Source organism: Pituophis catenifer, unplaced genomic scaffold (assembly GCF_029215685.1).
Source record: "Pituophis catenifer annectens isolate HBS135680 unplaced genomic scaffold, rPitCat1.0.hap2 SCAF_9, whole genome shotgun sequence".
NCBI lineage: Eukaryota > Metazoa > Chordata > Lepidosauria > Squamata > Colubridae > Pituophis > Pituophis catenifer.
The window spans coordinates 9,064,795-9,207,149 of NW_027256889.1; the positions used below are offsets into that span (position 1 = coordinate 9,064,795).

Genomic DNA, 142,355 nt, shown 5'->3' on the forward strand with positions numbered 1-142,355 from the left:
TTACCTTAAAGCCTTTGCTGAGTTGGCTTTCCAATCCTTAATCTATTTTACCTTTAACAATATCTTTCTTCTCTTTTACTTCTTACTTATATTTCATTTCATTCTTCCTTACATCGTTTACTAACATTTCAATTTTGTTCAGTTTTACATTTCAGTTTTTCATCTTGATTTCAATTAATTCCTTTGAAGCTTCTTTAGAACGGAAGAAACGAAGTGCCTTCTTCAAGGAAAAAAACAAAGTCCAGTTGTCTTTTGAAGAAGTACTTTTGCTTTCTCCCTGCCTCATTCCCGTTCCTAGATTTCCTAAGTTCTTTTGGCATCTTTGCTGAGCCAGGGTGAGGCCTTTATCTCAGAGGTATCTCTTCCTGACTTATGGCCCTAACCAGCAGGGCAATGTCCTAGAAAAGAGAAAGCACATCGGGTACAAAGAATTCCAAAGGAAAATGGGTGTGTCCCTACCGCTAGAAAATCATTTTTACCTAGAACCATCCTTCCTTTGCGGAGTTTAATGACCTGTGACTGCATACTTTAGCGAAAACAATGCACAGTCTTTGCAAGTGGCCTGAAAGATATGCACATCCAGGAAGCCTTGAGATTACAATCTTCCACCAACAATTGTGGTTTAGACAGCCAGGGAGGACTTTAAGTTTGCTCAGATGCCTCTGATGTTTTCTTCTGGTGTTGAGGTTTGCCGTGTGAAACAGCGGAGCCCATTTCAAAGAAAACCTATCGTTGTTTCTTGCCTGAGATCACTGTACTCTTTCGGTGTGTTACTCATGCAAGAATGCATTGCACACTCTTGAGGCAGGAAGCAAATTTCCGTGAATCGAAAATATGCTGATCTGCTAGAACAGTATTTCTCAACCTTGGCATCTTCTAAAACACGTGGATCTCAAATGCCAGCATTCCCCATTTCATAAAGTTGGCAAGGTTGAGAAACACGGCTGAGCTATTATCTCCCAGGAACCATGTGGCGATAATATGACTTCTACTGGGGGATGCTGGGAGTTGTAGTTCAGTCATGTCTGGAAGAGCAACGCTGGTCTACATAGTTAAAGGGTTATCTTCCAGGGGTGAAATGTTACCGATTCGGACTGGTCCACCCGAACCGGTAGTAATAAAAGCTACCGGTTCGCCCGAACTGGTAGTAATAAAAGCTACCATTTTGCCTGAACTGGTAGTAAAAAAATGCTACTGGTTTGGGACGAACCAGTATTTCTGACAATCAGCTGTGCCGCGCGATTTAGATTAGCTAAATCCTGCTTTCTAGCGAATCTAAATTGCGCGGCACAGCTGTTTCCCCCCCCCTCGCTATTCTACTTACCTTCTTAAGTCTCCTTTTTCAGCGCTGCACCGTAGCGCCTGTGGTGCGCCTGTGCGCAAAGCATGCATTTGGTGCACACCATGCATGCGCACACAGCAAACCGGTAGCACACACCGGAGGATTTCACCACTGTTATCTTCCCACTGTTGAAATTCACCCATCTGTGTGAACAGAAGGAGCAAGAACGTAGATTGTCTCCTGGAGATCATCTGTGATAAGGAAATGTCCTTGCAGCTCCGTAATCAAATGTGCATGTCCATGTGGATAAATTCCATTCCTTTGTCTTTCTGTCTACCTACCTACCTATCTCTCCCCTTTTTGGAAGAGCTTTATAGCTCCCGCTGCCTTAAGAAAGTTCAAAACATTCGTAAGGATCCATCACATCCTGGGCACTCATTTTTTGAACTGTTACCATCTGGCAGACGGTACAGGATAATAAAAACAAGGACAAATAGGCTGAAAAACAGCTTCTATCCCAGGGCAGTAACTATATTGAATTCTACTGTATAGTGCAATATTAATGCAGTATCAGGGGTTTTCAGTTCAAATATGAAGGATGTGTGTTTGTATTTTTTTTTTTATTTGATTTATATGCCACCCTTCTCCGGGGACTCAGGGCGGCTTACAATGCGTTAAGCAATAGCCTTCATACATTTGTATATTTATACAAAGTCAGCTTATTGCCCCCGCAATCTGGGTCCTTATTTTGCCTACCTTAGAAAGGATAGAAGGCTGAGTCAACCTTGAGCCTGGTGAGATTTGAACTTACAGTAATTGCAGACAGCTTGATGTCAATAACAGTTAATAACAGTGCTTTAGTCTGCTGCTGTTATAATATACACTGAAGATGGCATTTATTTTTGTTGTATGAGGTGCAATGACAATAAAGTAAACTTAACTTACGATAACTTAACCTATCTACCTATTACCGGTAATTAAATTAATCAGATTCTCCGCAGTTCGCAGTAAATAAGACCATAAAAGAAAGGCCATCCCATTGAAAGATCAATGGTAAAATATTAAAGCACATCAATAGAACTTAGTAGATTGATATCAATCAAGTATGGGTGTCCCATTGCTCATCTTAAACCCTCCAAAATAGTTATGTTTTCAGTAATTTTCGGAAAGCAAAAGTTCCTGAGAAAATCCATAGCTTAAATGCAACACAGAAGCTATGAAAGTTCCGCACAGTCAAACTTATTTTGGGGGGACCAGTCTTAACCTTGTTCTTTGTGGTTCCCAGCATTTCTTCACATCCTTTGGTGCCCGTGACCGATGCTTCATGCTCATCTTTCGCCTTTGGCAGAACGCACTTCTGGATAAGGTATGGACAGACAAGGGGAGAAGCCACCTATGATTTTTTTGGAGAGTGGTAGATTAGATTTGACCTATGGAGATTCTCAGTCATCCAGACCATGGTTGTCCCAGATGAAACCGGAATTTTTTCTATTTGGAATGACTACACCACAATATACTAAGGAGATAAAATACCTTATTATTCACATTTTGACAGCAGCACCCATACTGTATGCCCAAAATTGGAAATCCGAATTACTACCAACAGAAGCAAAAATAATTGCAAAAATAACCGAATGTGCAGAAATGGATAGACTCACTAAAGAGCTTCAAGAGAAGGAAGATACCGATTATTATACAGTTTGGCAAAGATGGTACTCATGGCTAGAGGGAAAGATAGGGCCAGTAAAATAAAATGTTAGGAAAACTTGAATAGGAGTACAGAAAGTGGCACATGAGGAAAACAGTAGGATGATAGTTATGAATAGTTAGTACGAATTGCAGAAAACTATGCTTAGGAATGCACAATTATGTTAAGGTACAAACAAGCAGAAATGCAAACTTTTAAATAAAGAAACAACAGGTAAATTAGAAAACAACGACCGATATGATAGCTTCTTAGGATAGTTTTTTCTTTTTTCTTCGTGTATGTATTGTATTGATGTATATGTACGTGTTTTTACATGTATTTACGTTTGTTTGTGTTAAAAAATTTTTTTTTAAAAAAAAAGAAAGGTTGTAAAATGGGCAAAATTCACTTAACAAGTGTTTGACTTAGCAACAGTTGGGCTCAATTGCGGTCGTAAGTGGAGGACTCCCTGTACTTTCCCATCTTCCTGGATTTAATGCATGCTTCTTCTTCTGTACTTTCTGTTGCCTTAATAGCTTCTAGGTCCCTTCTCCAAATTCATCTCCGTGACTCCCTATACTTAAATACGTTGCACAAAAGCAGCCGTTACAGTCTGAAAACCATATTTTGTGCTATTGTGCAATATATGAACCCAGTCAATTGCACCTTGCTCAGCAACCCACGATGGAAACAAATGTTGACTTACTGTGATAAGCTCCTCAGTAGCTGTGCTATCTATCCGCTTCTTAGTTTCCTCTCTTAATGCCGTGTTCTTCTATTGCCATTAGACATTGCCCCCGCGAGAACTTTGGCACATTGTACATCAATGCTACGGTTCTGAACTTGGCTTGACCAGTGAAGATGATGATTACGTTTCTCCCATTGATGACCTTAATGGCTTGGGGTGAGTATCTACCCGTCCTGTGGATAGGACAGTTTTCACCCGGGTCAGGGAATGGAACCTGTACAGTAGTGGCCAAAATTGTGGAAACCTTTTGAGGAAAGTGTATTTTCTAAAACGAGCTAATGACACCACTTTTTTTTTTAATAGTACCATAAAATGATATATCAATGGAAAGATAATTTAATCAAGAATGTAATGCAATAACTTTTTCTGAAGGATTTGCTGTTAGAATAGCAGTTACAGTATAAAGGAGAAAAGTGAAACACGTAGAAAAAAACGAGATATGCAAAAATGATCACCATAGAAAAAATGAGATATACAAAAATGATCACCATGTCAGTTAATACTTAGTTGGGTAACCTTTAGCATGAATTAAGGCCTTACAACGTCTTCCCATGGAGCGAACCAAATCTTTGAGTTCTGCAGCTGTTCTAATGTGAAACCAATATTGAATGATTGCTTCTATTAACTGGGTTTTATTGCTGGGTCACTTCTGTTAGTCACTTCTGACTAACAAGTTTCTTTAGTCGGCTCCATAGATTTTCAATTGGGTGAAGGTCTGGGCTATTCCCAGGGCATTCTAGCAGTGGAATATGATTATCTTGAAACTCTAAAAAAAAAAAAAAAGTGATGTTATTAGCCATCCAACCTCAAAAATACACTTTTTCCAAAAGGTTTCCACAATTTTGGCCACTACTGTAGCCATACCTCTTCTCTACCTCTTCGCCATTTGCAGGAGATGGCGTGCAGCCTTTCTCAAGGTTGATCCTTCCATAAATGAGCCTTGCTGGTCCAAAAGATTCCTTTTAAATCTCCCTGTCTTTTATCTCTGTCACAACAGAAGCCAGAAAGAAATTGGAGATGATATTGACCTGACAGAGCTGACATCCCGCTGCAACACTGACCTCAAGCTGGACTCCAGTCCCTTGCTGGACAAAAGGGACACCAGTCATAGCATCAACTCACTGGCCAGTAGCAGTGATGGGACCACATCGGTGAGGACAGGGGATTCAGAAGACAGCTGGAATGTTATGAAGGTCCATTCCTAGATTTTGCCTCCCATAAGAACTACTTGCCCTAAAATGATTGCAAACCTTTCCGTTCTCCTCTTGAACATTACCTGCTCTGCATAATTTCCTCTCCCCTCCCCAGAAATCTCGTTTGTTTTGCATATTTTAATGCACTTATTTTACCACCTATTTGTAGGTGGAAGGCAAGAGAGAGAGAGAAAAATCACCCCACCAAATTTCAACAGTGTAATCTTGGAGATTCTTCAGAAGGTTGCATGATGTTTATGGGTTACCTATCTCCAAAACCTTATCCTCTTGGGGTTAAATGAAAGGATCTAAAAGACAATATTCATGGGAAAGCTTTATGGAGCAGAACTGGATCACTGAAGAAAGAATCAAATAAACTGAAATAAGTTCAGAGATGAGGAGTGAGGAAATCCAAAACGTAGAAACAAAGTCGTTTTGAGGAAGAAGAAACTGTTTAAGGTTGTTTATTTGAGGGATTGTTGGTGCTCTCTGAGCTTGGTTGTTTTCTTGCAGATCTTTCATTACCCAAAGTATTATGTCAGTGTGTAACATCATCAGTGCTAGGTTGTTCGGTTGTTTGGGAATGTTTAAGCTTGAGAACGGAAGACTGAGAATAGGACAGCACTCTGTCAGAGTTAGTTGCAGCACACACAATCAGACTATTAAGCAGGATTCAAAATGTCTTTATATACATAACAACGCATAAGGCATACAATACCCTTGTAGGTTTTTCCATGTTGTAGAGAAGAGAAATAGCAAGTACAAACACAGCACAAAATGGAGGAGACAAAATGGAGGAGACAAAATGGAGGTGGGAGAAGCTAGTGTCCTCAAACTTATATACAGAACAGTTAAGCCACACCCAGGCTCCAAACTCTCTCTTACGTTCCCATACAACAAATACTACCACGTTTCCCTGAAAATAAGACCCTCTCTTATATTTTTTTGAACCCTGAAATAAATAGAAATAGAATAACAAGAGTTGGAAGGGACCTTGGAGGTCTTCTAGTCCAACCCCCTGCCCAGGCAGGAAACCCTACACCACTTCAGACAAATGGTTATCCAACATCTTCTTAAAAACTTCCAGTGTTGGAGCATTCACAACTTCTGGAGGCAAGTCGTTCCACTGATTAATTGTTCTAACTGTCAGGAAATTTCTCCTTAGTTCTAAGTTGCTTCTCTCCTTGATTAGTTTCCACCCATTGCTTCTTGTTCTACCCTCAGGTGCTTTGGAGAATAGCTTGACTCCCTCTTCTTTGTGGCAGCCCCTGAGATATTGGAAGACTGCTATCATGTCTCCCCTAGTCTTTCTTCTCATTAAACTAGACATAAGCACTTGGCCTTATTGCCATGCGCTCAAAAGCCTGATTGGGCTTATTATCCGGGGATGTCTTATTGTGGGGGAAAGAGGGTATGTTTCAGTTACCAAATAGCTCTTGTTGATCTGACCTGTTGCTATGCCCTATTCCAGTTGATGAATATACTCTGACACACTCTTTAAATATCTGAAAGTCTGCCACACAGATGATGGAGACTTACTCTACCATAGTTCCCAAGGACAGGACGTGAAATATTAAGGTTCTGAGTTACAGCAAGCCAGATTCCAACTGAACGTTAAAAAAAATAAGAGAACCAGTTAAACTGGAAATAGGCTTCCTTTCATTGGATGTAATTCAAAGGACAGCTAGACTTATCAGAGATGCTGTAACATGGATTCTTGCTGTGGTGCCAATGTCCAACAGCCACTTGCAACTAGAAGAACCAATGGAACTTCTTAAACAGAGCCCAAATTAACCTCCACCTAGCTTGTGAAGGGTTTTAACTGAATCTTTGAAATACAGGAAGGTAGTGTAGATTCTAAGTATTGGTCAATATTCCCCAGAGATATGATGTAACTGTTCTGACCTAGGCTTCCCCAGCAGCACGAAGCCGAGTCCTCGTCCCGATAAACCCCTTTTATTTAATTTACAGTGAATTCCTCTCCAGCAAAGTCTTTCCTCTCCCCTAGTCTTTTAAGATAGTTCACAATTACCGACCTTTATCAGGCTTGGAGAGTGGCCAGGCCAATGTCTTTTCAGACACCACACTGTAACCGACAATACTTGGCAAGAATGCAGGAACAGATCTTTACCCAAATGAACTATTTATCTCCTGCAAACTCCCCTCCCCTTTGCTCCTCTTTATTCCCTATGGGAGGGGCCATTCACCGTCCATCTGTGGCTTTACTCCTGAGTCGACCCTTGTTCCTTAGCTGTTCCCTTCTCCTGGCAGCTCTGAGCATGCGCCAACTGGGAACAGGATCCAACTGTTCTTCTGCCTCACGGATGTCTGACTCCAAAGGCAGCTGACAACTGTCAGACGGCCCTGGTCCCATCTCTGCCTCTGACGCAGAACCCACATCAGAGCCTTCCCTAGAACCCAGGACTGGCCCATGTTCGTCCCCAACCTCCTCACTGTCTGAATCTGCTGCCAGATCTGCTGGCGGGCCACAACAGTATCTCTAAAGAAAAGTCTTTTCTAGTTCCACTTAGAAATGCTAGGAATTAATTCTGGAACATTTAGTGTGCAAAGCACATGCAGTAACAGTCTAGCTAAGAGTCTCTATTCTTGGGTGCAGTGAAATGAATCCCTTTGAACTATTAAAAGACCCAGATGAAAATACTACAATTGTTCCTATGCGCCATACTATTTTTTATATCTCTGCTTTATAAGTTTATATGCTTCACACACCCATCAATAACTTGAATGTTGCAAAGAACAGCATAAAACTATTTTAAAATAAAGGTTTTAGCTTGTCTATGTTATACAGACATCAAACTCTCAACTTTAAGTAAAGACAACACAAAGCCCATGAAGGAAAATGGGAAGCTCTCCCATTAATTAAAATAATTTTTGAGTGGAAATTAATTATGTTTGATTTCATGCCTCCAAATAAAAGCCTTTTTCTCTGGCTGCCCAAACAGGTGAAAATTTTCAGTTCAGTTTTGTCTATCAAGAGTATTTTTAGATACCTGGTCTAATAATACTCCCTTTTTTAAGCAGCTAAAGAAAAGAATACAAAAACCCAACACACTCTGTGATTGTTTTTCACAGTTTTGGGAAATGTCCAAGGATATTTCAGAATCCTTAAAAAATGAAGCCGATCTATTGAAACACATCTAGCTAAAATGGTTTTGTGATTCTAACTCTATTGCAACTTACAAAGGAGAGAGATTTTAGCTCTGAAAATTATTTATAGCCCAATACATGTTTACGTAGAAATGAGTCCCACTGAATATTGTAAAAGGACTTTTTCGGTGTCACTGTCACTTCAAACAGTCACTAAACAAAAATGTTGTAAGTCAAGGACTACCTGTTTTACCTTCTGCTGCAAGCTTGGTGACAAGAATGTATCAAATAGCAATAGCACTTAGACTTACATACTGCTTCAAAGGGCTTTAGAGCCCTCTCTAAGCAGTTTACAGAGACAGCATCTTGCCCCCAACAATCTGGGTCCTCATTTTTACCTTCCGACCTTGGAAGGATAGAAGGCTGAGTCAACCTTGAGCCGGTCAGAATTGAACTGCTGGCAGTGGGCAGAACTAGCCTGCAATGCTGTGTTCTAACCACTGCACCACCATGGCTTAAAATAGCAAATATTTTGGCTGATATCTCATTCGCTGTCCAAATGCTGAACGTCAAATCGTGACCAAATGTGCAATTTCAAATGGAGCCGACCTCCAAAGCTTACCTGGGTTGAATCTAATGCCAACTTGTTTCCCTTGTAGCTGGCTGAAGATCCGGAGGACAACACTGACAGCCAAATGGATGCTTCATCCAGCCACACAGTGACCTCAGCCACAGACCCCCCTCTGGAAGATTTGGTGCAAGGGTCTGCTGTGTCCCCCCTGGAGGGGGACCTGCCTCCCAGTGAAGAACTCCCCACCGACATGAGCAATTCCTCCTCTTCCACACAAGATGAAGGTGAGGGCAACCACCATCCTGCCTGGATTCTCCCAGATTTTAGATTAGGAGATCTAATCCGACCATCTCTCATTCTTCCTTCCTTCTCCAGCTGAGGTGGAAGCCTTCTTCACGGACTTGCCAGGGCGGCTCCTGATCAATGCCGTGTATCATGTTGGAGCCGAGAGGCTGCAGCAAATGCTCTTCAGCGACTCCCAGTTCATACACAGCTTTTTGGACCAACGCAAATTCACAGGTAAGTGAGAAACCAGTTCAAATCACATCCTCAGTGGATATTTGGGAGCAAAGTTCAGGCAAAGAGTTTACATTGCAAAAACAAAGGAGGCTGCTGTTTTCTGTCTTATTTGCTAGATTAACCTTAGACTTCCATAACCTGGTTTCCAGTTGATGTATTGGATAAATATTTGGGAGGCCGTTGCATAAACAGCCAAGTACAAACTTCCCTGATTGCTAGAGGCACGACCTTCCTCCTTGCCAGATCATAGTAAAAAGCCTAATCCATAGTCTGTTGGAAAGAAAGTCGTAGAGATCCCTACGAATGAGAATGTTATTAAGGAAATATTAGAATGTGCAGAAATGAATAGATCAACACTTGCAACTAAAGAAAAGGAAGAATCTGATTATTATAGGAAATGGGAGTTATTTTATCAATGGTTAGAAAATAAATATGAAAATTAGAAAGAAAAGCAGAGAAGTGAAATATGGAAAATGTTTTAACGAAGTTAAATAAGCTAAGAAGAAGATTGTTATAATAGTAGGTATGTTAGGTATTAGTATTGTTGAGAGATATAACTTTTATTTGCGGTCACAGACCAAAATACAAATAGAATTGCAAAAGAACGTGGGGAAAGTAACATCATAAACAGTTGGCTACCAGAAGCCTTGGCTGAGAGGAATTACAGCGTTCTCCTCTAGTATTACTACTGTTAAGAATAGACAAAATATTAAATATGGCTGTAAATTTTAATTGTTATTGCACAAAATATTTGTACCCAGATGACACGCTGTTTAATGAAAGATGAAATGTTTGTATTAAAATAAAATTAAAAAATTCTTATAAAAAAAAAAAAGGAAAGAAAATCTAAAAGTCTTCAATTGAATATCCCAAAGGTGCTTTTTTCAAAAGGCGACTGGGCTTTCTTTTGTTTTGCTTCAAGACGTTTCTCTTCTCATCCAAAAAGCTTCCTCAGTTCTGAACTGAATTGAAGAAGCTTCTTGGACGAGAAGCGAAACGCCTTCAAGGAAAAACAAAGAAAGTCCAGTTTCCCTTTTGGAAGAAAAAAAAAAAACACCTTTGGGATAACCATGACCTGGATGACTGAGAATCTCCATAGATGCTCTTCACCTGAATGTCCGTGGAGGAAAATTGGTTTCAAAGAGGAAAATAGTTAAGCTGCTGGAATTCTTATATACCCAACTCAATCAAGTCTTACGGAACAGATTTGGGAATTGTGCTGGAAACTATTGTTTTCAGTTTTAAGCAGCTGCCAACCAATCTTGGAACTCTTTGTGGCATGGTTACTGCCTGTTCCTTCCCTCACATCTGGTAGACGCCATCTTGGGAGCTATTGCCCTTCCCAGATTTAAGTCGAATGAGGGCTCCTTGGTGCTCTCTGAGCTTGCTTGTTTTCTTGAAGACATTTCATTACCCAACTAGGTAACATCATCACTGCTGGTTATCACCACCAGCACTGATGATGCTACCTAGTTAGAGTAATGAACGGTCTGCAAGAAAACAAGCAAGCTCAGTGGGCACCAAGGACCCCTCATGTCAACCCTGAGCTACAAATATTCTACTTGATAAGCAACTTTTTACATGTCTGGATCCATATACCTATATCCGTATCCTTATCCATCATATCTAACTCCCCTGAAGCCTACAGCAAGTGTGACTGATGATGTTATAATATAATATTTCCAGATGGGGCACAGACAAACATTTTGGTCCTTTGGACTATTTCGGGTGGGATAAGATGCAAACAGGGCACCCATTTTCCCTCACAGCCTTCCCTCACAGCAAGCCAAATCCCCAGGCCTAAATTCAGTGGTGAAATTCAAATTTTTTTTACTACCGGTTCTGTGGGCGTGGCTTGAGCGTGGGGTGGCTTGGTGGGTGTGGCTGGGGAAGGATATTGCAAAATCTCCATTCCCACCCCACTCTGGGGCCAGCCAGAGGTGATATTTGCCGGTTCTCTGAACTACTCAAAATTTCTGCTACCGGTTCTCCAGAACCTGTCAGAACCTGCTGGATTTCACCCCTGCCTAAATCCCACCCACCCCCAATCCTAGAGGGCTCCAACAACTGTACAAAAGGGGTGCTGGGGAATCCCTCACGAGCCATAGATCGCCCACGGTTGAATTCATCCATTCAGTCCTATGATCCTTTTCCTTTTCAGTCCAAAGTTAATGGTTGTGAGAATGGATCGTAGTTCCCTGGCAGAGCCAAAGATCTCAGGTTGAGTTAAACTGGCTGTATCCTAGGCATGCAGGTAGCAACCCTTTGAAACCTTGAGTCCTGCCTGTTTTTTAAATGTGCCTTTTATTGTTTTTTTTGGTGCCGGAAGCCTTGTGACCTTCAGAGATAATGGGTGTCCCATTAAATCCAAATCTGTGCCTGCTTTTGTCATTTGCATAATTACACGCTTGGTGTAAATTGTGTGGGTTGCAATAAAACCTTGACTCAACGAACTAACGTCCCTTAAAGAGAGTGTGGTCTCTGAACGGAACATGTGTTTGCTGAATCCAGAGTTCACTAAACGATAATCTGTGTTTCATCAACTAAGGCTTTACTGTTGTCATTTTTTAAAATAAATGTTTTGAATTTAAATTTAAAAATAAATTATTATTTAAAATAAAAAAAATATTTTAATTATCCCTTGGTTTTCCTATCTTGCCCCCAACTTTTCTTTCTCCCGCTTCCTAGATGTTGCACTGAGTTCATGGAGCGGAGACAGCAAGTGTCATCAAAGCCGAGTCATCACCTACACCATTCCCATCAGTAACCCTTTGGGCCCCAAAGCTGCACCTGTGGTGGAGACACAGGTAGGGGCATTGGGTTCCTAAAAATACAGGTAGTCCTCAAGTCACGACTACAACGGAGCCTAAAATTTCTGTTGTTAAGTGAGACGTTTGTTAAGCGAGCTTTGCCCCCATTTTACGACCTTTCTTGCTGCCGTCGTTAAGTGAGTCACTGCAGGGGATAAGTTAATAACCCGGTTGTTAAGTGGATCTGGCTTCCCCATTGACTTTGCTTCTCGCCAAAGGGGGATCATGTGACCTTGTGACGCAGCCACGGTCATAAATATGAACCAGGGGTGAAATGTAAAATTTGTTACTACCGGTTCTATGGGTGTGGCTTGGTGGTGGGGGGTAATGTGACTGGGTGGGCGTGGCCAACTTTTTTTTTTTTTTACTTTTCAAAGCATTTTTTCTAATGCTTTGAAAAGCCTCTGATGATCAGGCAACTCAGCTGGGATCGTCAGAGACTTTTCAAAGCATTTTTTTTACCACCTCTTTGGCCAAGAGGTTGCAGAAAAAAATGCTTTGAAAAGCCTCTGACGATCCCAGCTGAGACGCGCGATCATCAGAGGCTTTTTTTTTTTACTTTTAAAAGCATTTTTTCGTCGGAAGAGGTTGTAGAAAAAATGCTTTTAAAAGTAAAAAAAAAAAAAGCCTCTGATGATCGTGCGGCTCAGCTGGGCATGTGGGGGTGGGGCGCAGGGATTTTTGCTACTGGTTCTCCGAACCACTTGCCGCCATCGCTACCGGATCGGACGATCCGGTCTGAACCGGGAGCATTTCACCCCTGATATGAACCCGTTGCCAAGCGGCTGAATGTTGATCACATGACCGTGGGGATGCTGCAGAGGTCGGTAATTGTGAAAAACGGTCCTGAATCACATTTTTCAGTGTCGTCATAACTTTGAACGGTCACTAAACAAACTGTTGTAACTGGAGGACTACCTGTATTAAGACGGGTGGACAAAGCAAGGTCATGGTGTTTTGATCTGCTGGCTGTCCCAGTACAGATAGCCCTCACCTTCCAACAGTTTGTTTAATGACCGTTTGAAGTTACAACGGCACTGAAAAATGTGACTTGGGACCTTTTTTCACAATTACGACCTTTGCAGCATCCCCGTGGTCACATGATCAGAATTCAGACAGTTGGCAACTGACTCACATTTATCACGGGTTGCAGTGTCCCGGGGTCACGTGATCCCCTTTTGCGACCTCCTGACAAGCAAAGTCAATGGGGAAACCAGATTCACTTGACAAGCAGGTTACTAACTGGCGATTCACTTAACAACTGGGCCAAAACTCAACAAATGTTTCACTTGACAACAGAATTGTGGGGCTCCATTGTGGTCGCAAGTCGAGTGGTGCGGTGGCCTGGAGGTGATGCTCTCGCCTCACAATCAGGAGGCTGTGCGTTCGATCCTAGGTAGAGGTAGATATTTCTCTCTCTGGGCACAGTGAGAATATATCTGCTGAAACAAAACTCCGCATTGGCAACAGGAAGGGCATCCGGCCATTAAAACACTCAGCTCCATTCAGTTGCCCAGACTCCACCCCGAAACGGATTATGGGGTCGTTAAAAGAGGATGGCGATTGTGGTCTTAAATCGAGGACTTACCTTTAACTTAACTTTTAAGCCAGTGTTTCCTTGAAACGGATGGGCATGTGTAAAGCATAGCATTTTCCAAGAATGGGTGCCAAAAACTGAATGTCTGCTTATCATACCTTTCTCTTCCTCTTTGACTGCTGGATGCTAGACTCTTTTCCGTGCCAGTTCCAAGAATGGAGGCTGTGTGGTGGACTCAGAAGTGGTCACTCAGGGCATCCCTTACCAGGATTACTTCTACACTGTGCATCGGTACTGCATCACCAACGTAGCCAAAAGCAAAGCCAGGCTCAGGTATTCATTCTTGGATCACTCCCTTCTCGGCTGCACCTGTACGGTTGGCAAACAGGGTTATTTTCCCCCTATTTTTCAAGGAATTCGGTTAGGAGAGTCGAAAACATTGTGGAAATTGCTGGGGAAGAAACGGGGGTGGGAGTGGGAGGTGGTTGCCAGTGGCAGCCATAATAAGCTTCAAGTTCATCAAAATGTTGACATGGATCATGTTATAGAGTGAAAAAAAGGGTGGTTCAGTGGCTAAGACGCTGAGCTTGTCGATTGAAAGGTCGGCAGTTCAGCGGTTCGAATCCCTAGTGCCATGTAACGGGGTGAGCTCCCGTTCCTTGTCCCAGCTTCTGCCAACCTAGCAGTTCGAAAGCACGTCAAAAATGCATGTAGAAAAATAGGGACCACCTTTGGTGGGAAGGTGACAGCGTTCCGTGCACCTTTGGCATTTAGTCATGCCGGCCACATGACCATGGAGACGTCTAAATGCTACTCCTATTGCTATTCTCCAAAGCACCTGAAGGCAGGACAAGAAGCAATGGATGGAAACTAATCAAAGAGAGAAACAGCCTAGAACTAAGGAGAAATTTCCTGACAGTGAGAACGATAAACTAATGGAGCGACTTGCCTCCAGAAGTTGCGGGTACTCCAACAGTAGAGGATTTTAAGAAGAGATTGGGCAACCATTTATCTGATATGGTGTAAGGTTTCCTATTTGATCAGGGCATTGGACTAGAAGACCTTCAAGGTCCCTTCCAACTCTGTTATTCAATCAGAATGGGGAAGAAGCAACACAAAACATATTAAGCCAGCCAGTTCACAGTTTGCAGCTCAGAGTTCATCTTGAGATAGAGACGGTGTTCTAAATGCACGACTGTAGGCATCTTCGGGTCATCTTACATGTTAGCATTCAGCAACAAAGGATGACTGATATCCCCACCTTCCCGGTTCTGAAAACACACAGGTTACTGAGCCTCTGATCTCCTTGGAGAACACTTGATCTTGTAACTGCAGAGGAAATGGAAGAAGATGAGAGAGAGATAGGAAAGATTAAATAACGCCAGAGATCCTTTGGGTTGCAAGCCGAACGAAGTTGCCCATTCTTTGCCCAAATGGGTTCCTCTTCAGATTTCCCAGCATTCCACGAGGGAAACAGAAAGGTTCTTTGGCCCACCTGTAACAGTCGTTCTCAGTGGTGGATTCAGCCGGTTTGGCCGACCTGTAACAGTCGTTCTCAGTGGTGGATTTAGCCGGTTTGGCCGACCTGTAACAGTCGTTCTCAGTGGTGGATTCAGCCGGTTTGGCCCACCTGTAACAGTCGTTCTCAGTGGTGGATTCAGCCAGTTTGGCCGACCTGTAACAGTCGTTCTCAGTAGTGTATTCAGCCGGTTTGGACCAGTTCGGGCGAACCAATAGTGACAACCTGAGAGTGCGTCCGCCCACCTGCCCTGGCGCTATGCCGTCCTATTTAGCCACATTTTCTAAACTGTGTGCATGCGTGCGGGCTGTGAGCAAAGCGCATGCACGGAAGCCGCAAGCACGCTCACATTTTCGGTGTGCAGTGAACCGGTGGTAAAATGATGTGAAACCCACCTCTGGTCGTTCTCCATTACAGAGTCTCTTCTGAAATCCGATATCGGAAGCAGCCATGGTCCCTTGTGAAGACTTTTATTGAAAAAAACGCCTGGAGTGGTGTTGAAGAATACTTCCAGCACTTGGGTGAGTGAATCAAGGGGACAAGCTAGACTGCAGAACCTGTGCTTTGGAATAACTACAACACAGTCTGGGTTGGGTTCCCTCCTATCTTCCCATTCATAAAGTTCATCGACTTCTCCCAGGAGAGTTTATTAGAGAATAGGTAGTTCTGAAGTAAGGGACGCGGTGGCTCAGTGGCTAAGACGCTGAGCTTGTCGATCAAAAGGTCGGCAGTTCAGCGGTTCGAATCCCTAGTGCCGCGTAACGGGGTGAGCTCCCGTTACTTGTCTCAGCTTCTGCCAACCTAGCAGTTCGAAAGCACGTAAAAAATGCAAATAGAAAAATAGGGACCGCCTATAGTGGGAAGGGTACAGTGTTCTGTGCGCCTTTGGCATTTAGCCATGCTGGCCACATGACCACGGAGACGTCTGGCTCTTTGGCTTTGAAACGGAGATGAGCATCACTCCCTAGAGTTGGGAATGACTTTACTAGTTCTGTAGTGGTCTGAGATATCCACCTGTAGTAGCCATGTGCAGAATGAGACAAAAGTGTAGATCAGGGGTGTCAAACTCAATTTCATTGAGGGCCGCATCAGGGTTATGTTTGACCTTGGAGGGGGGGCTGAGGTGGGCGTGGCCAGCTCAACGTCACTCGTGTTGGGGGCACCTGTGGTGGCTCAAATGCTCTGCCAGTGAAAATGGGCTCCTGAGCTCCGCTTTCGGCTGTGACAGCTTCCTGCAACCCTCTCCTAGAGAAAACAGAGCTGGGGAGGGCTGCCATTGGCCCTTCTGAGCTCCGTTTACACTGGCAGAGGCACCGCAGGCTGGTCCTTTGTTGTTTCCAGGGTAGCCCTGTGGGCCAGATCTAAGCATCCCGCGGGCCGGATATGGCGCCGGGCCTTGAGTTTGACACACCTGGTGTAGATGTTTTGGAAAGGGAGAGAGGCTGATGTATCGAGATCATCATTTTAGGTACAAATTCAGCCCTGCAACTCCTTCATCTCTGTGGTCTTAAACGCTGTTTCAGAACTGGCGCTGGTGCAAGCAGAAAAGGCTCTGTTAGAGGAAAGCTGCCATGGCAAAGAACCCCGGGGTCTCTTGTCCGGATTGCGTCGCAGGAAACGGACCTTGAGCTGGAGAGCTCCTCACGTCGAAGCCCCAATGCCCACGCTACCCGATAGCGAAGGGGCATCGCGTACTGTTCGCCCTTCAGGTATGCCTCCTTGCTGGGAATGGTCTACTTCCTTCCCCTTCCCGGATGTGGTGGCGCAGTGGTTGGAGTGCAATACTGCGGGCTAATTCTGCTGCCTGCCGGCTGCCTGCAATTTGGCAGTTCGAGTCTCACCAGGCTCAAGGTTGACTCAGCCTTCCATCCTTCCGAGGTGGGTAAAATGAGGACCCAGATTGTTGGGGGGCAATATGCTGACTCTGTAAACCGCTTAGAGCAGGGGTCTCCAACCTTGACAACTTTAAGCCTGGCGGACTTCAACTCCCAGAATTCCCCCGCCAGCAAAGCTGGCTGGGGAATTCTGGGAGTTGAAGTCCGCAGCTGGCTGGGGAATTCTGGGAGTTGAAGTCCGCCAGGCTTAAAGTTGCCAAGGTTGGAGACCCCTGGCTTAGAGAGGGCTGTAAAAGCACCGTAAAGCGGCATGTAAGTTTAAGTTCTATTGCTATTGCTAATCTATGATTCTCCACACTTTACTGAACTACTCCTTGCGTAGTTCAATAATGCCTGGAGCACCTCAAGTTCCTTTTTGTTCTCTGTCCTTTGATCTGTTGGTTTTCTGTCCTTTAGGCAGCCTGACCTCTCGTCTTTCGGAACAACTGTTGGAGCCAGGACAGGGACAAACCGTCTCTACCGTCATCCTCGTCATCAGTCTGGTGTAAGGAAGCTGCTTTTTGGGGGGATATAGGTTGGGCTGTATTTGGAGATTGTCCCCCATTCTGATTTTGACTTCAGTTCCCAAATGGGATTTTAGTAGAGCCTGGAATTCCCCTTAATGGGTAGGGTGGCTTCGAAGTTAGCAAGGCTGCTTGAAAGAAAATAAAGTCAGATGCATGACCATCAAAACGAAGCTCTTCTTTCGGTTCCCCAAACTGAAACGACCTTGTTGTCCCATCGCTTGGTGGGATGCAGTAAAAGGAGCCTTGATAGTACAGTGTTCTAAGCACCCTGTTATTAACACAGCTGCCTGCAATTACTGCTGGTTCGAATCTCTCCAAGGCTCAAGGTTGACTCAGCCTCCCATCCTTTCTAAGGTGGGTAAATTGAGGACCCAGTTTGTGGGGGCAATAAGCTGACTTTGTATAAAATATACAAAAGAATGAAGGCTATTGCTTAACGCATTGTAAGCCGCCCTGAGTCTCCGGAGAAGGGCGGCATATAAATCAAATTTAAAAAACAAAAAAATTTTTTTTAAAAAACTTTGCAGTTCAGCAAAGAAAAGGTAGCAAACCAACCAACCAACCAACCCCAAAAGGACAATATTGGGCTGGAGATGGTATAAACAAGGAAGAGATCAAGGAATGCAACGTGAAGTTACCGGAATTCATTCCAGCCTCCTGAACCACCACAATAATCTCTCTGGGGGCGTGCAAAAGTCCCCAGCCATGGCCCTGGTGGCTCAGCAGACTGATAGCATTGTGATTAACACCAGCTGTCTGCAATTACTGTAAGTTCGAATCTCTCCAAGGCTCAAGGTTGACTCAGCCTTCCACCCTTTCTAAGGTAGGTAAATTGAGGACCCAGTTTGTGGGGGCAATAAGCTGACTTTGTATAAAATATACAAAAGGATGAAGGCTATTGCTTAACGCATTGTAAGCCGCCCTGAGTCTCCGGAGAAGGGCGGCATATAAATCAAATTAAAAAAAAAAAAATGTCAAGGCTGGTTGGAAAACCTTGAGTGCTTTCACTTTGCAATCCCATGTTTGCTTTCCTTAGTTACTAATACCTAAAAAGGGATGCTGGCTTGTGGTTTAAGGTGTACCACTATCTTCCTAAGATCCCTCACCCTCCTTCTTTTCTCTAGGTGGGTTGGTTGGTTTATTATTTCGATTTATCTGCCTTCCCCCCCCACCCCCCCTCAAAATAATAATAATAATAATACAAATTCACGACTCTGGGCCGTTCCCAACAGTTAAAATGCCATAAAACGTAATTGAATGAACGGTTTCTAAGTTAACTAACTTAATTTCCTGCTAAATTAGCAACCTTGTTTGTTTGAAAAGTACAATCGAGTTTGGGGAAAGTCTGGTGTGGCAGCATCTGTGGTGGGTAATTTTTTTCCTTGTCTTTCTTTTATTGATGAGAGAATGCAGGAACAAAGCTTCATTTCTTTCTTTCTTTCTTTCTTCCATTCCTTCCTCTTTCTTTCTTTCTTTCTTTCTTTCTTTCTTTCTTTCTTTCTTTCTTTCTTTCTTTCTTTCTTTCTTTCTTTTTTCCTTCCTTCCTTCCTTTCCTTCCTTCCTTCCTTCCTTCCTTCCTTCCTTTCATTCCTTCCTCTTCCTTCCTTCCTTCCTTCCTTCCTTCCTTCCTCCCTTTCTTTCTTTCTTTCCTTCCTTCCTTCCTTCCTTCCTTCCTTTCCTTCCTCTTCCTTCCTTCCTTCCTTCCTTCCTTCCTTCCTTCCTTCCTTCCTTCCTTCCTTCCTTCCTTCCTTTCTTTCTTTCTTTCTTTCTTTCTTTCTTTCTTTCTTTCTTTCTCTTTTTCTTTCATTCTTGCCTCTGCACAGGATCTGTGTGAGGTATTGTATGCCAACAGCCCCGCAGCGCTGGCCGTGTTGCTACTGCCTTGGACATCCCTGCCCACTCCCTTGAAACCCCCTCCCCCCCCATCCTGCCATGCCTTCCTGCTTTGAAAACCTGCAGCTTCCACCCCGCCTTCCTTCTTTCTTTCTGATGATCCCAGAAGCCCCTGGCTTGGTTCTGGTTTCTTGATTGGCCTTCATGAGTCCTGCCATTTCAATCTCTGCCTGAGCCGTCTGGCAGTCACTTCCATGATGTCTTCCACTGTTGCTTACCCTTCACCCCCACTGCACTCCGCTTACCATCTCTTATCCCTCGTCCCAATTCTAAACTGTGATCCCCACCCAGATTAAACAGGAAACGGGGGGGGGATGCGGAAAGCAGGTGGGCCTAATCCTTAGCCAGAATCTGCCTTACACACGATTCCACCTACAGTTTCCTTCTTGTTTGCCTCATTCAACTTACCAGTTGCTTTTCTGTAGCATCCCTATTCTGTCCTGCAAATGGTGGTGGTGGGAGTTGGGGGGGCAGGGGGAGCTAACTTTCTCCCTGTCCCATCTTCATTCTTAGGGCTTCTGATAATTTCAGCCTATACATTTTTAAAGCTCAGAGAGCCAGCCACTGAAAGGAAGATGGATTTTGTGTCCAAGGTTAATGTGATTGCCTATGCAAAAATAGTAAGACTATCTCAGGGAGTTACGGTACTCTGCCTGCTGGAGACCCCTTCCTTAGCTCAGGCTGAGATTATCTTCTGCACCGACAGCGCTATCAATGCATAGGTGTCTGATATTGGCCCCTGTGATGTTGTGCACATTATGAAATTCATATCCTCTGCACAATGACAGCATGGCGTGCATGATATTGCTTTTCTCTCCCTCCTCTGTCGATCCAGATGCATTGATGTGTTTCCTCTGTGCCCACTACGGTGACTAGCTCGGTGATTAAAAGACTCAGGTCACACAGTGCCTTAAACCAGGCGGTTATTCAGTGGTATAAAGACTCGTATAACCACATTTGAACCAAACCGAATAGATCGCTGCAGGATTAAGGCAAACCGTGAAGGCAGTCTTTAGGGATGCTATTTTACTATGTCGTTATTCTTAGGAAGCTATAAATAAGAATATCAGGATATTTTAACCCCTGGGTGTTTTTGTGGCATCATTTTAATCATGATCTTGAAGGGATTATTCCCAGTGAGTATCCATTTTGATTGTGACTCTTTACCAAATCCCCCATAGTGGGAATGCTTTATTTGTATGTATGTATGATGTGTGTGTGTATCAGTGGTGGGTTTCAAATTTTTTTTTACTACCGGTTCAGTGGGCGTGGCTTGGTGGGCATGGCAGGGGGAGGATACTGTAATATCTCCATTCCCACCCCACTCCAGGGGAAGGATACTGTACAATCTCCATTCCCTCCCCTATCCAGGGGAAGGTTACTGCAAAATCCCCATTTCCTCCCAATCAACTGGGACTCAGGAGGCAGAGAATAGATGGGGGTGGGGCCAGTCAGAGGTGGTATTTACTGGTTGTTCGGACTACACCAAATTTCTGCTACCGGTTCTCCAGAACTGGTCAGAACCTGCTGAAACCCACCTCTGGTGTGTATGTATGTATGTGGTAGAATTTAAATGACTAACAATTCCTCCATATTTCACAAGCACATCCCCTGTCTGTATGTGTGAGTGTGTGTGTGTGTGTGTGTGTGTGTGTGTGTGTGTGTGTGTGTGTGTATGATGTGCTTCCTGTGACATATGGAGGAATTTTTGGTCATTTAAATCCTACCACATTCTAGCTGGAATTGAGTGTCACCTTGGTCTGAATGGGTCCTTTACGTTACCAACATGTTTGTGTTTCTCTGTAGTCTTTTAGTTCTGGTCATCCTCAACATGATGCTGTTCTACCGACTATGGTCTCTGGAGCACACAGCCCGGACCGTGGAGTCATGGCAGACGTATGCGCTCTCCAATGGGTGAGAAAGGCTCTCTGGAAAAGAGAAAACGGGAGACTGACTTTCTTTAGAGATTCTGAGAATTTAATGCAAGCTAATGTAGCAAGAGCACTTACTTAGATACCACTTCGTCTAACTCAGTCATGGGTAACCTTTTTGCCGTCTCATGCCAAAAGCAGGGGGAGTGGGGTGGTGGTGGTCGCATGCATGTGTGTCCACACCCATAATTCAACAAAAAAGCTCCCTTCGCTTTTGGCACACGATGGCAAAAAGGTTACTGTTGGGCCTATTTTTTGCCCTCCCCAGGCTCCAGAGGCTTTTTTGGACCCTGGGGAGGTCGAAAACGGCCTTCCCCACACCCTTAGAGGCCCTCCGGAGGCTGGAAGCAGCTCGTTTCCCGACTTCCAGTCGGCCCGAAAGGCCCGAAAATCAGCTGGCTGGCACACGCGTGTGCACTGGAACTGAGCTAGGGCAACGCTCGCGTGCCCACAGATATGGCTCCGCATGCCACAGGTTCGCCATCACGGCTCTAAGCAGTTTACAGAGTCAATGTGTTGTCCCCAACAATCTGGGTCCTCCTCTTATCGACCTCGGGAGGATAGAAGGCTGAGTCAATCTTGAGCCAGTGAGAATCGAACTCCTGACAGTGGAATGCAGAGTCAGCCTGCGATACTGCATTCGAAGCACTGCACCATCACAGCTCATGGACTAGGGGTCTTGAATTCTCTCAGAAATCTTGGCAAAATGCCGTTTGAATTGAGGGAAAGGCAGAACAATCTTCTCAAGATAGCTTATTGCTGTTTAATATAATTTAGTGTTTATGTCAAGAAATAATATGTTGCAAATTAGCCTCTCGAAGAATAGCAATGAAGGCAATTGAAAAATATACTCTAATGTCTTGATGGGCCAATATTTACAAATATCAGACTATGCAAGCAGTGGGTTTCCTTGTGACACCTTATAGAAGTGAAAGTTGGACTTCGAAGAAGCAGCTTTGGATCTTTGATGTTGGACAACACTCCTTGAGAATATCATGGAGAGCCAAGAAAGTCAACAACAGATAGATCACAGAACAAATCTGTTTCAAGACTTCTCACTCAAAATACAAATAACCAGATTCAAATTTTCATATTTTGGACACCTTATGTAAAGACGTAACTCTGTTAAGAAGTTCATAATGCTAGGAAAGATGGCAGGAGAGAGAGAAGAGGATGACTCAAGGTAGTTGGTAGAAGATAGATGGACTCAATTATAATGGCAATGGCTACACTTCTAGAAGAACTGAAGGAGAAGGTTGGGACAGATCATTCCAGAGAAGGTCCATCTATGTGACTGCTTAGAGTAGATGCTGGCTTGATGGTACGTAATCCACCAAGTCCATCAATAGCATTTATGCTGGCTGGGGAATTCTAGGAGTTGAAGTCCACATGTCTTAAAGTTGCAGAGGTTGAGAAATACTGTTCTGCTATGAAAATGTTTTTAAAAGAGACAAAATTAAATTAGGCATGTTTATACATCGGATGCTTTTTAAATCAAAGCCACTAATCATTTTGACCATTTTTGCTTTGCAAAAAGACCTTGATGCTTAAAATGTAAAAAAAAAAATGTAGTCATAACAAAATTGTATCTTATGGTTGAAAAGCTGGGTATAAATCAATAAAGAGACAGCAGAAACCAAAACAGATACAAGTGGAATGAGAAACATATTTATTATCAAAACATTTTAAAGCAGATCAGGAACTCTCAAAAGGAAACCAATGTTATTGACATTCCTCGCGGAGTTATATCTTCAGTGGTAAACCAAGATTTGACACTATGTGAAACAAAGATGATGAATTATGCAGCGCTATTTTAAAAGAATTATCTTTTATCTTTATTGTATCTGTAAAGTTTTTTTCTCGTGCTAAACAGTGATTAACTTAAGACAGAGATCTTCAAACTTGGCAGCTTTAAGACTTGTGGACTTCAACTCCCAGAATTCTGGGAGTTTGTTGAAATTTGTTTTGAGCACAACTTTGGAAAACACACTTTCTAAAGTTGAAATGTTCGGGGTTATTGCCTGGAAAAGCATATCATAATTCAAATAAACATGTCAGGCTTTTAGTTTATCCCTAAGGAGGGCAGAGAATCAATTCTTTTAAATGAATTTACCTTATAGAATAGCTAGGATAAAACAAAGAAAGGATACCACTTTTCTGGGGGAAAATATATTATTAAGTATATTAAACAGGTGGATAATTACTGAGGGTCAGTAAATTATTTGAAATACTGTGCAACAGGATTTAGGAAGCTGATATCCTTGCCTTTCTATAGCCAATAGAATTAATTGCTCTCTAATAAATGCAGTCCTCTGAGTGGAATAAAATAGAATACAATAAAATAATATAAAACCCAATTTTAAAAAAATCCCGCAGTACAATAACAGAGAGAAAATCGTTGGCAATAAAGTGCTGTGAACTTTCCACAGTTTTTAAAATGTTTGAGCCAATGAAATGTTTTTTTGTTTGACATAGTGAAGTTGTAAGATAGCTGTACCAGAGTCTTTTGAGGAAGCATCCCTAAAACTTGGATTCTGCCTTGTTTGGGAAAAGTTTTCAGATGAAATCCATCCATCATGATAAATCAACCAAGCGTTGGATGTGTCTTGCAAGCTCCAGAAACCCCAGGTAGATGCAAGCTGATTTTCCGATAGGCCAAACTTGCTTCTAAAATAGAATTATAACCTTCTCTTCATACCTCTAAAGCCCAAGAACAGTGGTGGCGCAGTGGTTAGAATGCAGTATTGCAGGCTAATTTCTGCCAACTGGCAGCAGTTCGATTCTCACCAGTCCAAGGTTGACTCAGCCTTCCATCCTTCCGAGATTGGTAAAATGAGGACCCGGGTTGTTGGGAGCGGATATGCTGACGCTATAAACCACTTAGAGAAGGCTGTAAAGAACTGAAGTAGTATATAACTCTAAGTGCTATTCCTATAAAATCTCACCTCCTCCAGTATGTTTTAGCCCTAAAACGTATGTTCTGACCTAGGCTTCCCCTAAGCAGACTCCTTGTCCCAATAAAACCTCTTTTGTTTAGGTTAAAGAGAATTCCTCTCCAGCAAAGTCCCGGCAAACAGTCTTTCATGAGATTTCACACCTACAGACTTTTATCAGGCTTGGAGAGTTGCCAGGCCGATATCTTCCAAACGCCATGCTGGAACAGCAATTACTTGGCAAGAAGTCAGGAACAGATCTTTACCCTAATGAATTGAACTAATTGTCTCCTGCAAACTCTTCCCCCCACCCTTTGTTCCTCTTTGTTCCCTTTGGGATGAGCCATTCACCATCCACCTGTGCCTTTACTCCCGAGTCGGCCCTTGTTCTTTAGCTGTTCTCTTCTCCTGGTAGCTCTGCACATGCGCATATCAGGAACAGGCTCCAGCTGTTCTTCTGCCCCACTGATGTCCGACTCCGAAGATAGCTGTTCTGTCCCCCTTCCTCACACAGGCAAACCTAATACCAAGCACGCCTGCCAATATTTTATTAGGTAAACAGATTAGAATTCTAGGCAGACCAAGGTTTTGGCAGCAAACTGCTGAATGGCTGCCAAGACCGTTTTCACTCCCATAAAGCAGAAGGGGACTTATCTTCAGTCCGTTCCAGGAGCAACAAATTATCCATGAGACAAGAGTTTAGTCAATGATCAGTCCAAAATATATCCAAGCCGAATTTCAGAGATCACGATGTGACTTTCAAGGTTTAACTTTGTCCGTCACAAAGCCTGAAGAGTAATCCCACCCACTTTTATTCCTGGTGGGGCGTGGCTCCCTGACTCAGCTCAATCTCTGGCCCTCCTATGCCTCTTCCGTTGCTGTGCACGCTTCTCCCTCTGACGCTGCCTGGGATCAAGCCAGGATTCATCATCCTCGCTCCCTATCAATTGGTGGCTCTGATATGCCTTCCTCCCGACACATCCCAGGCTGTTCCTCCTGGCCTTCAGATGGAACCTGAGGCATTGCCAGAAAGGAGGGTCCTGGAGAGGGAGGCCTTGTCAGTTCCTCCCCATCACCTTCTGAATCCTCTTCCTCTGTCAGGACAGGCTCGGAAGTCGGGGTCACAGCAGCTGATAACTGTTGGATGGCCCTGGCCCCATCTCTGCCTCCAATGCAGAGCCCTCATCAGAGCCTTCCCCAGACTCCAGGACTGGCCCATGTTCTTCCCCAATCTCCTCACTGTCTGAGTCTGCCACCAGCTCCGCTGGCGGGCCACAACAACATATAGCTCTAAATTGCTATAAAAAAGGTTACTGAGAAGAGAATATAGCGAATGGCAAAAGGTTGCTCCCCCAACCTTAGAATCAGGGGAGTTAGGTTCTGGAAGGCCAACTGGATTCTGCGTTAAACAGTAGTGATGGGTATGATAATTCACAGGAAGTAAATTCAGAGAGTGGACACACTGCTGAACCATTGCCGTTAAGAGAATTCTGTCTCCTTCTTGCCTGGCAGGAAGCTTCCACAGACGGCCTCGGAATGGGCAGAGATTTTGGAACTGCAGAAACAGTTCCATAGTGTGGAGGTGCAAAAGTGGAAACAGATCCTGAAGGCATCCGTGGAACTTTTGGATGAGGTTTGTTTTCCAGTTTGAATGTTCCTCCAGTCCACCTAAGTTCATAGAAAAACGTGAGAAACGATGCTCCAATCCTTGGTTTCCAGAATCCCTTTTTAAGAGTCAGAGATTTCCATCAGATGTTGACCATACAGAGATTGAGATATATCAACTTCATTCCTTCATCGTTAGGCAGGTTCGACCTGATGGATATTGAAGTTCAAATGGGCAGGAAGGCACCAGATTGTCTACCTCTGTATCGAAAGTTTTGAAAGCAGCTTCAAAGCGAGGATGGGGAATCTGTGATTCTCTTTCTGAGGGATCTTTGGAGGCACCAGATCAGTGGTGGGATTCAGCCGGTTCTGTCCGGTTCGAGCAAACCGGTAGCAGTGACTGCGGTAGGTCCCGCCCACCTGCCTGGACGTAATCCCGTCCTATATTGCAACATTTTGGAGGCCGTATGCGTGCATATATGGCACACGCATGAGCAAAGAGCATGCACGGAAGGTGCACGCTCACATTTGCAAACCGGTAGGGCAGGTAAGTGAATCCCACCTCTGCCCCAGATCCAGTGATGGGAGAAGCGCAGATTCCCCATCCTTTAACAAAAAGACAGAAACTCCAAAATCTTAGGATATGGAATTGGGTACCCAACACTCACATGTGTCTATGAACTGCTACGGTGACCATTTAAGCAAGTCTTTGATATCCCAATTGTCTCACGATGTGTTGAAACAATTGTATGGACACGATAGTCATCACCACATCACAAGATTGCAGAAGCCTGGCTTAAGACTCATTTACCTGTGGTGCACAAACATGTAAAACTGAAATACTGATGGGATCTTTACCCAGAGGTTGGGCTCAACCACTACCTTAATATCTTTGGCTGATGATTTGGCAACGTTTTGTGAAAGCAACCGCCTTGCCCAATGAAATGTGCAGATTACCGTGTTACGTTGTGGGATTCGTTGTCTAGTTTTGACATAAACGATCACCAGCCAAAACTTCCAAGAGAAAACAATGGTAATTTTATTAACTGCTTTGCAAAGAGGGTGCCCCCCCCTGCACACGCAGGTATAGTGGACACACCCTAAATCATCAATATGTTTGCCTTATATTCCCTATTGCCATTACAAATTTACACCCACCTTTTTCCCCTTGGCTGCTCATTCATGCCGTCACACCCTATCCAATGGGTTTAAAGCAGGGATGAAATTCTCATGAATTGGTAGTGAAAATGCTACCGGTTCGCCCGAACCGGTAGTAAAAAAATGGCACAGCTGATCATCTGAACTTTTTTTTAAACTTTTTTTTAAAGCATTTTTTTACTACCCATTCGGGCAATAGGTAGTAAAAAAATGTTTAAAAAAAAGGGGAGGGGGAAAGGTTCCGACAATCAGCTGTGACAATCAGCTGTGCCGGAGGATCCTTGGAACTTTTTTGGGGAAGTGGGGAGGGTCCGTTTTGGCTCCCAGGAGGCTTCCTTAAGGACTGCTTGGCCAAAACCGGGGAGTGGGGGGGGGTGGAAAGAAAGAAGGAAGGAAAGAAAGAAAGAGAGGGGGGGGAGAAAGAAAAGGAGGGAAGGTAGAAAGAAAGAAAAAAGGGAGGGAGGAGAGAAAGAAAGAGAAAGAAAGAAAAAGAAAGAGGGAGGGAGGGAAAAAGGAGAGGAAGGAAGGACCACAAACCTGGCACTAGACGCAGCTTCAGTGGATACCTTGAAAGAGCCCAGCAATCCAGGGCTGGAAGGGACCTGGAGGTCATCTAGTCCAACCCCCTGCTCCAGCAGGACATTGTTAAAATGAGTTTCTGTCTTTTGACCCCCCCAGTCACATGACTACATAGCCACGCCCACCCAGTCACATGACCCCCACCAAGCCACGCCCACCAAGCCACACCCACAGAACCGGTAGGAAAAAAAATAAATGAAATCGAGTTTGACAGCCCAACTCTAGAGTAACTATCATATCAGGAAATTCTGGGTTAAGGCCGGTTTTTAGCATTAGGGGAGACCTTCCTACATACAATTCTCAAGTTTCAGCCTAGCTCATGAGATTAGAAACATATACGCTGCATTTTCTTCACGGGCTTACATGTCTTCTCAACAGTTCTGTACAAACAATAAGCTCTTGTTTCCCATAACGTGAACTCAACCCCAGCATCCTTCTTGTTGGTTGGGGCAAGGCTTTCCTCTTTGGGAAATAACCGATTCTTCTCTTTTCCACCAGATGAAGCTCTCCCTTGAGAAGCTGCAGCAAGGCATCCTGGTGGCAGAGCCCCCGTTGGAACCAGAGTGAAGCCGCAAGATCTTCCTCCCTCTCTCTCTTTTGAAGAGGTTGCCGAGTTACCAGAAAGAAGACTCCTGAGATCCATCTCAGAAACTTGTTGAACCGTTGGCGTGGGCCTCCTGTGGGAGGAGACAGCATTGTGTACTCCTCGCCAGATCCATCACCTTGGACATTATCCTCGAGAGAGCGAGACACTAGTAGCGATGGATCACTTGGTTTTTGCCGGGAACATCTCTCTTGGATCATTCTCCCTGGGATCGTTCCTGTAGGGACTCCTCTTTATCCCTTTCCCCCACTTCAGTGCTATTTATATTGTACCCAGGTCCCCGTCCCCCGAGAATCCTTGATTTTCCTGTATCCTGGCACCGGTTCTTTTTTTTTTTTTAACCAGCTATTGTTTGGGGAGGAAGGAGGGTGGGATCAGTTTTGGGGAGGGGGATGGCCTCTGGAGCCGGGATCTCTCTTTTTACCCTGAAACTTCACTCAGCAGCTAAGATACCCTAATGGAGGACAGCAAAGAACCAACTTCTGCCATTCTCTCTTTCTGTGTCTCTGTCTCTCTCTCTCTCTTAACGCACAAGCGATCATGAACTGATGGTGGGGCGAAAGCAATTCAGAGGCTCCAAGGGGGTTCATTCCTTCTCCAGCTCTCTTCCCTGCTGCTTCCCTGCCCTGTCTTTCCTCCCGTTCAGTGGGTCGATTGTCCACGTGGTTAAAAGGGATTTTCCCAACCAATTACCTCTGCCGTAGGGTAAAGGGTCTTCAGCCCCCAAGTTTTCACACACACAGAAAAAGCAAGGGGGACTGGATTACAGCATCTTCTTGCTGATGGCATCTATTAACACACAAAACTTTCTGAACAAGGGGGTCACCTGTGAAGTATCCTTGGAACTTTGAAAGATAACATACACCAGCAGTTCTCTATAGATACCTATTTTGCTGGAGTCCAGTCCAACCCTTTTTTTTCAAAGTAGTATTTGGACTTCCGAAAGTTATCAGCTGACATCTGCTCCTCTTGGGACTGTATTTACGCAACACTAAAGCCAGATGCCTGTTTAAAGAGCACACCTGTTTTTCCCCCTGTGCATAGCCAGTCATGAACTCAATGCAAGGTTTCTAACCTTGACAACTTTTTAAGATATCTGGACTTCCAACTCGCACAATTCCCCAGCCAGCATGGGGAAATTCTGGGAGCTGAAGTCCAGACATCTTAATATTGCTAAAGATTGAAAAACCATGACTTCACTGTGTGTAAAATCTGAACCAGAAACACCTAATAGCCAGGTAAATCTCACCATTTGAGATTGATTGAAAATGGACTTTGCAGCCAAGGGATAAAGTATTAGAGGTATAAAGTATTCCAAAACCTCAAATGGCACACCTTTTTTTGAATTTGGAAAAATGGGGTTAGCAAACAAATATATCGTTATTGAGAGGACTTGGCAAAGCGCGAACGTTTTGTTCTCATTCACTAGGCGTTTGTTTTGGTGTGCCATGCAAACCAAGACAATTTAGTACATTATTTTCCAAATGGTGCTTTTTAGGGAACGTCGTATCTGGGTGCAGTCAAGAATGGTGGTTCCATCTGGGGTTTTATTTTTTTTAAACCCTGTGCAGCATGCCACATGTGCCCCACGGGAGCCTGGACAACAGTTGGGCCTTTGCCTTCCCACCAAGAAGCTGTATTGTCACTATAAAGTAGAGTTTCACTGCCAATCTCGGCCTCTAAGCCCTTCAAATATACTGCCGCCAGCAGGGAGGGGGCATTAAATCTGCCTCCTCCTGGAGAGGGGGTTGTGTGTCTGTCAACTCTGTGTTCCCTTTCCCCCCAAAAAACCTGGGAGGCCCAGGTATTCAGGCCCTCTCCCTTTTTTTTACCCTTCCCCCATTAAAACGGGTTGGGGGAGGGAGGGGCGGTCTCTTTCCTTCAGTTTTGTAGGTCTGTTCAGTATTAATAATCCAGTGTGTTTGCAGTTCCAGAAAAAATGCCAGGGCTTATTTATTAGGGAGTGAAATAAAGACCGTGGATCGGAGTTTGCCATGTCCTCGTGTATGTCCTTTTGGGGTGGGATGTGTTTTTAAAAAATGTTTTGTCAAAATATGTCTGCCTTGCTTTTCCCTCCCACTGTGCGTACATTTCTCTCTCTATGGCTTGCAAGACCAATGTCAACCTTTTATAGAATAGAATAGAACAGAACAGAACAGAACAGAACAGAATAGAATTCTTTATTGGCCAAGTGTGATTGGACACACAAGGAATTTGTCTTTGGTGCATATGCTCTCAGTGTACATAAAAAGACAAGATACATTCGTGAAGAATCATAAGGTACAACACTTAATGATAGTCATAAGGTACAAATAAGCAATCAAATCATACTAGGAAACAATATAAATCATAATATTTATGTGGGCTGGCTTGATCCCACAGTTTTTGGTTAAATTTAATTGATTTTAATTGGGCTGTTTTAAATTGCGGCCAAAAATATTTAATTATTTTTAAACTGTTTTTAAATTTTGTATGTTCTGTTTTATTCTGGCTGTTCACCGCCCTGAGTCCTGCTGGAGAAGGGCGGTATACAAATTAAAACAAACAAATAAATAAAATAAATAAATAAGGATACAAGCAACAAAGTTACAGTCATAAGTGGGAGGAGATGGGTGATAGGAACGATGAGAAGATTAATAGTAATAGTAATGCAGACTTAGTGAATAGTTTGACTGTTGAGGGAATTATTTGTTTAGCAGAATGATGGCATTCGGGAAAAAACTGTTCTTGTGTCTAGTTGTTCTGGTGTGCAGTGCTCTATAGCATCGTTTTGAGGGTAGGAGTTGAAACAGTTTATGTCCAGGATGCGAGGGGGCCAGTTTGGGAATCAGACACATCTAGCATTACTGGAATTTCACTTTATTGTTGCAGTGTGTGTTGTAACAGAATCTTGAAAACTCATCTACCTTCTTATACCGAAGAAAGTCAAGCTGGGTTTATCTTGAGTTTCTTTCTCATCCCCTCTTCTTTCCCAAAACTCAGCAGATGCTTTTTTAAACTGTTTTTGCATTCCATTTTGTCCGCGAGATGGACAAAAGCAGGATTGAAATGCATGCCCCACCCCTTTTGCACGTGTGCCCTGATGCCACAAGGACATAAAAAAGGGGTGGAGCTCACAAGGGGAGTAAAAATAATCTTGGAAGACAGGTAGTCCAGATACTGGTTAGATAAGGGATGTCTGCTCACAGAAGGGATGGGAGTGAAGAAAGCATCTCAAAAGGGGACTGTCCTCAATTCTCTGGAAAGTAAAAAACAAGGGAGGGGAAAAGTGCTTTCAGACTTGCAAAGATTCTGTTATTAGAAACTGTTGGAAGAAATGTCCATCTGGGTTCAGTTCCAAGTGGGGAGAAAGACACTGGAAACATGGTGGCTGTTTGGAAAGATGGTTTTTAATGGACATGGTTTGAGGTCCTCAACAAAAAGGCACATGGAGTGGAGAGAGGGATATATTTATACACTCTCTTGGGCCCTGCCTTAGTGTTTCCTGTTCCTGTACAAGAAGTGTATCCCATTGGCTGTCAGACTTCCAAGGGGCTGGGGTCTTAGCTAACTTTGTAGACTATCTGTGTCCCAGGCTTGGTTGAGCCTTGCTGGGTGATGTAATCATCCCAGGTGCCATGTGGTGAGATGGGTAGAGAGCTAATCCTATCATGTCCTGAGGGCCATGTCTTAATCCCATCACCCCGGAGCTGAAGGGGGTGGGGGCAGGGAGCTGCAAGAAGCTGCTTTGTCTTTGAAAACATGTTTCTCCTTCTCTCATCCAGGGAAATATAATATTCTGCCTCTTTAATATTTCCTAGAATATTTCATTCTTCTAGGAGGGGTGGGTGGGTGCTAACTTCCTACAAAACTTAACAATAAAGGTAGTGTTGGTTGCAGGATCCAACTAGATCCAGGATCTGTTAGAAGTTCCCAGAAAATGAGCTCCAGCACAAGTCAGAAAGCTCATAAGATTAAACCTCTGGTCCCGGTGACCGACTCAGATTGGAAAACATTACCCGGGGACATGTACATTTGCCTTCGTTCATAGTGTTAGTATTCATCAGTGGTGAAATCTAAAATTTGTTACTACCAGTTCTGTGGGCATAGCTTGATGGGGGCGGGGGGGGGTTTAATGTGACTGGGTGGGCGTGGCCAATTTTTTTTTTTTTTTACTTTTAAAACCATTTTTTCTACAACCTCTTGGGTGAAGAAATGCTTTCAAAAGGCTCTGACGATCCCAGGTGAGTTGCCTGATCGGCAGAGACTTTTTTTTTCTTTTAAATGCCTCTGATGATCAGGCAACTCAGCTTGGATCATCAGAGGCATTTAAAAGAAAAAAAGGGTTTTTTTTTCCTTTTAAAAGCCTTTGATGATCCCAGCTGAGCCACGCAATCATCAGAGGCTTTTTTTTTTTTTACTTTTAAAAGCATTTTTTTGGCCAAAGAGGTTGTAGAAAAATGCTTTTAAAAGTAAAAAAAAAAAGCCTCTGATGATTGTGCGGCTCAGCTGGGCATGGGGGGGGGGGGGAGCAGGGATTTTTGCTACCGGTTCTCTGAACCACCTGCCTCCATCGCTACCGGATCGTGTGATCCGGTCCGAACCGGGAGCATTTCACTCCTGGTATTCATGGTTTATGTTCCCTGTCTGCACTTCCTTAAAAGGCTGGTTACTTGATGATATGGCTTTTATCTTGATGAAGGCAGCAAGAAAATCAAATGCATTTATGTCTATCTGTCCTATTGGTCCTATAGAGGAGCTGATTGGAGCATGCAGTACAGGGAGTCCTTGACTTAACAACCACAATTGGTTGAGAAATTTGTTAAGTGACTTTTGCCCCATTTTATTCTTGCCGCATTTGTTAAAGTAAATCACTTCAGTTGTTGAGTTAGTAGCACGGTTGTTAAGTGAATCTGGTTTCTCCACTGACTTTGCTTGTCAGAAGGTCACAAAAGGGGATAGAATAGAACAGAATAAGAGAGTTGGAAGGGAACTTTTTTTTTTTTAAATTTGATTTATATGCCGCCCTTCTCCGGAGACTCAGGGCGGCTTACAATGCGTTAAGCAATAGCCTTCATACTTTTGTATATTTATACAAAGTCAGCTTATTGCCCCCACAAACTGGGTCCTCAATTTACCCACCTTAGAAAGGATGGAAGGTTGAGTCAACCTTGAGCCTGGTGAGATTCGAACCTGCAGTAATTGCAGGCAGCTGGTCTTAATAACAGGGTGCTTTAGACCACTGTACTACCAAGGCTCAATAGAACTAAAACTTGGAGGTGTTCTAGTCCAATCCCCTGCTCAGGCAGGAAACCCTTATACCTTTTCAGACAAATGGCTGTCCGATATCTTTTTTAAACCCCGCAGTGTTTTAAATTCACATTCACAACTTCCGGAGGCAAGCTGTTCCACTGATTAATTGTTCTAACGGTCACATGGACCACATGACCTCAACCATCACAAATATGAATCAGTTGCCAAGCCTCTGAATTTTGGTCACGTGACCATGGGGATGCTGCAATGGTCATAAGTGTGAAAAACGGTCATAAATCTTTTTTTTCCCCCAGCGCTGTTGAACTTTGAATGATCTCTGTTGTAAGTCAAGGACTATATTTCTGCTGTTCCTGTCCACTTTTCCTTCTTGCAACAATCCGATGAGTAGGCCAGGATGAAAGACAACTGCCCAAATTCTTGTTTTTTAAGCTCTGCCTTTGTACTTTAATGAAAGAAACATATTTCTTTTTCAGTGTATCCTATGCAAATCAAAGATACAGTGTATCTTTTTCAGTGTATCCTATGCAAATCAAAGATACACATCTTTGTGTATCCTATGTGTAACAAGGATACACATAGGATCAAAGATTTGCATAGCATGTGAAGAAACTAATCCAGATTAAAAGTAACCCAGCTTGGAAAATGTGTGAATGCAACCCTTAAATTTATAAGCCCTCTGGTTATGTATAGATAATGGTATAAACAAGGAAGAGATCAAGGAATGCAACGTAAAGTTACCGGAATTCATTCCAGCCTTCTGGACCACCGCAATAACCAGGGGAGCCCCTCTGAGGGCGTGCAAAGTCCCCAGCCATGGGCCTGGTGGCTCAGCAGACTAATAGCATTGTGATTAACACCAGCTGTCTGCAATTACTGCAGGTTCCAATCTCACCAGGCTCAAGGTTGACTCAGCCTTCCATCCTTTCTAAGGTAGGTAAATTGAGGACCCAGTTTGTGGGGGTCAATAAGCTGACTTTGTATAAATATACAAAAGTATGAAGGCTATTGCTTAACGCATTGTAAGCCGCCCTGAGTCTCTGGAGAAGGGCGGCATATAAATCAAATTTTAAAAAAAAATTGATTTATTTTTTCATACTCATCACAACCAGCAGTTTAGGGGGGAGGAGAACTTTCCTTCGGGTCAACTGGACCTCCACCCTGGTATTTTTACCAGGGGGGAAAAACAAAACTTCTCTGGGTTGATCAGTGGTTCCGGCCAACCGAGGATGGAGAACAGGACCAGATGCTGGGATTTATTCAACGTTGGGGGGGGGGGGGGATGGGGGTGGGGGGTGTGCTTCGGGACGGGCTCCGCAGCCACTGCAGAGAGTGACGCATCCCTCCTCCGCCTATGGTCGTGTTTCCATCCCCCCCCACTCCGCCTTCTCCCCCCCCCCCCCGGGGCCCCGGGCTTGCTTTCTTCCCCTTCTCACGTTCCGATCGCCCCATTCCCGAGGCAGGCGGGCGGGCGGGGGAAGCCACTGCGGGCCCCAGCCAGCCCGGCTCGCCCGGCTTCACCTACCGGTACCTTTAAAAAAAAAATATTATTATTATTATTATTATTCCCTTTTCCACCCATTCGATCTTTAGGCCCGCGTGGCTTTTTTTTCTTTTTTTTCCCCCTTCTTCTTCTTCTTCTCTCCCCCCCCCCCCCGGTTACGCCGCCGCCTCCGCCGCCGCTGCTGCAATGCATCAAGTTTGGCGGCGCCCGCCTCCTCCGCCTGGCGCACGCTTTGATTCATCCCTCCTCGCCCTGTCCAGCAGCGAGCCAGAGCAGTTCCCGGGCGGCTCAGCCTCTGCCGCAGCGGTGCGCGCCGCCGGGGAAGGCTAAGGCTAAGGCCAGCGGGGCAAAGGGGGCGAAGGTGGGGTGGGGCGGCGGTGGGGAGAAGCGAGTCATCCCCGGCTTCTCGCTCCCGGGCGGGCCCGATCCCTCCCTCCCTCCTCCTTCCGCATCCTCCAGCGCCAGGAGCTCCAACCGAGCCTTCCTCCTCCTCCTCCTCTTCCTTCTTCTTCTTTTAGCGGAGCCCAAGGCTTCTTTTTAGCCAGCATATCGGAAGGCGGGGACCGACATCCCGTGAAGCCCGCCAAGCTTTCAGCCAGCCAGCCAGCCAGCCAGCCGGCGAAGAGGCTTTCTATGGATCCGGCCCTCTCGAGTCCAGCGGAGGCACCTGCCCGAGGGAGCGGCTGATCTCGGGCTCCTCCTGGGCGCCAGCGGAGAAAGCTGCCTCCCCCCCCCTTTTTTTTTTTTTTTTGCAAAGGGTTTGCTTGCAGAAGCGATCCTTTTATTTTATCTTATTTTATTTGAAAGAGGGGGAATCTAATTTGGAGAGGAGCGACCCCCCCCCCCAGCCCCCCCCCCACCTCCATATTGAGAAAAGGAGACTCCGGGAAGACCAAGCGGGGCTGGGCTCCATCCTTTCGGCCCGAGCAGAGAGGGCCGCAAGGCGCCAACCTTGAAGCCGAAAGGACGCGGGGGAGCGCAGGTGGCCGAGCCCGGGCCGGCGCCACCGGGAGGAGCCGCCGCCGCCGCCGCCCCCGCTTTGCCCATGGCCGGCTGAAGAAGAAGAAGAAGGGGACCCGGTTCCCAGCGCTGCCGCCGCTCGCCTTTCCTCGGGGCCCATCCCAACTTTTATGGCTCCCCCAGCAGCCGGACGCCTCCTCTGCATCTTCGTGCCGTCTCGCTCCCCGGCTTGGGTCCCTCGCAGACCCGGGGCGACGAGGGCAGTCATAACAGCAGCCGCCGTCGCCGCCGCCGCCGTCGTCGGGGCAAGGAGCGGCGGAGCGCCTCGTGCGGCCGATCCCGGGCAGGATCGGGTATCCGAAGCCAAAGCAGGTGGATCCGGCCGGGACATTCCGAGCCGCCCGGTGGCGGGAGGGGTTTCCTTGAGCGAGCTATAAATAAGAATACCCTCCGCGGGGGAAAAAAATTCTTGACCGGGATCGTCTGACTGTTGACCGCCAAGAGGGTCGCTTGGAGGGAAAGGGCGGGACGAGCCCACCGGAGCGGCCCACCACCCCCCCGGCCGAGAACGGGAGCGCACCCTGGAGCCGATCCCTCAGCATGGCTGCCCCGCGACCCGTCTCGCTACTGCTCTTCGGCCTGGCCTTGGGTGAGTTGCACAGACCGGGAGGGGAGAGTGAGTGGGTGGGTGGTTGGGTGGGAGAGAAGGACACGCGTCTGTCCTGATTTTAGGGTTAGTTTTAAAATTTTAATATTTATTTTAATTGACAAGTTTTAAATTATGAGCCAAATTTATAAATTATTTTAACTTTATTTTAACTGTGATGTTTGTATAGATGTTTTTTATCTGGCTGTTCACCACCCTGAGTCCGAAAGGAGAAGGGCGGTATAGAAATTCGAATAAATGAAATGAAATGAAATGAGTGGGGAGGGGATGGGCGGCTGGAGAAGGTCCGAAGAGGCGGCGTGGGACCCCCCCCCCCCCCCCCCCGAGAGCCCCGGCCTAAGGGCAAGTCTTCTTTCCCCCTTGGGAGTCTCGGCGCCTCGGGCTGTGCGTGGACGCTGTGGCGGGCTCGGGCCTCGTGGGATAGGAGGAAGGCTTTGCTGCCCCCCCCCCCCAGCCTCGACCCAGGCCGCCTTTTCTCCTCAAAAGGCCTCCCACCACCTAATTTGGAGGCTTTCTGAAAGTGGGAAGCAGGTAAAAGTCCTCTCTGGGCTCTTTTTTTGGGGGGGGGGAGGGTGCCAAGCGAAAGGAAGAATTCAATCCGGGATGCCCTCCGTATTCTGCTGGTTTTCTCTTTTAACAGTAACAAGAGTTGGAAGGGACTTTGGAGGTCATCTAGTCCAACCCTGTAACTCTGTAAGGACGGTGCCTAAGAACACCAGCGTGCCTACCTACCATCCCTGTCCTAATGGTCCCTTTATTTGTATTCATTTTATGTATTCAATTCATGCTTATTCTTATAGATATTATCTAATATGTACTTGACAAAATAAATAAAATAAAATAAAAAGAAAACCCCCCCTGCTCACATAGGAGACCTGTACTAGGGGATTCGAATTGCCAACCTTTCTGATTGACAAGGTTGGGCCTGGACTTCTAGATCTGTGTGCTGTGTGTGGGCTTGGATGGAGCTCATGCAATTGTTCCCCCACCCCAAAAAAAAACAACTTTTGCATCTTTTTTTGGATGAGGGGGTTTGTCCCCTAAAAGTCCTGATGCCTTAAATCTCTTCTTTGCTGGAGACAACCTGGAATTTCTTGCCAAGGAATGAAATCGAAGTGAGTGGGTGGGTGGGTGGAGGAAGAAAACAGAAAGTTAAAAGATGCCTGAGATTTGAAGGGGGCTTCAAGGAGGTCCTGAGGAGCCGTACTGGGGACAGGGGGGCTTAGGCCATGTAGGGAGGATCAAGGATCAAGTTCAGAGCAAGGACCGCCAAACACAGATTTCCTTCTGACTCAAGAGAGGGGAAATTGTCTTTTGAAACCTGGGATTTCCAGAGATGGTGGATGTCCCTAAGAAGTACAGGGACAGAGATGTGCAAGAATGGCAACCATGCTGCAGTCAGATTGGCAAAGCAATAGAAGAATTAAAAAAAAAACAACTCTAGAGGCAAAATAGTACAGTGGTCTAAGGCACCCTGTTATTAAGCTGGTTATTAAGACCAGCTGCCTGCAATTACTGCAGGTTCGAATCTCGCCAAGGCTCAAGGTTGACTCAGCCTTCCATCCTTTCTAAGGTAGGTAAATTGAGGACCCAGTTTGTGGGGGCAATAAGCTGACTTTGTATAAATATACAAAAGGATGAAGGCTATTGCTGAGCACATTGTAAGGAATTCCAATTATATATATAATTGGAATATATAATTGGAAAATTTTCCCTAACTCGTACCTAAGTTTTTTTTACTGTTTAAAGAAAATGATAAATAATCTGCATCATTCCTGTTGCCTTGGCCTTGCAATGTCAGTTCTTCCCCACCCCCACCTCACTCAAATAATGCACACTAAGGTCACCTCTTACATCAGTTGAAGCTGCTTTGCTAGCAAACTCTTAATGCATTTAAAGGTAGCCTTTCTTTCCTTGCTTTTTTTTTTAATGGAGTGTGTACGGTGAGACAGGAGGGCGTACTTCCTATTTCTTTCCTCATTTTCTGCAGTTCCCAATCCTGGATATCCTTACCGATTTCAAAGGCTGCATGGAACCTTCTCTTCATCAGCCCCTGCCCTGAAGAGATAAAAGTTATTTTCTGGTCCAGAGAAACATACTTTCATTCAATGCCCTACAGTGAAATTTGGGCCTTCAGATGCCCAAGACCTGCAGCCCACAATCGCAGGAGATTTGAGGGATTCTGTAGAAGGCTGTGAGACTTTCCTTCATCTGGGTGGGGAAAAAAGTATGGTTTTCCAACTAACAATTTTTATTAAAAGGCATACATTCCATGACCTAAAGCTCCCTTCATCAGATGCATCTGACCCTACCAGATCTGATCAGATGCTACTAAATTCTAGATTTTCTTTTGTCACCATAGATAAACACAGCTGTCCTCCTACAATGTCATCATCCTGCAAGAGTTGAAAAATAAACACTTGAACAACATAACATCCTCTTTCTCTCATCCAAGAATAGAATGGAAAATGTGTATAGTACCGTCAATTCCCAACCTGCTAGGCAGAAACAATTTTGAGCATCAATTTTTATTTATTTCCAATTCTTCCTATTTTTTTTTTTTTTTACAACCTACAAGGTAAACCCATTGTAGACAAAGCTGATGGTTGGTGGTAACATTTTTAAAACCATCAAAAGAAACCAAAGGAGGCTATTACAATTGTAGAGTATAAAATAAATAAATAGATAAATGATAGACAGACAGACAGACAGATGGTATAATATAGCCTGGGACTTTAAAAACAAATACTCTTCAGTTTAAGTAAAAAAACAAGACCAACACCTAGTAAAGAAGTGAATTAAAATAAAATAAAGCATGTCATCATCAGAAGGTATGAAAGTAATTTGGCTGAAAGTCTTTATATAACTATTTTTCAAACTTGGCAACTTTCAAAATGTGTGGACTTCTACTCCCAGAATTCCATGCTGGTTGCAGAATTCTGGGAGCGGAAGTCCACACATTTTAAAGTTGCTAAGTTTGAAAAACACTGTTTTAAAAGGCCTTTGAAAAGTCTGGTTACTAAGTTGCTAAGTTTGAAAAACTGTTTTAAAAGGCCTTTGAAAAGTCTGGTTACAGTGAGGGCTATATATTTTGTTTTATGCTGCCTTTTTCTGAGAAGTTTAACTGTCTGTTTCTTAATGCATAACAACTCCTGAAAAGTAGGTTTATGACTGATCATTTCCTTCGTTTCTATTTTATCATGGCTAAACATGAATTTGACACACTGCTTTTTTCAGTCCTAGTCCATACCAGGATCCTCTTTGCCTCCCAGATGTTCTTAATCAGTATATATATTTTGACAATCATTTTTCCAATTTCAAACTTCCCTACCTGGTCACCTGCAATTGGTTTTTTTTCCTTTTAGATGAGTCATCATAAAAGAAACAGCTTCAGCTGAAGGATCTGGGGGCTTGGTGGAAGGAAAATTATATTGAACTCTTTTCTGGAAAGTTTTTGAGTAATCTGGTTTTCTTTGTCTGCAAGTGGGTTTAACCAATGAATAAATCAGTTTTGGCATATTCTGTCAGACCACCAGGATCTCCAAAGTGGATTGAATGGCTGCTGTAAGACTTCTCTAAGCGTGGTTGAGCTTTTTGTCAGAAATTCAGAATGCGTTTCATTAAAAGTGAGATTCCTTACACTTGGTTGTTCAAAACTTGGGCCGCGAAACTTGGCAGCAAGGAAGGTGGACAAGTTCACATTAATTAAGCTTTCAGAATTATACCACATCATTAAGCTAATTCATAACAAGTGTCTACCTGTCTCTCCTTTATCCTCTATTGTCTATCATCCATCTTCTAGCTATCTTCCATCTATCCTCCATTATCTTTCCTTCTATCATCCATCACCTATCACCCATCTATCATATTTTTATAGCTGCCCAACTCACGGTTGTGATTCTAGCCTTTGTACAATAAAACGACCAGCTAAACAAACAAACCGCAATAATTAAAAACTATTTACGCACAAATATAAATAAGACAGTAAGAATGAACCAGCATCTTGCGCACACACTGTAACTATCTTGCAGGCTCCCTGTTTTTTTTTTTTTTTAAATTGATTTATATGCCGCCCTTCTCCGGAGACTCAGGGTTGCTTACAATGCAGCCTTCATGCATTGTATGAAAGTATGAAGCAATAGCCTTCATACTTTTGTATATTTTATACAAAGTCAGCTTATTGCCCCCACAAACTGGGTCCTCAATTTACCCACCTTAGAAAGGATGGAAGGCTGAGTCAACCTTGAGCCTTGGAGAGATTCTGTGGGATCCCCAAACCCAGTGGTGAAATCCAATTTTTTTTTACTACCGGTTCTGTGGGCATGGCTTGGTGGGTGTGGTGTGGCTTGGTGGGCGTGACAGGAGAAGGATACTGCAAAATATACATTCCCATCCCACTCCAGGGGAAGGATACCGCAAAATCCCCATTCTCTCCCCACTCCTGGGGGAAGGATATTGCAAAACCTCCATTCCCACCCTACTCTGGGGCCAGCCAGAGGTGGCATTTTCCGGTTCTCCAAACTACTCAAAATTTCTGCTACCGGTTCTCCAGAACTTGTCAGAACCGGCTGGATTTCACCCCTGCCCAAACCTCTTAGAAGAAACAGGGTTTCAGGGATTTCCTAAATGGCAATAGGATGAGGACTAATCTCACTGGGGAGGGGGGGATGATAATGTTCCAAAGGATTGGGGCCACAGTAGAAAAGATCGTGCTCTTGAATCCCATCCAGTAGAACTCCTTAGCACAGGGGTCTCCAACCTTGGCAACTTTAGGACTTGTGGATTTCAACTCTCAGAATTCGCATGCGCATGCTGGCTGAGGAATTCTGGGAGTTGAAGTCCATGCTGGCTGAGGAATTCTGGGAGTTGAAGTCCGCAAGTCCTAAAGTTGCCAAGGTTGGAGACCCCTGCCTTAGCAAACGGAACCCATAACATGCCATTCCTGCTGGACCCCGATGGGATGGGTAGATGTAACTAGGGAGACGCTGTCCCTCAACTTGAGTTCATGTCGTTTTAAATTAGAAGCTGAGTTGGGAAGTGGGATGAAAGAGAGAAATGGCTTGAAGCCAGAAAGGCGACATGAAGCAATCTGCTTATCTCTACACCAGATATAAAAATCTCCACCCCTTGCGCAGTGTGCGTGTCTCCAAAATCTGTTGTGTTTTATGTAACAAGAATTTTAAGATGGCGAAGATTTCAGCATATTTAAAAGACCGCTCACAAGAGACTTATGAATGGGAATGGAAAAAATGGATAGATTATGTGCAGAATAAATATCAAGTTAGGAAGTATCAAATAGCTTTTCACTGAAAGTATTATATAAAAATAGAAATGTATGAATTGTGAAGAGAAAAAATTATAAGGGGGTTTGAGGGGTTCAAGTTTTATAAAAAGGGGATTTCGATGGGATTATATTCTGTGGAAGTCGGGGGGGAGGGTTAGGGGGGCTTGGGGGGGTTAGGGTGGGGAGTGAGGGGTGGGTTGAGGGGGAAAAGTGGGGTAAAAATGTAATTGTAAAACTTTTGCAATAAAAAAAAAAAGAATTTTAAGATTGAATGATCAATCGCTGCGCAATGGAATAAGCTCCAGTTACGGATGCAATAGAATAAGCTCCAGGATGTGGTGGCTCAGTGGCTAAGACGCTGAGCTTGTTGATCGAAAGGTCAGCAGTTCAGCAGCTTGAATTCCTAGTGCCGCGTAACGGGGTGAGCTCCCATTACTTGTCCCAGCTTCTGCCAACCTAGCAGTTCGAAAGCAGGTAAAAATGCAAGTAGAAAAATAGGGACCACCTTTGGTGGGAAGGGAACAGCGTTCCGTGCGCCTTTGGCATTTAGTCATGCCGGCCACCTGACCACGGAGGCGCTGGCTCTTCGGCTTTGAAACGGAGATGAGCACCACCCCCTAGAGTCGGGAACGGCTAGCACATACGTACGAGGGGAACCTTTATCTTTACCAGTTACCTGCCCCAGCTCCTGCTCACCCAGCAGTTTGAAAGCAAATGCAAGTAGATCAATAGGTACCACTTAGGTGGGAAAGTAACAGCGTTCCATGCGCTTCAGCATATAGTCATGCTGGCCTTAGAAATGTCTTTGGACAATGTTGGCTGCCTTGGCTAAGAAACTTGAGATGAACACCACTTCCTAGAGTCAGACAAGACTGGATAGGGTAACCCTTCACCTTTATAGTTAATTTATTTCTTTGATTCTTACCCTTCCTTTTTTACTTTGTATAAATAACTCAAGGTGGAAAACATAATACTTTATCCTCCTATTTTCCCCGTAACAACAACCCTGTGAGGAGGGTTGAACTGAGAGAGAGTGACTGACCCAAGGTCATCCAATTGGCTTTCATGCCAAAGGTGGAACTGGAACTCCTGGTCGCCTGGTTTCCAGGCCAATGCTTTAACCAAGTACTTCAAACTGACTCTCTAATCTAATGCAATCCTGTGTGTTAACTTTTCTTTCTGAAAGGCAGTGTTTTTGCTATAAATGGAGCCTCCACATCTGGTGGCAATATATCTTTAAATACAGGGTGCCATGGAGAGGCAATAAAGGTAGTCCCTTGTAGGGATTTCCTGGAATATCTTGCTAGTATTTCTTAGAAAAAAAGCTACTAGAGCAAAGTTCTTGTGTTCTTCTGTGTTGGCCTCCATGCTAAATTGTCTCCTTAGAAGGCACAGAATTGTACAGTTTGCCGGATAGTGTTCCTGTCCCTGGAATATTGCGTGTTCTGCTTTGATTGTCATCAAGTATTTTTTGAATAGTGAAATCCCTATCAATTCTTTCTAGAACATCGACGACTTTAAGACTTGTGGATTTCAACTCCCAGAATTCCCTAGCCCGGCGGCCAGATCCGGCCCGCGGGATGCTTAGATCTGGCCTGTGGGGCCACCCTGGAAACAGTGAAGGACTGGCCTACAGTGGTGGCCCTCCCGAGCTCCATTTTTGCTGGCAGAGGGTTGCAGGAGGCCATCACAGCTGAAAACGGAGCTCAGGAGCCAGTTTTCACTGGCAAACTGCTCTGGCCACCACAGGCACCCCCAACATGAGTGACATTGAGCTGGCCACACCCACCCTGCTCACGCTCCCCCCCACCCCTCCCCACCCCCCGAGGTCAAACACAACCCTGATGTGGCCCTCAATGAAATCGAGTTTGACACCCTGCCCTAGCCAGTTATGGCTGCTTAGGGAATTCTGGGAGTTGAAGTCCACACTTCTTCAAGTCGCCAAGGTTGGGCACTCCTGATCTAGAAAGTTGTCTCCCCTAATCTAAAGCCAGTCATTCTAACTCCCCTAAGAATATTGGGGCAACCTGAAATTCATAAATACGCTTTGCATATGTTCAAATATACAACACGCTGCTCTCTGCTAAAACCATTCTAAAACCAGTTCCAGGCTTCTGCTGCAGCTGTTTGGCTCTGGGCCTGCCTCCAGCTGATTTTCTTGAAAGCATTTGGGATTAGAAGTTCCAAAGCAATTCCATTACCGAGCAAATCAATGGCCTCGCTTTAGATTGTGTGAGGCTCTTTGCAAATGACACACAAATGATATCCTCTAAAAAAAACAGTAACCAAATTTGTAGGTGCGTATTTACATCAGGTGTGGCCCTCTCTGGCCCTTGTGTGCATTGGATGAAAATGCAGTTTTCTGTTGTGTAAAGCAATGTGACTGAAGGCCACCGCTTTTACTTAGATTCCAGGATTGTGACTATACTGTAATAGCAATAGCACTTAGACTTATATACCACTTCACAGTGCTTTACAGCCCTCTCTAAGTGGTTTACAGAGTCAGCCTATTGCTCCCAACAATCTGGGTCCTCATTTTACCCACCTCAGAAGGATGGAAGGCTGAGTCAACCTTGAGCCTGGTGAGATTCGAACTGCCAAATTGCAGGCAGCCGGCAGTCAGCAGAAGTAACCTGCAGTACTGCACTCTAACCACTGCGCCACCGTGGCTTTAACGTAATGGGCTATAACAATAATTAATCTGTGATGAATGTTTCCAGCAGAGCCATTGGCTCTCTTATCCTAGGCTTGCACAATGTGAGTTTATTTACGAAAGCTTGTTTGCTCTGGTCATTGGACAGTTTTGTGCAGCAATAAATGTTCAGTGGGGCTTATTGCTAGATGCCCAGGAATTCCAGCTTTAAAGATCTAGAACCTAATAATAACTTCTAACTGGTTAAATCTTGAAATTACAGAGGAAGTAAGATCTTAATAGGGAATTGAGTATTTTATTAGAGATGAGGGAAAAGGATCAGAATCATTTAAAAATCCTAGCACAATACGTTATTACCGTTAGGTAAGTTGCACATTTGTGGAAATGTTTGGTTTTGGACGCTGCTTAAAATGAATGCTCAGCCCATTTCCAGTCATTAAATTTGCAGAGCTCTCGCTCAAGTGCTGTTTGGCAGCTTGTGGGATTGAGGCCAAATGGTGCTTAGGAAGGTACATTGCATCTCAAAATCTCCCAAGTTGACAATCCTGTGAAATTCCCATAGCGGTAAATGTTCCCCAGGCTCCCGAACCTCATGTTTCTCTGTCACCTTTGCAACTTCCGAGAACCAAAAATGGAGAGGAGCCTAGATTTATCTGTTCAAAGTTCTCGGTTTGGTGGGTATCTGTTGCCCAATTATTCAATGATTTATAGATAGGTCCTCAATTTACAACGACAATTTGAGACCCACATTTCTGTGATTAAGCAAAGCAGTTTTAATGGGGTTATGCACAATAGCAATAGCATTTAGACTTATATATCGCTTCACAGTGCTTTACAGCCCTCTCTAAGTGGTTTACAGAGTCGGCATATTACCCCCAATAATCTGGGTTCCTATTTTACCAACGGAAGGTTTATCGGAAGGTTGGAAGGCTGAGTCAACCTTGAGCCGGTCAGGATTGAACTGCTGGCACTCAGCAGAATTAGCCTGCAATATTGCATTCTAACCACTGGGAGGGACGGAAGGAAGGAAGGGCAATAGCAATCGCACTTAGACTTATATACTGCTTTACAGTGCTTTATAGCCCTCTCTAAGCGGTTTACAGAGTCAGCCTATGGACCCCAACAATCTGGGTCCTCATTTCACCCACCTCGGAAGGATGGAAGGCTTAGTCAACCTTGAGCCTGGTGAGATTTGAACTGCCAAATTGCAGGTAGGCTGCAGTCAGCAGAAGTAGCCTGAAGTACTGCACTCTAACCACTGCGCTACCGCAGCTCATCCAATATTACTGATATTACTTTCTTTTTTTGACATGGTTGTAAAGTGGATCATTGCAGTTCTTAAGTTAATCACACGGTCTTTAAGCAAATCCAGCTTCCTCCATTGACGTTGCTGGTCAGAAACTGGCTGGGAAGATCACAAACAGCGATCGTGTGTCCTCAGGACACTTTGACTCTTGTAAAATACACGTCGGTTGCCAAGCATTCAGATTTTTAATCACATGACCGTGGGGTTGCTGTAATGGTCATAAATGCAAGGACCAGTCAAGTCAAGTTTTTTTCAGTGCTGTTATAACGTCAGTCTCTAAACAAATTGCTGTAAGTCCAGGACTGTCTATACATCACTGTATCTTTAGATAACACCTTTTCTTCTTCCTGTTTCAATGGATAATCTGTCCTTCTCCAGAAGCTGGAGTAATTTATCTGATTACAATTTTGGCAGCTATGGGAATGAACCTCGTTGAACTCTAGGAGGTTTACTTCGGAATAAACATGCATCAGATTACACTATCTGCCATTGCTTCCTCTTGGGATAGTTCTTCCTTAGGCATTCAACTCTCTCTCTCTCTCTCTCTCTCTCTCTCTCTCTCCTTTTAAATTCATTTGATTTTTTTTTTTTCAAAAAGCAAAACAAAGTGTGTGCCAAAACTTCCTTTCTCCACCTCCCTGCTTGCAGGCCCATTTCTGTGATCAGCGTCAGATGGGCAGGTTGAAATGTTTGCAGAGACTCCAAATTTCTAAAAGATTCACTATCGACGTGTTCACCTTTCTCTGGTTGGGAGATAGAGCTGGGTGGCATCTCCGTCACAGAAGCCTTGTAACACATTGAATATTTGAAGCAAGGGATTTGCAAAGAGATGGTTCGACATGAGGTTCTGCTACTTGGTGCTCCACAGCTGAGTTTGTCTGGGTATCCAGGGTGGCTGGAGAAATATTGACATAGTCAGAAGCATTTTTGGAGCCTTGTATAAACTGTTCTGTCACTTTTTGAAGGAAAAACAAACCCGCCCTATTATTTATTTATTTATTTATTTATTTATTTTTATTAAATTTATATGCCGCCCTTCTCCCGTAGGACTCGAGGCAGCGCATAGAATTAAAAACATATAACAATAAAAATCCTAAAAACAGCCAATATAAAACCCCAAACAGAATAAAATCTCGTAGCAGATCAGGAAAATTGCTGAAACAGCCATGTCTTCAGGTCAGTGCGGAAAGTGCGGAGGTCAGGGGCCGTCCGGAGCCCGATGAGCAACTCATTCCAGAGGGTTGGTGCGGACACTGAGAACGCCCTCATCCTGGGGGCCACCAGCCGACATTGTCTGGCTGATGGTACTCGGAGGAGGGCAGCCCTATGTGACCGCACAGGGCGGTGGGAGGCCAGTAGGAGGTGGTCCTGCAAGTACCCCGTGCCCATGCCATGTAGGGCTTTATAGGTAAGAACCAGCACCTTGAAGTGGATCCGAAGAACAACGGCAGCCAGTGCAGCTCATGCAGGAGAGGTGTCACATGGGAGTAACGGGAAGCTCCCGTAACAACCCGCGCGGCCGCATTTTAAACTTATTAAGGTTTAAACTAAGAATGTCTGGTTCACAAGATATAAATCATTAACTAGAGTTAAAGGTTATGGTGAAGTAAATCTAGTCAATCAGAATAGAGTTGGAAGGGACCTTGGAGGTCTTCTAGTCCAACCCCCTTCTGTTCAAGCAGAAGACCCTATACCAGGGGTGTCAAACTCAAGGCCCACGGGTCGAAATTGGCCCGCGGGGTGCTTAGATCTGGCCCGTGGGCACACTCTGGAAACAGCGAAGGACCAGCCCGCGGTGCTTCTGCCAGTGAAAACAGAGCCTGGGCAGGCCTGGCGCAGCTTCCCTGAGTTCCGTTTTCACTGGCAGAGGGCTGCAGGAGGCCGTTGTGGCCGAAAACGGAGCATTGAGTGTTATCCAGCTAGCCACGCCCATCCTGGCCATGCCCCCCCCCGCCCGAGGTCAAACACAACCCTGGTGCGGCCCACAATGAAATCGAGTTAGACACCCCTGCCCTTTTTTTAAGAAGAGCCCAGTCTTAAAAACCTCTTGTAACGAAGCACCCACCACTTCTGATTATTCCACTGGTTAATTGTCCTCATTGTTGGGAAGTTTCTCTTTAATTTCAGGTTGCTTCTTTCCTTGATTAGTCTCTATTGTTTCTTATGCTTTGGATAATAAATTGTGCCTCCCCACCCTTTTTTTTTTGTGGCAGCCTCTCAAACCGTAGACATCTAATTTGATAAAAAAAAATTGAAAGGCACACTCTAAATGTTTTTTTTTAAAATGGTTTGGAACAAAACCGTGTCAAATTGTAGTCAAAAGAGCCTTGGTGGCGCAGCAGACTAAAGTGCTGTTAAGTAACACCAGCTGCCTGCAATTACTGCAAGTTCAAATCTCACCAGGCTCAAGGTTGACTCAGCCTTCCATCCTTCCGAGGTAGGTAAAATGAGGACCCGGATTGTGGGGGCAATAAGCTGACTTTGTATAAAAAAAGAACACCGCTTAGGGGGGCCGAAAGCCCTACTAAGCAGGTATATACAAAAGTATTAAGGCTATTGCTTAACGCATTGTAAGCTGCTCTGAGTCTCCGGAGAAGGGCGGCATATAAATCGAACCAATAAATAAATAAATAGTCTAAGAATGGTTAGAGTTGAATTTACCTCAGATTCACTTTTCAAATAAGAGGACATCGCAGCATATCCACAGAACCTGGTTAGTCATCCTTCAGTGGGAGGAATCAGATCTGCTTTGTGATAAAAAGCATATGGTATTTTTTGCTGCGGTGACATTGTTTATAGCCAGGTAAAGGAATAATGGGAGGGGGGGGGGAAGTAGGTCAAGATGTTTTCACTTTCCAGAATTCATACAGCTGAGGTTCTTATAGCTCCAGCAGATCAACCAGGCAGAAATTCCACAAGGATGGATTTCTCCATTTCGTTAGATCTGCCTTGTGAATTTGGAATGCCCTTGAAAGATGTGAAATGTACTATAGGAGGTAAGGAATCAGGACGAGTATCAGAGGGCATCTGCCAAGGTCTGCAAATTGTCCAGTCATGGCAGCTTTGCTGATGTTCTCTCTTGGTCATTGTCACCTGTGAGTGGAGTAAAAAAACATACACCCAGATACATTGTGTTCTGTCTGTGCACAGCAGCAGTGAAGAAAATTTGGAGGAAAGCAGGAAGAGTGGTTGGGTGTGTAGAGGGAATGGCCTTGGGGGACAGCAGGAAAAGTCAGATAAAAGGGGATTGAGCCCAGGCCAAGAATGTAACGTGACTACGGGTAGTCCTCGAGTTACGACTATAATGGAACTGCCCATTATGGTTGCAAGTTGTAATGTTAATTAAGCAAGGTGCCTACGTGATCGCCTTGCTTAATGACCTCCCACCTGTGTTTTCCCTGATGTAGTTGTTAAGCGATCTTGTTCAAGGGTAGGGGAGGCCCTGGGAAGCGTGCCTTGAGCCTCCGAAGGCTTCCCCCACACCCATGAGGCACTCCTTGCTCCACTTCCTGCCTCTGGGGTCCGTGCAGCTTTGGCCCTGCGTCCTCCCCTTGGGGTCTCTGTAGGCGTTAGCTTTGCTTCCCACTCAGCCACCCACAGGAGCCCCAGGCCTCTCCCTCAGCTTGGCTCCTGTAGGGAGCCCCACTACAAGATCTTGCAAGATTCTGTTAACTATAACTTTATAATAAATTGGTCTATAGGACTTTCATCTCCTAAACCAGTGTTTCTCAAACCTTAGCAACTTGAAGATGGGTGGACTTCAACTCCCATCTCCCAACTCCCGGGGAATTCTGGGAGTTGAAGTCCACCCATCTTCAAATTGCTAAGGTTGAGAGGCTGGTGTGCCAGAAAGGGCTGACATTGAGCAATTACATAACAGATTAACAGAGTTGGAAGGGACCTTATAGATGACCTTATAGGTCATCTAGTCCAACCCCCCCAAGCAGGAGACCCTACACCATTTCTGGCAGGTGGCAGTCCAGTCTCTTCTTGAAAGCTTCCAGTGGTGAAGTTCCCACAACTTCGGAAGGCAACCTCTGTTCCATTGACTGATTGTTCTCACTGTCAGAAAATTTCTCCTTATTTCCAGGTCGAATCTCTCCTTGTTCAGTTTCCATCCATTATTCCTTGTCTGGCATACAATCTATTTTTGGAAAATAGCTTGACCCCTCCTCCTCTCTGTGGCAGCTCCTCAAATATTGGAAGACTGCTATCATGTCTCCCCTGGTCCTTCTCTTCACTAGACTAGACTAGCCATGCCCAGCTCCTGCAACCCTTCATCGTATGTTTTAGCCTCCAGTCCCCTGATCATCCTGGTTGCTCTTCTCTGCACTTTTTCTAGAGTCTCAACATCTTTTTTATAGCGTGTTGACCAAAACTGGATGCAGTATTCTACAGTAGGTGTGATCTTACTAAGGCTTTATAGAGTGGTATTAGTACCTCCCCTAATCTTGATTGTATCCCTCTGTTAATGCAATTTAGGATTGCATTGGCTTTTTTTGGTTGCTGCTGCACACTGTTAGCTCATATTTAATTGGTTGTCCACTAAGACTCCGAGATCCCTCTCACAATTACTGCTATTAAGCCTTGTTTCACCCAGTCTATATGTTTACTTTTGGTTTTTCTTGCCTAAGTGTAAGATTTTACTTTTCTCTACATTGAATTTCATTTTGTTAGATATCCTTATTCTTACTGAGAAAATGCAGGAGAATATCTGAGATTCTGCACCCTTTCCTGTGCAGAAAGGATCCTTGATTGGAAATAAAAAAACTGACACTCAAATAAGTTTTTTAAAAAAAGTTTGGGCAAAAAGTTTTACACTGTCTGAAGGGGAAACTAGCATGTTTATAATTATTTGGATGTAATCAGTAGGGTGCAATGGGAAAGAATTTAAAACCAACCCTGTTTTTATTTTTATTTTTTAAGTATTTATTCTTCACTTTTTTTTTCTTTTTCTCTATTTTTGTTTACAAGAACATGGACATTTATTTTAGGAATGATGACAAATAAAGGGTGAGATCCATATAAGTATTAAGGTTTAGAGTGTTGTGGTGATTTACTGTATGTTACTTCCTAAGATGATATAAGCAATCTAATTTTATATAGTCCATTAATCATTTAAACAATGAAGTAATAAATGTTACATTTGATGACAAATGTCGTTTATTTTGTCCTTTAAATATTTTAAAATATGCAAAAAAAAAAAAAAAAAAAGAGGATGTAAAAGCTGGAGATGGGAGTTTTGATACCACCGGATTGTAATTTTTCTGATTTCCCCTCTTTCAGTGACCTTGTGCCGAGGTGGCTGCGTGGAGGTGGATGCAGAAACGGAGGCTGTAGTCGGCAACTCTTTCAAGATCCGTTGCATCTCGTGCAAGAAGCGAAGTGAAACAGAGGCAGAAGCTTTTACCGAATGGTTCTTCAAAGAAGAGGGGACCACAGACTTGGTCAAGGTGTGTGCTGGAGCAAAGGAGGAATATTTTAGAACAGGGGTCTCCAACCTGGGCAACTTTAAGCCTGGCGGACTCCCAGAATTCCCCAGCCGGCAAAGCTGTGGTCCCTGCCCTCTGGAATATTCTCCCGCTAGAGATGAGGTTGCCCCCCTCCCCCCCACACACACACCTGTCCTTCAGGAAGAACCTTAAAACCTGGCTCTGCAGAGCTGGCCTGTGGCCGTGATAGATGTGCTCTGTGCTGATAGAGGGGCTGGCTGATACGGTAGACCAGCAGTGTCAAACTCAATTTCATTGAGGCTGTGGTTGACCTTGGGAAGGGGGGTTGAGTGGGTGTGGCCAACTGGGTAGGTATGGCCAGCTTGCCGCCACTCCCTAAACTGCTGGCATCAGAGGTGGGTTTCAGCAAGTTCTGACCAGTTCTGGAGAACCGGTAGCGGAAATTTTGCGTAGTTCAGAGAACTGGTAAATACCACCTCTAACTGGCCCCGCCCAATCTATTCTCTGCCTCCCAAGTCCCAGCTGATCGGGAGGAAATGGGGATTTTGCAGTAGCTTTCCCCTGGAGTGGGGTGGGAATGGAGATTTTATAGTATCCTTCCCCTGCCACGCCCGCCATGCCATGCCATGCCACGCCCAACAAGCCACGCCCACAGAACCAGTAGTAAAAAAATTTGAATCTCACCACTGGCTGGCAAGTTTCCTCTTCGCACTGGGTAGTCTGGGCCGAAGCGATGCCGGCCAGCACCTTACATTTTCCAGGACGGCCTCACGGGCCTAATCTGACCACATTGCAGTCCGGATTTGGCCCGCAGGTCTTGTGTTTGACACTCCTGGAGTAGACAGAGAGAAGACCCCCACCCATGTGTCTCTTGTCCTCTTCGTCAGGGGTCTCCAACTTGGCAACTTTAAGACTCGTGGACTTTAATGCCCAGAATTCTAGCCAGTATGGCTGGCTGCAGAATTCTGAGCATTGAAATTCTCATCTTAAAAGTAGCCAAAGTTGGATACCTCTGCCCTTGGTGCCTTTCCATTGCTGCATTTTTCTACTCAAGGCCATTATTTTAGTTTGCCCAGCCCTGTCTTTTTCTTCCAGTTAATATAGGACACAAAGTGGTTCTCTTAGAAGAATCTTCAATTTCCAATCTACTGCCAGAGATGGTTATCTCACTTTGATTCACAATACATTACTTCTACTTATCTGCTCTGACCTAGGCTTTCCCAGCAGCACGAAGCCAAGTCCTCATCCCGATAAACCCCTTTTATTTAATTTACAGTGAATTCCTCTCCAGTAAAGTTTTTCCTCTCCCACAGTCTTTCAAGATAGTTCACAATTACTGACCTTTATCAGGCTTAGAGAGTGGCCAGGCTGATAATCTTTCAGACACCGCAATACTTGGCAAGAATGCAGTAATGAACTAATTGTCTCCTGCAAACTCCCCTCCCCTTTCGCTCCTCTTTTATTCCCTCTGGGAGGGGCCATTCATCAACCATCTGTGGCCTTACTCCCAAGTCGACCCTTGTTCTTTAGCTATTCCCTTCGTCTGGCAACTCTGAGTATGCGCACCCTGGGAACAGGTTCCAGCTGTTCGTCTGCCTCCCTGATGTCTGACTCTGAAGGCAGATGATAGCTGGCATACAGCCCTGGCCCCCTCTCTGCCTCCGATGCAGAGCCCTCATCAGAGCCTTCCCCAGACTCCAGGACTGGCCCATGTTCCTCCCCAACCTCCTCACTGTCTGAATCTGCTACCAGATTTGCTGGCCACTGGCGGGCCACAACATCATAATCGCCATCGTATTATTACTGAAGGGCTGTATTTTTCTGTGTGCAGTACTGTTTCTTCTGGTTCTGACTGGGTCCTCTCCATCTTCTCTCCAGATTCTTCGCTATGATTACTATGAAAGGCTCAATATATATGATCCTCGCTTTGAAGATCTAGTGGTGTGGAATGGTACCAAGAACATTGCAGATTTGCAGGATGTCTCCATTTTCATCCTGAACGTGACTTTCGAACACAAAGGGGAGTACATCTGCAGTGTCAACCGCACACTCCATTTTGCCAATGACTTCTCCTACAACATCATGGTCAACAAAACCATCCACCTTGATGTGGTTGAAAAAGGTAAGCACAAAGCTGGAGCTAAGAAGTAATACAATAGTTTTTAGATTGTGCAGAAATGAATAGATTAACTCTGATGATTAAGGATAAGGAGGAATCAGAATATTTTAAAACATGGAATTATTTTTATAGTTGGTTGGAAAAGAGATATACAGTAGATGACTGATACCATAATTACGTATAAATGATGATTACAATATTGATTTAGCAATGAAATGTTAGAATGGTTTGGATGAAGATGAAGATAGAAGAAACTTATGGAAGATGGAGAAGAAGCCTAGAAGATAACACCGAGATGTCCCAGGGAAGGGAGGATTGATGTATTAAATGTTTGTTTGTCTTTTTTTTTTTAATTTGATTTATATGCCGCCCTTCTCCGGAGACTCAGGGCGGCTTACAGCGCGTTAAGCAATAGCCTTAATTCTTTTGTATGTTTTATACAAAGTCAGCTTATTGCCCCCACAAACTGGGTCCTCAATTTACCTACCTTAGAAAGGATGGAAGGCTAAGTCAACCTTGAGCTTGGCAAGATTCGAACTTACTTTAATTGCAGACAGCTGGTGTTAAATTACAGTGCTTAGTCTGCAGAGCTATCCAGGCTCCTGAAGCTATCCAGTCTTAAAAAAAAATACTTAAAAAAAAAAAAAAAGCCGGAGCTCAAAGATGGTGGAGAAGGCATGAGGGTACCTTGGCATGTTGTAGACCATTGGAGAGTTTAAACATCAGATTATTTATGGGTCAGAGCATCTTTTTTTAACCACCTTATTTTCCACAGGGTCCAATCGGACAGTTTCAGAATTTATAAAAGTTCTCTTGCCTGAGTTCCACCAATGGGCATAACCAGAAGTAAGGATGAATGTAGCCAGACTCAAAAGAAATAGAGCCACAGATATACCCTGTTTCCCTGAAAATAAGACCCAATTGGAAAATAAGCCCTAACATCATTTTTCAGGATGCTCGTAATATAAGCCCTACCCCAAAATAAGCCCCAGTTAAGATAGTCAGCCAGATGGACGTGTTTAGTACTGTATTACCCTGAAAATAAGACCTAACTGGAAAATAAGCCCTAGTGCATCTTTTGGATCAAAAATTAATATAAGACCCGGTCTTATTTTTGGAGAAAGACGGGTAAGTATAATAGTTTGTCCTTAGACTGAGAAAAAAAATGTTATGTAGGCAAACAGTTGTAAACTTCTCCATTGTCCTTGAGAAGATCCAGTTCCTTGGTGGATCATAGAAAGCCGTTGAAAACAAAAAAAGAAAACCCACGCTTTAGAGCAGGGGTCACCAACCCCTAGTCCATGAACTACCACTGGGCTGCAGCATGACAGCAACCGAGCCACACAAACAAGCAAAGCTCCCTCCACAGGATGCAGGCAGCATGCAAAACCACTCCCCCTCCAGTCAGCGGAAAAACCTTTCTCCATGGAACTGGTCCCTGGTGTCCCAAAGATTGGGGGCTACTGCTTTAGAGGAAATCATTGAGATGCTGGAATTCTTGTAGCTCCATTCTGTTCATCTCATTAAATCAAGTTAATAATAATAATAATAATAATAATAATAATAATAATAATAATAATAATAATAATAATAATAATAATAATTTTATTTCTATACCGCCCTTCTCCCGAAGGACTCAGGGCGGTGTACAGCCTATTTAAAAACACAGACAAAAGAATGATATAAAATTTAAAATAATTAAATAAATGGCTCAAATTTAAAACCCCAATAAATTTAAATACCCCAATTTAAAACTATTGTATTGATAGTCCGGCCTGGTGGAACAACAGGGTCTTCAATGCGCAGCGAAACACCCGGAGGTCAGATATCTTACGAATTTCCGGGGGCAGTTCATTCCACAGGGCTGGGGCTCCCACAGAGAAGGCCCTCCCCCTGGGCGTCGCCAGCCGACATAACTTGGCTGATGGCACCCTGAGGAGACCCTCTCTGTGGGAACGAACTGGTTGGTGGGAGGCTATTGGTGGCAGAAGACGGTCTCGGAGGTACCCGGGTCCTATGCCAAGGAGCGCTTCAAAGGTGGTAACCAACACCTTGAATCGCACCCGGAAGACCACCGGGAGCCAGTGCAGCTCACTAAAGTTAAAGAGAACTCTTGAGAACAGTGACTGGAAAGAATTCCATTGAGTTTAAGTGTTTGCCAACGAGCCCAACAGAAAGCGGGTTCACTTCCAGGTGAAACAAGATCATTCTTTGCATGTATGGTCCGTGAGTTTCCCAAAACTTCAGTATTCCATTTTCCATTCTAGCAAAAAGTAACTGAGTTTAGTTAACCTGGATGCCTGCACTTCACACAGCCCTATCCCTGTCTTCCCCTTTCATCCATAGCCAATCGGGATATGGCATCTATTGTCTCCGAAATCATGATGTACGTCCTCATTGTTGTCCTGACCATCTGGCTGGTAGCGGAGATGATCTATTGCTACAAGAAGATCGCTGCAGCGACAGAGGCAGCTGCTCAAGAAAATGCGTAAGGAGAATGGGATAGGGCAGGAGAAGAAGCACGGGGGAACAATAAGGGGCTTCCACGTTCTGACTTCTAACTGTGTTGAGTGGCTACTAGCTACACAGCGCCCTACAATAACCCGTAAGGCTCTGGGATGAGGCTACCAATGCTGTATTTTGAGTACTGATGAGCAGCTCATACAGAAACCAGACATTGCTGTAAAAGAAATGTCCAAGCTGATGTTGACATCAAACATTACTCCTGGCAGCTTCTATGGCACTAAGCGTCATCCCAACAATGTAGACCAGACAAAGAAACTGATGCCATATAGGTCATTGCAGTTGTTATCGTGACAAATATCGTAACAGGATCTTGCAATGTTGAATGTGCTCTCCCCTTCACTTTATCTTTGAATCAACTACAGAGGGGCTCTCTGAGCTGTTTACTCGAACTAGTTTCTTGACCCAGCTTCAAGCCCCTCTTAACTGACCATTACCTTGGTAGTGGCTTGTCCTCCTATTTTTCAAGGTCATTCCCTATGTCCTGTCCACTAAGGTTCTATGCTGGGTAGGGCCGAGATGGGACAGTGGATAGTTAAATAGGTATGTACATTAGGAAAGGAAAATCTCTGGAATGAACTTGTCCAGTGGGAGAGAAAGTATACTTGTTTTCTTTCATAAGTTGTTGACAAAGCCAAGATGTATATATATATATATATTTACGTTTCATCATCACCACGCTCATCTCATTGATTCACTCTTTTCAAGGACAGACCAGTGGGGAAATCCTACCGGTTTGCACCGGTTCGGGCGAACCGGTAGTGATAAAAGCTACCGGTTCAGCGAACCGGTAGTAAGAAAAAGTTATCGGCTGGTCCTAACCGGTATTTCCGACGATCAGCTGTGCCGCGTGATTTAAAATAGCTAGAAAGCAGGAAATCCTGCTTTCTAGCGACTCTAAATCGCGTGGCACAGCTGTTCCTCCACCTTGCTGTTCTGCTTACCTTCCCAAACCTCCTTTTTCCATGCACAGTGTGCTTTTGGCATGTACTGCACATGCGCATGCATGCACAGCGTGCGTTTGGCATGCACTGAGCACCACACATGTGCAGGCAGCAAACTGGGGAGAATTTCACCACTGGGACAGACCTTCCCTTCATGGCTTGTGACTGCACACAACCATTTGAAAAAGCGTGGGGGTTCACATTTCTTAAAATTGTTGGGTCATCAAGCAGCTTCTGCATGCTCAGAAGGAAATTAGGGGAGCTTTGGTAGGCCTAACGTGTCTTACAACCTTCTAGAGGGAATTGAGTCAAGCTCAACTCCTGGAGACTTGATGGACCATGATTCCTGGCTTTGACCTTAAGCCCCACTCATTTTGCATCCTTGCCCTCTCTGTTGGGCTCTTCAGCTTCCCATAAATCAAAGTATCCTGCAACCGTTGCTCATCCTTCTACAGTATAAGGTTTATTCTGCTGCTTATAACCCTGATTCCTCCTCGTTTCATCCTTCTCCCATCACATCATGCAATGAACCGGCTTGCCACTAGCTTTGTCTCCCTCACAGTGAGGAGGAAGAGATGTTCTGGGTCTCCTAACTTAGTCACTTGACCTTATTGGGGTACCAAAGCACACCAGGATTATTATTTCTTTGAAAAGGTACTGAAGGCTGGCTTAGCATTTGGTTGTGATGAAACTCCAGCAGTTACTGGAGCTTGTATTGTGTAAGGGAGGAGTGGGGAAAGGTGAGCTTAACCTCATTTCCAAAGTATACACCTTGTCTTTCTGTCTTCTAACAGCTCTGAATACTTGGCCATCACATCGGAAAGTAAAGAAAACTGCACAGGGGTGCAGGTAGCTGAATAGCCCAGGCCAGGCCATTGGCGGGCATTGGGATTACTGGTTTTTATAAGGTACGATCATTATCGTCACCATCACCTAAATGAATATCATACAGACAGTCCACAACTGTACAACCGTTCAAAGTTACTGCGGACTTTAAAAAAGCTATTTACAATCCCACCCCCTCAAAATTAAGACTGCTGTCTTAAAAATAGTCCTAAGGTAGAGTCCAGTCACGTGTTTTCTTGATTTACGACTACAATGACTTATGACTGAAATTCTGGGCTCCATTGCGGTCATAAATCAAGGACTATCTGTAGCCTAAAATGAGGACCCAGATTGTTGGGGGCTCTTTGCAAATGACACACAAATGATATCCTCTTAAAAAAAACAGTAACCAAATTTGTAGGTGCATATTTATATAAGGTATGGCCCACTCTGGCCCTTGTGGGCATTGGATGAAAATGCAGTTTTCTGTTGTGCAAACCAATGTGACTGAAGGCCACCTCTTTTACTTAGATTCCAGGATTGTGACTATACTGTAATAGCAATAGCACTTAGACTTATATACCGCTTCACAGTGCTTTACAGCCCTCTCTTAGCGGTTTACAGAGTTAGCATTTGGCCCCCAACAATCTGGCTCCTCATTTTACCCACCTCAGAAGGATGGAAGGCTGAGTCAACCTTGAACCTGGTGAGATTCGATCTGCCAAATTGCAGGCAGCCGGCAGTCAGCAGAAGTAGCCTGCAGTACTGCACTCTAACCACTGCGCCACCGCGGCTCGTAGAATCATGAGAATCACCCTCAGGGACTTTCGGGGCCAACTGGTTGAACAGCAGGAAGGTGAAGTTGGACTTTCCCCTCTTCCTTCTCTAGAAGAGGAAATTGCAGAAGATGCACCAGGCTAGGACAAGCAGCAGAGATGTCATTTGTGCCATAATGTCACAGTGTCCATGACGTTATATCAACAATCCTTTCCACGTCGATTCCATGAGGATATCATGACGCTTGTGATGTCCCTCCCCTTCAGATGGAAAGGGGATAGAACAGGGGTGTCAAACTCAAGTCCCATGGGCCGGATCTGGCACGCAGGGTGCTTAGATCTGGTCCGGGCGGCTGTCTGGGAAACAGCGAAGGACCGGCCTGCGGTGTCTCTGCCAGCGAAAATGGAGGTGAAAATGGAAATGGTGTACGGCCTCCCCAAGCTCCGTTTTCGGCTGCAACGGTGTCCTGCAGCCCTCTGCCAGTGAAAATTGAGCTCGGGGAGGCTCCGTTTTCAGACGCAACGGCCTCTTGCAGCCCTCTGCCAGTGAAAATGGAACTTGGGGAGGCTGCACACGGCCTACCCAGGCTCCGTTTTCTGCCACGACAGGCTCCTGAAGCCCTCTGCCAGTGAAAACGGAGTTTGGGTAAGCCGTCGCGGCTGAAAACGGAGCCTCGACAAGTGACGTTGAGCTGGCCACGCCCACCCCGGCCTGCCCCCTCTGAGATCAAACACAACCCTGATACGGCCCTCAATGAAATCAAGTGTCAACTTGCAAAGCTTTCAAGTTGCCATGAGCAGGAGGGAGGGAGAACTGAAGTGAATTCCATAAATTTTTTCTGACCGCAATCAGGAGGGTGTTAGATTTCACAGCCAGCCAAAGTGGGTAATTGGAGAATGTGATTTATGACATGGCCAGGGAGGAGGGGAGAGACAGGGTCATAGGGGGACGTAAATCTGCGTGGGGTCAGTACTGACTGCATCCCAGTATTGCCGGAATGTTGCTCCAAATAAATCACTATATTTCCTTTGAAGTTTGGATCATGGCTCATGAATTAATTAGGGCATCTTTCGGAAACTTGACATCAAGTTTGATACCCCTGGGATAGAAGATTTTAGTAGCTGGTTCCCCCATCCCCTCCTTAGCAAGCGATCCACCAATAATGACCCCCGGCATCAGTGTTGTAAAGCTCCCCACTCCCAGGCCTCAAATCAGGTTATCCTTTGCCATCAAGGTGATCTAATACTGCTTGTTATTCGCAATTTTCCAGGGATGCGGCTTTGACAAGGAGTCGAGAAGAGGCAAAGTGACTCAGCAGAGCAATCATCAGCCCAGAGAAGAAGTGAGCTGGAGCCAAGCAGCCCCTCCCGCCCTCCCCCCCCCACTGCACGGCCTCTTTCCTTAATGAAAGCATGCTATTTTTAATACCAGAGCTCTGTATCCAAGCCAGCCACTCAGAGACAGTCATGCATATTTTTCGTGGGAAGGGTGGGTTTCTCCTTAGAAAAGGGAGTTTCGCTCTTTTTAAGTCCCAGGTTATCACCTTTCCGGAGTGGGCATTGCCCCCCCACCTCCACCCACCCACCCCGCCATTAGCATGAGGAGAACACGGCATGGCGGCTTGCCTCACGTAATGCAAAGCTTGAGGTCCTTTCCCACGGTGGGCCCCCCCACAGGCCGGCCAGAGGCCTCTTTCCTTTAGGAGCACTTGCGCTTTCTGATGTTTTGCACATTTCTTGCGCTTCGAATTCTTTCGGTTACTTCGCAGCCAGCACTTTCGATGGGTCTGAGGAGAGGATCCCAACTTTCTCTCCTACGTGTCAAGATGGATCTGGACTTCTCAGTGGCCACAGCCAGCAATGAGTAGAGACTGGGTAGAAGATAATGACCTAATGGTTCCTAAACTGTGGAGGGAATGCTCGGATGCAAACACCGTCCTAAACTCTGTTGTGGAGTGAACTCTCTGGGGCAGGTACGGATATGTAAATTGTGCCACCCGAAGACCCCGTTCCTAGCCCAGGCGCCCTTCACCTAATTTTCTACCAAGGTTTCCTTCCAAGATGGCTGGCTGGCATATATGGAAGGTCTTTGCAAAGGAGAGACGCCTTGGAATAGAAATCAGATGGAGGAGGAGACTTTTGCTTCTCTCCCACCGTCCTGGAGATGTGGGTTGTCACAGTGCCCTGTGTTGGGGCCTTGGTGGTTGAGCTCGGCCTTGGAATTGGTGCAGACCAACCGTCACAGCAATGCCATCATCACCCCCGTGCCCTCCTCCACATTTCCCCTTCCTGGATCCATTATTACCTTGCCAGGCCATTTTGGCTGTTTGGAGAATACTCTGACCTCCCCTCTGCTCAGACCCTCCCCTTCCCCACCTCTGGGGCTGGTCCTAGGAACCAGCTGCCATCACAATAGAATAGGGTTTGTTCATAAATAAAGATGATTGAATTTCACCCGCTCTGGCTCGCTGATGGTCATTCCTATCGTAAGTGTGATGTGTGGCTATAGAACATCTGGATGGGTCTAAGCAGGGGATGAAGAGGTTTTCAGTGGAAGGAGTGGAGAAGGTAGGCCTTCCCTGATAGAGAAGCTCTTTGGCTTCACCCCACCATAATTGACAATTAAAATTTGCTCCTTTATTTAAATCATTTCAACTCTGCCACATCATCATCATCCTCTTTTAATGGCCCCATAATCCCTTACGGGGTGGAGTCTGGGCAACTGAATGAGTGTTATTGGCCGGATACTCTTCTTGTCGCCAATGCAGAGTTTTGTTCAGCAGATATATTCTTATTGTGCCCAGGGAGAGAAATATCTCTCTCTACCTAGGATTGAACTCACAACCTCCTGATTGAGGCGCGAGACTAGCCCACTGCACCACCCATTTAACTCTGGCACACATACTGATAAAAAAAAGAAAGAGAATGGGAATAAGTACCAGTTTCTGACCCAGCCAAGCATTCATAGCCTATTCTGTTTCAGAGGATCATCAGCATTTTAATGTGGGAGGGTGAGACCCATTCACAAAAATAAAATTCAGGAGGGGGCTGCCAATTACTATCGCTAGGTTGTTCTTGAGCTTTTGTAGTAGCCTAGTGCGGTTCCAGCTCAGACAGATCAATAAGGTGGCTGGGCATAAAGTACCTTTACGGACTCTATAGAAGTCGATTATTAGCGGTTATAGAACCTGGCAGGGCTGGCTCTGTAGATCTTGGGTAGGGCTCAGGACAAAAGTACCATCACCGATTCTGTAGAAGTTGGCTGTTTCTAGATAGGAAAAAAACGCTATTTTATTGTCGGTTCTATTTTCTGCTAAAATTAGCATTCAGTCAAGAGGCCGTACTGGAACCAAATAAATAAACTCGCAAGAATTTATCTTTCTTTCTTCTTTCTTTCTTTCTTTCTTTCTTTCTTTCTTTCTTTCTTTCTTTCTTTCTTTCTTTCTTTCTTATTTATTTATTTATTTATTTAAAATTTATATACCGCACCTTCTCCCGAGGGACTCAGGGCGGTGTACAACCAGATAAAAAACATACAATACAAACAGTAAAAACAATTAAAAGACTATATATTAATTTGGCCCCAGTTTAAAATGACAAACCAATTAAAATATTTAAAAATATGTTAAGCCAGCCCGGCTTGCTGAAAAAAGAAAGTTTTAAGGGCACGGCGGAAGGCACCGAGGTCTTGGATTCTCCTTATCTCTGGGGGCAGCTGGTTCCATAGGGTAGGTGCCCCCACAGAGAAGGCCCTCCCCCTGGGAGTCATCAGCCTACATTGTTTGGCTGATGGCACCCCGAGGAGGCCCTCTCTGTGGGAGCGCACGGGTCGATGGGAGGTTGTCGGTAGCAGCAGGCGGTCTCGGAGATAACTAGAATCCAACAACTTCTAATTAATAAACTAAAGAAAAGTGAGATAGTCATCACAAAAGAATTAGAGCAACTGCACGAGCAAGCCCTGTTTGCAGAATCCATATTTTGTCTCTCTCTATGGGATAGGCTGTCTAACCCCCTCTTTAGCAAGAGAGGGTCAATTTCCATCGGTTCCTGGTTTTTTATAAGGGTCAGGTCTGCTATCATGCTTTTCATAGGCTACAGAATTGCTCTTACAGCTTTGTACAACCTTGGTAAATGGGTCTCGGACAGAGGTGGTATTCAGCTGGTTTGGACTGGTTCGCCCGAACTGGTAGCAGAAATCGCTGGTGGGCCCATCCGCCCCGGCTCTATGCCAGCCTATTTAGGCACATTTTTGAGACGGGGCGCATGAGCGGAAGGCGCACCCGAGCAAAGCACATGCATAGAAGGCTGGGTGCATGCATGGAAGGCAGCTGTGCACGCAAACCGGCTGTGCATGCACACGAAGTGAGTGTGTGCACATGTGGCGAATCGGTAGTAACATAATGTGAAACCCACCGCTGGTCTCAGAGACCCAGTTTGGTGTAATGGTTAAGACATCAAGCTACGAACCGGGATACTGAATTGTAGTCTTGCCTTAGGCACAAAGCCAGCTTGAGTGGGCCAGTCAGCCCTCTCTCAGCCCTAAGAAGGAGGCAATGGCAAACCACTTCTGAAAAACCTTGGCAAGAAAACTGCAGGGATTTGTCCAGGCAGTTTCCCAGACTCACAAATCCACCCTCCCCCCTCTCCCTCTCCCTCTCTCCCTTCTTCTCTCTCTCTCTCTCTCTCCCTCCCTCCCTCCCTCCCTCCCTCCCCCCTCCCTTCTCCCTCTCTTTCTCTCAGAGAGAGAGAGAGAGCGCAAACGAGAAATCTTAGATCTTGAAGAATGATGTTTTCTGGCACCATCTGGTGGCAATTGCTCAAAGCATACTTGTGAGTCAAGAAAATGAAGCTTCAAAACAATGTCTTTAAAAATAACACGCATAATTTGCAATCCTCAAAATCCATAAAATGACTTCATAAACTCAATAAATAACTGCATATTAACACTCTAGCTATATTTGTACACACTTTACTAAGCTGGGTTTATGTTTGGGTTTTGTTCTTTGGAGGAAAAAAAATAGAAGAAGAAGAAGGAAGAATAGTATTTTGGATGAAAAGGTATATAAGGTAGCAAGCCACAATCAAGATATGTTAGATCTAAAACATATCACCCACCATTATTGGTCAGGAAAAGGCTTCCTCTTATCATATTATGCCATTATTTTGTCACCACACTTTGTAGCAGATCCTTATGCTCTACAGACCTCCATTCATTCAGCCATGCCTTATTTTATGACCTGTCCCAGCCAGCCAGCCCGTGGAGACGTCTCATGAGAACGGTTAGCATTTCCCTAGCCAAATGTTAATTGGACCTATTTCTCGGCAATGAGACAAATACATAATGTTAGATGGAAAAAGCCTGGCCGCAGGAAGGGCATTGCTAGTTAATATTAAGCACTCTGTGCAACCTGTTTTAATTACAAGGCCTGGTAATTGTGGAAATGCCTCCCGGGTGCTAAGTAGCTCTGAAGTGTAAGAAACTTCTTGTTTCTTTTCTCCCCTCCCTACATCTTCAAGTTTCCAAGCTGTGATACTATTTTCTCTCATCCCTTGGCATTTTCTCAAGGGCCTCCCATCTCTGGGTAGGTGAATTGCCCATTCAAGAGGGCCCTCCACAGCCATTACAACAAACTTAATATTCTTTGGATCACATTCCAGACTCTTAAGTAGATGGCACAGCGCAGAGTAAACCAGAGCGACAGCCGTAGTAAGCAGTACAACTCAGGGAATTGCAGGGTTATGATGCATTTTTTAAAAAATAAATAAAGACAATCTGATCTCCACCAATTAAAAGATTTTTTAAAAAATTTTTTGCTTCTTTGACTCAAAATGCATTCTCTGTCCCTGATTTTATCATTATACATGAATCTGTATCTCTCCACAATCTATAATGTACATCTACATCTATCAATGGAAACTTGGGTTCACTGTTCAGAGTTCAGGAGGAATTTAAAAAGTCAAAATGGAGTTGGTGATTGAAAAAAAAAGCAATACTTGGACCAAAATTGGGGTTCAGTCTTGCTGTTAAAAGGATCAAATATCTATCATAGGCAGCGGTGGGCTTCAAAAAATTTAGCAAGGGGTTCTCTGCCCAGTTGCTGTGTGCAGATTTGCCAAGACTCCAAGTAACATACAGAGAGACGGAAAAGGACAGTGATCCTGGAGCAGATCAGAGATGTCATCCTTTATTGCTCTAATGTAGATAGTCTTAGGGAGATGGAATAAAGATAGTTTTCCTTTGGGATTTCCGACGCCTTCGTACAGTGACAGTAACAGGAGAAGGATCCAGGGGCATGCCTGGGATTGGATGCATCGTGCAAAACTGCAAGAATCAACATGAAAGGTTTATTGTCATATTCTGCCCATTTTGCTTAAGTGGTGTCCTCTCTAAATTTAGGAAGAATAAAAACATAAAGGCTCATATATTGCAATGGGAATAGCAATAGCACTTAGACTTATATACTGCTTTACAGCCCTTTATAAGCAGTTTTACAGAGTCAGCCTATTGCCCCCAACAACAATCTGGGTCCTCATTTTACCGACCTTGGAAAGATGGAAGCCTGAGTCAAACTTGAACCTGGTGTTGTGGTCTGCCAGCAGCCTGCAGAGCTGGCAGCGGAGTCGGACAGTGAAGAGGCTGGGGAGTACAATGGGCCAGTCCTGGAGTCAGGGGAAGGCCTGGACGAGGGCTCTGCATCAGAGGCAGAGATGGGGCCAGGGTCATCTGGGAGCGATGCACAGACTCCGGAGCCTCCAGAGGCGGATAGCAGAGAGGCAGAGGAACAGGAGGAGCTTGTTCCTAGTGTATGCATGTGAAGAGCTGCCAGAAGGCAAGAGCAACTAAAGCAAAGAGGACGACTCGGGAGTAAGGCTAGGAGATGATTGGCCCCTCCCAGAAGGCTTAAAAGAGCAGCAACGGCTCTTGGGATCTTTGTAGGAAAGCAACGTTGCTACATTTGTTCTTGTCAGCACCTCTTGCTTCTGAACTTTTGCCAAGAAAAGCCTTTGGCAGGGTGCCAAAGTAGACAAAGGTTGGTGATAAGGTCAAAGGACTGTTTACGAAGAATTTGTTTTGGACTTAATTTGGACTAAGCTGAGGATGAAGTAATTCTCAGCTGTTCTAATAAAATGTTTGTTTAGGACTGATTGTGTCTCATAATAACTACTTGGGCCTAGGTCACAACACCTTGTGAGATTTGAACTGCCAAATTGCAGGCAGCCGGCAGTCAGCAGAAGTAGCCTGCAGTACTGCACTCTAACCACTGAGCCACTGTGGCTCATAATGCTTGGGGAGTTGCCTATTTTCCATTTTTGTAAGATACTAGGAGCTCTGGAGGATTCAGCAGTATGCAACTCTAATCCCATGCATGCATGCATCCATTCCATGCAAGCATGCATCCATCCAAGCCTATTTTCCCCTTAACCCGTTGCACATTGAATGAATGTGTTTGACGCCAATACCAATGGGTTGAAACCCATGGCCTAGCACATTGATCAAATCAGTGGCTTATTCAGTAAGGTATTGTTAACCACACATGGTTTAGTGCAGTGCTTCTCAACTTTGGGCATTTATGATGTGTTGACTTCAACTCTAAGGATCCCCTAGTCTTGAAGTTGGTCACACATCTTAAAGCATCCAAGGTTGAGAAACACTGGTTTATTGTAATGTGTGAGCCCCGTCACTGAATACAATTTGAAATATTGTATTAAGCTGGCTGGGAAGGGACAAACTTCTCAGTCATCATTTGGATCAATCATGTCTTAGCCTAACGCAGGGGTCAACAGTCTTAAACACTCAGGATAGGATAGGATAGGATAGGATAGGATAGGATAGGATAGGATAGGATAGGATAGGATAGGATTAGAATAGAATAGAATAGAATAGAATAGAATAGAATAGAATAGAATAGAATAGAATAGAATAGAATAGAATAGAAAATACAATGGAATGGAATGGAAGAATGGAATGGAATGGAATGGAATGGAATGGAATGGAATGGAATGGAATGGAATGGAATGGAATAGAATGGAATAGAATAGAATAGAATAGAATAGAATAGAATAGAATAGAATAGAATTAAACATTCTGTTTTCTTCTGAAACTTTTCTTTTCTTGGATTTATCCATGATTGGCCTACCAGGGGTCAAAAAACACAATAAATCATGTGCTGGCAGGTGTCGCACATTGGTGGTTATGACACATATTTTGAGCAACAGGGAGCCGCAGCAGAGGGACGAAAGAGCCACATGCGGCTCCAGAGCTGCGGGTTGCTGAGCCCTGGCCTAACGTATCTCATGGAATTATTGGAGTATGAAATAAAGTTGGGGAGAGAATCACAGACACTATCTTGACATCCTAGTAAGGAGGGCAAGTTAGAAATACGATAAGTACATTTCCTGGTCCCAAGTATTTGAGGAACATATCTGAATAGTAGACAACGTTAGGTTGATCCATCAGATTTGCTCTCGGGAGTGTTTTTCTGACTTTTTAGAGACCAAACATTATACCAAGTATATTCACCGAGCCCCAGAACAGTATATACCCTGTAAGGTGGACTCCATTTCCCCGTGCCTGCCACATTGAGAGCTCTGGCACGGATCACGTATGCAGTGCCAGGAGTCAGGTTTTCCAAGTTCTCTTCTGTCTGTGAGCAGAACCAGTGGATATCTTTCCCTTGGCCTTCTAGCTTAGCCTCCTGCAGTTGCAGCTCATAGAAGGATATCAACTCACCGTTTTGCGGGCCGGCCCAAGAGACCTGCATAGGGGAGACAACTTGACAATTTGTACTGGAACTCACAAGCAGGGATCGACTTGTCTGCAAATACAATTGCTTCCCAAGAAAGTTGGGTTAACATCAGGGGTGGGATTGAAAATTTTTAGCAATCGGTTCTCTGCCTGGTTGCTGGGTGAACGTGGCCATGGGGGTGTGGCCTACTCGGCCTCCTGCACCACGGTGGGGGTGTGGGGTTTTCACCCTCCCCAGGCTCTGGAGGCTTTCTTCGAGCCTCCGGGAGGACAAAAATGGCCTCTTCCAGGTTCCTGAGGCCCTCCGGAGGCCGGAAATGGGCCCGTTTCTGGACTTCGGTACTTCCGGTACGTCCATTTTTCAACCTCCCCAGGCACCAGAGGCTTTCCTTGAGCCTCTGGGAGGGCGAAAATGGTCTCCCCAGACTCCAGAGGCCCTCTGGAGGCCGGAAGCTGGCCCGTTTCTGGCCTTTCCAAACTTCCGGTAGGCCTGTTTTTCGCCATCCCCAAGCCTCCATGAGCACCCTGCACCTACCTGCATCCAAAACGGACCGCGTGGGGACTTCTGGGAGAGGCAGGGCGGGGGAGGGGCCAGCCAGGAGTAGGATTTGGGGGTTCTCTGAACTGCACAGAATCTTAGCTAGAGGTTCTCCCGAACCCCTGCAAACCCGCAGCAGCCCACCCCTGCTTAGGGCTTGATGGTACATGAGAAACAAGCTGTGGTGGATTGCTCAACAAATAGAGGAGGAACAATTTCTACTAAGGAGAAGTAAGCCCGTTAACAGAAATCCGGTTTTGCTGCACATGAATGGCGAAGTTTGTTCATTCGTGCGCAAGAAGCTCACCTTAGCATTGATGGTGCTGACCGTGTGCTCCTGGATGACGGGCTCTGGCGGCAACTGCACATACACAGGGGAATCTGATCCGCTGTCCGAGATGCTGGTCTCTCCATCGCTTACGTCCAAATTGATGAGGACGTTTTCGTTCTTGGTGCTGCACTTCGAGCGAGCTGGTAGAGGCTGGCGGGCTTCTTTCTGTGGCACCTTCATGCCAGCCAGCAGGTCATCCAAGGTGTGAGGCAGACTGCCCGTGGAGTAGAGGATGTTCTTGGAGCTCTCCATGGTGTTGCTCAGGCCATAGCTGGAGGTGTCGCTGCTGTCGCTGGTGAGCATTGAGTGGTTTCTGTATAGCTGAAACTGAACGGAAGAAGAAAAAGAAGAAGAAACATTTCCCCACCAAGAAGCAGACCTAACTTCTTCTCCTATTTCTTCTGAGGCATCTGCAGGGGGGACAAAAAAAGGCAAGATGGAAGATCCATCACATTTTTTGACAGGTCTGATAACTTTGATTTCAGGGTCACAACTGTCATTTTGATTATTTTGAACCTCCTTCCTTCCTTCCTTCCTTCCTTCCTTCCTTCCTTCCTTCCTTCCTTCCTTCCTTCCTTCCTCCCTCCCTCCCTCCCTCCCTCCCTCCCTTCCTCTTTTTCTTTCTTTTCTTTCTTTCTCTCTCTCTCTTTCTCAATCTTCCTTCCTTTCTTTCTCTTTTCTTTCTTTCTTTCTTTCTTTCTTTCTTTCTTTCTTTCTTTCTTTCTTTCTTTCTTTCTTTCTTCTTTCCTTCCTTCCTTCCTTCCTTCCTTCCTTCCTTCCTTCCTTCCTTTCTTTCTTCCTTCTCCACGCAAGCTTTTCTCCAAGTTAAGAACCTCAGCTTGACTTTCTATCCTCTCTAGAGTCACACTTAAGGGAACAAGCAATGGCACAGCATCCAAAATAGTTACGACCAAATTAAAAATTGAGATTTGATCCAAATATGCTGAGCCCACAGCACGCCTTAAATCCACATTAGAAAGCCACCTTATGGTCCAGAGAGTTTTCTAGGAGAGCCAGCGTGGTGAAATGGAGAAGGCTTTGACGTGGGACTGTGAAGAAGATCCAGGTTGACCTTAGGATTCCATGGTTGATTTGGAGTCAGCCATTCCCAATTAGGCTAATCTACCTTGCAGGGATGTTGTGGAATTAAAATAAGTCTTGCCCCATCTAATTATACCCCAGGTAGGGTGTAATTATAATTGTAAATAAAATATAATTCTCTCTTTTTTCCCCCCTGACCTTCCTTAACAATTCATCACTTACCATTTTCTAGAGGGGTGAGGTCATATCTTTAAGAAAGAAAATATCTGATAAAAGTTATTTATTGCAAGATACGTTGATATGATGATCACCTCAGAATATGTCTGGGCCTTTGAAGTGGCAGCTGGTCCCTGGAACGAGACAATGTGAATGCTTCAGATCATTACAACAGGAAGACTGCGAAGCTAGAGACTTTTCAAACTTTAAATATATTAATGTCCAAGTATACCGAATGTAATTTTAGGACGTACATGCAGTTCACACTCAGAGGGATAGGTAGCAAATGATGCCACTTCCAAAACAATATGTGACCCATACACATACCTGTACAAACACATTATCATGTTATTACATGATCATTGTATATCATTGTGTCCCCAAAACTCACTTCAGTATTAAGTCATGGCATTCACGTTATGATGCCGCACATATGTTCCATGTCCATGGAAAAGGAGGAGGAGGAGGAGGAGGAGGAGGGGGAGAAGGAGAAGGAGGCCGCCTATGGGGTCCTTGGTCCTCTCTGAGCTTTGGCTGTTTTCTTGTAGATGTTTCATGATCCAACTAGGAATCTCATCAGTGCTGGAAGGGAGTGGAAGAGGAAGGGGAGTGAAGTGGAGGAGCAAGAGGAGAAGAGGACTGTGGGGTCCTTGGTAATCTCTGAGTTTGGTGGTTTTCTTGCAGACATTTTGTGACCCAACACATTCTCACTTCATGGGGAATAGGAGGAGGAGGAGGAAGGGGAAGGGGAGGAGGAGGAGGAGGAGGGGGAGGAGAAGGATGGAGATTTGTAAGTCTACTATATGTTCACACCAGCAACACTACTGGAATCCAAAATTGTTCTCTCTGTCTCCCCTGGCCTGATAAAAAGGGCTCATTAGAACTCCAATCCTGCTTTTCAAAACATCTCCTATTCTTCTCAAGTCACAGAGCCAGAGCTGACTTACCCCCACCAGAGGCTTCAGTACTGACAGAAAGAGTGTCACCTTGAGAGACTGTTGCTCTGGGTACCTGGCCCAGAAAGATCACTATTTGCTTAGCTCTCATTATGCCACAGTGATGCCCTCTCCTATTATGACCAGGTGTGCCTATAAGGACAGGTGTGCCCTCCAAAGTCTAAGACCCGGAGTCTTTTTTTCTTTATGTAAACAAGAGGAGGCAAGCGAAGTCATGCCGTCGCACACACTCCTTTGGAAAGAACGCATGCACACTCTTTGTATATACACAGCTGTGCCCCAGGGAGGTGTATTTTCGACCAGGATACTCCAAGGTGGAGAAGAGATCTGTGCATCTGAAGAGTTGGTGTGCCACAATCTCAGGACAACCATTCGGTTGAGATCTGCATATGTGGGATTGATTGGGCTAGAATAGATCTTAGGGGCGATACCATTTCCAGCCTCCAGTGGGCCTCCGGAGCCTGGGGAGGCCGTTTTCCTCCTCACGGAGCTCGAGGAAAGCCTCAGGAGCCCTAGGCCACGCCCACCATGGCCACACCCACCCAGCAACTGGGTAGAGAACCTCTTGCTAAAATTTTTGAAGCCCACCTCTGTCCAGGGCGTAGGTTGAGAACTAAAGCAGGGATGGGAGATACACTATGTTTGGCTCAGTTTTTCTTACTCTGTACAAGGGACAAGTTCAGGGGGTAAGAACTGTTGTTTTCTTGGCTGCCCCTGCTTCAACTTGCTTTCCCCCATTCCCTCCCACCCCCCGGGCCACCTTTCAACAGCTGCCCAGGCTGGCTGCCCAGGTAATCAGTAACTGAGCATACAGGTCTCAGAGGTCTCGTCCCTTTTACGTTTGAAGCATTTTTCCTGTTTTGGCAGGAGTGAATGATCCACGGACCCCTCCCCTTCCCTGTTACAAATGGTTCATTTACTTTGCTTAAGTTTCTCCTGCCTGTTCCAGATCCCACCACTGACGAAAGGCCTTCTGGGTTCTCTAGTGTGGAAAATCTCACAGACCCAAGAGAAATCGGTGGGCTTTCCCCCCGACATGCTCACCTCCCAAGTAACTTATCCATGTTTCACTCAGTTAATCCGATTTTCTGGATTTGCATGACCATTCGATTGTGTTCACATGGCAGGTTTAAGCAGGTTTATTCAGGACAAAACCCTGTTGTGCTCACATCACACATTAAGCTAGGTTAGCTTTTAACTTACTATGAGTTGGGGAGCTTAGGGCACGGTGCAAAGTGAACTGGCACGACTATGGTGCCATGACATCATTTACAGGACAGCTTAATTTGATCATTGAGTCAACCTACTTCCTGCGACACCCTAAGACACAATTGGATTGTTTGCAGTCCTGTCCAAACTAATTTTCCTTTCCTTCTTTCCTTTCCTTCTTTCCTTTCCTTTCCTTTCCTTTCCTTTCCTTTCCTTTCCTTTCCTTTTTTTTCTTTTTCTTTCCTTCTTTTCTTTTTTCTTCTTTCCTTTCCTTCTTTTCTTTTCTTTTCTTTTCCTTTCCTCCCTTCCCCTCCTCTCCCTCCTTTCCTTCACAACTTTCTTTTATTATTAAGCAAACTCTCTTATCATTGTAGCATTTTCAGGAAAGCTGCAGGGTTCTTTTTTTAAGTTCAATACAAACTGCGGCTGAATAATTAATAATTTTATGTATTAGGTTCCAATCTGTATGAGAATTAATGGTTCTTTTATTTAACCAGACTCAATTTAGTGTTGTGGTTAAGCAGTTCTGCTGCCATTTGGGAAGGATCCTGGCAGATCTGGAAAGAGCTACGCAGGATGAGACACCACCAAGAGATCCCAGGAGGGTGGGCTAAACCAGAAAGCTCCCCGTGTCCCCTCCAAGAATTTTTTTTTTATTTGATTTATATGCTGCCCTTCTCCGGAGACTCAGGGCGGCTTACAATGCATTAAGCAATAGCCTTCATACTTTTGTATATTTTATACAAAGTCAGCTTATTGCCTCCACAATCTGGGTCCTCATTTTACCTACCTTAGAAAGGATGGAAGGCTGAGTCAACCTTGAGCCTGGTGAGATTTGAACTTGCAGTAATTGCAGGCAGCAGATGTTAATAACAGTGCTTTAGTATGCTGCGCCACCAGGATAATCCCCATTATCTTGGGAAAAGGCAACCCAACGACTTCTGTACATGACCTTATTCATAAAGTCACCAGGAGCTGAGGACTCAAAGCCGACTCCTTGCCTGCTGGGGAGAAATCTGCATTTATCTCCTGCTTGGAGAGGACTGCAGCTTGTTTAGGGGTTTTTAGAAACAGGTGGGACTCATCCTGTCTTAGGCAGAAAGCCAGCCAGTCACTCTCTCTCGGACCTAGGAAAAAGAGCCTTGGTGGTGCAGCAGACTAAAGTGCTGTTAAATAGCACCAATTACTGCAAGTTCAAATCTCACCAGGCTCAAAGTTGACTCAGCCTTCCATCCTTTCGAGGTAGGTAAAATGAGGACCCGGTTTGTGGGGGCAATAAGCTGACTTTGTATAAAAAAGAACACCGCTTAGGGGGCCCCGAAAGCCCTACTAAGCAGGTATATACAAAAGTATGAAGGCTATTGCTTAACGCATTGTAAACTGCCCTGAGTCTCCGGAGAAGCATATAAATCGAACCAATAAATAAATAAAATAAATAGGAAGGAGGCAATGACAAACCACTTCTGAAAAAGCTTGGCAAGAAAACTGCAGGGATTTGTCCCAGCAGTTTCCCAGTCACAAATTCCTTCTCATTCTCTCCCTCCCTCCCCCCTCTCCCCCTTTCTTTCCCCTCCCTCCCTCCTTCTCTCTCCCTCCCTCGTGTGTGTGTGTGTGTGTGTGTGTGTAGGGGGGACTTGTGCAGCGATCGGCTCCTCCTCTTTCGCTGGTGCAAGTTTCTTGGCTCCCAGGTGCGTCCTCAGGTAGCCCGGACAATGGTCTCTTTGAGAAAGCAGCGGGGCTGAGCCGGGAGGGGGGGGGAAGAGAGGGTGGCGGAAGAGAGCAGCTGCTTTCCTCACCTAGGGACACCCCTCTAAGAAGGCGCAATTCCAGGCGGCGGCTTCTTCTTCGCAGCCCTCTTTGTGTGGCGGCTGTCTTTGAAAGCTGAGATTCCCGACAGGAGCCTCTGCTGGGCTGGGGAAGGGGCCACACCACGAAGCATTGGAATCCCAGACATCCACCCTTCCCATTCCGCCTACTCTAAAGAACAGGATTTTTCTGGTTCTCCAAGGTCCGCCAGAGATGCAAGGAGGTCGATGGACCTGGAAAATGTCAAGACTCAACACCGCTGGAGACCCGAACTTTGCTTTGCTTACATCCTCACCTCCTGCTGCTCGGCTGAGATGCCCCCTGGCTCCCTAATTTAGGAACCCTTAAATTGTTGGGGGGTTTTTTGCTTTAATTTATATGCCGCCCTTCTCCGGAGACTCAGGGCGGCTTATAATGCGTTAAGCAATAGCCTTCATACTTTTTGTATATTTGTACAAAGTCAGCTTACTGCCCCCACAATCTGGGTCCTCATTTTACCTACCTTTGAAAGGATAGAAGGCTGAGTCAACCTTGAGCCTGGGGAGATTTGAACTTGGAGCAATTGCAAGCAGCAGATGTTAATAACAGTGCTTTAGTCCACTGTACTACAGGCTCTTATAACCCTGATAGTTAACCCCCCCCCCCCCCAAACAAAAACAACCATCTCTGGCCATCTGCCCCAAGAAAAAACCAGGATCCCAGCCTGGAGGCTTCCCCACTTGGGATCGGTTCCAACGTTCCAGCTGGGACACGCAACCTCGACGTCGTCGTCGCCTTTCCTCCACTCGAGCCCTTCGCTTTAGAGACAGAATCTCGAAACAGCCCAAGCCCCGCCCATCGCCCTCTAGCCCCGCCCTCTAACTTTCTCCCCCTTAGGCGTTGACGCGTTCTCCGTTCCTCCGTCTCAAGCCCTTCGCCGGCACTGCGATCTCCCGGTCCACCACCTGCAGGCTTCGTTTTTTCTTTGTCTTCCTCGCCGCCCCTCCGCGATCGGCCCGGGAGGGATCAGCAGCTGGTTGGGCTCAAAAGCGCTTCTCCGCCGGCAGCGCCTCCGTCCCGTCCCGGCGATGAAGAGCGCGGCTCCCTGGGCTGGAAGAAGGCGACTTCCCCGCGGCTGTGCAGACTGGCCCCGCAGCGGTTGAGGCGGTGGAGGAGCGAGGTGAGGAGGGTACAAGATCGCCCAGTCTCGCTTCTCCCAAAAAACCCGGTTTTTTGGAGAGCAAAATTGGCTGCCCTGCCTTGATAACCAAAGTCCCCCCCCAATCACTGTGAATTTGTGTGTGTGTGTGTGTGTGTGTGTGTGTGAGAGAGAGAGAGAGAGAGAGAGTGTTAATTAATTTGTGGGAGCAGGTTGGCAACGACTATTTTTACACCCCTATCTTAGGGTCAGAAATAAAGTCACCAGGATGCTTTCTAACACGTTTAAAAGTTGTTTAAGGTAAAGGTAAAGGTTCCCATCCCAAGTATGTGCTAGTCCAGAGGTCTCCAACCTTGGCAACTTTAAGCCTGGAGAGGACTTCAACTCGCAGAATTCTGGGACTTGAAGTCTGCCAGGCTTAAAGTTGCCAAGGTTGGAGATCCCTGTGCTAGTCGTTCCCGACTCTAGGGGGCGTTGCTCCTCTCCGTTTCAAAGCCAAAGAGCTAGCGCTGTCCGAAGACGTCTCCGTGGTCATGTGGCCGGCATGACTCAATGCTAAAGGTGCATGGAACGCTGTTACCTTCCCACCAAAGGTGGTCCCTATTCTTCTACTTGCATTTTTTACCTGCTTTCGAACTGCTAGGTTGGCAGAAGCTGGGACAAGTAATGGAAGCTCACACCGTTACGTGGCACTAGGGATTCGAACTGCTGAACTGCCGACCTTTCGATCGACAAGCTCAGTGTCTTAGCTATTGAGCCATTGGGTTTCTGAATTAAGTTTCTGAATTAACTTTTTCCCGAATTGGCATTATTGAACCGAATTGTCCCACCACACCAAATCACACCAGAAGTGAACTAGGTTAAAAACAGGTTTGTTATTGATCCTAAATTTCCTGAAATTCAGCTGCTTTCCTCAGAGAAGCCAGAGAATCAATTTGTTCCATAACAATCCAGTTATTTGCTTGTCCCAAAGCTGGATTAACCCTTGGCTGTTCTGTTACACATCAGTTAACTTCTGCTGTTTTTCATTAGAGGCAAATGAGGCAAGTTGCTCAGAACTGATTTGGTCTACTAGGCCCCAAATGGGTAGGATCTAAATGTTAAAATGTCTCTCTTTGTTTGTGTTTGAATAGGGGGAGAATTCAGAGAAAGTTTACCTACTGATTAGGATCCATAGTTATTTCATGAAGATAAAGTAACTGTTAGATTCCATGGCATTGATTTATCCATATCATTGCAATCTCCCTGGAATAAATTGTTCTTCTGCCAGAGCCACTTAAATGTAATATTGCTTGTAACTTTCTAAATTAATTCATGCTTAATTAATTAGTTCAAGAAACTAATTTTGCCTTGGATTCTATAAAAAGCCATTCCTTTCTATTCTTTTATAGGGACGCGGTGGCTCAGTGGCTAAGACACTGAGTTTGTTGATGGAAAGGTTGGCAGTTCAGTGGTTCAGTGGTTCAAATCAGTTCAGTGGTTCAAACCTTTACTACCTGGTTCAAACCTTTACTACCGGTTCACAACGGGAGCACATGTACGCTTCTGTGCATGCGCAGGGCGTCCATTATGACATCTGGGAGGGTGGGTGAAGCCTCCTGCTGCTTTTACTACTGGTTTGCAAGAACCGGACAGAACCGGGAGCAACCCACCACTGGTTCGAATCCCTTGTGCTGCATAACGGGGTGAGCTCCCATTACTTATCCCAGCTTCTGCCAACCTAGCAGTTCGAAAGGACATAAAAAATGCAAGTAGAAAAATAGGGACCACCTTTGGTGGGAAGGTAACAGCGTTCTGTGCGCCTTTGGCATTTAGTCATGCCGGCCACATGACCACAGAGACATCTTCGGATAGCGCTAGCTCTTTGGCTTTGAAACGGAGATGAGCACCATCCCCTAGAGTCGGGAACGACTAGCACATATGTGCGAGGGAAACCTTTATCTATTCTTTAGCCAGAGATACACCCTGAGTCGTAATACTTCATGGGGCCACTAAGTGGCCACAAAGAGCCACAGAAAATCCCATCCCTTTGCTACCCTCTAGTGACTCTGTATTTAGTAGCCTTATCTTAGTGATGGCCAAAATTTGACTCCAGAAGAGATGGACAAAAATCTCTTCTGCTGTGCCCCTTATTCTGCAGATGGTTCCTGGCAGGATTATCTGAGGTTGGGTCACTTCTGATAGCATCCTAAACCTGAAACTCAGGTGACCAAAATACAAATGTTGCATTCATTTATTATGCCATGTCCAAACAAATAAACTATGCTATGGTTTAATAGGATAACCTGGTTCATGCAACTTGCTTAAATAATGGCTGGGTTCTCTGAATGAAATAACAGGGTTGAGAGCAGTGGTGGGATTCAAGTAATGTAACAACCGGTTCTCTGCCCTAATAATTTCTTCCAACAACCAGTTCACCAAACTGCTCAGAAAGTTAACAACCGGTTCTCCCGAAGTGGTGCGAACTGGCTGAATCCCACCACTGGTTGGGAGGGACCTTGGAGATCTTCTAGTGACCAGCTCTAGTGTTCAAGCAGGAGACCCTATACCAGTGATGGCGAAGGTCATGCGGAAATGTCATGTGCGTGCGTCAGGGCCACTCTCCGGAAAAGCCAAACTTCTGGGTTCTAATGCGCATGCACGCCAGACGATCAGCTGGCCAGCATGGATGCGCAAACCAGTTTTTGGCACTGCCGTGCGCGTGAAGAACCGCTGATCGTCATGTGCGCATGCGCACCAGAAACCCGGAAGACAGACAGGGAAGGCCGCGCGTGCTGGGCGACTTGGCTTTGCGTGCCACTTTGGGCACGCGTGCCATAGGTTTGCCATCACGGCCCGATACCATATTGAACTAGTGTCATCAGTTTGTGTATTTGTGTGGCACTTTAAACTGCAGAGAGCGAGCCTGATAATTTTGCAATTTAAATACCTGAGAGTAAAGAGGATTTTCAAACGTTTTAGAAAGATGATCTAAGACTCCACAGCAATAAAGGAGTCATTGTATTTTAAATTTCACCTTTTCATCAAACGTACGCTCTGACCCCTTCAGTCACTACTCTGGAGTATTCTATGAATGTAGCGAAGGTAGGGGTGGATGATGGAAGAGTTTTTCCATGTCCACGGTTAATGTCTTCTTTCCTTTTGAATACTTTTCTGAAAGAGATTGTCATATAAGGTTATATCTGCATTTTGGATATGCTCTTCCCGGTAAAACAGTACTAGACTGTGCTGGGCATTCTGGATGGATTCACATCACTTGTTTGACTTAGGGAAATCTAGATTCACATCATGCACTGAACAAAGTAATCCAAAGGGGTTGAGATCTCACAAAATGCTGAGTCATCAACACAATTGCAGCACCCTTAACCCCAATGCAAAATCAGCAGTTTTAGCATTTTATGCAAGTGTTGCCTGAAAAGAACCACGGACATATTTTAGGATAACAGTAAGAGAGTTGGAAGGGACCTTGGAGGTCATTTAGTCCAACCCCCTGCTCATGCTGGAGACCTATACTAGGGATTCAAACCGCCAAACCTCCAACCTTTCTGATCAACAAGCTCAGTGTCTTAGCCGCTGAGCCATCTAGAAAGTGTAGAGAGGAAAACTAGTTTTCCAGCTGTTGCTGGCTGGAGCAATTGAACCGTCCTTTAAAATTTGGTGTCTGTTTGCAAAGTGTCTCTTTGATTGAGCTAAAGGTGCCAAAAGAATGCAGAAAAGAGCAACAAAGATGATATGGGGACTTGAGGATAAAACATATAAAGAACGGTTGCTGGAACTGGGTATGTCTAGTTTAATGAAAAGAAGGATTAGGGGAGACATGATAGCAGTCTTCCAATATCTCAGGGGCTGCCACAAAGAAGAGGGAGTCAAGCTCTTCTCCAAAGCACCTGAAGGCAGGACAAGAAGCAATGGGTGGAAACTAATCAAGGAGAGAAGCAACTTAGAACTAAGGAGAAATTCCCTGACAGTCAGAACAATTAATCAGTGGAATGACTTGCCTCCAGAAGTTGTAAATGCTCCAACACTGGAAGTTTTTAAGAAGAGGTTGGATAACCATTTGTCTGAAGTGGTGTAGGGTTTCCTGCCTAAGCAGGGGGTTGGACTAGAAGACCTCCAAGGTCCCTTCCAACTCTGTTATTCTATTCTATTCTATTCTATTCTATTCTATTCTATTCTATTCTATTCTATTCTATTCTATTCTATTCTATTCTATTCTATTCTATTCTATTCCTATTCCTATTCCTATTCCTATTCCTATTCCTATTCTATTAATATTGGTCTGCAGTTTGTTTCTCATAATGGCACATAAGATGCAACAGGATACATGCTACAGCAATAGAAGCCCCATCCTGATCTGCACACTGATGAAGCACCAAGTTGTTGAGCTACAATTTATTGAATTATTCACAACATGTTAAACCGCAAAATTTGCTTTCTAAACTGCGAAGTGCGATTCATTTATTTTAATCAAAAGCAAGCAGAACCACATTCTGGCCTATTGGAATGCATGAATAGACAAACCAAGCCATCAATAACAATTAAAAACCAGCAATTTATTAAGCCCATCTTAAATTGTATGGAGGAAGAATTGACGGTGAGTTCTAGTCCCACCTTGGACATAAAAGCCATCTGGGTGACCTTGAGTCAATCTCACACTCTCTCAGCCCAACCACCTCACAAGGTTGTTGTTATGGGGAAAATAGAAGGAGGAAGGATTGTTACGTTCACCATCTTGAGTTATTTCTAAAATATAATAAATGTGGGATCCAAACAAATAGATACTGATAATGCCCCTCATATTTATAATATCTTCATTTAATGATTGCAGTATTTGCTTTATGATTGCTACATTGCTTAAGTGCCACAAAAGAATTATTTACGAACACTTCCTATTGCAGCATGGCTATAAATCCCATTTGAATGATGGACATTTTCTTCCAATATGTACAGGTAGTCCTCTTCTTATAACCGTAATTGAGCCTGCAATTTCGGTCATAAGTCATGATGGTTGTTAAACAGCAATAGCAATAGCAATGACCGCTTCACAGTGCTTTGCAGCTGTGATGACCCAGGGCACGGCACAGAGATAACACACACAGCTGGCAGTTCAAACCACCCCTTTATTGCTCCAAATTACACCAAACGTTCCCACAGTTTCTGGCAAGCCCCAGGGCAGAGTGATAACAAACCCCCACACAAACCTCAAGCAGCCTCTGGCTGCAATCAGTCCAGCCCAGAGCTGTCTGCACCAAGGCTGCACGGCAATAAGTCCCAAATGTATTTGCCAAAACAAGAGCAAATCAAGGGAGCAAAAGATCCAGGTAATTAATCCAGAACACCAAAAGGAATGCAAGGACTCTTGGCAAGTTCAAACGCCGGCACGCAACACTTCAGGAACTTAGTGTTTGTTCCCAACAAATGCCCTTCCCCACAGCATCTCCTTAACTCTCATTCCCCAGGTGTGCCTGGTGAAGATGGGCGGGGCACTCTCCTCGCAAGTATCCTGCTCCGTCTGCGCTGATCATGCCTTCTCTGCATTCTCCGAGCCCTTGCATCAGGAGGGGATGGTTCTTACTCCTTGTCTGTGGTCTGTCTCTCCTGTTCATCCTGCCTCTGTTCCTTCCTGCCTGTAGGCCTTACTAATTACGAAAAGCTTCGCCTGGACTGACTCTGCCCTTCCCCAGTTTCCTCCAAGGCCAACAGAGGTGCCCTTTCAATCGCTGACAGTCCTTGTTCCAGCTCATCTTCCCCCACAGATTCAGACTCTGACAGGGGCTTGACGACAGCCCTCTTTAAGCAGTTTACAGAGTTAGCATATTGCCCCCAACAATCTGGGTCCTCATTTTACTGACCTTGGAAGGATGGAAGGCCGAGTCAACCTTGAGCATGGTGAGAATCGAACTGCTAGCAGTTCGGCAAGCAGATGAGAATTGAAGTAGCTTGCAGTACTGCATTTTAACCACTGCGCCACCACGGCAGGCATGGTCATGTGACATCCGGCTTAACAATCATCACGACCGATGACCGAAATTGCAGGCTCAGTTACGCTTGTAAGTTGAGGACTAGCTGTACACATTGGGAGAAAATATGCGTCCTGCAAATGGGATTTATAGTCATACTTCAATATGGAGTCTTCATAAGTAAAGTCCCATAGTTAGATTGATGCCCTAAGAACAGCTCAACAACACTTCCCCTTGACGGAAGTGAAATTGCCATGAGACCGAAACAAATATGGGATCTGATGAAGGTCTGCATACCACACTTTGAAACTTTAGTCACTCATTAAACAATGCAGATTAAACTCAAACACCGCGGATAAGGGCAACTAAACAAAAAGTTCGATTAAATTCAATTACGGGAGTGGAAGAGTAAAAGGGCTGGTAGCTATGCCCGTGCTTATTTTGCTTAATCGTTAATCCAGAGCTGCAGAGAGACAAACTATCTTCTGGTAAATTACATTCCCCCTTAACATTGAGCATGGTCTTTCCTCAACCACTGCTTTTGGATGTCTATGGAGGTTTTCAGTCAACCAGGTCAGGGGTCTCCAACCTTGGCAACTTTAAGACTTGTGGACTCCAACTCCTAGAGTTCCTCAGCCAGCTTTGCTGGAGTTGAAGACTGTCTACTGTTGACCTCACCCCATTCCTAAGAGGTCTGTAAGGGGCGTGCATAAGCGCACCAGCGTGCCTACCGTCCCTGTCCTAATATTCCTTTTTACTCTTACTCTTTTCATGTATTCAAATTATGTTTATACTTTTACCTGTTATCTTATATATGCTTGACAAATCAATCAATCAATTAATCAACCCTGGCATGCTATGGCCCATGGAGTCACGAAGAGTCGGACACGACTTCACGACTGAGCAACCACAAAATAACTAAATAGTAGAAGCTAAATAACAGCAGATACTTCAATGCTAGTAGGAAATTCCAGGTAGAATTTTTGCAAGCTCTAAGAGGAACACAGGTCAACTCTGGCTGACAAAAAAGAGACTTGTAGCTCTACTGAAGAAGAAGAAGAAGAAGAAGAGACTTGTATCATTTCTTTCTTTCTGATTTTAGGACTTGGGGACTGGACCCAAAGGCTCCTGGGCCTGAAGAGCTGGACTTCCAAACAGCAGCTTTGATGATTAATTGTTTTTGAAATGGCTGAAAAAGATGGTGAGTTGAACCGTGGAAAAAGAGAAGGGAAAGAAAAACTCAACATCTTACTTTCCACCTCTAAATACTCAACCTTCCCACCGCTCTTTCTAGTTTGAGCAGGATTTAAAGATGAACATCTTCAGGCATTCAGGAGAAGTGCACAGCTGTTTGCTCACAAAGGAGACCTCTGGCACTTTCTCTCTAATAATAATAAGGGGGTTTCCCTCCCTTCATTTTCGTTTTAGGTTCAAAGGTGGAGTTTCTGAAGAAAATCTAGAAAACTAAATATTGTAATAATATAGTATAGACCAGTGGTAAAATCCAAATTTTTTTATTACTGGTTCTGGGCATGGCTTTTTGGGCGTGGTGTGGCTTGGTGGGTGTGGCAGGGGAAGGATACTGCAAAATCCCCATTCCCTCCCCAATCCAGGGGAAGGATACTGCAAAATCCCCATTCCCTCCCCACTCCTGGAGGAAGGATATTGCAAAAACTCCATTCCCATCCCACTCTGGGGCCAGCTAGAGATGGTATTTGCTGGTTCTCTGAACTGCTTAAAAAAATTTCTGCTACCGGTTCTCCAGAACCTGTCAGAACCTGCTGGATTTCACCCCTGGTATAGACCCAGTTCACATGTACACAACCAGGTTGTATGGCTTGTTTGCTTTTGGCTTAGCCTGGTAAATACAACGGTACCTTGGTACTCAAATGCTTTGAAACTCATCGAATTTGGAACTCAATGCATTTTGATGTGAAAATTTTGTTCCTTACTCATCCTTTGTTTGGTAGTCAACTTGTCGGTGTTGGCTGCCTTGTGATTCACTACATTATTCCTTATGGGAAAAAATTGTTAGGTATTCATCAATTTTGGTACTCATCGTGCCTGCTGGAACCAATTAATGAGTACCAAGGTATCGCTGTATACCCCATGGCCTTCATATTAGGATGGTGATAAACATCCTAGGTTGGTGCTATGTACAATGGCAGATCCGGCAGATCATCCTGGATGATTCCACGTTTCTCCATTTCCTCTCCATTTCCTAATTTGGGGAAAAACCTCTCTCAGTTACCCTGTTTCCCCCAAAATAAGACCCAACCGGAAAATAAGTCCTAGTATGATTTTTCAGGATGCTTGTAATATAAACCCTACCCCCCAAAATAAGCCCCAGTTAAGATTGTCAGCCAGATGGATGCATTTAGTACTGTATTTCCCCAAAAATAAGACCTAACCAGAAAATAAGTCCCTAATGTGACTTTTGGAGCAAAAATTAATATAAAACCCGTTCTTATTTTTGGGGAAACACAGTACTAATGGTATCTGAGGAGGTGTTTTTCAACATCTGCTTCTGCCTGGCAGGGGCAGCTCTGAGCTTTGCTGTCTGATGATCTCTCTACCTTCCAGGAGAACTTAAAACGTGCAGCTGGACTCTGCCTAAAGTCATGGCAGTGGGAGCCAGCACCTTCCTGCTCTTGGCTGGAATCGGAGCTGGGATTTGGGCAATAGGTAAGATCCCTTGTGAGTCAGAGAGAGAGGTTGATTTCTTTATATATAACATTTATATATCCTCCCTGCCATATTAGACCCAACTCTGGATGGGTTCCAGTCAAGAAATTGGAGTCATTTGTGATGTACAATAAAACCAGAGATTCTCAGCCACAGATTGGCAGGAATGTTGTATACACAACACTTGTATACAACAATAGTTAAGCATGAAAGCTGGTGGGTGATCTTGGGCCAATCACCAGGAGACGGTGAGTTCTAATCCTGCCTTAGATATGAAAGTTGGCTGGATGTCTTTGGGCCAATCACTAGGAGACTGTGAGTTCTAGTTCCGCCTTAGCCATGAAAGCTGGCCAGGTGACTTTGGGTCAATCACCAGGAGACTGTGAGTTCTAGTTATGCCTTAAACGTGAAAGCCAGCTGGGTGACTTTGAGCCTGTCACTCTCAGTCCACCCACCCTATTTCCAAAAGTTTCCCCACCGTGAAGAGCCAGCATTAACTTCTGTAGAACATGGATTTTGCTTCTGCTGTCGTTGACTTCCTGCTGAGTGATGTTCTAATCAGTCTTCTTATCTCCCTCTGCAGTGGTGTCTGTGCTTGGGAGTGAAAAAGAAAGCTTATATGTGGGTGAGTATGGGACAAAGGGCTGTGGACTCTTCCACCACCTGTGACATAGCCTCACCTTTTCCAGCCTGACGTCTTCAGGAACCGTGGGACTAAAGCTTCTCCAATTCCCAGCCAGTCTGATTAAAAAGCAGCTGTAGCTCAACAACAGATGGGATCAGAGAGTCTACCCGGATGCCACAAAGGAGCAGGGATAGTCCTGTTTTATCACTCACTACCTTTGTTCTATTCAGTTCAGGTGAATTCCGAGGACCTGCGCCTGACCGTGTACGATGAGACTGAAGGGAAGTGGAGGCTCCTGTGTTCTTCGTCATCGGATGCCCAGGTGGCAGCTCTTAGTTGTGAGGAGATGGGATTCGTCAGGTACACCAAAAACTTGGCTGCAAGGACAAGGTCTATAGGGGCTTCAGATGGGGAGGTGAGAGGTGTCAGCAAAGATAGCCTGGTTTACATCAACACAGCAACTGGCTGGGCTTTCAGGTGGGCAGAGTTGGTCATATTGATTCAGTGTGATTCCAGCTCTCCTAAGCTATAATGCTCAGATCTTTTTATGCCAATGTAAGATTGTCCCAAGAGATTAAAGGTAAAGGTAAAGGTTGCTTGCGCTGACCGGTTGCTGGCATGCCACGGCCCAGTGCCAGTCCACGGACCAGGGGTTGGGGACCCCTGCTCTAAAGCAACCTTACCAAGTCATTCAGCCAGTTGGACGCTGAATTTCTTTGGATTTGTCTCTGTTCCAGATCTCTCTCCCATTCGGTCTTGGATGCAGACAGTGTAGGTGCCAATGGGACATCAGGCTACTTCTGCGTGGATGACTCTCGCCTGCCTTTTGTGCAGAAACTCAGAGAGGCCGTTGTTGTGTGGTAAGGACCACTTCCTTCCTCCTACTTTTCCTTCGCTTAAATACATAGACCCAGTGGTGGGATTCAACCAGTGTAACAACTGGTTCGTTGAGCGCGCACACGCAGTGCGTTTGAAAACAGCTCTGAAACTTACCTTCTACTGCAGCCCCAGTGAGTAAAACAGCTGAGGGGCAGCAATCCGCTCTGCCGCGCCTATCAGCTGGGCTTCAGACAAAGAAAATATAAGTCGGTATAGGGCAGGGGTGGGAGGACCCAGCTGATCGTTGGAGCGAACCGGTTCGCTCTCAGCTGATTGTCGGAGAGAACCGGTTCGCTCTCAGCTGATTGTCGGAGCTACTGGTTCATCCAAACTGGTCCGAACCGGCTGAATCCCACCTGTGCATAGACCTTCCCAGCCTTGAATGTACCTGGTAATATCCATTATTTCGAGTCAGCGTGGCCAATAGGCAAGAATGATGGGAACTCAGTCTAAATATAGCAACTCCTGCCGGGGGTAAAACACATTTTTATTGGTTTATCAAAATATCAAATACAAAACATACGACGAAAAATAAAAAATAATGGAAAGATAGGGAGGGAAAAGGGGAAGAAAAAAAAACAATTTTTGGTCCAGGACTTGCTTAGAAGTGACATGATATACAGTAACTACTTTTCCTAAATTGTCTTTCCATGGGAGATCATCTGATGAAGTTGAAGTCTATAATGAAAGATCCCTGGGAACAGAATGCAATCAGTCCATCGTCATTTAAGAAAATCAAAACTAGAGATATTCTGTATGCCACAGAACGTTCAAACTGCAAAAATTGGGAGTTCCTACTTTTCTTGATAATGCCTCTTTACTTTACCTTCCATAGACTGAATTTTCTTCTCTTTCTCACAGTGAATGTCTGACAGGCTGGTTCCTGGCAACTCTTTGCCAAGGTATGAAACTCAAACTATTTCAAGGGGCATCTTTCTTTCTCTTCCCCCTTCCAATTCATATCTTTCTTTCTTACCTTAACCTTTCTGCAAAAATCTTTCTCAGATTCTTCTCTTATTCACCTGCTACGTCCAGCTTTCCTATTCTTCCGATTCGCTCAAATCTAGATTTTCCTTCGGAGCTAGTTGGTTTCACCACAAGCGCTTGGCTGGGTTATTGTAATATCCTCATGGTCCTCCTCATGAATAAGATTTCATTCACGAAGTTATGTGGGATGCGCAAAAATTGATGGAGTTAGCAGAGGTGGCTAAATTGACTGTTTCGATCAAAGAAAAGAACATAAGTACTTTTGTTTCTACTTGGAAACCGCTTCTGGACTTTGTGCTCGAGGTGGGGGAAAAAAATGAAACTTTGATTTTGGGTTTTACCGATTAGATAGATTGGTTGTTATAGAAATGGCTAGTTTATACCAGCGGTGAAATCCAAATTTTTTTTACTACTGGTTGTGTGGGCGTGTCTTGGTGGGCGTGGTGTGCCTTGGTGGGCGTGGCAGGGGAAGAATACTGCAAAATCTCCATTCCCACCACACTCTGGGGCCAGCCACAGGTGGTATTTGCCGATTCTCCGAACTACTCAAAATTTCCGTTGCCAGTTCTCCGAACTGCTCAAAATTTTTGCTACCGGTTCTCCAGAACCTGTTAGAACCTAATGGATTTCACTCCTGGTTTATACTATTATGGAAAAGTAAAAAGTTGAGGTTTGAAGTTACTGTCTTATTCTACTGCACCAGTGAGAGTTGGAAGTCAATGCCCCCTTTTTTTCTTTTTTTCCTTCTTTTTTACACTTCTCTCTTCCCTTTCCTTCCCTTTTGTTTCCTACTATTTACTTTTCTATTTTCTATTTTATATTATAAGCTAACAAAAAAACCTGTAAACTTAACAATGAAGTTATGTGGGTTGCAAAGTTGCATCAGAACGGGTATTAAACTATTCTATGCTTTGCAGACTGTGGACGCAGGAAGTTATCTGCTGACCGGATTGTAGGTGGCCAAGATGCCAGTTTGGGTAAATGGCCTTGGCAAATCAGCCTACGTTACGATGGGACACATCTTTGTGGCGGCTCCATCATCTCAAATGAATGGGTAGTTACAGCAGCTCACTGCTTTCCAGAGTAAGTCCCGGACTAGATATGTGTATAGAATAACATCCAGATTTGTAATATTGATTGTTCTTAAGATTTGACCAGATGTTTCTGAGAGCTCACTAGGGAGGTATATCAACTGTTGATGAGCAATTTCAGAGTTCAGAAGTGCCCTCCAGATGTTTAGCTTTCAATCCCCAGAATGCTAAGCCACAGCCATGCCAGCTGGGGAATTCAAGGAACCAGGGGCGGGTTCTACTTACCTTTACTACCGGTTTGCAACAGGAGCATGTGTGCGTGCTTGCTTTGCTCGCATGTGCTTGTGTATTTCTGCGCATGCACAGATCATCCATAATGACATCCAGGCAGGTGAGTGGAGCCTCCTGCCAGTTTTACTACCGGTTTGCAAGAACCGGACCGAACCAGGAGCAACCCACCACTGCGAGAAACTGAATGCCCTCTGAAATATACCCTGATTTATTGCCAGTTGTAGACTCAAAAAACATTTGCTGTATTTTTCGGAGTATAAGATGGACTTTCCCCCCCTAAAAGGTGAAAATTTAGGTGCATCTTATAGACTGAATACAGGCCACCTGAACCCTCTGCATGTCGCGTTTTTGCCCTTCCCAGCCCCCAGAAGCATTCTGCAGTGCTCCGCATGGCCCACTTTTGTCAAAAAGGGACCCATTTTTGCCAAAAATGGGCCTGTTTTCGCCACTTCCAAGCCCTTCGCGCATCATGTTTTCACCCTCCCTGGCTCCCAGAAACACTCTGCAGGCCAAAAAAACAGGCTCGTTTTTGGCTAAAACAGGCCGTGTGGAGCACTGCAGAGAGCTCCTGGGGGTCTGGGAGAATGAAAATCTGATGCGCGGAGGCCAAAAACTATTTTTTTCTTGTTCTCCTCCTGTAAATTTAGGTGTGTCTTATAGTCCGAATAATACAGTACACTGGTCTCTAAGGCCCGGAAGATTCCTCGGCTTCTGAAGATTGTGCCCTTAGGCCAGGGTCCTAAGTCAAAATAGAGTCAAGTAGTTCACGCTTAACAGACTGTGTGAACTCAGACAATAGGTTTTGATGAAATAAACGAACATTTTGGGCAATGTGTGTGAATCTAGCCACGAGGCTGCTCAGGATATCTGGCCTTCAACCCACAGTCTGTGGGCCTATATCACCATTGAAAAAGGAGAGCCCCCAAACACCACAGGGCTGTTGTTTTTACCTTTTGAAGCAAATGAAATAATATATCTCAGCAGAGTTTGCACCAAGGTTATTAAAGCCATTTTCTGCATTTAACAAGCCATGTCAAAAAATACCAACCCTAACCAAGGTTACAACGAATCAAATTCAGCTTGCGATGCAAGAGCCTTGGTGGTACAGGGGTTTAAAGCACCCTGTTATTAAGCTTATTAAGACCAGCTGCCTGCAATTACTGCAGGGTTCGAATCTCGCCAAGGCTCAAGGTTGACTCAGCCTTCCATCCTTTCTAAGGTAGGTGAAATGAGGACCCAGTTGTGGGGGCAATAAGCTGACTTTGTATAAATATACAAAAGGATGAAGGCTATTGCTGAGCACATTGTAAGCCGCCCTGAGTCTTCGGAGAAGGGCGGCATATAAATCAAATAAAAAAAAAATAAAAAAAAATGCAGCCGCTCGATCCTTAAGAAACTTGATCAAACCTGTTAGATGCACCCTGCTCCCAAGGGATCACTAAATCCAAAGTCTCCACTGATCCCACCTGCTGTCCAACCTTCTCCTTTTGGGTCTGCCTTGCAGGAGGAATCGCGTGGTGAACCGCTGGCGGGTTTTCATGGGTGCCATATCTCAGCAATCCACGAAGGGGCTGCAGATGGATGTGGCCAGCATTGTGTACCATGGTGGGTACAGGCCCTTTGTGGACCCCAATAGTGAAGAGAACAGCAATGACATTGCCTTGTTGCGCTTGGCCACACCACTCTCCTTCAATGGTGAGTGTCAACTCTGAAGTGAACCTGTCTGAAGGCATCTTTTGCTGCCTCATAGTTGCCATGAACTTTGAGGAGCGGAGAAGAGATGGGGGAAGTAAATAGACTGGCTAGCAGTAAAAACAAAAAGCTTTCTCATGGGAACCAAGGTCATCCCAAAGGTGACAGTTGGAGGAGGAGAGGAGTGACTAAGGAACCCTTGGTCCAGTGGTGAAATCTAAAATTTGTTACTACTGGTTCTGTGGGTGTGGCTTCGGCGAAAAGGTTGTAAAAAATGCTTTCAAAAGACTCTGACGATCCCAGCTGAGTTGCCTGATCGTTAGAAGCATTTAAAAGAAAAAAAGTCAGCTTGGATCATCAGAGGCATTTAAAAGAAAAAAAAGGGTTTTTTAGTTTTAAATGCCTCTGACAATCCAAGCTGAGTTGCCTGATCAGCAGAGACTTTTTTTCTTTTAAATACCTCTGACGATCCAAGCTGAGTTGCCAGATCGTTAGAGGCATTTAAAAGAAAAAAAGTCTCTGCCGATCAGGCAACTCAGCTTGGATCGTCAGAAGCATTTAAAAGAAAAAAAGGATTTTTTCTTTTAAAAGCCTTTGATGATCCCAGCTGAGCCGCGCGATCATCAGAGGCTTTTTTTTTTTTACTTTTAAAAGCATTTTTTTGGCCGAAGAGGTTGTAGAAAAAATGCTTTTAAAAGTAAAAGAAAAAGCCTCTGATGATTGTGTGGCTCAGCTGGGCATGGGCGAGGGGGCAGGGATTTTTGCTACCGTTTCTCCAAACCACCCGCCTCCATCGCTACCGGATCAGGCGATCCGGTCCGAACCGGGAGCATTTCACCCCTGCCTTGGTCAAATGCCTTAATTGGACAATGTGACCTGTGACACTTGGGGGGGGGGGTGAACAACTGCTTTTTTAATTATGTTACAAATGCGAGAGAACTTTCAGAGTTGGCTTTCACCGGCTGTGCCAATATGATGTATCCAAAAAGCATTGTCAAGTTTCCGAAAGATGCCCTAATTAATTCATGAGCCATGATCCAAACTTCAAAGGAAATATATCCATTTATTAGGAGCACCATTCCGGCAATACTGGGATGCAGTTAGGACTGATCCTACGTAGATTTACGTTCCCCTATGACCCTGTCTCTCCCCTCCTCTCTGGCCATGTCATAAATCACATTCTCCAATTAACCACTTTGGCTGGCTGTGAAACCTAACACCCTCCTCCTGATTGCGGTCAGAAAGAATGTATGGAATTCACTTCAGTTCTCCCTCCCTCCTGCTCATGGCAACTTGAAAGCTTTGCAAGTTGACAAGCATGTTCTTTGAGGAATCTACTTGCCTTGGAGTTCTGCTTTTGGTGGATGCATTACTTGGAACCCTGACAGTGAGAATGCTGCTGGGCAGGAGTTGGGAGGGTCATGACATCACAATGGAAAGTCCACCCATCCTCTGTTTGTGTGCAACATCTTCACATTGGTACGAAAGAATAGAGGAGGAAGTAGTATTAGGTATGTTTGCTGCCTTATTTATAAAATAATAAAGGTGAGATTTAAAAAATCTTAAACCCGCTCTGAGATGTCAACATTGCCCTAGTTGTCTTCTCCCTAAAGTTGTCAAAGGCCAGCACCCTCTAGTGAAAATTCCATTGAAAGTCACTTTTCCTTTGTGGAATTACTTTGATTCATCAATTCTCTCTTCCAATTGGTTAAAAAGAAAAAAAGAAATTTTCAGGTGCAGAAAATTCACAGAAGCAACTTGCCACTCATGACCGGGAGCCCAAGATAGCCATGTGTTTTGGGGTGTTTTTTTTTTTCCTTACAGAATTCATTCAGCCTATCTGCCTCCCAGCATTGGAGCAAACTTTGGTGGATGGCAAGATCTGTACGGTGACAGGATGGGGCAACACACAATACTATGGTAAGGTCCTCTTGCTACCATGAGATGATGGTAGAGTTTGTATAGTTGGAGTTCTCAGTCAAGTTGTGTGAGAGCTTAATTCAATTCAAAAATTCTGCTTTTTGAGGAAGGGAGGGAGGCAGGAAGGAAGGGGGAAGGAAGGGAGGGAGGAGGGAGGGAGGAAGGGAGGGAAGAGGGAGGGAAGGAAGGAAGGAAGGAAGTGGGAGGGGGAGGGAGGAAGGAAAGGAGGGAGGGAGGAAAGAAAGGGGAAGGGGGAGGGAGGAAGGGAGGTGGGACGGAGGGAGGGAGGAAGGAAGGCGGAAAGGGAGGAAGGGAGGAAGGAAGGGGGAAGGAAGGAAGGGGGGAGGGGAGGGGGGAGGAAGGAAGGGAGATGGGAGGGAGGAAGGAAGGAAGGAAGGGGGAAGGGGAGGGAGGAAGGGAGGAAGGAAGGAAGGGGGAAAGGAGGGAGGTGGGAGGGAGGGAGGAAAGTAGGGGGAAGGAGGGAGGGAGGGAGAGAGGGAGGAAGGAAGGAAGGAAGGAAGGAAGGAAGGAAGGAAGGAAGGAAGGAAGGAAGGAAGGTTGGATGGAAGGCAGGCAGGCAGGCCTGGCCAAAAGGAAGAAAAAGACACACAAAATAAGGGGACTATTTGTAAGAAGCCAAGAGGCTGACCTTAATTGCCCTGCATGGACCTATATCTCACTCATGACTGTAAGCCTCACAACTGCCATTAAGCTAGCAGATACATGTTTTCCATTGACTGTTCTCCCTACCAGTTTGTAAAGGCTGCAGAGTGTATATGACTATTCATTTACAATGGATTATTACATTCCTGCTGAAAACCTAAACTTTGATGCCTCGGTATGGGAAACGCACAACGGGATGCTCTTCTTGCTCTTCTTTGAGGATGCTGGATTTTGCAAACCTCTTTGTGTCATAACAATGAGGCACATTTAAGCTCACATAAATCGGCCTCAGGGGATTGGAAGAGAGAGATGAGCCGATCTCTGTTTTAAAGCTGCAGGCGAAGTAGCTCAGGAAAAAGTGAGACTGAAGTTCCTTACTTTAATTGGGGCTGCCAGGTGACGCCTGCTGCTTCTCAGTGGAGCTGAAGACATAATTTTTTTCTCCACATGTTTGGCTTTCAAACATCCAGAAGTCCTTCTTCCCTGCTTAAGGAAGTTCTAATTAAAAAAAAAAAACTTTTGGAAAGACTTTGGGTTGCTAATAGAACATCTCGGATCAACCCAATGATCTGAGGTCCAGAGGTCGGCAAACTGCAGCTCTGGAGCCGCATGTGGCTCTTTCGTCCCTCTGCTGCGGCTCCCTGTCACTGGTTGATGCCACAATTTTGAGAGGAGCTTCTGGTTGTGGGGAGCGGGGGGTGGGTGGGAAGCATGGCACACCAGGAGGAGGGGCAGGTTTTCCGGTCGGCTCCACAATTGATAGGGCTTTTAGTTAGGACAGGTAGAGGAAAAGGTTTATGGAGGCTTGGAGAGGACGAAAAATGGGCCTACCAGAAGTTTGGGAAGGTCGGAAATGGGCCTGTTTCCGGCCTCCAGAGGGTCTCCAGAGCCTGGGGAGGGAAAAAATTCCCCTCCCCCATGGTGCAGGAGGTCGACTACGCCACAGCCACCCAGCAAACAGACAGAGAACCCCTTGCCAAAATTTTTGAAGCCCACCCCTGGAAGCACGGCATCAAGAGAGAACTTAACAACCACTGCAATGAGCTGATGGAAGCACCGGGCTCTCTTGTACAAAGGCAGCTTCTGATTCCTCCTTCTTTGTAGGCCAACAGTCTGACGTCCTTCAAGAGGCCAATGTGCCCATCATCAGCACCAGTGTCTGCAATGGCCCCGATTACTATGGCAGCCAGATAAGGCCCAGGATGTTTTGCGCTGGTTTTGCAGCTGGAGGCACAGATGCTTGCCAGGTAGGCATGCTGGCTGGGGAATTCTGGGAATTAAAGTCCTCCCATTTTAAAGTTGTCATGGTTAAGGAACACTGCTCTAGAAGTTAGTGTCTTCAGCTTGGTGTTCCCTAGACCCAGGGGTCTGCAACCTTAAATACTCAAAGAGCCATTTGGACCCATTTCCCACAGAAAAGAAAACACCGGGAGCCACAAAACCTGGGTGGGCGTGGCCAACTTGATGTCACTCATGTTTACCAGTCACATGACCCCCTAACCACGCCTACCCAGCCGGTCATTACAGGAGAGGACCAGTTTTAAAAAACACCCGGAAACCACAAAATCCTTTTGACATATCTCTCTCTCCCCTCCCTCCCTCCCTCCCTCCCTCCCTCCCTCCCTCCCTCTCTCTCTCTGTATCTTTCTATGTCTGTCTCTCTCCCCCTCTCTCTGTATCTCTCTGTCTCTGCCCTGGCCGCTTCTCCATCCCCCGCCGGCGCCCTTACCTTCTCAGGCCAGGCGAGGAGTGGCTGGGAGGGGAGGGCGAGGGGTGGGGCTAGCCAGTGGTGGTGTCAACTTGCAAAGCTTTCAAGTTGCCATGAGCAGGAGGGAGGGAGAACTGAAGTGAATTCCATACATTCTTCTGACCGCAATCAGAAGGAGGGCGTTAGGTTTCACAGCCAGCCAAAGTGGTTAATTGGAGAATGTGATTTATGACATGGCCGGAGAGGAGGGGAGAGACAGGGTCATAGGAGAACGTAAATCTACGTAGGATTAGTCCTAACTGCATCCCAGTATTGCCGGAATGGTGCTCCTAATAAATGACTATATTTCCTTTGAAGTTTGGATCATGGCTCATGAATTAATTAGGGCATCTTTCAGAAACTTGACAGGTGGAATCACCTGACAGGGAGCCACAGCAGAGGGCCCAAAGAGCCGCATGTGGCTCCAGAGCCGCAGGTTGCTGACCCCTCTCCTAGACATTGGCAGGATCATTTGGAAGTGTATGTTGCTTATAGCCAAATATATCTGAAAGACTTCAAGATGGAGAACACAAGGATAGACATTAGGTTCACCCATAGGACCACTTAACCGGATGTGACTTTTTCTTTTTTAAATATAAAGCAAGAGAAGAGACCAATCCTGATCAGAATTGGGGGAGCGTTTCCTATTCAACCTTGTGCTCCTAAATTGCTGTTAATCCTGAAGATGTAATTGTGTAGTCCTCAAATTACGACCGGTTGCTTAGAAACCATTTGAAATTACAGCTGACCCAAAAAGGAGATGTCTAACCCAGATTTGAAGTTTGGATGGTCAGGACCCCCTCTGCAGTCATATGACCAAATTTCAGGCAATCGGCAACGCTGCTGCAATTATATACTGTATATAAATATAAAAATTATATTTTTATATTTCCAGTTTTGGGGAAACCACACCCATAATAAACTATTGGCTCATTTAACAACAACGATGTTCACTTAATGACTGCCACAAAAGAGGTCATTTTACATCTTTCATGACATACAACTGTAACAGGTGGGCTTATGGTCGTAAGAAGGACTACTTTCAAGTTACCCGCCTTACTAAGGATAGCTATGTCATTTGGTGTTTCTGTATCCTTAATTCTTTGGGCAGCTCTTTTTTTAAAAAATTGTTCTCCTATTACGCAACAGACAGGAAGGCCACAGCTTGTTAACAAAATTTGTTAGCGTGGTGATCCAGGAAATTTGTGGTTGTGATTTTATTAGCTCTAATAGACATAATTTGGGGAGTCTGTCAGTCTCCATTTCATTGACTTTGTGCCAGTAGTTATGCGCTCTCATTTTGGATAGTGCATGAATTGTATGAATTCCCAATTCAGCTCTAACAGCTGCAGCAGATGTTCTTAGCTCTACACCCAAAATACACCTCCAATGCTGGGACTACTTGTAATGTTCCAAACCTATGAAATGGAAGTTCAGCTCCTGCTTCCTGTTTCTGCTCCTAAACTTTCTTTTGTTATCTTGTTTCTGTCCACCATCATAGCTTCCCCTGACTTGATGTTATTCAGGTGTGCTGGACTAAAACTCCCATCATCCCCAGACAGCAAAGCCACGTGGGCTTTGAATTCTGGGATAGCAGTGCAGTGAATAAGGAAATGAGGATGATAACATAAATGCAGTTTTGTTTTTTTTCTTAATTTTGATTTATATGCTGCCCTTCTCCGAAGACTCAGGGCAGCTTACAATATGTTAAGCAATAGCCTTCATACTTTTGTATATTTATACAAAGTCAGCTTATTGCCCCCACAAACTGGGTCCTCAATTTACCCACCTTAGAAAGGATGGAAGGCTGAGTCGACCTTGAGCTTTGCTTTTAACGTAGGTTTCTTCCACCTGATAGGGTGACAGCGGCGGCCCTTTTATGTGTGAAGACGGCATTTCACAAGTGTCACGTTGGCGGCTGTGTGGCATTGTGAGCTGGGGCACAGGCTGTGCCCTGGCTAATAAACCTGGAGTCTACACCAAGGTTAACGATTTCCATGGGTGGGTCCACCATACAATGAAGGTAAATAGCACGTGAATGGGGAATACTCCAGAGAAGATGCTGTGGGAATCTGTGATTGTGTTCACGCAAAATGTTTAATCCCCATGCTAAGTTTGGTTTAAACTTTGGTTCATCGGCAGGGGTACATAGAACGTTGTTGCAAACTCAGTCTGTTGGATGAGTTTGTTTCTGTGCACGCACAAACCATCAAAATGGATTAATTCAGTTGTAAGGCGGAGTATTGTGTCACAACACAATCAGTAAATGCGGTTGTTTAATTTCTCTCCTCACCCCACCCCCCCAATGGGATTCCAAGGTGATCTAACCTTCCTTTTGGCTCTCTGTCCTAACCATGAAATTTTAGGGGAACAATTGCTGAAAATCCAGTAACATAAAACACAAAACTTCCAGTGTTGAGATAGGAGCAGACGTGGTATTCAGCCGGTTCGGTTTGGTTCATCTGAACCGGTAGCGGAAATCACGGGTGGGTTCTATGCCATCCTATTTAGGCATGTTTTTGAGGCCGGGTGCATGCGCGGAGGCCCGTGTGCCAGCAAAGTACATGTGTGGAAGGCTGGACGCATGCGTGGATGGGGCGCGAGCGAGTGAAGCGAGCGCTTGCCCTTACATACTCACATTTGCGAACTGGTAGGGAAAGTAAATGAATACACCAGTGGTGGGTTTCAAAATTTTTTACTACCAGTTCTGTGGTTGTGGCTTAGTGGGCATGGCATGGTTGGTGGGTGTGGCAGGGGAAGGATACTATAAAATCTCTATTCCTTCCCCACTCCAGGGGAAGGATACTGCAAAATCCCCATTTCCTCCCAATCAGCTGGGACTCGGGAGGCAAAGAATAGATGGGGGTGGGGCCAGTCAAAATTTTTACTACCGGTTCTCCGAACTACTCAAAATTTCCGCTACCGGTTCTCCAGAACTGGTCAGAACCTTCTGAAACCCACCTCTGAATACTACCCCTGGGTAGGAAGTAAGAAAACCTGCATTGTAAACCCTAAAATAGTAAAGACATAGCTTAATGAACATTTAAGGTATCTAATCCTCAAACCACTTTATTAGAAAAGACGCTTCTTCAATAAGATAGAGAGAACAACAGTCTCAAAAAGTTTCTCTCTTAAATACGGTACAAACAGATATCCCAAAAGTGCTTTTATTCAAAAAGCAACTCATGTTCTTTTAATGTGTTGGAATAACATTTCCATGTTGGTTGGAGGCAGTGGTGAAATCCAAATTTTTTACTACCGGTTCTATGGGTGTGGCTTGGTGGGCGTGGCAGGGGAAGGAGACTGCAAAATCTCCATTCCCTCTTCACTCCTGGGGGAAAGATACTGCAAAATCCCCAATCCCTCCCCACTTTAGGGCCAGCCAGAGGTAGTATTTGCCGGTTCGCCGAACTGCTCAAAATTTCCACTACCGGTTCTCCAGAACCTGTCAGAACTTGCTGGATTTCACCCCTGGTTGGAGGTGATGGAAATCAGAAGTTACAATATCTGAAGCCTATCAGGTTGAGGAAGGCTGGAGACGCTTCCTCTACTTTGTCTCTTTGTTTCTTTTCTGCAGACAAACTCCCACATTAGTGGGTTGGTGATTCAGCAATGAAATGCATGGAACTGGCCTCTTCCCTTTCCAGTGAATTGCTGCCTTAAAAAAAGAAGGAGAAGAACCAAGGAAGATGAGGGGGAAAAAAGAAGAACGAACATACGGATATCTTTGGCCTGGCCAAATGAGCAGAATGGGACAGAAAAATCCTTGCTAATTGCTAAAGCTGTTGTGGCATATTGGCTCTTTCAGACTTTTGATAAGATGCTTTTGTTCCATTACGTTGTCTTCATGGAGCTTCTGGTCCTTCAGCTGCTCGTCTATGGATGAGTTGAAGAGAATACAGAGTTGGAAGGGATCTTGGAGGCCTTCTAGCCCAACCTCAAGCTCAAGCAGGAAACCCTATACCATTTCAGACAAATGGTTCTCTGATGTCTTTTTTAAAACTTTCCCTTCTGGAAGGAAGTTGTTCCATTGATTAATTGTTCTCACTGCCAAGAAATTTCTCCTTAGTTCTAGGTTGGTTCTCTCCTTGATTAGTGCCCAGCTTCTCAAGCAGTGGTGAATCCCAATTTTTTTACTACCGGTTCTGTGGGCGTGGCTTGGTGGGTGTGGCTACTAGAAGTTTGGGAAAAAGGCCTCTGGAACCTGGGGAGGCCATTTTTGCCCTCCCAGAGGCTCAAGGAAAGCCTCCGGAGCCTGGGGAGGGCAAAAACGCTCCCCCTCACCATGGTGCAGGAGGCTGACTAGGCCATGCCCACCATGGCCACGCCCACCCAGCAACCTGGGGCAAAGAACTGGGAAGACCATGAGAACATAAAAGGGGTTTGGTAAACATACAATAAATTACAGAATATGGTTTGTGTTTGAGTCTTACTTTGGATTAGAGATAACAAAAAGTTTATGTACAAGGAGAGAACTAGAAAGAACAGAACTCCTGCCCCAGCTGAATGAAAAGCAGACATAAAGGAGATACGATGGGTTAGCTCATCTGTGTATCCAATAGAAGCTCAGGCTTGAACGCTGGAGTCTGTGGTGCTTTCTGAGCATGGTTGTTTTCCTGCAGACATTTCATTACCCTACTAGGTAACATCTTCAGTGTTATCAAGGATAAGGATTTTCTCCCTGTACTATGTATGCTATTGGACTGACAGCCCACTTGATGACTCTTCCATATTATGAGGCAAAGATTTAGAGCCCTTCAGGTGATCCATTTTTGTTTGTATGCCCCTTTGAAAAATCTCACCCAATCTGGTATCTTGGCTGGCTAGAATTCTTGGAATTTGCAATCCATTACATGTAGACCAGGGGTGAAATGCTACTGGTTCGGACCGGTTTGCCCGAACCGGTAGTAATAAAAGCTACCGGTTCAGGTGAACCGGTATTTCCAACAATCAGCTGTGCCGCACAATTTATATTCGCGTGGCACAGCTGTTCCCCCCACTCGCTGTTCTACTTACCTTAGAAAAGGCTTCTTAATCCTCCTTTTTTACCGCTGCGTGGTAACGCCTGTGGTGCACATGCGCGCACAAAGCAAACCGGTAGCAAAGCAAACCGGTAGGAAACTTCAGAGCATTTCACCCCTGATGTAGACACATCACTTGGAGAAAGCTCCCTTGAAGGTATCTCCTGTCCTATGTTATCTTCAGTTTAGAGACTCACTGGAGTCTGATTGCTTGCATCCATTGGTAGATATCTTAAAGAAGGCACAGCGATATACAATTGTATCTGCTTGTACTAATTGTTTGCAATGATTTATAAATGATCAGCTAGGTACAATTGACCTTTTTTTTTCCCACGAAGAAACTTCCTCTTTTTATCTTTGGCCGAGGCCAGTACCTTAGGAAGCATCCAAGAAAGTTCATTTATTATGTCTATACATTGTATATAGATGTCTATACTGACTCTTTTCAGTCGTACCTAATTTTGTTCACTCAGATTGTATGTCCCAAAGGTGCTTTGTCGGGACTTTTGTGTTTTTGTTTTTCTTTGAAGATGTTTTGCTTCTCGTCCAAGAAACTTCTTCAAGCTCTGACTGGATGGTGGGGAATGGAAGGATTTATATTCCTGGCAACCAGCTTCCATTCCCCACCATCCAGTCAGAGCTTGAAGAAGTTTCTTGGAGGAGAAGCAAAACGTCTTCAAAGAAAAAAACTAAGTCCATTTACGTCCTGAAAAAGCACCTTTGGGACAACCACAACCTGGATGACTAAGAATCTCCATAGACACTCAGATTTGTATATATTTCGTACTTGTAATGATCTCAGTAAAATAAACTGGTTTTGATTGTGGACAGTTCTGGAATGTTCATGCAGATTTCCCTGAGAATCTCCATTGAAAATGGGGTTCTCTAAGTCAATTTAATTAAGACTTATATCAAGGGGTGGGATTCAAAAATTTTAGCAACCGGTTCTCTGCCTGGTTGCTGGGTGGGTGTGGCCATGGTGGGTGTGACCTCCTCCACCATGGTGGGGGGGGGCGTTTTCACCATCCCCAGGCTCTGGAGGCTTTCATTGAGCCTTCAGGAGGGCGAAAATGACCTCCCCCGGGCTCCGGAGGCCCTCCAAAGGCCGGAAACGAGCCCATTTCTGGTACTTCTGGTAGGCCCATTTTTCGCCCTCTCCAGGCTCCGGAGGCTTTCCTCAAGCCTCTGGGAGGGTGAAAACGGCCTCCCCGGGCTCTGGAGGCCCTCTGGAGCTGGAAAAGGCCCCATTTCCAGACTTCTGGAACTTCCAGGAGTCCCATTTTTCACCCTCCCAAGAGTGTCCGTGTGAGCCCTGCACTTACCTGGCATTCAAAACAGGCCCTGTGGAGACTCTGGGAGGGGTGGGACAGGATAGGTGGGGCCAGCCAGTCCTTGCAATTACCGGTTCGGCAAACCAGATGTAAAATTACCATCCGGTTCACCCAAACCGCTCCGAACCGGCTGAATCCCACCCCTGCTTCTATCTCATAAGAGGTGTATTTTTTTTTTCCAGTAATAGCTCGCCAATATCCTTGTAAGGAAAGAGAAGCATTTATTGTATGGTTTGAACAGCAGAGGACAGCAAACTGTAAAATTTGCTTCAAATTTCCTGGGTATTTTACACAAACGGTCTTTTATTCTCAGTGTTTTCTTGCCTTTGGAGAACAATTTCTGTTTAGGCAACCAGGTCTTGGTGAGTCCATTTAGAGACTTTCGTTCTGGAATGCTCAACACATTGAAATTGTCCAGGACAAGCATGATTGCAGCCTACAGTATACCAGGATCTACATCAATCTACTTCATGACATGCCTCAACAGTCTTTGGTCCCTTGTGTTCAGCTCTCAATAGTTAGCACCCTTCACTAATTTCGGATCGGCTGGAGAGGTCACTGTGTCTGCTCAAGGAGCTAGCTCTGAGTAAGCAATGCCCTTTTTTCTTTCTTTCCCAGAGTGGCAGGATAATATGGGTTAGCCTGTTTTGAGGCCCCATAGCATGTGGAAACAATGCCCAGTCTTACAGGAGAGAGATTGGACATCCGCTTAAGGGAGATGAAAAGAACACAGAATAGTTAATAACTGGTTAATGGTTAACTGAATTTTTTTCCCCTCCCAACATTACTTAACTAGCAGTCAAGAATGCCCAGAACTTAGGGTCCAAATGAGCAATTAAATAATTAATCTATTAGTCTATATTCGCTTCTCACCTGCAAATCTACTTTCTGTTCATGGCAGTTTCTCATATATTTGATCTTAAATCCATTCCATGCCTTGTGAGTTTCGCTTGCTTACAACCACAAATTGAGCCCAAAATTTCGGTGGCTAAGTGAGACAGTTGTTCAAAGTGAAATTTGCTCTGTTTTACAACATTTCTTGCAACAATTGTTAAGCGAATCAATGCAGTTGTTAAATTAGTAACACAACTGTTAAGATAATCTGCCTTCCACATTGACTTTACTTCTCAGAAGGTTGCACAAGGTGATCACATGACCCTGGGACACTGCGACGGTCTTAAGTATGAGTCAGTTGCCAAGCATCTGAATTTTGACTATGTATCCATGGGAATGCTGCAACAGTTGTGTGAAAAATAGTCATAAGTCACTTTTTCCAGTGCTGTTGTAACTTTGACTGGTCACTAAATGAACTGCTATAAATCGAGGACTACCTGTATAATGTCAAGTTTGTAAATTCATCTTAGAATATAGAATAATATAGAGAATAGAATGGAACGGAACAGAACGGAACGGAACAGAATAGAATAGAATTCTTTATTGGCCAGCTGTGATTGGACACACAAGGAATTTGTCTCCCGTGCATAAGCTCTCAATGTACATGCAAGCAGCAAGGTATATTAACAAGTATGGCATTCTGGTAAATCAGCCATCAATAGACACATAGACATTAACAACATTTATATAGACCATGCAAAAGAGACAATCAACCAGCCCAAAAGAAAACAAAAAGACTCCAGCACTGCTCCATCAGTAATCAGCATTCAGATCAGCATAGATTAATTCCAAGGTTAACTTCAGACCAACAATCAAGTAAGCAATACCCCAACTGACAAACTGACAAAGAAGCCAACAGTATACAGTCCAGTGGTGGGGTTTTTTTTACTACTGGTTCTATGGGTGTGGCTTGGTGGGCGTGGCATGGCTTGGTGGGCGTGGCAGGGGAAGGATACTGTAAAATCTCCATTCCCCCCAATCCAGGGGAAGGTTACTGCAAAATCCCCATTTCCTCCCAATCAGCTGGGACTTGGGAGGCAGAGAATAGATGGGGGTGGGGCCAGTCAGAATTTTTACTACCGATTCTCTGAACTACTCGAAATTTTTGCTACCGGTTCTCCAGAACTGGTCAGAACCTGCTGAAACCCACCTCTGGTTAGGCTTAGCTACAATGGGAAAAACGCACAGAATCATTATATCCTTGTCAAAATGTTTCTACTGATGCTGGCTTGACAAATGAACCTATTCTTTCCTCTGCGTGCGTCCAGAATTAGTTTTCAATTGCCCTTTCTGGAAGATCGTATATAACCCCTCCTGATGTAGAGAAAACTGAGTGTAACAAAGAACAGGGATCTCAGCCCGTTCATGCACTACGCTGCAGACAACTGATGGGTAAGAATTTTATGCTGGGCTCAGAATGAAGTGGGTGGAAAGTTTCTCCCATTTTTTTGTTTTCCTTTCTGCAAATATTATCTATTCCCCTGCAGTACTTCGTTGATCTTTCAATCATGGTTTAGCATACAAGTTAAAAGAAGGAAGATCCAGGTTGAAATTCTTGTTTTGTCACCAGATTTATCAGGTGAGCTTTGCTGGATCAGACCCTCTCATTTTTTTCCCCCCAGCCCTCCTTTTAAGACAATTATTGGATGGATCAAATTAAATCAAAATCAATTATTGGGTGGATCAAATCAAGTGTGACATTGACGGAAAGTGGCATTTCCCAAACCCGCTGTAAATCTGCAGAATGTTAAAATGAAAGAGTTGGAAATGTTGAATAAACCAATCCACAGGAGCCTCAACTCTCCCTATTTACTTTATTTATGAGTGTTTATAACACTTCATTCTTTAAATATGACAGAAAAGATGGGAAGAGGCTGTAGAAACTCTGGTGAAAATAAGGGCTATAGGAAAGAAAATGAATTGCAACTCATACCAAGAAGGTAAAATAATAGCATTTTAAAGGCAAAGAATATTTCTGAATACTGTTTTTTTTTTTTAAATTTGATTTATATGCCGCCCTTCTCTGGAGACTCAGGGCGGCTTATAGTGTCCTAAGCGATAGCCTTCATCCTTTTGTATATTTATACAAAGTCAGCTTATTGCCCCCACAACTGGGTCCTCAATTTACCCACCTTAGAAAGGATGGAAGGCTGAGTCAACCTTGAGCCTGGCGAGATTCGAACCTGCAGTAATTGCAGGCAGCTGGTCTTAATAACAGGGTGCTTTAGACCACTGTACTACCAAGGCTCTTTGTAATACGAGTTCTTTTTTTTTTTTTATGCAAGATGCTGAAGGGCTAAGCGGAAAATACATTTAAAATGACAGCCGTTGGAGAAATATTTGCTTTAATTAAGTAGACACTTAGCTAGAAGTAATAATATGCATCCCCATTCGATGATTCGGTACACTACTCAGCTATAAACCCCACAGTGTACAATAAAGGTGAGTAGGATTACTGCCAAAAATGTATTAAGAACAACATTAAGCCAGAAATAAATTTATACATTCTTAGGTTTCCTGCATAATTTCTGATATAAGAATTAAAACAACAGCCGGGAATATGAGATCATACCTTCCCTGGTCAATGAAGTTCCTAGCCCTGGGTGAGTTTGTCTCAAAGTTCTTTTCAAATGCATTTATTCATTAATATGCATAATAAAGTTCACAGCATGATTTAGTTTATTGTCACTATTGTTTCCTCGCCCCCCCCAAACTGCAACTCATTTTGTGATTGTAGTGGAGGCATCTACACAACACCTAAACTGCTTGTGTGTCCCTCCTCATGCTCCAAATTTGCAACTAATTAAATTTAATTCTATTTTATTCTGGATGAGATGGGACATTTTATGATTAGTACTGACCAACAGCAATTTATAAAAAGGCAGGAGTGAGTTCCCAATGGAAAGAGGAGGAATTGCTGACTATTAGGGTTCCCCATGCACCAATGGGTTTTTCTTCATTGCTAAGCAGCAACAACGCCCTCATCACTTCTCGCCTGGACTACTGCAATGCTCTCTACGTGGGGCTCCCCTTGAAGAGCACCTGGAGGCTCCAGCTGGTCCAGAATGCAGCCGCGCGGGTAATTATGGGGGCGACATGGCGCTCCCATGTAACACCTCTCCTGAGCGAGCTGCACTGGCTCCCGGTGGTCTTCCAGGTGCACTTCAAGGTATTGGTTCTCATCTTTAAAGCGCTCTATGACTTAGGGCCTGGGTACTTACGAGACCACCTTCTGCCACCGATAACCTCCCACCGGCCAATTTACTCCCACAGAGAGGGTCTCCTCAGGGTGCCGTCGGTCAAGCAATGTCGACTGACGACCCCCAGGGGGAGAGCCTTCTCTGTGGAGGCACCCGCCCTCTGGAACGAGCTACCCCCAGGAATACCACTGATCCTGGACCTCCGTACTTTCCGCCGAGCGTTAAAGACCTTCTTATTCCAGCAAGCCGGGCTGGCTTAAAAATTTAATGGGTTATTTTATGGGGAAAGGGTTTTAAAATTTAGGGAAGCCAAACTGATTTAATTCTGTTTTAATTCTTTTTAATTTTTATACTGTATGTGTTTTAAATTTTGGCTGTTCATCGCCCTGAGTCCTTTGGGAGAAGGGCGGTATACAAATTTAAATAAATAAATAAATAAATAAATAAATAAATAAATAAATAAATAAATAAATAAATAAATATAGTATCCAATGCTTTAAATTTTCTGCTGTGTTCCAGAATGATGTGAAGGGGAATGTTGGAATTTCAACTGCTAGGTTCTATATCTTTTGCCCTGCAGCAGTCAGATTTCCTAGTTACACTTTGGTGCAGTTGAGCTTTCCTTTTTTTTTTAAAAAAAGAAGTTTTTTATTTTTATTTCTCATAAACACATTTACACATGTACAGTCCTTTCCATCATTTTTCATTCATCATTTCTTTTAACTTTCATTTTTCATTTTTTACTTTTTTGAGTTGAGCTTTCCTTATTCCTTCTGTTCACTTGCCTTTTCTCTCTCTCTCGTTAAGCATCCCAAGTGTTGTCTTTGGGAAGTGTGCCTGACACAGGTAAGTGACTTTCAAATGATATTGTAAAATCTGTAGAATATTCCAGCCAATATGAGACACAATCACAAACTATTTGATCTGAAGGCACCAAGGAAAAAACCACTGGGGCCAGTTTGATTGAGGGTGTCAAAATGCAAACAGCCTGAAGTCATTTCCCCTCAGATTCAGGGGTGGGCTTCAAAAATTTTAGCAAGGGGTTTTCTGCCCGGTTGTTGGGTGGGTGTGACCTAGTCGGCCTTTTGCATTACAGTGGAGGAAGAGCGTTTTTGCCCTTCCCAGGCTCTGGAGGCTTTCCTTGAGGGTGAAAACAGCCTCCCCAGGCTCCGGAGGCCCTCTGGAGGCCGGAAATGAACCTGTTTCCGGCCTTCCAGAACTTCCGGTAGGCCTGTTTTTCACCCTCCCCGAGCCTCCGTGTGTGCCCTGCACTTACCTGCATCCAAAACGGGCCACGTGGGAACTCTTGGGCGGGGTGGGTGGGGCCAGCCAGGAGTGGGATTTGGGGATTCTCCAAACTGCACAGAATCTTAGCTAGAAGTTCTCCCTAACCCTATGAACCCCCAGCAGCCCACCCCTGTGCGCATTGAGTTTAAAAGTCTCAGCAAAGGGCACAACTGGAGAAGGCCCTGGCTGAGTAAAGGCTGATATCCCCAATAGCACAAATTCTTGTCCCAAATTAAGCCTGAAAGAAGGATTGGCATGATATTGGGATGATAGCAAACTCTTTGGCAGCTGCCCAAACTGAATGTGATTCCTTCCCAAGCCTTATTCTTATAGAGTTCTTATAGAGTTCTCTTTAACAAGATTTGTTAAATAAAAAGAGTAGGGCATATAAGAATTCCAGCAAGCATACTCATTTCGAACTAAGAATCTATGTATTTCAGAGTATACGAAAGCAGAAACATTTTGACTTTCTTTTGCTCAGTCTTACAGTAAATTTATTTTTTAAAAAAAACATTTATACAGCCACTCTTGTTATATCCAACACTGGATAGCTCCCATTAGTGGGGAACTGGATTTCCCCCCTGATATAGCAATAGCAATAGCACTTAGACTTCACAGTGCTCTAAGTGGTTTATTGAATCAGTTTTATTGTCCCCAACAATCTGGCTCCTCATTTTACCGACCTCGGAAGGATGGAAGGCTGAGTCAATCTTCCCCAGACTCTAGGACTGGCCCATGTTCCTCCCCAGCCTCCTCACTGTCTGACTCCACTGCCAGCTCCGGAGGCTGCTGGCGGACCACAACACTGGTGAGATTCGAACTGCCAAACTGCTGGCAGCTGACAATCAGCAGAAGTAGCCTGCATTATTGCATTTTTTATCCCTGCGCCACCACAGCTCATGTAGGAAAATCTGCAGTTGGTCTTTTATGTTAAAAGGTAAGGTAAAGGTTCCCCTTGCACATATGTGCTAGTTGTTCCCAACTCTAGGGGGCAGTGCTCATCTCCGTTTCAAAGCCAAAGAGCCAGCACTGTCCGAAGACATCTCCATGGTCATGTGGCCGGCATAACTCAATGCCAAAGGCGCACGGAACGCTGTTACCTTCCCACCAAAGTGGTCCCTGTTTTTCTACTTACATTTTTTACGTGCTTTCGAACTGCTAGGTTGGCAGAAGATGGGTCAAGTCACGGGAGCTCACCCCAATATACGGCACTAGGGATTCGAACCGCTGAACTGCCAACCTTTCGATCAACAAGCTTTTATGTTATGGTTGCTCAAAAATCAGTCTGAGAACCAACTCTTGCTGATATTGTAAATGTTGCCCATTAGGTCTTCTACCTACCTTAACCTCTTATCTTTTCTGGGGACCTTTCCAGACACCCTTCTCTATCCGTATGGTCCCCAGTATCAGGACAGAAGCACCCCCAAGGCAGATGATGGAGCATCACCTGAGATCTCCATCTCTGAATTCTTCTTCTTTTATGGGCGGAAATATCATTCCCTTTACGTGAGTATTCTCTAGCCATCTCCTACAAAACCACTCTTGTCTATTGTTCAACCATACCACAGGCCTCTCCTTTCATCCCTCCAGGTGAACAACAATGGGGTGGTGTCCTTTGGCAACCCTGTCAGTCAGTTCACCCCAGATCCTTTTCCTCTGATGGATGGCCGAGCCTTTGTGGCTCCTTTTTGGGCCGATGTGGATAATCGTATCACAGGGGAGGTATACTACAGGGAGAGCCAAGAGCAGCGGCTGCTGCAGAGAGTCACGGCTGATATAAACGCTTACTTTCCACACGAGAAGTTCACGGCTACGTGGGCCTTTGTGGCTACCTGGGATCAAGTGGCTTTCTATGGATCCTTGTCCACCAAGGTAGGCTGATTCAACTGATCTTGAACGAAGGCCATTTCACTCAAAAAAAAGTTTTGCTGGACACCTCCTGTCCAGTGGTGGGTTTCAAAAAATTTTGCCGGTTTGGTGGACGTGGCTAGGTGGGTGGGGGCATGTGACTGAGTGGGCACGGCCAACTTGATTTCACTCACGCCCACACCCACTCAGTCACATGACCCCCCCCAACTAGCCACGCCCACAGGAAAAGGTAAGAAAACTTTTGGAATTTCCACCTATCTACCCTTGCCCTCCCTTCGTCAGTCGCCCCCATTTCTCCTCCTTTAGCAGCCCCGGCCCTACCCCCACTTCCTCCCCCACCACTGCCTCTTTGTTTGGGCTGCTTACCTTCCATGAAGCCAGCTGGTTTACCTTGGGCCGGTCACCTCTCAGCCCTAAGAAGGTGACAATAGCAAACCATTCCCACCCCAAAAAAATGCTTTCAAGAAAACTGCAAAGGCAATGAATACAGGTCAACCAACTGACTTGAAAGCACCAATTAATACAGGATCAATTAATACAATAATCAATTCTCTACAGGTGAACACATTTCAGGCTGTTTTAACTTCCGATGGTAAAATGTCTTTTGTGATGCTGAATTACCAGGATATCCAGTGGATATCAGGCCAAGCAAGTGGCGGAGATGCTCACACAGGCTTAGAGGGCACACCTGCCCAGGTAAGTCTCTTCTAAAGGCACATGTTTCTCAGCCTTTCCCAGCCTGGACCCTCAGGATTTCCCAACAAGGTCTTTGTTGAAAAGGCAAGTGGGAAATGCCCAGATTGGAGATGCTGTATTCAACTAGATGACAGTACCTAGTTGACCTTGATGTAGAAAACCTGAATGAACTTATATCTGGTAATTTGGGTGAGATATTACCAGAAGAAGGGATGTGGTGGCTCAATGGCTAAGATGCTGAGTTTGTAGATCAAAAGGTTGGTAGTTCAGCAGTTCAAATCCCTAGTACCGTGTAATGGGGTGAGCTCCCGTTCCTTGTCCCAGCTTCTGCCAACGTAGCAGTTTCGAAAGCAGGTAAAAAATGCAAGTAGAAAAATAGGGACCACCTTTGGTGGGAAGGTAACAGCATTCCGTGCGCCTTTGGCATTTAGTCATGCCTGCCATATGACCATGGAGATGTCTTCGGACAGCGCTGGCTCTTCGGCTTTGAAACGGAGATGAGCACCGCCCCCTAGAGTCGGGAACGACTAGCAACGACTAGCAAGGGGAACCTTTACCTTTACCTATTAGCAGAAAATCTTGGGAGTGTGGACTAGATTGGGGAGAAAATACATATAAGCACCTGAAGGCAAGTATGACAGAAATTTTTACAGAAAAAGGTATCTTATCCCCATCAACCCAGTTTATTTTCATGCCTATTTTATGGCCAGTGGCATAAGTTTGGATCTTGGGAATTGAAGGCCAAGGTCCCATAATCCATCCGACACCTTCTTGGCCTAAATAACCTCCCATCTTTTTTTGGTAATGCTTTTCCCCCCATTTCTTACTTACAGGCTGGATTTAATAATGGTGATGTTGACAATTACTTCAATATTCCTGGTTCTTGGACTCCAAGCATAATCAACGTCAGCTCAACAAGCAATGTTGTGGACCCCGGCCGCTGGGTATTTGAAGTGGATGTTTTTGCAGTGCCCAATGGATGTGTGTACAAAGGTACATTGAATGTTACCCAGTGACATCATAAGAAAAGAAAGCCACGAAGGACTCAGCCAGAAATCCATTATTCCAGTGATGGATAGTCATGTTCTTCTCATAAATTTAGCCACATGTCAACAGCAATGTCCCCTTCTTTGCACCAGGCGCAGGGGTGAAATCCAGCACGTTCTGACAGGTTCTGGAGAACTGGTAGCAGAAATTTTGAGTAGTTCAGAGAACCAGCAAATACCACCTCTGACTGGCCCTGTCCCCATTTATTGTCTGCCTCCCGAGTCCCAGCTGATTGGGAAGAAATGGGGATTTTGCAGTATCCTTCCACCAGGAGTGGGGAGGGAATGGGGATTTTGCAGTATCCTTCCCCTGCCACGCCCACCAAATCACGCCCACCAAGCCACACCACGCCCACCAAGCCATGCCCACAGAACCGGTAGTAAAAAAAAATGGATTTCACCACTGGCCAGATTGTTGCTTTTAATGACTATCTGTACATAAACCTTCCATCAATTTATGATGGCTAGTCAATATGTCCATGAAAATGCTTCATTTATCCCAAGAACTAGATGTGGAATATACACCTGTTTATGTTTTTTTTTTATTTAGTAAGATGTTCAGCAAGTCTTTAGGCATAAAAAGGGCATATCAACATAAATACCAATAAAATTAATATTGAGGAAGTACAAGAGCTTCATAGTACTTAATATGGAAGGAATATTTATGTTCTGTGTATCTCCTACATGTTCAAACATAGGCCCTTGATGGTCCCTGAATATCTTTGCTTTTGCTTGCATATTAATCTAAGGTCCGTATAACCACAACTGCATTAACCTCTTCTGTATATATTTCATGGCTACTTCCTTATGATATAGTTCCTCCAAGTGGAGTAATCTTTATTACATTAAGACATAGCTTTTGATTTATGAACCACATGTCTTCCTAAACTACCACTGGGAGAGCTCTGAGCACATTACCAGAATGCTTAGAATAAACATGTTTACAGTTCTCCCAATTCAAACTGTGATCCATGGATAAACTGTCATCTTTACTTTCTATAATTCTGTATAAGAGCTCTGTTGATCATTCCCTGGCAGATTCTAATCCTCAAAATCTGTAGGTGTTCCTAGTAGTCACATTTCTAGTTGAAATAATGGGATATTGATTTTGTTAATTTTAAGAATGCATACATTTTTCTTGATTATATTCCCCCAAATTTGGAATTGACCAAAACATCAAAGACTGAACTTTCCATATGGAGTGTGTGTGTGACCAGAAGAATTTTAATGCAATATTATAAGGACAAATTTACACATAATTTGTAGCAATGATTTATAGACTGCAAGCAATTGTGAATTAGGTGGGTTGTTTTGTTTTCAGCATAGGGAGAAGGAAATGGATTTCTATTTCTAGTCAAACACTTGGAATTTTTGGATAAATGTCCAGGTCTTTCTGTTACAAATATATGCATTGTTTCCCATTATAGGGTATGGATATTAATTTTTTGAGGAGAGGGATTATTTTGTTACTTCTGTTACTTAACTTTTCTTTCTGTTAGTTCAGTGCAAATTAGGGGACTGGAGGCTAAAACATATGAAGAACGGTTGCTGGAACTGGGTATGTCTAGTTTAATGAAAATAAGGACTAGGGGAGACATGAGAGTGGTGTTCCAATATCTCAGGGGCTGCCACAAAGAAGAGGGAGTCAAGCTATTCTCCAAAGCACTTGAGGCAGGGGTGGTTCTACTTACCGTATTTTCCGGGGCCATTTTGGGTCTAGCACAGCTGCTTTTACATTGTGGGTGAGCCAGTTGTGTTGTGTGTGTGTAAAGTGTGAAAGTTGTTTTTTTGGGGCTTTTTGTGGCTGTGTGAGGTTCCTGCTTGTTGCAGGGGCCATTTTGGGTCTAGCACAGCTGCTTTTACATTGTGGGTGAGCCAGTTGATGTTTTTTAATTTTTATTTGGTGTGTGTTGGAAGAGGGGTAGTCTTATACGGCGAGTATAGCCCAAACCCTATATTTTAACAGGAAAAGTTGGGGGTCGTCTTATACGCCCAGTCGTCTTATACGTCGGAAAATACGGTACCTTTACTACCAGTTTGCATCATGACCGCGCATGCGCAGATTGTTTCTGATGATGTCCGGGTCAGTGGGCGGAGCCTCCCACTGGTTTTACTACCAGTTCTATAGAACCGGTCCGAACCAGGAGCAACCCATCACTGCCTGAGGGTAGGACAAGAAGCAATGGGTGGAAACTAATCAAGGAGAGATCTAATCTAGAACTAAGGAGAAATTTCCTGATAGTTAGAACAATTAACCAGTGGAACAACTTGCCTCCAGAAGTTGTGAATTCTCCAACACTGGAAGTTTTTAAGAAGAGATTGGACAACCATTTGTCTGAAATGGTAGAGTTTCCTGCTTGAGCAGGGGGTTGGACTAGAAGACCTCCAAGGCCCCCTCCAACTCTGTTATTCCATTCTACAGTATTCTAAATAATAAGCTATCAGAGGCGTGAACTTCCGGGGCTTTCCAAACATTTGCGATACGTCTTTTGTCTTCACAGCTAACTTCTTACCTCTCAATGCCATCTTCTGGAGTGAATCAACCTGTGAGGAGAAGTGCCAGTGCATGCTGGACACTCATACAGTGATATGCCAGGCTGAAGGCTGCTCTGCAGATGAGGCCTGCCAGCCGGTTTCCTGGTACCATGTGTGCCAGCCTATCCACAGTGCATCCTGCCAAGTCTTAGGTGGACAACATTATACCACCTTTGATGGCCAACTGTACCATTTTCAAGGTGATTGCACTTACGTATTGTCTCAGGTATGTGGACTCTCACACAACCAAAGCCTGACGTACTACCAGTTGGAAGCCAAGGTACAACGAACCGGCTTAGTTGCACCGCACGTAGAATATTTGCGCCTGATAGTCTATGGGCAGGAGATTGTTTTAATGACCAATTCTACTGGGCATGTCATGGTAAGTCATCTGAATTAGTGTCCCCAATTCAGCTCATGGCTTACTTCTTCCCCACCTTCTCTGCCCTTCGTTTGCCATTTCCTCTTATTTTTTTCTTCAACTCATTCTCCTTCAGTGATGTGTACTTTAAGGGGAACTTGGACAGACATTGTTTAGGGATTATTTTATTTGGTTCAGTTTAATTCATTAGTAGGACTTCGACTCATGGACCTAAATGGACCTTTCTAACTTTTAGAGTCTACAAATTTTTAATTTTCAACCCTAGCTCAACTGCCCCCAACTGAAGGTCTTTCACTTATAAAACCCTTGCTCTCTTCAGTTAGTTGTGATTCTGTCTAACAATATATTTGGAGATAGTAGCTTAGGCTACTTCTTGCACTGCAGATGTGGGCCATAGGTGGCATCAAATGCCAGCAACACTTCTTTAAATACAGTATGATTGATTGATTGATTATGGGCCAACAAATTGGTTTTAACTCCTAATGACCAGATAAATAGATCAATCCGATCCAGCTAAGATGAAAGCAGTAACTCTGATTCCATTTTATTGTATGGAACCCCTTGGTAGGTTGGTGGGATGAAGACACTTCTTCCTGTGGTCCTTCTTGGTGGCAAGATCCAAGTGTGTAAGAGTGGCTTCTCCGTGAAGATAGATACTGACTTTGGAGTATCCGTTTCTTACACTGGGAATCAACATGTGGAGATTGGGGTTCCTGCCAGATATCAAAATGCAACTTGTGGCCTCTGTGGATCTTTGAATGATAATCAATCAGATGATTTCTCAACCCCCAATGGATCCTTGGTGGAATCGGTGACTCTATTTGCTAGAAGCTGGCAGGTCAAAAATTTTGAGGACCATTGTGGGGACATCCAACAAGCACCAACTTGCCCCCTGATTAAATTGGCCAATTATTCCAGCTCAGAACACTGTGGCATTTTAGAAAAATCCCCAGGTCCTTTTGCTAATTGTGCACAGATGGCCCCTCTATCTAGCTTTATGGAAGTCTGTCTTAATGATGTTTGTACATCTGGAGGGAACCGGACTGTGCTATGCAATCTCCTCCATATTTACGCTGAACGCTGTCAAGCAGCCAACATCACAGTTGGGCAATGGAGAGAAGAGACACGATGCGGTGAGTAAAATTAATAAATATAAATCAACAACCTCTCAATCCCTGGAGAGAATCATAATAAATGTCACACAGTGACTAATCAGTAATGAGAGATGCAATGTGTACATTCTGGCCCATTAAAAATATGATTAATGGGACTTAGGGCACATCCAGAAAACTGGTGGACAATGCTTTCCTCTAATCCAGGAGTCTCCAAATTTGGCAACTCTGTGGACTTCAACTTCCAGAATTCCTCAGCAAACCATGCTGGTGGGAGATTTCTGGGAGTTGAAGTCCACAAATCTGAAAGTTGCCAAGTTTGGAAACCCTTGTTCTAACCTGCAGGATGGCAAAAACATGTGTCCTGATTGCTCTGTTATGATGGCTGATCTTCTTGTAATGAAACTGGTGATTGGCATTATCCTAATGGTTGTAATGTGGGACGCGTGAAGGAATGAGATTGGTAGATTTTTGGTGGGTGAGAAAAACAATACGTTCTGGTGTGTGTATTTCTGTGTGCATGTGCCCATGTATACGTATGTGAACCATCAATTACCACAAGTTCTTATTGCAACATGTTTTCAACCTTCCTGTCTAACTCTGCAGACAGCATCATTGGAGAGAATGGCATGAGCTAGATCCACCTTTTCCAACTTGGTGTCCTCCAGACATGATGGGCTTCAGGTTCTAGAAGTCCCCATCCTACTGATTGTTATCAGTGATGAGTGATAGCATCTCGGAAATGAGATGCAACACATTCACGGGGCATCAAGTTGGAGAAGGCTGAGAACAGATGGAGGTGGAACAGTGGTGGGATGCTGCCAGTTTAACAACCTGTTCAATGAGCACGCACTTTGCGTGGGCACGCATGCTTTGCACACACATGTGCCTAAGATGCTTGCTCACAGCGCTGAAAATGGAGCATTTAGAAGCTCAGCTGCTTCTAAAGCTGTTCCAAGTCAGCAACAGTAAGTAGAACAGCGAGGGGGGAAAATCAGATGTGCCACACGATTGAGGTGAGCTACAAAGCAGGAAATAAAGGACAGGATAGAGCGGGGGCAGGTGGGAGGGGCTAACTGATCGTCGGAGCTACCGGTTCGCCTGAATCAGTCCGAACCGGCTGAATACCACCTCTGTGGTGGAACATGTGTCTGAATGTACAGCAAAACATAGTTCATGATTCATAGAGGAGGTATTGGGATTTGGTTTGGTACAATAACGTACCATGGTGTGCACTTGATTTTTCTCCTCTTTCACGCATCCTTTCTCTCTCAGAAATCACTTGTCCAGAGAACAGCCATTATGAACTCTGCTCTACTGCTTGCCCAGCCAGCTGTCTGGATTCCACTGCTCCGCTTTTCTGCCCTAACCCTTGTCGAGAGGGCTGCTCTTGTAACAAAGGCTACATTCTCAGTGGAGGTGCATGTGTGCCCCTGAGCCGCTGTGGCTGCACACTGAACAACCAATATTATGAAGTGAGCAGTGAGGAGTTCCTGATAGATTCCTGCAGCAAGAAATGCTTCTGTAGGCAACCTTCCCACCCTATGGAGTGCCAAGAGCATGCATGCAGGGCTCAGGAAACCTGCAGAGTGGTGGATGGTGTCTTGGGATGCCATGCTGAGGAAGTTGGCAGTTCCTGGGTGTTTGGAGATCCCCATTACGTCACCTTTGACGGAGTGGCCTTTGATTATGAAGGGACGTGCACGTACACCTTGAGCAGGTACTGTGGCCCTTTGAACAAGTTACCGAGTTTTACTGTCAAAGTGCAGAATGAACATCGGACCACTTTGGCAGCATCCTGGATCTATCAGGTGGAGGTAGAGGTCTACGGGCAGCAGATTGTTATGATGGCAGATGAGTATGAGAAAATACAGGTAAGGTCCTTGTTTAACCATCACTCGTTTAGCTACTGTTAGTTCAGTATCGCCGTAATTGAAAAGTGTGTTCACCATATACAGCAAAAGTGCCTATTGTTTTTGGCCTGTGCCTGCAGTACACAATTCCTTGGCTGAGTTTTTTTTTTTTTTTTTGCTGTGGTTATTATTCAATCTGCTCTTCTCGCTCTTTGTGGTTTCGCCGCAAATATACAACCAAGTCTCCTTGACAAAACTGCAGACCATCAAAAAGGGAAGCCACCTCAATAAATATTTATTGAAGGCATAAAAATGTTCGCTCCTAAAATAGCTTTGACCAAATCCAAGAATAGGTATAGAAGCTGGAATAACAAAAACAACTTAACCAACCTTGCGTCATATAGAGACCACATGCCTGAAGTCGGGAGGGCCAGGACAAAACCTTGCATTTAACTTCATTTAAATTTAATCTAAAGCCATAAAATACATATTATACATTCACTCATCATATGTTTGGTGACTGTTAGCTTTTCCCACTATAATTGCAATTACTTCTGGTGGTTATGAAAGTCTCAATCCATTCTAAAGAGTGCCATATTAACAATAGTGATAGTACGTAGATATATATATGGCTCTATAATGCTTTACAGCACTCTCTGGCAGTTTACAATGTCAGCATTATTTGCATATGGCCCTCAACAATCTGGGTCCTCATTTTAATGATCTCTGAAGGATGGAAGGCTGAGTCAACTTTGAACCCCATTAGGATTGAACTCCAGGTTGTGGGCAGAGTTAGCAGCCTGCCATTCTTACTTCTTACTTTCTTCTTCTTCTTCTTCTTCTTCTTCTTCTTCTTCTTCTTCTTCTTCTTCTTCTTCTTCTTCTTCTTCTTCTTCTTCTTCTTCTTCTTCTTCTTCTTCTTCTTCTTCTTCTTCTTCTCCTTCTCCTTCTCCTTCTCCTTCTCCTCCTTCTCCTCCTTCTCCTTCTCCTTCTCCTTCTCTTCCTCCTCCTCCTCCTCCTCCTCTTCCTCCCTAGTGTATTCCCACAGATGTAGGGTCTGCTTTTCGGATCATTGAACATCACTTTGCATGGCGCAGGCCCATGGCTTGCATATCTTTGTTGATGGTGTCTTCCCACCTCTGTTTTGGAAGCTCGCGAGGTCGCTGGCCATTGACTTCTAGTTGGTAAGCAGTCTTGGCCATGGTGGAAGGTGCTGCTCTCTGGATATGTCCATACCAGCTGAGTTGGCCTTCTCTCATCTTCTCTATAATTGGTGCCACACCAAAATGTTGTCGAATTCTAAACACTGTGCCATCAGTGGAAAAGTTATTATGATTTATTGTGAATGAATCAATGCCTTGACTTCTCTTCCTTCCTCCTGTCTCAGGTAAATGGTCTTCTGGTCAACCTGCCTTTTGTTCTTCCAGCAGAAAAGCTCTCTGCTTACTACCATGGCTTTTCCATCCACGTTCAGACCGATTTTGGTCTCTCCATCTCTTACGACTGGTCCTACTCCGTTTCAATGTCTGTCCCCAAGAACTATTCTGGGTTGCTTTGTGGCCTGAGTGGAAACTTCAATGGGAACCAGAAGGACGATTTCCAAAACTCCAATGGCAGAGTTCTTTTCAGCCCTACTGCTTTCAGCAACAGCTGGAAAGAACCTAGTTCACCTTTCCACTGTACAGTCGTTGGACTTCCACCCTCCTGTGATGAATCTCAGGACTGGCTTTTGCATTCTTGTGGCATCATCCGTGATCCAAGTGGGCCATTTCATCTATGCAGTGACCCTGCTACTGCTCAAATCCATTTTGAGAACTGTGTGAAGGACATGTGTGTCACCTCTGGCAGCAGCCTATGCAAAACCCTGGGAGCATATGCTCAGCAGTGCCAAAGCCGTGGAATTGCCATTCAGCCCTGGAGAGAGATGACTGGGTGTGGTAAGGTGGTGCAGATTTAAAACCCTGGTGTTACAGTAATTGTCAACATCCAGCTCGCGCATCCAGATAAAACTCCAGGATTATTCCATTCCCAAAAATCTTACTGTTTATTGAATACACTGCATGGTAATGTCAAGGAAAAACTAACTCTGAGATTCCCCAAACACCAGTTCCTAGAATTAAACAATATTTTTCCCAGCCAAACCCCCAGCTTCTCATGTAGCCCATGAAAACAAGTTCTCTTTGTTATGGGAACTGTCAGCTTCAACTTTACACCTGTTATGATGTCCTTGAAAAAGTTTCAGGCTCTCATAGTCTCCAGCAGAATCGTAGAAGTTTGATTTCTCCATCTAACCCATTTGAAAGCAACACCTTCCCCCCACTTACTCTAATGATAAGTTGAAATGAAGAGGGCATGTAGCTGCCCAAAGCTTCACCCTTGACAGTAATACCATGTTTCCCCAAAAATAAGACCCGGTACTCTATAAGACCCGGTCTTATATTAATATAAGACCCGGTCTTATATTAATTTTTGCTCCAAAAGACTCATTAGGGCTTATTTTCTGGTTAGGTCTTATTTTCGGGGAAAATATGGTACTAAATGCACCCATCTGGCTAACAATCTTAACTGGGGCTTATTTTGTGGGTAGGGTTTATATTATGAGCATCCTGAAAAATCATGCTAGGACTTATTTTCCGGTTGGGTCTTATTTTCGTGGAAACAGAGTATATTGCATATTCATGCTGTTTCAGAATAGCCTTCCTTAACTGGTCACCTTCCAGAAGTGTGGGACTGCACTTTTCAATAGCTGCATCCCGCAAATAAACCAAGAGCATCAATTAAATGAAAATTACTTATGCCCATAGACTGTCTCATTAATACTTACAAGTGTCCCTTTGCTCAGTAGTTCTCAAGCTTTTCTTCACCACAGACCTTTTTTAAATATCTTTTGTGGCCACGGACCACCAAGATTTAACTCAAGATTTAAATCATAACCTTTCTTCAAGCCCTTGTGGCCCCCCTTTGATGACATCATGAACCCCCAGGGGTCAGCAGACCACAGATTGTGAAACACTTATTTTAGATGAATTGGGAAGTGTAAAACTTGAATCAAGATGTTCAGTATCAGAATCTGGTCTTTTGGAACAATGTCTGTGGAGATTCTCAGTCATCCAAGGTCATAGTGGCCTGAAAAGTGGCTTTTTCATAAGGCAACTGGACTGTTTTTTTTTTCCTTGAGCAAGAAGAACAAAACATTTTGTTTGTCATCCAGTGAGAAATGAAAAAGTTTTGTTGAAGGATGTTCCTTGGATGAGATATAAAATGTTTTGTTCTAAGGATCACCAGACCCATCTGTTACCACCTACTCTACTTTCTGGTTCTTTTTTTAATTTATTTAAATCTCATTCTACTTCTCCAGAATGTTTTGGGAAGCCAGATCTTTCTGTTGTTTAAATTTTTCCATGGTACACCTGCAATAGCAATAGCACTTAGACTAATATACCGTTTCACAGTGCTTTTACAGCCCCCTCTAAGTGGTTTACAAAGTCAGCCTATTGCCCCCAACAATCTGGGTACTTATTTGACCGACCTTGGAAGGATGGAAGGCTGAGTCAGCCTTGAGCCTGGTGAGATTTGAACTGCCAAATTGCAGGCAGCCAGCAGTCAGCAGTAGTAGCCTGCAGTACTGCACTCTAACCACTGCGCCACTGCATTTGCTCTGCAACTCTGGGAAATGAATATGGGAGATAAATGCAAATGCCCATCACCATTTGAAGCCTGCCACGTCCATGTAAATTGTGTGTCACACCTTTTGCTGTTTATATCTCCGAATCAAAGGACTGAGTTAAGCCTTAGTATCCGGGTTGCAGCAGAGTTTCAATTGGAGGGTTCTGTCAATCTTCCAAGTAGACCTTGTTTTTCTAAATTGCTTCTCAGGTTGTCTTCCTCTTCCCTTAGGTAAAGCAATAAGAAATGATTTGTACTTCGGCATTCTTAAATGTTGATATGTGTGCATTTTTTTCTCTCTCCTCAGAGTTGTTGTGTCCTGCTAATAGCTTTTATGATCTCTGTGGACCTCCTTGCTCGTCTTCTTGTGCCTCCTTAGCCACACCTTCCAATTGCCAGACTGGTTGCGTTGAAGGATGCCACTGCAACCCTGGGTTTGTGCGGAGCGGCGTGGAGTGTGTGGCCCAAGACCAATGTGGCTGCACTTACGATGGAAGATATTACCTGGCTGAGGAAAGTTTCTGGCAGGGGGAGGATTGCAGGATCTTCTGCATCTGTAACAGCACCAGCCATACTGTGGAGTGTGTCAACTCCACCTGTGGTCCTGAAGAGTTCTGTGGCACCCAGAAAGGCATTCATGGGTGCCACAAGCTCTCAGATGGTCTCTGTCAGGTGTCAGGATATCTTCACTACACCACATTCGATGGGCAGCAGTTTGGATTCCAGGGGACATGCAAATATGTCTTTGCAGAACTTTGTGGAAGCGCTGCAGGCTTGTCCTTCTTTAGAGTCGAGGTGAAGAATGAGAAGCTAAGCAACCAGCCATTGCCCATGACATCAGAAGTGTTTGTTCAAGTGAACGCCCATCAGATACGTCTGCAGAGAGGTTTCTGGGGAACCATCCAGGTAAAGCTCTTGGGCAAGAGCAGCCTTATCCAGCTAGGTATCTGTGGGACTACAACATCAGAGGTGGTATTCAGCCGGTTCGGGCAAACTGGTAGTGGCGACCTGCGAGTGGCCGCCCACCTGTCTGGGTGCAATCCCATCCTATATTGCTATGTTTTTGACACCGCAGGCACAGGGGTGAAATCTACTTACCTTTCGGAAGTGCATGCACTGCGCGCGTGCGAGTGTTGCTTTGAGAACTCTCCTAGTAAAATATCTCTGGACCCTCTCTAATGTAATGATGTCTGAAATACAGTGATTCAATTTTGCTTCTCATCCAAGAAGCTTCTTCAGTTCTTTAGTCCCCTAATTCAGAGCAATAAGAAAATAAGTTGAAAATGAAAATTTAGAGAGAAAAACGGAAGGATACAATGACTTCTTGTTTTTGACAAGAGGTCATTGTCAAGGTTATTATTTGTTTTCAATAATAAGAAACATACAAGCAGGACATCTAAGAAGGAACTTTCTTTGTATTGAAGTAGTTAGATGTCTCAGAGAAACATACACTCTGAATAAAGTGGTTCTATATAAATGCCATAGCCGGAAATTTTTGAGCAACTTGACCTGTTGACTTTATTTAAAGTTTGTAAAAAGCCACCTAAAATACTAGCTGAATTTGTAAAAAGCCACCTAAAATACAAGATTGTTCCATTCAGCAAAAAAACCCCCTGCTTTCTTTTTTCTTTCCTGGTAGCCTGCATCTGGACCTTAAATTTTAGACTCTCTCTTGACCTCGAAGGGCCAGGGGGTGTGCTGGGAGGGACGTGGCCATGGTGGGTGTGACACAGGACTCGTGTGTGGGGCACCTGTGATGGCCAAGTGCTAAGGCAGGACTTCCCTGAGACCTTCCCTCACTCTTATTATAATCTTCCTTCCTTCCTTCTTTCCTATAATGTCTCCCCATGTCCTTCTTTTCATTAAACTAGACATACCCAGTTCCTGCAACCGTTCTTCATAAGTTTTAGCCTCCAGTCCCCTAATCATCTTTGTTGCTCTTCTCTGCACTCTTTCTAGAGTCTCCACATCTTTTTTACATTGTGGTGGCCAAAACTGAATGCAGTATTCCAAGTGTGGCCTTACCAAGGCATTATAAAGCGGTATTAACACTTCACATGATCTTGATTCTATCCCTCTGTTTATGCAGCCTAAATTAAATTAACCAGCCTTCTTTGCTTCTTCAAATCAGATCAACGGAGCAACTGTGAATCTCCCAGTGACTCTCAATCAAGGAGAGATGGTCATTTTCCAGCATGGAGCATATGTCATTCTGAAAACAAAATTCAACCTGATTGTGAGCTACGATCTGATGCAAAACCTCTTCGTTGGCCTTCCTCACCAATACATGGGACAAACCTGCGGGCTCTGTGGGAATTTCAACAGGGCGGCCCATGATGATTTTGCCATGCCAAATGGCTCTTTAGGAATGGATGTCTTCCATTTTGCTGCCAGCTGGAAGTCAGAGACTAGTTGTAAGGATGCCTCTCCTGCTTCTTACCCAGAATGTTTGAAAAAGGAACAGCTCATCCAGGCAAAATACAAATGCTGGATCATTCAAAATCCCCAGGGACCTTTTGCTTCTTGTCATGCTCAAGTTACTCCTGAGCCGTACATGCACGATTGTATATTGGACCTTTGCATCTCTGCGTTAGACCACAGTGTCCTTTGCCACTCCATTCAGAACTACGCAGCAGCCTGCCAACGACAAAATGTAAACATTTCTGACTGGAGGAACGAGAGTTTCTGCTGTATGTATCTCATCCCTTCATCCTACATGGCGTTTTGTTTTTGTACTACTGCATGTGATATAGGAAGCCTAGCAGAGGTGGGTTTCAGCAGGTCCTGACCAGGAGTGAGTTCTAATTTTTTTTACTACCAGTTCTGTGGGCGTGGCTTATTTTGTGGGCGTGGTTTGATGGTCATGTGACAAACAGTTCTTTAGGATTTAGCAGAGGTACTGGTCTACCAGGCTTTTAACTGCTTGCAGAGCCGTACAGGTCTACCCATTTGTTTTTGGAGCGCACTGGTCTACCACCACACTGCCTTTTATCGCTGATCAGCTGTAGGGCGGCCCTTTGAAGCGCCGTGGCAAGAGTTTAAACAGTTTTTTGCCGCTCTACCACCACTGAGAGCATCAGAAACCGCTTTCAGGCAGTTTAGCCTCAATTGCCAATCTACCACCACCGAGCAGCTTACAAGGAGTGGATCGGTTCTAGCCAAGCAGTTGGGAGGCTTCTTGGCTTCTCAATTTAAAGCTAAGGTGTCTTGTTTTTTTTTTTCCTCTTCTTTGTCAAGTGAGCCCTGATTTTTTTCTTCTGGCCGATCAGCTGGGACTCGGGAGGCAGCGAATATATTGGGGGTGGGGCCAGGCAGAGATGGTATTTACCGGTTCTCCGAACTACTCAAAATTTCCACTTCACAAGAACTGGGGAGAACTGGTAGCAACCCACCACTGGTTCTGACCAGTTCTGAAGAACCGGTAGTGGAAATTTTGAGTAGTTCGGAGAACCGGTAGTAAAAATTCTGACTGGCCCCACCCCCATCTATTCTCTGCCTTCCAAGTACCAGCTGATCGGGAGGAAATGGGGATTTTGCAGTAACCTTCCCCTGGAGTCGGGTGGGAATGGAGATTTTACAGTATCCTTCTACTCTTATTCTTTACTCTTTCTAGCACACATTTACTTCTTCTCTCCCTCCCTCTCCCTACTTTTTTTTGTTTTTTTACCAGATCTGGACTTCTACTCCTAGGTCCCCCAACTGATATCTGGAAATTGCTGCTTCTCAGATTATCCCATTCTTTTTCTCCTAGATTTTCAATGCTCAGAACATAGTCACTATGAGCTCTGCAAAAACCCTCTGGATAAAGAATGTTCTGCCAGTTGGCTTCTGGGTGTCCAAGGCACCACTTGCTCTGAAGGATGTTTCTGTGATGATGGGTACTATCAGAGTGTCAACAACTGTGTCCAGCTAGAACAGTGTGGTTGCAAGTATGATGGACGCTATTATAAAGTAAGTAGGATTCCCCATCAAAGCCAACACTTTGTAATGTGGTGGAACATGTACTTTGCTTAAAGAAAATTTTGGGGGGAAAATTAGGAGAGTGAAGGAGTTGAGGAGAAGATGCCATAAATCAGATGCCATCTTCTCAGTAAGCCCTTGCAGAACAATCTCAGGGGTGGGCTGCTGGGGGTTCGCAGGGGTTCGGGAGAACCTCTAGCTAAGATTCTGTGCAGTTCGGAGAATCCCCAAATCCCACTCCTGGCTGGCCCCGATCACCCCTCCCCTCCCCTCCCAGGAGTCCCCACGTGGCCCGTTTTGGATGCAGGTAAGTGCAGGGCACGCACAGAGGCTCAGGGAGGGCAAAAAATGGGCCTACTGGAAGTTTGGGAAGGCCTGAATTGGGCCTGTTTCTGGCCTCCAGAGGGACTCCGGAGCCTGGGGAGGCTGTTTTTGCCCTCCCAGAGGCTCAAAGAGAGCCTCCAGAGCCTGGGGAGGGCAAAAATGCCCCCATTACCATGGTGCAGGAGGCTGACTAGGCCACACCCATCATGGGCACGCCCGCCCAGCAACCAGGCAGAGAACCCCTTGCTAAAATTTTTGAAGCCCACCCCTGAACAATCTGGAAAGTGGAAAGAGCAGAGGAGATTCAATGAACATTAGAAAGGGGCAACATGAATGGAAGGTAGCCGTGACGATTTGTGATGTTGCATTTCTTATCTCCTTTTTTCTCTAGCATTATGAGTTATATTCATCATGTGCAAAAAAATAAATATAAAAAAAACATTAATATGAGCTAAAGGTCAAGATTATCTTTCATCCTAACAGTCAGCATTTCTTAAGAATTGAATCCATCCTAATGCAGGTTTATTTCAGCTTGTCTATTAAGATTTACTTGTTCTGTAACAATCATTTTCTTGCTTTTGTTCTCATCATTTGCTAATTTGATCCTGCTCACCACATCTAAATGTGTCATTTATCAATTAGCAAGATACGTCTTTTTTCTGCGTAAGGAGCAATAGCTCCCTGGGCTGTTATTAACAAAGAAATTATCTGTTAGATCTTACAAGATAGAATTCCAACACAATTCCTTTTGCTAAAATTATGCCTTGTCAGACTTCTAATTTTTTCAATAGTTTAAATTGAGTATCTTTCTGATCTTTACACCATGCAAAATTTATTGAAAAACACCAGTGATGACATTCAATTTTTTTCCTTAGCGGTTCTGTAGGCGTGGCTTGGTTGGGGGGGGTTTTCCTGTGACTGAGTGGGCATGGCCAACTCGATGTCACTCATGGCCATGCCCACTCAGTCACATGACCCCCTAAGCCACGCCCACAGAACCCAGTAGGAAAAAATGTGTGTGTCAGCACCAGAAGGGCTCATAGTGAATGCAGAGAGTGGCATAGTGGCAGAGAGAAGCCAAATTTTTCTCCCTCCATTCACAGTGAAGCTGCTGCTCCCTTTATGGACTCCCCCTGGCCCCCTCCCTCCCAGGGGTTGAAGTACCTTAAAGGGACAGGCTGCAGCAGCTCTGCTGTGAATGGAGGAAGAAAAATTTGGATTCTCTCTGCTGCAGCATTTAACGCTGAATGGAGTGAGTAGCCAGAAGGCGTGAGCAGGCAGACGTGGGTGGTTTTTACCAGTTCGGTGAACCAATTCAAATCATCCCTACCAGTTTGCCCAAACCGGTCTGAACCAGTCAAATTTCACCCCTGAAAAACACCCACTTTGTTCTCATTGCATCTTCCATATTAACCTCTGCGTTCTCCATGCAGATCGGAGAGCACATCTGGCTGCCCGGTTGTGCTAAAAAATGTCGTTGTGACCTCCGTGGCAATTTTCGCTGTTTCCCAGCTAGATGTAAGATGGATCAACAATGCACATTGAAGGGGGGACGGTATGGCTGCCACAGTCTCTTGACCACCTGCGTCATCACAGGAGATCCTCATTATCTCACATTTGATGGTGCACTGGTGCACTTCCAGGGTATCTGTGACTATGAGGTCTCTCACACTTGCAACTCCACGCTGGATTTCTCCTTCCGAGTTGTCATTGAAAACCGACACTTCCAGAATCCCAGAGTTTCCTTTGCTTACCGGGTGGAAATCTGGTTTCAGATGCACCAATCGAGTTTCCATGTTTTCCTTGAGCGAGGGAAAGCTGTCCATGTGAGTAGTGTTTAAGTGTCATAGACTCATTGACTTATGGACTCATAGAATCATAGGGACCTTGGAGGTCTTCTAATGACCCCTAGAATCATAGGGAAAGGGGCCTTGGAGGTCTGCATCCAGTTTTGGTCACCACATTATAAAAAAGATGTTGAGACCCTAGAAAAAGTACAGAGAAGAGCAACTAGGATGATTAGGGGACTGGAGACAAAACTTATGAAGAACGGTTACAGGAACTGGGCATGGCTAGTCTAGTGAAGAGAAGGGCCAGGGGAGACATGGTAGCAGTCTTCCAATATTTGAGGGGCTGTCACAGAGAGAAGCAGGTGGGTCAAGCTATTTTCCAAAGCACCTGAAGGCCAGACAAGGAATAATGGATGGAAACTGATCAAGGAGGGATTCAACCTGGAAATAAGGAGAAATTTTCTGACAGTGAGAACCATCAACCAATGGAACAGAAATTACCTTCAGAAGTTGTGAGAGTTTCATCAATGGAGGCTTTCAAGAAGAGACTGGACTGCCATTTGTCAGAAATGGTGTAGGGTCTCCTGCTTGGGTGGGGGGTTGGACTAGATGACCTACAAGGCTCCTTCCAATTCTGTTAATCTGTAATCTGTTTTCTATCCAACCATCTAGGAGGTTTGGTGAACCAGATGTAAAATTAGCATCCGGTTCACCCGAACTGGTCCAAACTGGCTGAATATGTGGGTATATGCATAATTTTGTATTTATTTATTTATTTATTTTGCCATGTTTATGTAGTGTCTATTGGAGGTGGTGACCCTTTGAGAACTGCATGCAACAAAATTTCATTTTAATGTATGCCGATTAGTATACATTCAAAGTGACAAATAAAGTTATTCTAAGTCTAAGTCTTACGTTAGCACTACAGAAACTTTCACAGTATTTCTTTTATGAAAGGTTAATGGCAGAAGAACCCAACTACCAGCCAATGTAGGATCCATTGCTCGGATCTTGAGAGTGAGGAATATGTTGACTGTGAGAACCAAAGCTAATGTAGAAATCCAGTTCAACGGGGCAAGTAGTGTCTTCATACGTGTGGGTCCAGAGTATCAGAATCAGCTGTGTGGCATGTGTGGCAACTTCAACGGCGATGCTTCGGATGATAAACTTTTACCCTCTGGAGACAAAGCTCTGAATGACGCACAGTTTGGAAATGGTTGGATATCAAACACCAGCTCTGTACGGTAGGATGAGCCTTTTTTCTCTCCCCATCTGGAAAGCTAGAGCACCCTGGAATCGGAAGACCCAGAAATTCTGATGGTCCCAATCAGGGGTGGGATTCAAAAATTTTAGGTTCTCTGCCTGGTTGCTGGGTGGGTGTGGCCATGGCGGGCATGGCGTACTTGGCCTCCTGCACTACGGCGGGAGGGGGGCGTTTTCGCCCTCCCCAAGCTCCAGAGGCTTTCCTCGAGCGTCCAGGAGGGCGAAAACAGCCTCCCCTGAGCTCCGGAGGCCGGAAATGGGCCCATTTCCAGAATTCTGGAACTTCTGGGAAGCCCATTTTTTGCCCTCTCAGAGCCTCCATGCAGGTGCTGCACTTATCTGGCATCCAAAACGGGCCATGTGGAGACTTCTGGGAGGGGAGGGGAGGGATAGGCAGGGCCAGCAACTACCGGATCGGTGAACCGGATGTAAAATTAGCATCCAGTTCACCTGAACCAGCCCAAACCGGCTGAATCCCACCTCTGGTCCCAATAGATTGCAGGATATCAGGACAACAGCATTGGAGAAGAACAGTGTTTTAAAAAGAGAGTAATTAAAACATTTTAATCAAATAGATCAGCTAGTCCTCTTCCGGATAGCTCAGTCTCTTGGGTGATGAGTAACGATGCTGTCAACCCTGAAGCTGACCTGACTGAAGCCATTTTGAATCACTTTCAGTGTTGCCACACTGGAGCCGAGGGATAGGCAGAGGGCAATTGAGATAGAGGGGAATCTGTAGCCAAAACAACATATTTTCTCTTGGGAACCAAGGACATTCTCACACCTGGTTGGAGGAAGGCGGAGCGATGCTACCCGGCTGCCAGCCCGCACTGTGATTGGACCATGTGACTGATTGTTTTGAGAAAGTAGAAAAACTTTTACTTCTAATTAGGTGAAAACCGCGGGAAGCTTCAGAGTCGGTTTTCACCAGATATGTGCCAATATGATAATTCCAATAAAAGTATTCTTTGAGGAATCTACCTGCCTCGGAGTTTTGCTTGCTATGGATTTATTACTTGGAACTCTGACCTATGCCTTTGTAACTCTGTTCTTTGTCTGTCTTTTTCAGCTGTAAGAACAACACCAAAGACCTTGTTCCTTGTCTAAATCAACACAAGTACAAACAAATGTGTGCAATCTTAATGAACAGTTCAGGGCCTTTCTCTGAATGTCACTGGCTCAATAACCCAGACTTGTATTATGAATCCTGTGTCTATGATTTATGCCAGTACGGATTGGGCAACCGCATGTTCTGTATGGCCATTGAAACTTATGATGAAATGTGCACCATTACTGGGGTGAAAGTGATGGACTGGCGGCAGGCAACAGGATGCAGTAAGCAAAATAAGAAGGGTGGTTCCCATCAGGAAAATGTCTGTAGATGCATTTGAAAGTCAAGGTGCGACACCTGTGTATAAACATCTGCCTTTGGAAATGATAATTATCATGAATGAAGGCAAATGACCATATTTGATCAGTCGATATACTGTACGATAATCAAATTATCATACAAATAATTATCAAGTTTGTATTACCTCACTTGGTTTATTTATTGTCAGGCATAAGCAACTTGAACTAGTCTCAACCAGAAACTTTAAATGAATAAAGTTTGAATATACTCTATCGTTGAACTAGTCTCAGCCAGAAACTTTATTGTTAGTCACCTATATTACAAGAATCTCACCAGACTGACTATATTCCCCTGGGAACGGTCAGATAAGACTTCAGGGATTCTGGGGTAAAGTCACTGTGCCACTTTCTCCAGTGAAAAGATTCTAAACTCAACCCCCACTTAACACCTCCTTCCAGTCTGGCTGGAGATTCTACCCCATGTATGTTACAAACATATTTTGGGTGCATTGTTTTGCCTGAGGGCTGATGAGTTCCCAAACCCCATTTGATCTTTTTCTTTTCAGGCATCACCTGTCCAGTTAACAAGTACTACGACTTTTGTGGCTCAGCTTGTCCTGCCACGTGTACCAATCTCCAGGCCCCCGTTCTTTGCAAAAAACCTTGCATCTCAGGCTGTGTCTGCAGGGAAGGCTATGTTCTGAATGCCGGTGTCTGCATACCTCTGAAACTCTGTGGCTGCACGCTGAATGGCCGCTATTACCAGCTGGGAGAACAAGTCATCCTGGGGGACACTTGTAACCAAAGATGCATCTGCGCGCAAGCTGCTCACCCAATGGAATGTCAAGAGCACGCCTGCAAAGCTCAGGAAATATGCAGAGTTGTGGATGATGTACGGGGTTGTTACCCAATGACATTTGGCCTGATGCATCTATATGGCCCTTCAAACTATATCACCTTTGACGGTGTTTCTTATAGTTTTCAAGGGGCCTGCAAATACACCCTTGTTTCATACTGTGGCCCTCCAGGAAAGCTTCCGAGCTTCAACATTGAAGTATTAAATATGCATAAGGACTCTATCTTGGTATCCTGGATAAAGCAGTTGGAACTTGAAATCTACGGGGAGAAAATAATTGTGGCAAAAGGGCAGTATGGCTTAATCAAGGTAAGAGCATTGTAAATTCTAACTAGTTTCCATTGGAAATTCCATTCTGCAGTGCCTCTGCCAGCGAAAACAGAGCTCAGGAAAGCCGCACGCAGCCAAACTCCATTTTCGCTGGCAGAGGGTTGCAGGAGGCCGTCGCAGTCGAAAATGGAGCTCGGGAGCCCATTTTTGCTGGCAGAGCACTCGGGCCGCCACAGACAACCCTGACATGAGTGACATCGAGCTGGCCACACCCACCCCAGCCTCGCGAGGTCAAACACAACCCTGATGCGGCCCTCAATGAAATCAAGTTTGACACCCCTGGTATAGACTAATTAAACAAATCTATCTATGAATTTGACAAGGACATTGTTCCCCTGGCTTTGTCGTAGGTGAATGGCCTTCTAATGAATCTTCCCATCACCCTTGCAATGGGAAAACTCTCTGCCTATTCTACTACCACTTTCCTCACTATTGAGACCGACACGGGCCTCTCTGTTTCCTATGATTGGTCTTACCGCGTGTCAGTTTCAGTTCCTGAAATTTACTCTGGATCTCTCTGTGGCCTTGGTGGAGATTTCAACCAGAATCGCCACAATGACTTCAGGACTCCCAGGGGTTCGGTGGTTCAGGATCCAGAGACTTTTGGCAACAGCTGGAAAGATTCTGGCTCCCCATTCCACTGCGCAGCTGTCGGGCCCTTACTAAATTGCAGTGAAACGGAATTGGCCCAGTACAGATCTCTGGCTTATTGTGGACTCATTCGTGATATGAATGGGCCATTTCAAGACTGTCATGACCAAATGGAGGCTCAGCATTACGCAGAGCATTGTGTGAAGATCCTATGCACAACACGAGGCAGCCGCAAGATTCTGTGTGAAGTACTATCTACGTATGCCCAGAGATGTCAAGCAAAGCACATCAAGATTCAGCCATGGGGAAAGATCACTGGGTGTGGTAAGTGATATTTTTTTTAAAAAAATTTGATTTATATGCCGCCCTTCTCCGGAGACTCAGGGCGGCTTACAATGCGTTAAGCAATAGCCTTCATTCTTTTGTATATTTTATACAAAGTCAGCTTACTGCCCCCACAAACTGGGTCCTCATTTCACCTACCTTAGAAAGGATGGAAGGCTGAGTCAACCTTGAGCCTTGGAGAGATTCGAACCAGCAGAAATTGCAGGCAGCTGTGTTAATGACAGGGTGCACCAAACCACTGTACTATCAAGGCTCTTGATAGTAGAAAGGCATATTCAGTAGAAAGACTGGCTTTAAAAACAGAAATGAACATTTGTGCAGGTTTCCTGATAAAATATGGTGTCTCTTAGACATGGCAGTCCACTGTCTGAGAATCTTGCTTCTCTTTCTATAAAATAGTTTGTAAAGAATGAATGAATGAATGAATGAATGAATGAATGAATGAATGAATGAATGAAAGACTATATATGTTTGTGTGCAAATCAGACCTTCACTCCTGTCAATCTGCACTGGAGAATGAATAAGTAAAACACTAGGAAGTATGTAACAATGTCACATAAATGTGTGTTTTAAATAAAAACATTTTTCATGGATGAAAGCAAATATATTTGTCCCAGGATAATGTTGCAAGATCCAATCTGGGTGTCAATTCTGAAGCCATCTTTTGCTGCCTCAGAGTTGCCATGAACCCTGAGATGGGAAAGGGAGTGGGGGAAGTAGAGAGACTGGTTAACAGTCAAAACAAAAAAAATTCTTGTGGGAATCAAGGTCATCTCAACAGGTGGTAGTTGAAGGAGGAGAGGAGTGACCAAGCAGCCGGCCAGCTACTTTCATTGGACAATGTGACTGGTGACATCTGGCAGGGGGAACTTTTACTTTTTGAATTAGGGAAAAACCATGGGAACTTTTAGAGTTGGTTTTCACCGGCTGTGCTGATATGATGTATCCAAGAAACATGTTCTTTGAGGAATCTACCTACCTCAGAGTTCTGCTTTTGGCGGATGCATTACTCGGCACGCTGACATTGGATCAGTCACCAGGACCAGCGGTTTAGTCTTCCAAGCTTTTCGGGTCTGAAAATTCGGGTCTGAAAACATACCAATCAACCAATAGGAAGGCTATGCTATCAATACAATGCATAGTATAGCCCAAAGCACATATTCCAGTAGAGAGAAGTTCCCTGAAGATGGGCTCCGGCACAAATTCAAAAGCTTGGAAGACCAAACGTCTGGTCTCAGTGACGGACCTCAGATTGGATCTTGCAGAAATAATTTTCATTACTACTCCTTTGTCCCCATTATATTAATTCCAAAATCTGTCTTTGGTATTAAAACAAATCATTCAATCTTTTGCGTTTAGAGTTAACTTGCCCAGAGAACAGCCATTATATATTTTGTGGCTCTCCCTGCCCTGCTTCTTGCGTCCAACCAGCTGGACCTCCAAACTGCTTCCAGAGCATGTGCGTAGAAGGATGCCAGTGTGAAGCAGGGTTTGTGCTGAGTGGCACCGGCTGTGTTCCATGGGAGCAGTGTGGCTGCAGCTACAACGGACGGTATTACCTGAAAGGGGAAACGTTCTTCCTGGAAGGCGAAAACTGCAAAAAGAAATATCGCTGCGATGGCTCCATCTCTGCCATTGAAGCTGATAGTTCCTTCTGTGGTCCTGACCAATTCTGTGGCACTCAGAAGGGAGTGTATGGTTGCCACATATTGGCAGATGGCATCTGTCAAATTTCTGGATTTCTCCACTATACCACCTTTGATGGACAACCGTACAGCTTCCAAGGCACCTCTATGTACGTCTTGGTGGAACTGTGCCCAATGTCCAAGCTTTTGCCCTCTTTCAGAGTTGAAGTCAAGAATGAGAAGATGCCTAGGAGGCTTTTTCCTGAGATGTCAATGGTGCTGGTTCTAGTGAATACCACTCAGATATATCTGCAGAGAGGACATCATGGGAGGGCCTTGGTAAGGACAATTTTACCTAGTTGCAACCTGAAAGGATGGGGTGGTTTCAAGCATGTTTTGCATTTCTTGTTGTATTCCAAGTAAGTTTACAGAGTCAGCCTATTGCCCCCAACAATCTGGGTCCCCATTTTACCCGCCTCGGAAGGATGGAAGGCTGAATCAACTTTGAGCCGGTGAGACTCGAACTGCCAAATTGCAGGCAGTCAGCAGAAGTAGCCTGCAGTACTGCAGTCTACTAAGCAGTTTACCCAATGTGGTCCCCTATGATCTGGGTCCTCATTTTATCAATGAGGAAGGTTGAGTCAACCTTGAGTCGGTCAGGATCGAACTCCTGACAGTGGGCAGAGTTATCTTGCAATACTGCCTTCTAATCACTGTGCCATCTATTTTTTCCCCCTCTTCATATAGATCAATGGTATAGCTCTGCACCTTCCTGTCCATTTGAAAAGCCAGGGAATTGCCATTTATCAACATGGATTTTATGTTGTTTTAACAACTGACTTTGGTTTAACCGTCAGCTATGACCTGGCACACAGTCTCTTTGTTACCCTTTCCTCTAAATATCAAGGGCAAGTATGTGGGATGTGTGGGAATTTCAAGAGACCCAATGACGGCGATTCTAGCATACAAATCAGATCCATAGCAAAACACCCCTTGGATCTTGCCAGCTTCTGGAGTTCATCAGCAATCACAGGACGCTTTGGGCCTCCTAGATTTGTTAAGGAACATCTCATCCGGTCTAAATCCATGTGCTGGATCATCCAGAATGCCGATGGTCCATTTGCTTCTTGCCATTCTCTGGTCAATCCTGAACCTTATTTAACAAATTGCATTTTGGATGTTTATGCATCAGCTGGGGATCCGAGCATCTTATGCCTTTCCATTCAGACCTATGTAGCAGCCTGCCAGAGAGCCAATGTTACTCTCAGGCCTTGGAGAATCGGATCGTTTTGTGGTGAGTCAATTAGCATAGTCCAATATATTTTATGAACACTTCTAGGGCATTATCTAATATTTGGTTTATGAATAGGTGTGCGCATGCAATACATTTATCTAACTTTAAGGTTAAAGAAAAGTCAAGCCAATGCATTCCCATAACATGCTAAGTTTGGTTACTGCAAATGTTGGCTAGTTTGTTAGTGTGTTATGTGAAGCCAGCCTGTATCGTTTGTTTATGGTTCAAGATAATGTGTGAACCCAGAAAATGGATTAATTAAAGTAAAATATGTTAAAAACAATACAGTTACCATATTTTTCAGAGTATAAGACGCACTTCCCCCCCAAAAAGAAGGTGAAAATTTGGGTGCGACTTATACACTGAATGGAGTCACGCCCACCCACTGGCCCCCACCTTTGACTTCTACCTTCCAGCAATTTACCTCCTTGCAGCAAATAGCAAACAGCCCGTTTCAGCTTCAGCACAGCCTGATTAGCACAAGCAACTGATTGTCAGCTGGATCAGCCTCCTGACCTTCAGCTGTTTCAGGCTGCAGGGATTGCCATTGCCTATTGATGTGCGGGCCTCTGCTGTTTGCTGCAAGGAGGCAAATTGCTGGGCGGCAGATTTTTTTTTCTTGTGCTAATCAGGCTGAAAATGAAAATGAAACTAACGCAGGCTGTTTGCCCTTTGGAGGAAAATTGCTGGGAGGCAAAGGCAGATTTTTTTTTCTTGTTTTCCTCCCCAAAAAAGTTAGCTGCATCTTATAGTCCAGAGTGTCTTATATTCCCAAAAATACGGTAATCAGCAATTTACCTAGGAGCTTTGGAAATCAAATCTAGAGCTTTGGCGTGGGGTGCTGGCATTTTTGAAGGCTCCCGATTGAAGCCTTCTTTTATGATATCCCAGGGAAAAAAATGACTGGTTTGATTGGATGAAGGGAATATTCTAGAAAAAAAACTTCCTCCCGAGCAGACTTGGAAATATTATAACATTTTGCTGTAACCTTGGTTATTTTTACATATTTAACATGAGTTATTTGGAATATTTTCTAGAAAAGAACATTATTAGATTTACGGGTAGTGGTGGGAATACGCTTCTTTTTTTCCGTATGCGAAGGAAAAGCTAAATAAAGGCCACATTATTGTTGTTTAAAATAAAACCCACAAAAATGCATCAAATAGCATCAGGCTATTTGGTTTTGAAAGACTTTCTTCTCGTGGATAGGATCGCCAACAAAATTACTGATTCCTTTCCCCTCTATCCCCACTTCTCTCTTTAAAGATCCAGATTGCCCAGCCAACAGCCATTATGAACTCTGCCAGCTGCCCTGCCAAGGTTTTTGTGCTAGGGCCACACTTAAGCATCTCTGCAACCCCCTGTGCGCTGAAGGATGTGTCTGTGATGCAGGATACTTATGGAGTGGGAACAAGTGCATTCGGCACGAACAGTGTGGCTGCGAACACAACGGCCGTTATTACAATGTGAGTCAAGTTCTCCCTTTGAACCAAAGGTCAGTGTGGTAAAATGGGGAAGGTTAGGAGACCCAGATACTACCAGGGGTGAAATGCTCCCGGTTCGGACTGGATCGCCCAATCCGGTAGCGATGGCGGTAGGTGGTTCAGAGACCCGGTAGGAGAAATCCCTGCCCTCCCCCCATGCCCAGCTGAGCCATGCAATCATCAGAGGATTTTTAAAAAACTTTTAAAAGCATTTTTTCTACAAATGCTTTTAAAAGTTTAAAAAAAAAGCATTTTTTTTTGGCTTTTAAAAGAAAAAAAAGCCTCTGACGATCAGGCAACTCAGCTGGGATCGTCAGAGCCTTTTAAAAGCATTTTTTAAATAACCTCTTCGGCTGAAGAGGTTGTAGAAAAAATGCTTTTAAAAGGCTCTGACGATCCCAGTTGAGCCGCACGATCATCAGAGGCTTTTTTTTTTTTTTTACTTTTAAAAGCATTTTTTCGGCTGAAGAGGTTTTAGAAAAAATGCTTTTAAAAGTAAAAAACAAAAGGCCTCTGATGATCGCGCGGCTCAGCTGGGCATGGGGGGGAGGGCAGGGATTTTTGCTACCGGTTCTCCGAACCACCCGCCGCCATCGCTACCGGATCGGGGGATCCGGTTCGAACCAAGAGCATTTCACCCCTGGACAGAATGTATCTGCCCTCAGTGTGGAAGGGATTGCCACTCTCGAATTGACCTTTTTAGTCACACCAGATGCTGTTTTAGGACCTCTTTCCAGAGCACGAGACCATAGTCTTCTGAGACTGAAGGTTGCCAATGAATAACCTAAGCCACACCCAGGCTCCAAACTGTTTCAGCTCCCATTGGCTGACTTAGTTGCTATGCCTATACATTGGCTGACCTTGTTACCATGTCCTATTCCAATCAGTTCCCAATGGCTGACCTGTTGTCATGTCTACCCCACTCATGAACTCTCATACACAGTGACACAGGGGCAGCATTCTAAGGTCTAACATACCAAAAAGAGTATTAGAAATAAATCTAGTACAATATATATTTGATTAATTAATTACTAGTTTACTTTTCAGGTTGGAAACCTTTTCTGGCTTTCTGATTGCACAAAAAGGTGCAGCTGTGAGAATTCGTCAATCTTTCACTGTGTCCCAGCCAGTTGCAATCCTGGCCAGCAATGTGCAATTCAGGATGGAAAGCTGGGCTGTAAGAATCAGCTGACCACTTGCACAGTTTCTGGAGACCCTCACTACTTCACATTTGATGGAGCCATAGCCCATTTCCAGGGCAGTTGTGCTTATGAGATCTCAAACACACCCAACTCCTCCTTGGATTTCTCCTTCCGGGTTGTGGCTACTAATAAGAATTTCCGGAATCCCCGAGTATCTTTTATTTACCGAGTGGATATTTGGCTTAGCTTCAAACAGTTCAGTTCTCACGTTGTTCTGGAACAAGGAAAAGACGTGAAGGTGAGGACAACGTCTTGATCCATGCCAACAAAAAAAAAAAGGAGGAGGAGGGGAAAAAAATGTACAATAAACCAATATAATCAATGGCCCTTTGGAAAATATGGGATGATGATGTTGAGAATGGTAGCAAATGTTTTAAGAAATAATATTTAGTTTGGAAATGTAAAATAAGATCTGGCAGTTTAGAGTAGAGTAGAGTAGAGTAGAGTAGAGTAGAGTAGAGTAGAGTAGAGTAGAGTAGAATAGAATAGAATAGAATAGAATAGAATAGAATAGAATAGAATAGAATAGAATAGAATAGAATAGAATAGAATAGAATTCTTTATTGGCCAAGTGTGATTGGACACACAAGGAATTTGTCTTTGGTGCATATGCTCTCAGTATACATAAAAAGAAAAGATACATTTGTCAAGAATCATAAGGTACAACACTTAATGATAGTCATAGGGTACAAATAAGCAATCAAATCATACTAGGAAACAATAAATGTAAATCATAAGGCTACAAGCAACAAAATTACAGTCATGCAGTATAAGTGGGAGGAGATGTGCGATAGGAACGATGAGAAGATTAATAGTAGTGCAGACTTAGTAAATAGTTGTTATGACCCAGGCCCACGTAGTTAATATTAAATGCAAAACAGTTCCAAAAAACAAATAGATTTTTTTTAAAACAGCTGAGAATTAACACATTCTCAGTTTATTCCAAATTAAATGAAAGCAAAGTTCTCAAAACACCTTCAGTTTATCTCTGATTTTGGGATAATTAGGAAAATTCCAAAGGCTTTTCTTGGCAGCAGTTCAGGAACAGAAGACCCCGACAAGAAAGAAATACATCCAAACACGAAGCAAATCTCTCAACGGTTGTTTTCTGGCAAAGAGGCCAAGAGCTGTTGCTAGTCTTTTAAGCCTTATGGGAGGGGCCAATCATTCCTTGGCCCTACTCCCGAGTTGTCCTCTCTGCTTTAGATGCTTCTGCGTTCTGGCAGCTCTTCTCATACGTGCACTAGGAACAGACTCCTCCTGTTCTTCTGCCTCTCTACTGTCAGCCTCTGGAGGCTCCGAAGTCCGCGCATCACTCCCTGATGGCCCTTTTGAGGGTAGGAGTTGAAACAGTTTATGTCCAGGATGCGAAGGGGTCTGTAAATATTTTCACCACCCTCTTTTTGACTTGTGCAGTATACAGTGCAGTATACGTATAGGTCCCTCCACTTCTTAGCTTCTATGATTCTGCATCAGTCAAGAATTTCAATGCAACCCCCCCCCCCAATAAATTAATTAACCAACTGTAGTGACTTTGTCCACCGTGTTGAAAGAACATCACTGTGATATTAGAACGGGTAGTTTTCCCAAGAACAAGACATTCTTGACTAGGGATTGACTCTGAGCTTTTCAAAGCATGTTCTCATAATATTGAGATACAGGAAAAGTGAAATTTGGTTCTATATATCCAGTTTTTAATTCTAATTTGACCTCTAATTATTATGCCTAATTAATCTATTATTATCCTTATATCTCATCTTTTCTTCAAGAGAGCTCAAAGCAACTTCAGGGGGTTTCTTTCCCAGGTCACTAGAAGAATTAAATGTGTCCCACTACTTTGGACTGTCCCCTGAGTGTATTCTCACCCAGTGTCTTCAAATTCATATGAATTGGTCTGCAAATGATCATAACTATTACAGTATAGGAGCCTATGTTTTTCCCAAGAACATCCTGATCTGAAGGATTAGGAAATACAAACAAGGACAATTAAAACAATGGCGACAATCCTTTGGAATCTCATTTATCTTGTGAGATCATGTGGGCTTCATGTTGTGCTGAAGCCATCAGCCACTTCTTCTCCACCCCATACAATTGACTACTTATATCTAATTGGGATTTCCACTATATTTTTAGGTTGATGGGAGACCAGTTGTTTTGCCAGCAAAACTAGAGCACTTAGCCAACATCACAAAAAGACGCCAGATGGTAACCGTAAGAACCCATCCCAGTTTGGAGGTCCAGTACAATGGCCGCCATGCTTTGTTTGTTCGTGTGGGTCCTGAATATTGGGGGAAGCTGAGTGGGATGTGTGGGAATTTCAATGGCTATCGTGATGATGACAAAGTCTTACCTGATGGGAAAAAAGCTAAAAATGATGCTGAATTTGGAAATGCTTGGATGTCCGACATCAGTCCCCCAAAGTAAGTTGATTTATAACTGAGTTCTTTAACCTTTATGTTTATTTTAAAGAACAATTTTATGATTTTTTACAAAAATAATATGAGGCATACGAACTTAGTCCCTGCATCTCTTTGGAAGAATTTTGTAGCTCCTGCTGCCTTAAGGAAGTTCAAAACATTCTTAAAGATCCATCTCATCCTGGGTACCCTTTCTTTTCTTTTTTTTTTTGAACTATTACCATCTGGCAGACAGTACAGGGCAATAAAAACAAGGACAAATAGGCTGAAAAACAGCTTCTATCCCAGAGCAGTAACTATATTGAATTCTACTGTATAGTGCAATATTAATGCAGTATCATGGGTTTTCAATTCAATTGTATAGAATGTGAAGGATGTGTTTTGTTTTATTTTTTTTATGTATAATGTACCCTGAAGATGACATTTAATTTCCTTGTACAAGGTGCAATGACAATAAACTAAACTAAACTACAAGTTGCCAAGTTTGAAAAAGTACTGATTTAAGCATTTTTTAAAAAAGATATCTATCTATATAAAAAAGGCTGTATGTATGTATGTTCCAGCATAACTCTGAAACGCCTTAAGCAATTTCAACCAGATTTGATACACAGATGACTTACTGACTGGAAACAAATACTGTGGGGGTAAGACACCCCTAGTGTGTGTGTGTGTGTGTGTGTGTGTGTGTGTGTTCCAGCATAATTGTGGAACGCCTGGGCCATTAAGGAGAGCGAGTGCGGCGTCCTAGAGCAGCAATTGTTTGTGATGTCAGTTCTTTCACAGCTTCCTTTGGAAAGGCAGCTGTGATGTTTGCCCTCCAGTGGAGCAATGAGGAAGCACCTGATGGATTTGGGGCAAAGTGCCAGGATCGTAGACAGGGCGGGAAAGAGGAGCGCATGGGAGGGGGAAGGGAGAGGGCAGGGATGATGGGCATGGGAGTAGGGGGAAGAAAGCCACCCTCAATGGCTCCCTGTCAGACAAAGACTTCAGTGTCTATAAATACCTGGGCAATGCCTGGTTACTAGCTAGTTATCTATGAAAGAGCAGATGCCATACAATTAATGCTCAATATAATGTCTGTATATAACGTAATGAGCTTTTCTTGCCTTTCAGATGCACTAATGATACAGGTGCTCTTGCACCCTGCACAAATCACCTAGAATTGGAACAAAAGTGTGGAATCCTCACAGATCAATCTGGGCCTTTCTCAGAGTGCCACTGGCATGAGGAGCCTGATCCATATTACAATTCCTGCATTTTTGATCTTTGCCAGTACGGCCAAGGCCATGACATGCTTTGCGCGACTATAGAAACCTATGAGGAGATGTGCCAGACTCTCGGGGTGCAGGTGCCCAGCTGGAGGGAAGAGCTGGGATGTGGTGAGCAAGGAGCCTTTTTCCTTTTGGTCCCTCAAAATAACCTGGTGTGAAAATGTGGGGGTTTTTTTTTTTTTTTGAAATATGAAAAGTTTCAGAAATGCAATGCTAGGCTATTTTGTGTTTCCTTTGGAGGTTACTAAGAATTATAGGTAATCTTCAACTTAAAATCATTCATTTAGTGACTGTTTTAAGTTATAACAGCACTGAAAAAAGCGACCTAGGAGCATTTTTTTCACACTTATGACCGTTGCAGCATCCCCATGGTCATGCAATCAAAATCCGGACACTTGGCAACGGAATCTTATTTATGATGGTTGCAGTGACTCAGGGTCATGCAATCCAGGGATGGGTTTCACTTACCTTTGCTATCTGTTCGCTCGTGTGCACACCACTTCTGCAGGGTGCGCATGCACAGAGCGTATTTGATGATGTCCGGATGGGTGGGCGGAGCCTCCCGCCACCGCTGCTATCAGTTTTCCCGAACAAGGGCGAACTGGTAGCAACCCACCACTGATGCAATCCCATTTTGTGATCTTCTGACAAACAAAGTCAATGGGGAAGCCAGATTCACTTAACAACTGTGTTATCCTGTTTTCCCCCAAAATAAGAATCCTCTGATAATAAGCCCAATTGGGCTTTTGAGCGCATGGCAATAAGGCCAAGCGCTTATTTCAGGGTTCAAAAAAATATAAGACAGGGTCTTATTTTCGGGGAAACACAAGTAAGATAAATGATAGAAGATAGATAATAGACAAGAAAGGAAAAGTTACAGAAAGAAAGAAAGAAGGATAGATATAGATGATAGAAGATAGATAGATAATAGATAATAGACAAGAAAGAAAGGAAGGAAGGAAGGAAGGAAGGAAGGAAGGAAGAAAGAAAAAGATATAAAAAGAAAGAAAAAGAAGGAAAGATAGAGATAGATACCCTGTTTCCCCCAAAATAAGACATCCCCTGATAATAAGCCCAATCGTCCTTTTGAGTGCATGGCAATAAGGCCAAGCGCTTATTTCAGGGTTCAAAAAAATATAAAACAGGGTCTTATTTTTGGGGAAAGACGGTATTAACTTAACATCTGCAGTGATTCACTTAACAATTGTGGCAAGAGGGGTTGTAAAATGGGGCAAAATTGAATTAACAGCTGTCTCACTTAGCAGCTGAAATTTTGGGCTCAATTGTGGTCATAAATTGAAGACTACCTGTGACTATGAATTGTCTTACTAATATCAATGTTCAGCAGGCTTTCTATTAAGCATAGTTCCAGTTATGAATATATTTACTTACAAATATCCACAATGAGCAGAGATGGATGGACACACCCCCAATTTATGCTTTGGTTTCCATACCAAAGATTTACAGAGCCCTCTTTTAACCTTCCTGCCTTCCCAAACGTGAATGATGTCTGCGTCTCATTTTAACCGTTTGTTCTCTTCTTCTCTTAGCTATTACCTGCCCACCCAATGCTTATTACGATTTCTGTGGCACAGCCTGCCCCCTCACTTGTGCCAACCACACAGCTCTCATCAGATGCCCCAATCCGTGTGTCGCAGGATGCACCTGTCAGGAGGGGCACGTTCTGAATGAAGGCGCATGCATTCCCCTGGGACAATGCGGCTGTCAGCATAATGGCCGTGACTATCAGCTGGGAGAAGAGATGGTCCTGCCAGACACTTGCAGCAAAAGGTGTTCTTGCAAACAACCTGGCCATCCTCTGGAGTGCCAGGAGCTTACCTGTGGGCCTCGGGAGATATGCAAAACTGTGGACGGTATTTGGGACTGTTATCCTGTGTCGTACGGCACTATGTGGTTATTTGGCTACTTTCATGTTATCACGTTCAGTGGGGCGGCCTTTAGCTTTCAAGGAGCATGCACGCACATCCTCACCCAATATTGTGGCCCTCCTGGCAAGCTACCTGCCTTCACCATCCACATAGTAAATGGGCACAGATACTCCATTGCAGCATCTTGGACTAGGCAATTGACGCTGGATGTATACGGGGAACACATCGCTGTAAAAGAAGGACAAGAAGGCAAAGTGCAGGTAAGAGGGGTGCTCTGCAAACACTAAAGAAAGGGCCCTCCTGGTAGCAATAGCAATAGCAGTTAGACTTATATACTGCTTCACAGTCCTTTTACAGCCCCCTCTAAGCGGTTTACAGAGTCAGCACATTGCCTCCAACAATCTGGGTTCTCATTTTACCCACCTCCAAAGGATGGAAGGCTGAGTCTACCTTGAGCTGGTGAGAATCGAACTGCCACACTGCAGGCAGTCGGCAATCAGCATAATTAGCCGGCAGTACTGCATTCTAACCACTGCACCACCACAGCTCAGTGGCAATATGTGAGGAATTTTATCATTGGGCATTTCTGGTGGGAAAACCAATGTCCAAGGCATGCAATTCAAGAAAGGCTCAGTAGGTGGCAGCAGATGGCAGACTAAGCGGACTGTTGAACTGAGCCTAGAGAGGAAAATACCTATCGATACAGATGATCCTGAACTTACAACAGTTCATTTAGTGACCATTCAAAGTTACAACGGCAGTGTCAAAAGTGACTTATGACCCGTTTTTCACACCTACGACCATTGCCGCCTCCCTATGGTCATGTGATCAAACTTCAGATGCTTGGCAACTGACTCATATATATGACGGTTGGAGTCTCCCAGGGTCATGCGAACCCATTTTGTGACCTTCTGGCAAACAAAGTCAATGGGGTAGCCAGATACACTTAAGAGCCATGTTAGTAATTTAACAACCGCAGTGAGTCACTTAACAACTGTGACAAGAAAGGTTGTAAAATGGGGAAACCTCATTTAACAAGTGTCTCACTTAGCAACAGAAATTTTGGGCTCAGTTGTGGCTATACATCGAGGACTACCTCTATAAGTCAATCCTGAGTTTAGCCCCGAAAAAGAAGAAACGGTGAGAAAGAAACTCAAGATTGCCCTATCTTGACTTTTTGGTATAAATCCCAGAATGAGGCAATGCCAAACCGTGTCCACCCTGTTCTCCTATGACCATGATGGTGAACTCATGGCACACGTGCCAGAGGTGACACACAGAGCCCTCTCTTTGGGCACGTGTGCCATCACCAGCTGCTCTTCTGGTTTCCGGCATGCACATGTGCAACAGCCAGCTGGTCTTTGTGTGCGCCGGAAACCCAAAAACCAGCTGGCTGGTGCACATGCGCGTGGCAGCTACCTGGTCTTCAGGTTTCTGGCATGTGCATATGTGCCAGCCAGCTGATCTTCATGGGTGCCAGAGCACCAGAAACCCAAAGACCAGGTGGCCAGCACATGCATGCGCACTGCCCAGTTGGTCTTTGGGTTTCCAGCGCCCTGGCACATGCGCATGCATGCGTATGCACACGTTCCAGTTTCGGCATTTGGTGCTGAAAAGGTTCGCCATCCCTGTCCTATGAAAACCACATCGATGTTTCTGTGTGGTCATTTTGTGTAGAGCTTCACTCAGGGGAATCTTTACCGTTTTGCTTTAAATTAATCATTCTTGGATTAAAAATTGGGGAGTGCCGATTCATTCGTTCGGAAGGATTTCTAGTATCACCTTTTGGTCTTAGGTCAATGGTCTCTTGATGAATCTGCCTGTCATCCTGGCTTCTGGGAAGCTCCACGCCTATTATAGTGGATCGTTCATCATCGTTCAAACGGATTTTGGCCTCTCCATCTCCTACGGCTGGTTTTCCTATGTGTCCGTTTCTGTACCTGAGACTTATTCTGGTTTCCTCTGTGGGCTGGGTAGAGATTTCAGCGAGAACCATCATCAGGACTTCAGGACTCCCAATGTCTCTGTAGTTCACGATAGAGGCATTTTTGGCAACAGCTGGAAGAAAATGGACTCCCCTTCCTACTGTGCTGTGGTGGAAGTTTCAGCCACCTGCAATGAGACTCAACCAGCCCTCTTCAGTTCTCAGAATCACTGTGGGATGATCAGCGATAGAGATGGACCGTTTAAAGAATGTGGTAACTTTGCCGATTTTCAAAACCACATTGAAAACTGTGTCATGGACCTTTGCACAACTCAGGGTGCGCATAAGACCCTGTGTGAATCTCTCCAAAGCTTTGCTTGGCAATGTCAGATTCATGGCATCAGCATTCAGCCTTGGAGGGAAATTGCAGAGTGCGGTAAGTGAATATAATTGAGTTGAATATAACTGAATTTTCAGAATATAATTTCAGCTGTTCTCGTTTTCTTGTTAGGCACTCTGCATACTTAGCAGTAGACTTATATACTGCTTCATAGTACTTTACAGCCCTCTCTAAGCAGTTTACAGAGTCAGCATGTTGTCCCCAACAATCTGGGTTCTCATTTTACCGACCTCGGAAGGATGGAAGGCTGAGTCAACTTGGAGCCTGGTGAGATTCGAACTGTCAAACTGCTGGCAGCCGGTGATCAGCAGAAGTAGCCTGCAATACTGCACTCTAACCACTGCG

At 44.7% G+C, this 142,355-nt stretch overlaps 5 protein-coding genes across 7 annotated transcripts in view; 4 read left to right on the forward strand and 1 right to left on the reverse strand.

Moving 5' to 3' along the window:
- The window catches only part of GRAMD1A (GRAM domain containing 1A), a 63,209-nt gene extending 33,150 nt beyond the window's left edge, over positions 1-30,059 (forward strand). For both annotated transcript variants that reach the window (XM_070950164.1, XM_070950163.1), the window contains exons 7-19: positions 2,568-2,648; positions 3,758-3,873; positions 4,715-4,910; positions 8,678-8,873; positions 8,965-9,108; positions 11,797-11,915; positions 13,646-13,788; positions 15,392-15,495; positions 16,498-16,683; positions 17,266-17,353; positions 21,075-21,182; positions 25,645-25,765; positions 27,973-30,059. In XM_070950164.1, coding sequence (XP_070806265.1) covers positions 2,568-2,648; positions 3,758-3,873; positions 4,715-4,910; positions 8,678-8,873; positions 8,965-9,108; positions 11,797-11,915; positions 13,646-13,788; positions 15,392-15,495; positions 16,498-16,683; positions 17,266-17,353; positions 21,075-21,182; positions 25,645-25,765; positions 27,973-28,041 — 1,671 coding nt within the window. In that variant the 3' untranslated portion in view covers positions 28,042-30,059. The remainder of the gene's footprint in view (positions 1-2,567; positions 2,649-3,757; positions 3,874-4,714; positions 4,911-8,677; positions 8,874-8,964; positions 9,109-11,796; positions 11,916-13,645; positions 13,789-15,391; positions 15,496-16,497; positions 16,684-17,265; positions 17,354-21,074; positions 21,183-25,644; positions 25,766-27,972) is intronic.
- Positions 30,060-36,258: 6,199 nt separating this feature from the next.
- Positions 36,259-60,770, forward strand: SCN1B (sodium voltage-gated channel beta subunit 1). Its single transcript, XM_070949592.1, has 6 exons — positions 36,259-36,441; positions 50,989-51,155; positions 53,034-53,277; positions 55,621-55,762; positions 57,536-57,649; positions 59,614-60,770. Exons 1-5 carry the CDS (start codon positions 36,393-36,395, stop codon positions 57,600-57,602), a joined length of 669 nt encoding a protein of 222 aa, XP_070805693.1. The 5' UTR covers positions 36,259-36,392; the 3' UTR covers positions 57,603-57,649; positions 59,614-60,770.
- Positions 60,771-61,393: 623 nt separating this feature from the next.
- FNDC8 (fibronectin type III domain containing 8) lies at positions 61,394-69,301 on the reverse strand. 2 transcript variants are annotated; one of them, XM_070950082.1, is made up of 4 exons: positions 69,221-69,301; positions 67,934-68,284; positions 66,886-67,098; positions 64,551-64,664 (listed from the first exon to the last, which is right to left on the reverse strand). In XM_070950082.1, the coding sequence occupies exons 1-4, from the start codon at positions 69,221-69,223 to the stop codon at positions 64,551-64,553; spliced, it is 681 nt and encodes a 226-aa protein (XP_070806183.1). In that variant the 5' UTR covers positions 69,224-69,301. The 2 variants fall into 2 exon arrangements, 1 of the variants encoding a protein (XP_070806183.1); XR_011600771.1 differs by lacking the exons at positions 64,551-64,664; positions 67,934-68,284; positions 69,221-69,301 and adding an exon at positions 61,394-61,610 and having other exon boundaries at positions 66,886-66,973.
- Positions 69,302-71,955: 2,654 nt separating this feature from the next.
- HPN (hepsin) lies at positions 71,956-98,645 on the forward strand. Its single transcript, XM_070950020.1, has 15 exons — positions 71,956-71,984; positions 74,095-74,344; positions 79,783-79,910; positions 82,254-82,375; positions 82,867-82,968; positions 83,552-83,593; positions 83,824-83,953; positions 84,331-84,453; positions 85,334-85,374; positions 86,377-86,542; positions 88,286-88,476; positions 90,298-90,393; positions 92,161-92,303; positions 94,662-94,826; positions 96,381-98,645. The coding sequence occupies exons 1-15, from the start codon at positions 71,956-71,958 to the stop codon at positions 96,417-96,419; spliced, it is 1,767 nt and encodes a 588-aa protein (XP_070806121.1). The 3' UTR covers positions 96,420-98,645.
- Positions 98,646-98,894: 249 nt separating this feature from the next.
- On the forward strand, positions 98,895-110,939 carry LOC139321350 (alpha-tectorin-like). Its single transcript, XM_070950021.1, has 8 exons — positions 98,895-98,959; positions 102,602-102,652; positions 105,865-106,042; positions 106,127-106,408; positions 106,964-107,101; positions 107,935-108,094; positions 110,649-110,796; positions 110,909-110,939. Exons 1-8 carry the CDS (start codon positions 98,895-98,897, stop codon positions 110,937-110,939), a joined length of 1,053 nt encoding a protein of 350 aa, XP_070806122.1.
- The last annotated feature ends 31,416 nt before the right edge of the window (positions 110,940-142,355 follow it).

What these genes read in the sequence shown, in the direction of transcription:
- LOC139321350 (XM_070950021.1), top strand. Translation starts at nt 98,895, where the DNA reads ATGACCTCCCCCGGGCTCCGGAGGCCCTCCAAAGGCCGGAAACGAGCC. An exon ending in ATGGATCCTTGTCCACCAAG is followed by an intron (nt 106,409 to 106,963) that starts GTAGGCTGATTC and finishes AATTCTCTACAG; the next exon opens with GTGAACACATTTCAGGCTGT. An exon ending in CAATGGATGTGTGTACAAAG is followed by an intron (nt 108,095 to 110,648) that starts GTACATTGAATG and finishes TTGTCTTCACAG; the next exon opens with CTAACTTCTTACCTCTCAAT.
- SCN1B (XM_070949592.1), top strand. Translation starts at nt 36,393, where the DNA reads ATGGCTGCCCCGCGACCCGTCTCGCTACTGCTCTTCGGCCTGGCCTTG. An exon ending in GCTCTTCGGCCTGGCCTTGG is followed by an intron (nt 36,442 to 50,988) that starts GTGAGTTGCACA and finishes CCCCTCTTTCAG; the next exon opens with TGACCTTGTGCCGAGGTGGC. An exon ending in GCAGCTGCTCAAGAAAATGC is followed by an intron (nt 55,763 to 57,535) that starts GTAAGGAGAATG and finishes GTCTTCTAACAG; the next exon opens with CTCTGAATACTTGGCCATCA.
- HPN (XM_070950020.1), top strand. Translation starts at nt 71,956, where the DNA reads ATGAGACACCACCAAGAGATCCCAGGAGG. An exon ending in CACCAAGAGATCCCAGGAGG is followed by an intron (nt 71,985 to 74,094) that starts GTGGGCTAAACC and finishes CTCCGTCTCAAG; the next exon opens with CCCTTCGCCGGCACTGCGAT. An exon ending in GAGGAGATGGGATTCGTCAG is followed by an intron (nt 83,954 to 84,330) that starts GTACACCAAAAA and finishes TCTCTGTTCCAG; the next exon opens with ATCTCTCTCCCATTCGGTCT.
- FNDC8 (XM_070950082.1), bottom strand. An exon ending in TCAGCACCATCAATGCTAAG is followed by an intron (nt 67,099 to 67,933) that starts GTGAGCTTCTTG and finishes TCCCCTATGCAG; the next exon opens with GTCTCTTGGGCCGGCCCGCA. An exon ending in AATGGAGTCCACCTTACAGG is followed by an intron (nt 64,665 to 66,885) that starts GTATATACTGTT and finishes TGATTCTTGCAG; the next exon opens with TTTTGCACGATGCATCCAAT.